Genomic DNA, 144179 nt, shown 5'->3' with positions numbered 1-144179 from the left:
AAAATGTTATTACAGTGTTCAGCACATAGGCTGTCAATATGTCTTTACCTTTGGAAACAAGAATGAGTGACTCATACTGAGTAAATGAACATATTTAAAAGTACAGACCCCAGGACCATGGAAGGAAGGGATTTGTCAGACATTGTCCTGCAGAATAGGCAAATATTTAAGGGGTTGATGTCAGGAGCTCGAGCCTTATCACATACCACATCAAAGAAATCCAACATCACATAATCCAAGATACAGACAGATGGCAATACAACAGTCCCTGATCACAGGAACATCATAATCCAGTGCTCATGCATCTGGTGGTATGACACAAACATATGTCAGTGTTGTGGCACAGACACTTTGGCCTGCAATGATGATACACATCTACAGCTATATACATGTCATACAAAAAGAGTGTTTAGCCAATGTGAAGGAAAAATGAATTGGTCAAAAGCTAGGACTACATATTTTCAGACCACACAATGACACAGATGATGCATCTAGGCCACCACAAGACACAAAACACGTGCTATGTGCACTTCTGTACCTCCACTCAAACACTGTGCAAACTGTCTTGGTACACGTCTCATACATCCAACCTCTGCGACCTACATTACCTGGAACAAACCATGCCCACTTTACATGTCAGAACAGCATCAGATACCTGCCAGTGTCACAACTCTGAAATGCCCACATCAAGATGCCATGGTGGAGCTACTTGTACAAAGAACAAAACAAGGAGTATAGGCTTGAAACCATACCTATGACACGTCACACAGCAAGCAACTGGAAAACAAAGGTCATTGCAAGGAAACTGACACAAACAAAGCAACATCATCAAGGTGGGAATATTTGGCTGAATATTGCAGAGTATCAGCTCCCTAGCTGTTTCTAAGACACCCAACTCCAGACATTCTCACAACTACAGTTCATTTTACAGTCACAGTCATTTCATCACATGACATACACTCATGAAAAGTAGCTGTTGATGAGATCTTCCCGCAAGTCAGCTCCTTCTTTTTCACCACTGTCATCCTCACTTGGCATATCAGGAGTCCCACCCGGTGGCACTGCAGGCTCCCCCTCCTCCGGGATGTACGGGATATTCCTCCACATTACAATGTCATAGAACATGCAGCATGCCACAGTGATCTGACACACTTTCCCGGGTGAGTAGAGGAGGGCTCCACCAATCTGGTCCAGACAGCAAAATCTGGCCTCCAGGAGCCCAAAAGCCCGCTCCACTAGCCGCTGTGTTCTTCCATGGGCCTCATTGAAATGGACTTTCCTTTGCATAGTTGATTTCCTCAGCACTGTCAGAAATCAAGGATGGTTTGGATATGTGGAGTCTTCTGTCAAGGAATGGTACCTAAGTGCAACAATGAGTCACTCAGTTCATGATTCTAGCACCTGACATTGTACACACACAATCAGGACAGACGTGACTTACCAACCAATCAGGCCCTTTCTGGGTGCAGTTATAACATTAGCTGGGGTTTGGTGCTGTTCTGCATTATGAAGGAACCATGGGCTAAACATGGATAACTTGAGCTGTAGAGATCCACCGAACAGGCAGCTTGCAAATTGATGGAATGGAAGTTCTTTCTGTTGCAATAGACTTGTTCAGTGGCTTGCAGTAGCACCAAGCCAACATCTGTGCCATAAGTGGCCCCCACCAAATGTGGGAGGCAGACAAAACCATAAAAGTCAGCCTTCATGTTGGCTAAATCCTCACATCCGGGGAACCTGATGTAGCTGTCAATGTGTTTCAACATTGCTGAGAGGAAATCCTTCAACACCAGACTTAACATAGGTTGGGACATACCAGCTGAAAGGGCCACTGTATGTTGGAATGAACCTGTGGCTAGGAAGTGCAATACTGACATGACTTGTACAATGGGTGGTATACAGGTTTGATAACTAATAGCTGGCATCAGATCTGGCTCCAACTGATATCAAAAGTTCACTATTGTTTGCCTATTCAAGAAGTATAACGTAATAATATGCCATTGCTCCATGGTGTGATGGCCTGGCAGTGGAAGGTAGACAGGTGGTTGTCGCATCCTCCCTCTCCCAGGGTACCTAGGTGTGACAAGACATGATTTAGAATATTAGTCAATGTGTCCACAGCAACATACATGATGCATGCCAAAAATATCACGTGGCAAAGCATTTCTGACTGGATAGACATGACACACAGTAAACATCACAGCTGGCAGCTACACAGGGGTCACATGCGACCCCCATGGTGTTCAACCTGGATGTGGATGAACCTCAAAGATGTGCTACACAATTGTCCCTCGAAAGGTGACTGTATATTTTGACCACAAAAATGACCTTCAATGGTGGTGGACTGTGCACTGCCTTCAAATGCCAAATGTGCCTGCAACACACTGCACTGTTGGTTGTGTAGAAGGACCTACATGACAAAACAGAATAAGGATGTTTGTGATTGTACAAAACATACATTGTATGTGTGACGCAGTTTATAAAGCTAAATACAGCATTTCAGGCTCCCAAAATGGCTAATGCCTGAGCTACTCCACTGGACATTAGGAACCGCTTGCACCCCCTGGTGGAAGTCTTCAGGGCGGTTCCAAGTGCGGCAGACACAGCCATAGGCTAACATTGTTGCCTCTGGCAGTTGTGGCCCAATGGCTGTGTCCGCTGGCGGTGACGACAGTATACATGGCAGATGTGACCTCCATGTTGTGCACATTCACTAATTTGACTTCTGGCACTGCTGCCAGCAATACCCCTACTACCTGAACTGCTGTGTGCCACCTCTGGGAGCAATCATGCCACATCCAGGAGGTGATAGACCCCCTCCCTTCTCTCCAGAGGTGCTGGAGAGGCTTGTTGATGAGGTCCTACCCCTGTATGAACAGCTCTATGGCTCACCAGAGGAGCAGATTAGAATCTCATAGGCACAGTTGATTCTGTTCACCACCATCCTTTCTCTCCTCACAGGGTACAATGTGGGCCTGTGTGCCAGTTAGACGTCTTGTGTGTCCGTTGTTGCAGTCTGTGTGGCATCAATGGGATGTACATTGTACAGGTATTGGTGGCCAGTACTATATGTTAAGTTCAGTCACATTGTGTTGTATGATGTTTTTGGGGTCCTAGATCCTCTTGTGCTGGCTGCACATTACTAGGTAAGGATACTTTACTCCCATCCACTGACATCTCTTTCTTCATGAATGTTGTAAATGTTGGGCTACATGTATGTGCATGACAGCATGAGCTGTGTATGCATCTTCTATGAGTCATTTGAGAATCTTGTAAACAATGTGTATAGTACCGCAGATCTTTCAACACACATCTGGCTTTGCCTTGCTAAACTATATACTGGAATTCATATCCTGACTCACTCTGCCCTCAGGTTGCCACACACACCACATACGAAATTGCTGATGGCCACATGATGTACTGATGTGCATAGAAGTGATGGAAATGTGAATGACATGTAGGTTCTGTATGCTCAGCCTGTAGAGACCAGGACTTGTCAAATGTATCTTCCAGTATGGGACATAGTCCAGGCTTGGGTAGAGTCCCTGTGGCTATGCAACTGTGGCACCGTGCCTGCTCCCGGTACACCAGCTGATCCTGGCATGTGGACAATGTGATGCTCTTGTGGCAAAACTTGCCCTGAATTCCTCAGTCCATTGCCTAAATTAGGAATGGGTACTGAGGTACATCCCAGCAGTAGTCCATATGTGCATTATGCATCATTGTCAATGTGTGTTTTTGACTTATGATAGGTCCCTTACTCCCACAGCCCTTTTGTCACCTTCACATAAGTCTTATCTGTCATATACAGGGTTATTGCACTAATGACAGTCCTACAGTGCAAACCGAGTATTTATTCCTGGGAGGCCATGATATGTAAGTCAGTTCCTTGGTCACATAGCAGAAATTGTACATTGCATACCCTTGTGTGTTGGAAGCCATCTCTGTAGGATAGACACATATTTCCAAAGGAGTGTTCTGTTGTACAGGTACATACCACGGAACCCACCCCCTGAAGTTGCATGAGTCTGCATTTGGTAGGCCACATGTCTACACATGCACAAGGAATACACTTTCTGTACCTATCATGTCAGACCCTTCATTGTCAGTGAAGTGAAAGGGTGAAGTCTGTACTACGGCAGTTGCCTGTAGGGACTGTGTGCAGTGAGTCAATCTTGCAGAGTGTGAATGTGTTGGTCCATTCAGGCTTAGGAGTTTACCATTCAGAAGCCACGTATGTGTGTAGTGTTTCGTTGTGGCTCACATCACATTATATGCTGCTGTAGCATGGGCTAACTGATGTCAGTAGGCCTGCCTAGTCATTGTAGGCCATGAGCAGGGTAGTGGGTTAGTCTGCAGATGGATATATATGTCTATAGACATGTCCCTGTACTTATGGGCTTGTGTACTTTACACTTGTGGTGTGTTAACCACTTGAAAATTTCTAGTTAAGTGTTTTTGACATGTGTGTGACTCAACCATTTGTGTCAAAACTTGTGATTGCAATTTCTTGATTTATCTTTTGCATCCATGCAGGTAAACATCCATCAGAAGAAGGAGATATGGAGAGCCATTGCCCAGAAGGTACAGACCCTGGAGGTCCACAACCGGCGGAGCGCCCAATGTCGCAAGAGGGCGGAGGACCTGAGATGCTGAGATGCTGGACCCGGAAGATTGCAAGCTGGGGCTGTCCTTCCAACGTGGGTGGGGCACACATCAGACCATGACCCCCACTAAGGGCACTCATTCTGGTAGTGGCCTACCCAGACCTTAATTGGTGTTTTAGGAGAGCACAGCAGCCACAAGGGGGTGAGTACAGGGCATATTCCTGCCTTTCACATTGCCAAATTAATGTGTTAGGTTCTGACAATTAGGGATGTGCCCTGTGCGGCACAGTAGATGAATGACTGTGTAGGTATGTCATGTGATACATCCTGATGTGCCTTGCCTATTTGCCCATGGACCTAGGACACAACTTTGTACAAACCACAAACAATTTGCTCTCCAAGGACAACATATGGCTGTGTACATTGAACAATGAAATACTGTTTGTTGTTTTAGTGGGTGTAAATTTGATGCAACAGACCACTACTCTTCACTGTTACAGGCCAAATGAAAGGAAGCAATGGATCACTGTCCTCAACCATGTGTCTGGTCAAATGAGTACAATGACATCTGCCAACCAGCATCTGTCTTCAGCGTGTGACGGGTGCTTGTGCCTCACTACTGTCTGTAATGTGAAGATAACCATCATACATGTAATGGAGCATACATTGTTCTTTGGGTCAGCTACAGATCAATACTTTCCCTTGGAAAGTGGGGAATCTTGATTGATATGATTTGTGTGCCATCCCTGCTGCCAACATTCCTTGTGCCTACATGTTAGCAAGCGTCACTTTCTCTTTTGACAACTTGTGTATGCTGCTGTTTTATGCATGGTCTACCTCTGTTCATGGAATGATTAATGTATTCCCTCATATATATGTGCATAGCAACCTGTGTGTGGAAAACAACATTTTCAATAGGAGTACATATCATCTGGTGCCACAGACAGGAGTGTTTCGCAATTGATTGTTGTCTGACACATACCCCCAACAGTAATTGCATGTAATTTGGTAAGTACAACTGCAGTAGCAATGAGGGACAAGACATGTATGACTAGATATTTTAGCCACAATGTGCATTTCCAGGCCATCGGTATGGCATTGTTGGACCTGGCCCTTTTTACAGAGTCATCCCCAAACTTTTTGCCTCTTTCTCCTATTTTCTGGCCTATTTTTGTTGACTTTATGACTCTGGGCACTTTACCACTACAAACCAGTGCTAAAATTCATATGCTCTTGTCTAAGTTGTATTGGTGATTGGTTTATCCATGATTGGCATATTTGGTTTACTAGTAAGTCCCTAGTAAAGTGCACTAGAGGTGCCCAGGGCCTGTAGATCAAATGTTACTAGTGGGCCTGCGACACTGATTTGCCACCCACATGAGTAGCCCTGTAAGCATGGCTCAGACCTGCCACTGCAGTATATGTCTGTGCAGTTTTAAACTGCCAATTCAGCCTGGCAAGTGTACTCACTTGCCAGCCACAAATCGTCCCTTTTTGTACATATAAGGTCCCCTTAAGGTAGGCCCTAGGTATCCCCATGGGCAGGGTACAGTATATGCTAAAGGTAGGACATGTACTAATGTGTTTTAGATGTCTTGACAGTGAAATACTGCCAAATTCGTTTTTCACTGTTGCATGGCCTATCCCTCTCAAAGGTTAACATGGCAGCTGCCTTTTAATATCTTTTGAGTGGAATTTTCCATTGGGAGCAGATAGAAAGTTAGAGTGTAGGGTCTCTGAACTCACAATTTAAAAATACATCTTTTAGTAAAGTTTGTTTTTAGATTGTGTGTTTGAAAATGCCACTTTTTGAAAGTAGGCATTTTCTTGATTAAACCATTCTGTGACTCTGCCTGTTTGTGTATTCCCTGTCTGGGTCAGTTTGACCATTGGACTGTTTGCACTTCTCCTATAGACAGTGACACAAAGGGAGCTGGGATGTAGCTTTCATATCCAGATGAGCCATCTGGGCTGAAGTGGAGAGGAGGAGTAGTCACTTACACCTGAAAGAGTTGGCCTGCCCACCCACAATGCAGACTCCAACCCCCTGGTGTGTGTCTGGGACCATGCCTGGGCAAGGCAGGATCTTGAAAACAAAAGAGACTTCTCTTTGATGTAGGCCTACTTCAAAGGCAGAAAGGGGTATAAGAAGAGCACCCAAAACCCCTGAAGATTAGATCACTTCTGGAGTCAAGAACCTCTGCCAAGGAGAAGAGCTGAGGAGAAGGGCTGCCCTTGCATGTGACTGTGCTTGGTTGGGCTATCCTGGAGTTGCTGCTTCTGCCTGTGAAACGGGACAAAGGCTGGACTTTGTTGTGCATTCCTGTTTGAGAAGAATCTCCAAGGGCTTGAACGGAGCTTGCCTCCTGTTGCTGAAGTCTCAGGGTCATCAAAGACTTCCCATGCCAGCACCTGGACCCTCTGCTGAGACCCTGCCCTGCCAGGTGGTGCCCTATCCAGTCCCTGGGTCCTTGAGAGCCGAAGCTGGCAGCTAAGAACTGAAAATCCACGCAGACATACGTGCAGGGAAACTTTCAACACACCACCCGCCTTGCGGCTGATAACAACGCACCGCCGGCCTCGCGGCTAAAATCTACGCTCCACCTGCATCGTGGCTGGGAGATCGAAGCGACGCGGCTGGAAAAACGACGTGCAACACCTGCAGCAGCTGCTGTTAACGACGCAAGTCCCCACGCAGCGCAGTTTCTTGACACTGTGCGACCAGATTTCAATGTAACATCCCTGAGTGCGGAAAATCGACACAAAGCCTGCCCGGATCCAAGGTACCCGTCTTGATCGATGCACCACTCTCCCGCAGGAGAGAAGAAACGACGCACGCCGACCCAATTGAAGGAGGAACAATGCATGTTCTTGCTTGCGGGTGAGAAATCGACGCATCATTGGCCTTTTTTGATGCACACTCGCCCATGCGGCTTTATTTTGACGCTACCCAGGTACTTTTGTGAACACTGTTTTCTAAGGAGTATGACTCTTATTATTTAAAAAAATCATAACTTGACTTGTGTATGTCGAATTTTTATCATTTTGGTTTTGTTTTGTTTAGATAAATATTACCTATTTTTCTAAACCTGTGTTGTGTCATTTTTTAGTTTTTTCACTGAGTTACAGTGTGTGTTGGTACAAATAATTTACATATTACCTCTGAAGTTAAGCCTGCCAGCTCATTCCAGCTACCAAGAGGGTGAGAGGGGGTTAGCTGAGAATGATTCTCCTTTACCCTGACTAGAGTGAGGGTCCTTGCTTGGTACACTCCGCAGACGTCTGCGAAGTCAGCAGATCACTCCACCACTACCGCAGCAACCCCAAATGCCACCACAGCAGCTATAAAGGCAGCACAGACGAAGGGAGAAGATCTTCAGATAGCGCACAATCATCCTTGGAATGAGGGAACAAGATGTGGCCAAGATGTACAGACTCCTCCGGGAGTCCATTGTATGCCTGCTGAACCACATTGGTCCACACATCACGGCAAGGGTACAAACTCCCTATAACATTCCACCCATGACAAAACTCCTCATTGTTGTCCATATGATGGCGTCTGGATCATTCCAGAAAATGGGTGCACAAGTGGGTAGTATCTCCCTATCATCCTTCCTGGTCTTTCTACCAAAGGTCCCAGACAGAATCCTAGGCCTCACACCCCACCACATCTGCTTCCCAAACACCCAGCATCTGCAGCAGGAGACCAAGCAAGGTTTCTGTCAAATTGCTGGGTATATGTATGTGCTGGGTGCAATGGACTGTACCCATGCGCAACTGGTACCACCTTCAGCAACAGAACACCTATATATATTCTTTCAATGTGTGGGCTCTTCACCAACATCCTTGCGAAATATCATGGCATCATCCATGATGCATACATCTTTCACCATTGCACCATCAACAAGAGGTTCCAGGATGGCCAAAATGGCAATGGGCTACTCATAGGTAAGCCACCATACCAATCATAACACACAACACATCAAACATCTAGGACAAACAAGACAAACACTACACTAAATACACATGGGCAGGGCCACAAAGATGTACACACAACAACACATATAACACATGCCACACTACACTGCATACATTGCATGTCACAAATACATACACCCAAATCTAGGTTCAGGTGTCTGGCCGTGACAGGAGGAAGCCTCTTGTATGCTCCACTACTTGTTTGCAAGATAATTCTGGCATGTGCAATCCTGCACAACATCTGTGTCAGAACAAATATCCACCTGGAATGAACAGGTTGATGTCCCCAATGAGGAGGAGCATGGTGATGGAGCAGATAATGTGGAGGGGGAACAACAGAACACTGCTGCAGGATTTCGTAGGAGACTTCACATTGTTGAGAACTTCTACATATAGTCACTATACTATAAACATCACATTGTAAATAGCACAAAGAAATTACTTTGCACCTGATTCTCCTTGGTCTACTCATCCTCTACTACATGCACCATTGGACTGTGACTCAAACCTCAGTGAGCAGGTAAGTAACACAAAGGTGACAAGTATAGTAGCAAGATCGTTTGTGACTGCCACCATGTCACATATCAGTGACACGCAATTTGCGGCCATGTGACTCATGCATGCACCACTACATATGTAGTGTTCCGTCAAGTGGGCAAGGTGCTAATACCTAGCCCATTCACCACAACAACACCATGCATAACAGGATGTGTGCAAGTGGGGCACACATAAGGTAGGGACTGTGAACAAATGGATATCAAGTTATGTAGGAACAGAACACTGTCACAACTCATGGTGACAGTAGATTTGCCTGCATGGTAATTGTGTGACAAGGTTGGAACATCATTGCTAACTGTGGTCCTTCAGTAAACGTCCAGGGATTGTAACCAATGTCCAATGCTGAGCCTGCACAGTGTATCAAAGGGATTGTGTCCTGGCACTGCCATTGTGCACAACCCTGGCACATGGTGGACTGTACCTCACGTATAGCACATACACATTGCCTATGGAGTGCGCAGTGGGTTGACTGACTAAATAATCAGCTATTGTTGCAAAATCACTATCCAAATACATGACCCATAGTTACGATCCATGGATTTATTGGGACAATCCACCACCAAATGTTTATCTGGGTCGAATGTAGGCAGAGTGTCTAATATTCACTATGTACATGAGGTGCACAGTTGTCACACAAATCTGCTGTCTTGACACATGCCTAGAGCAAATCCAGGTAAACATGTGAAGACTGATGTACGGTTGCATGTCCTAGGTGGCAACAGGTTTGCCAGTTTCAACAATTCTTGACGTGTCAGCATGTATACCTAGTATGTTGTGCATAACTACATCACACAGCACAAAGCAATTCACATCACTCTTTGTCACTCACATGACAGAACAAGTGCGTGATAGCAACAGTAACAAATTGTCCCATACATGTTATGGCCTCCAACATTGCAATCAGGTGTGGGATGTGCTACTATGTTCAGCATTGTTGAAAAATGTCTGAGACACAACACCAAACTGAGTGGCAGTAGACCTATGTTGCAATTGGCAAATGAACTGTACAATACTGTGATGATTTTACACCTTAATATCATTCTGTTATGGTAAGGGTTACCTAGGTTGTGGCATGCTGGAAGAAATGCAGACCCATGTTCAATGGAGGTTGTGGATGGACAGCTTTGAGACACCTACAGATACTTGCAAACACGACAGAGGAAGTGAAATGGAGACAACACAAGTGTTGTGGCAGGAGTAATGTTGTGTGTATGGAACTCCTTACATTTCAGGGATACCATTAATGGAAGAGTAACTATCAAGTAGCCAGTAGAAATAGGTGTGCACATCTTCCAATTACACAAGTCACGTGTTACCTCATGCACATGTATGACCAGACAATGTTGCTGTAGAAGATGTATACAAAGTGCAAGCAGCCTAAAGAATGGGAGCAATGTAGGTGACAATACATGCCTTACCAGTAGTGCAGGAATACATGGAAAAGGGACACACATAGACCAACACCGAATGTACAACACATCAATGTCTACATGTCAACATTTAACATATGTACAGAGAGGGTGGCCAGGTCAGTACATAACCCAGTCATGTTGGCCACTAGCATACTTTGGTATTTGCCCATCGCATGCCACCATGACAGGAGGCTGTGACAGACAACACCATCTTTACCCTGGCACGTTTCCAATATTGAAGTCACAACAGATATACATGCCCAATAAGCTGGCCAAAAAAACAACTAAGGACATCAAATAATGTCACATGTTCCACATGTGCAAGCACCCAAGCTCTGTACATGACAGGGGAAAGCTGACATCAAGTAACGCAGAGAAAAATGTGATATCCTGGTCTGTATGACCACAATTGTGCATGTGTCTGTCTGCAGGAGAGTGTTCATAGTTCTGCTGAGTAGCAATCGTGAAGAGGCTAGGTCCCTGCTCAATAAACCCACAAACCACTGCTCTCGCTACATTAACATATGGGCCTGAAGCATGTGCATAGGGGGCTGAGTAAATTGGAGCTCCATTAACTTGCTACTTCACATGCAACCATAGGTTTGTGATGCCATACAAACTCACACAGCTGTGATAATGAGTAGGCTGCCATCTATGCCAGACTGCAAAACTGTCACACAGTGGTATGCCATTGTTTGTGGCAGTCATAACAAACATGATATAGACAAATGTGAGTGCCTAGTTGATGGCATGAACACATATGCCACATATCTCAGCACACATGTACCACTGTAATGGTTCAAATATGGTAATGTCTATGGATTCTGAACAAAAGGCAACCTAGCACAAAAGTAAGGGCATAGATATCACAAGATCAGTGACTGTAAGAAACTACCTTCACATGTGTTCCAACATACGGAAATACAGGTGGCGCTGATGTGACAACACATGCATTTGTCAAATGCCAACATGTATCCATGCAGGAAGATAGTAATTTGACGTTTCACATCCCATGAACACACCACTGTTGTCTTATGTTGCAGAAATGACAAAACACATCCATACACACACATGGCACATACCAATCTTCACCAACACATGTGTGCACAACATCTCCTGCAACTAAGATGCATGGGGACAAAATGGCACACGTGTAGCAGAGCAACATAAAGTAAAATCCAACAACACACCACAGAGTGGACACACATTCACACGCAAATTGCCACAGTTTACGTGATGTCAATGCAGTCCAAGTCCACTGAATAGTGTAAGTGGAAACTGTTATGGTTGTCACATGCTTTACCATATGTTGGACATAGGCCCCCATATATAGTGTGTTGTAGGTATGTGTAAATTTGTATCTCAGACATAACAATGTAGTCCACCCACAAAGTTGTATACATACACATGTGTACACACGTAGCACACATGTGCCAACATGTGGACACAGTGTAGCTACACATATGCACAGGGTATGAGTAATCACATGCAGCAGACTCATAAACAAACCTATACGTTCAACATACCATTGTCACCGTAATGACAGTACTGGACAGTCACCACATGTTGCCTGTTAGATATGGGGTTTCTGGTTGGCTAGGGTATGCACCCAAGCCAGGCAGAACCCACCCACTCTAGACAGGGTAAGGGAGTTACATGTCCAAGATAACCCCTGCTCACACCCTTGGTAGCTTGGCATGAGCAGTCAGGCCTAACCCGGAGACAATGTATAAAGCGTTTGCACAACACCCACAACACACGTGGCGCAATATATACACAACAAAGTAAACACAACACTGAGCTATGTAAAAATAAACTGTATTGCAAAAAACATAATTAGTCCAAACACAACATGTCAGTAATACCCTGCTCCCTTAGCAGTTGTCAGAATGTCACACAGGTTACTAATATTCTGCAAGAACAAGCAGTAGTCACATTAGAATACGTAAGTACTCAGCACTCTGCAACATAAGCAGTAGTCAGGAATCACATTATAAAACCAATACACTTATCATGTTATTACCATAAATGCCCATAAGAGGAACATTAGAAAGTATAGGTTATGTCATAAAATACACAAGTTACCACATCAGGCCCATAGTGCCTATAGCAGGAACATTAAAAAAGGATGGGTAGTCTCTGAAAAGTACCTGTTTCCCTATGAAAGGCACCTCCTGTCATCGATATGGGGGCTCCCTAAGCGCGAAATGGGGGCCATTTATATCAGGGCGATATACCATACGAAACATGCCTACGCTACCCCTCATAAATCAGACAATACCCCCTGCACATAGGACAGGGCATTTACAATGCAATCCTATGAGAAGGCAGCACTCACAGCAGTGAGAAACCAAATAGGTTGTGTGTCATTACCAGGACAGGCCACGCAACCAGGCACATGTCCTGTCTTCTACATACATAGCACCCTGCCCATAGAGCTAGTTAGGGCCTACCTTAGGGGTGACTTACATGTAGTAAAAGGAGAGTTCTGGGCCTGGCAAGTAAGTTTAGATGCCAGGTCCCTGTGGCAGAAAACTGCGCACGTAGGCCATGCGCTACCAGGTCTGAGACAGGTTGAAAGGCTACTTCAGTGGGTGGCGCAAGCAGCGCTGCAGGCCCACTAGTAGCATTTAACTTACAGGCCCTGTGTATATAGAGATAACACTTTACAAGGGACTTACAGGTAAATTAAATATGCCTATTAGGTAAAAGCCAATCATACCAAGTTTACAAGGGAGAGCACATGCACTGATTAGCAGTGGTAAAGTGCCCAGAGTCATAACTTCAACCAAAAAGAGTCAGAAAAATATGGAGGAAAAGTAAAAAAGTTTGGGGAATGACTCTGTAAAAAGGGCCAGATCCAACATTGCCATACCACATATACAACATTGTTCGATAGCCCATGTAACATGTTAAGTTAATCAGGGTGCACTCAAGGCCTACAATGCAAAACTCCACACAATTTCGTCATGCGTAAAATAAATGACGCAAACACATCAACTACACATTGCAACGTTAGTAAAAATGACACCTGGGCCCTGAGCAGCAATTACACGTACACACACCTCTGAACGCACCATGATGTATAATCCATGCATGACCGCTATGCGTCCGAATGTTTCACGCATACGCATAAGCCATACAATACCCCTAAGTTAAAGGATGCCTAGCCCCTGAGCATCTATCGTATGTCCACAGGTCTTTTCACGCTAATGGTGAGAAAAACAATACATGACTGGAAACGTGACGCACACGCCCAGGAAGTGATGAAACAGGACATACTGCCTGCAAAAATGGTATAGTGAGTTCACTTTTACTTCACAGTGTTATTGTCTGTGACTGTGTGAGGGTGTGTGGAGCTGGTGTTGTAGGTAAGTTGGTGTTTTTGGGGTGTTTGCACTGTTTCTTGTGCTGTGTCTTGTAGGTGTTGTCCTTAGTTGTCTTTAAACTTGTCTTTTATCTTTGGCAGTGGAAGGAAAGACCACCAACCCAAACATCGATGGGCAGATCTGGTTACAAGAAGGGAGCAGGATCTGCTGGATCATCTGGGAATTGAGATTGGTGGAGCAGTTGGTAAGTCTCACATTTCCATACAAAGTCCTTACTTTTCCATGTGCACGACAGTTGCAGATACGGTTAAGTGCTGCATGTAATGCTTGTGGCTGTGGACATGCCGTATGCCTCCTGTATGATGAGTCCCAGTGCCACCTTAGGCCTCTAAGTCAGATGTACAATAATGAAGCCAGTGCTGGGCAGATGTACCATTTTCCCTGCACAGTCATTACAGTGTTGTGATGCTTGCATAGGGCAAATCGGTAATGAGCAGCACCACATGAGGCCTGTGCCATACATCATGTATAAAAGGGGGTCCCAAAACCTGTTTGGGTGGCATATGTATAAGTCACTGAGTAAGATGAGAAATCCCTTAGTTCAATTATACCTGCACTCTGAAGAGCTGCTGAGAGCAGGTGTGATATGGGGGCATAAAAATGTATGCAATGGGTCCCCTCTGTATTCAGCAGAAGTCATGAGGATCTGTTGCAACTCCTGCTGAGTACATCATTTACCTACACAAAAATATATGCATTTGGACCCTACCTGCATTATGCTGTGCCTTAATTCTCATTAGGCGCTCACATGGCAGGGGTAAGGGGTGCATTAAGGGCCACAAGGACTGTATGGATGCAATTGGTGCTGCACCCCTGTTGTTTTATTGGCCCCTTTGTCTCATTGGCCAAGGCCATGTAAGGGAGCTTGACCATGCACTGGGTCCAGACTACTAGCACTTTCCTGTTCAGGTACCTTCTGTATCCCATACGCCCTATATTATGTCTATTACCACACACATGTGAAGAGTCAGTTCCACAGGCCTGCTGCTTCTCACTGACAGTATGGGGCTGCCCTGCATCTGCTCCTTCACTGGCAAATCACTCAGTAACCTGCACCACCAAATGCATCCTTGGACCACAGAGCAAGTGTTTCTGTGTTGAGACATTTTCTATGCTCGTGCTCTTATCCCTCCCTGGACAAATGATGGTATACCATGGCAGCAATACCTGGCCACACACTATTGGCAAATCATCCATGATCTCAATCAGCCAATGTGCAGGTAGGTACAACTATCTTCACATTAGTATACTCCCATACAGTGCTCAATTTGTAAATAAAAACGTGCCAGTGCCCAAAGCCCTCCTTTTAAACATGCGGCTGATGCAATTAAATGTGCGAACACGGAATACTGAGGCACCGTAATCCTGAAGCCATCTCAGACCTCTTCAATCCATTTAAAGCTACTCCCTGCCCCTTCACCTCACTCTTGCAGCTTTCTGCTTTCTCCCATTGTGATGCTTTTTTGTTTTTCTCTTCCTCCGTCTTTTCCATATGTGTCTTTTGCTCATAGTAAATGCTTGAGGCAGAAAAATAAATGCCTGTCCTCAAAAATAAGTGCTGGTGCTCTGCACCAGAAACTACAAGCACAAATTAAGCACTGCTCCCATAGCATTATTGCTCGTTTGTGTGCTTTGTGATGGCACACACAGATTACTTACTTCACTAAAGCATGTGTCACATCATTCCTCAACACCTAAGCCCCTCAGATGCAATATACAGTGTCAGGCAGTCCCATATGGTCATAGAGGTATAGAGCTAACAGACACCTGCGTGACAATCTCATATATTAATGGTGCAGTGAGAAGCACCACAGGAGTGTCAGGGACAGTAATGGTTTGTAGGTGTTTGGGTCTACATTATCTGAGACTATGTGTGATTGACTGATCACAGATGTTTATTAGTTGCTGTGCTCTACCACTAGGATGACGTGCTCATTCAGACTAACAAGTTAACAGTATACAACATCGTCCATTGACTGAAATGTACGAATTACACTACGCAATGTTTTCCATCCATGTCCTGCAAGTGTACTGGACCTACAACATACACCGTAGGAGAGGTTGCCCGATTTGAAGACCCTGATGCTTCCAGTAAATGTCATCCTGTGCGTCATGGGTGCTTATCCAGGGTTTGGTGTGAGTCAGTCTGAAGTGTGGAATGCTATGAAAGATGGTTTTGCCTGACCAATGATATGATATAATTGGAGAATGGATAGTGACATCATGTATGTTGGAATGTTGTGCAATGAGAATGTCTTGCATGTAGTTCAAGGGGCAACACGTGCTGGCATGGAATTGTGTGAAATGGGAGTTGTTATGGCTGACCATGATAGGTCTCAGGGCAGCTGTTTATGTACATAGCATGCATATTTACAACCACTTTGTCACAGCACCATTGTCAGCATAGTGTGCCACACATAGCTTACACTTACTGACAAGATGGTACAGATGTGGGTGACATCTGCAGAGGTCTCTAGGGGGCTTATGTAGGAGACACATACAACACAGGTGCCTCATTACCCTTCAGATATAATAAGTCTGTAGTACTGCAAGGAGCCATATTGTGCTGCACAGCAATCAGTAGTGTACACATTTAGTAGACAACTAACCTCCAGATGGTTGTGTGAAAAGTCCATGATTCTTCCCACACCAGATCTCAAGCAATCTTGACAACATGGTCCTGCCACCATGATATTTGGGAGTGATGTAGGTCACATCACCTATGCATATGTGCGTATCTGGTACTTTGATGATGTCTGACATGCATGTCCAAATGATGTAGAATGTTTCTGGATACTGTTGCTGCACCCACTACAGTGCCAAACTCACAGTGGGCCTAAAGGCACCCATACAGCCACTATGTGTCTGTCGTTTAACACATGTAGCACTACATGCACAGGGTAGGGGGCTTCAGTTCTGTAATGTGTTGACAACTCTGATGTGAAAGGCAAACTTTCTGGGAAGTTTCAATCAGTTGTACATGTGGGCACATTATGTACAATGGCGTGACCCCTTGTTACGTATGCTCAGGCCAGGTCTTACAACAGGATACATTAATGTTGATTTATCAAACCTTAGAATAGCAGGTGGGAAGTTACCTGACCCACTATCATATGGCCCACACATTGCCTCCATGATGACTGGGCAAGCCTTGATGTTTCACCAGGTGTGTCAAGGCGATGGATTGCATGCACAGCCCCCTTAAGCACAGGGACACAGGAAATCCATACATGATCCTCGCAAGTTAGAAGACACAAATGTTGATTATGGACAATTTTGTCCACTCAGCTCTGGGCCCTGTTGTTTCCCTAAATAGATTTCTGTCATCCCAGTGACATGTACATGATACTGATGATGGCTGGTAGGAAATAGTCATAGATGAAGGGTACGTCATTTTTGAGGAATGTGTGTTGGACTGTATATGTGTTATCTGCAGTTGCAGTGTACATTATATGTCTGTACAACCTCCACCCTTGCCGATACTGATGCTTGCTTCTCCTCATATTTCAGCTGCCAACATGACTGAAGTACAGAGGCGAGAATTCCATAAGAGAGCCGAACGATACAACTACATAATGGAGGTTGATGACGCATACCGCCGAATGGCCAGGAGGTTCCGAAGAGAAAAAGCATCAGAGGAATGGCGTGCTTTTCCCTAGGGGGGACCTCCAAGACAGACACAAAAGGACACTGGAGACGAGCCATCAGGGTTGCAGGGGGGCAAAGCTGGACCACGGCCCTCAATGTCAGCTGCGCCAGTGATCACACAGCCACCACTACAGTCACCTGCAGCAGTAGTCCCAAGCCATTTTGAGCAGGACATGAGGAGGGACTTTGGGCAGATTTTGGCCAGACTGACTAAATTGGAGGAGAATGCAGCAGAGGACCACAAGTTGTTGTGATACATTAAGAAAAAGTTAAAGAAAAGCAGGAAGTGAACTTATATTGCATTGTACAACCTCCCAGTTCATTCCCCTCCCTTTTACTATTTTGTATAATTTTATATTGGGTTTTAGATGTGTAGTCGTAGGTTAGTGTAGGGTAGGCATAAGTTATGTTAAGTATAGTGGGGGTGGCTTTTTCTACATTATTTCATTGTTGGGGGTTTGGGTGTGGGTCATGTTAGGGTATTGGTGTGTAAAAAATAAATATATATATATATATATATATGTATATATATATATATATAAATATATATATATACAATTCAAAAAAATATGTATTTGTTTAGGTCATAGGTTAGGTTAGTAGTCATAGTTTATGTTGTTCTACTTGTATCTCATCTCTAAGGTGGGGGGCAATGTTTAGAGTGTGGTGTTACATGTGTAGGATAAGTTTAGAATAGGTTAAATAGGTGTAGTTTCAATTTAAGGATAGTTAGTATAGGTTAATTTAGAATAGGGTAGCTTTTAGGTTTTCATTTGCTTAATGGTTTTGAAATAAATACTGTTCATCTTAGCCTAATTAGTTTTGTAATTTATTGTGCCTGGGGGTTGTCATGAGTGCACTGGCCAAGTTGGGGGAATGGCCTAAGGTATGCCTACTGTCTTGATTTCCCAGGTTTCCCATATGCATCCCCATGACCAAGGAGATGTCAGAATGGATGCTGCATACTGTCTACTAGTAAATACATTTGCCATCCTGTGTTCCAACCATTCACAATGTGTATGTAATCTTTACCTTGGACAGGTAAATATGGTACTTCACCTGTCATTGGTGGGGCCCTGCTAATTCATTGTTGGTAAGTATGGTACATCTGACAACTCCCAAATTTGGAACTGTATTCTGCAACACTGACAGGTAGCCAACACTGATAAGATTAGCTTTTCCTGTTCCACACAAATAAGTTGCACTGGTACTCCCATCTGGGTAAATTAAAATTGATTGGGTAATGAGCCATACATGCTGTATGTCTACTTCAAAGGATATGGGTTCAAAGGCATTTAGGGGGTCATCCCGACCCCGGCGGGCGGCGGGCGCCGCCCGGCGGGCGGAAACCTCCAAAGGACCGCACCGCGGTCAAATGACTGCGGGCGTCATTACAACTTTCCCGCTGGGCCGGCGGGCGATCTCCAAAAGATCGCCCGCCGGCCCAGCGGTAAAGCCCCTGCAAAGAGGAAGCCGGCTCCGAATGGAGCCGGCGGATTTGCAGGGGTGCGACGGGTGCAGTGGCACCCGTCGCGATTTTCAGTGTCTGCAAAGCAGACACTGAAAATCTTTGTGGGGCCCTGTTAGGCCCCACAATGCCCAGTGGCATGGGCAGTGGCATGGGCAGTGCAGGGGCCCCCAGGGGCCCCACGACACCCGTTCCCGCCAGCCTCTTCCTGGCGGTGTAAACCGCCAGGAACAGGCTGGCGGGAAGGGGGTCGGAATCCCCATGGCGGCGCTGCAAGCAGCGCCGCCATGGAGGATTCCCTGGGCCAGGGGAAAACCGGCGGGAAACCTGCGGTTCCCCTTTTCTGACCGCGGCTTTACCGCCGCGGTCAGAATGGCCCGGGAAGCACCGCCAACCTGTTGGCGGTGCTTCCTCTGCCCTCCACCCTGGCGGTTTGAAACCGCCAGGGTCAGAATGAGGGCCTTAGTGTACACAGTAAGTTTGTTGTATCCCACAACACCATCATTCCACTTCCTCTTGTTTGAATCCTAGTGTATGGATTAGTGTCTGTCATGCGCTCATGTACTGATATTCTGTAAACACTGACATGGATTGACACAATGCTAACTTTTAGCTGAGTAGAGGGATCACTGTAAACACAGAAATGATACATGTGTACAAGGTGCTTTATTTACAGGTTCAATTGTTATTGTGATTTCTATACAATATTCATTTCACAGATCCCATGAGTGAACGTTTGTCATACGCAGCATAGTGTGGAGTCCAGGGTTGAGGACATGTCATGAGACATGGTTAGGACTAGTGTGCATTAGTGAGGAGTGCATAACATTGCCATTTGGTATGGTAGAGACAATGACAGCACATAGCAGACATTTCTACAGTGCTTAGGTGAAGTGGGCACATTTCATACTGTCACAGCACTGGCATGATCTTAAGCCCATAACTAAAGAGAAAACTGTCCATGTGGTACAGAATGGTGCTACCGGGTGCTTTTCCTTGTGAATGTTATTTGTTATTCCTTCCACATCTTCATCCTATGATGTGTGTGGTGCCTCCTGTGCCAAGGCTGATGCTGTTGTAGAGGTAGAAGGGGACACACACACTTCAGGGGATAGAGATGTGGAGTCAAAGGACCCAGCAGCTGCCATTTGTGGCAACGCATAGGGCATCACTGCTGCAAGGAGGAATTGCTGATTCTTCAAGATGGCAACAACATCAAGGTGGTAGGTAGCCATGTTTTCCCTTAGGGAAGCCACTTCCTGCTGTACGGACTCCAGGGTTTTCTTCATGCTGCTGACATTTTGGCAGGGCATTTGTTTTAGCCTCTCCTTCATGACAGCAGCTATGTCCACCAGAGACTGCTGGACTCCACGTAGTGGGGAGTTGGTGCCTCTGATGGCAGCTGAGTTGTCCTTTTTTGGACTGAGGCATGTCCGCACTCCCTCTAGGCTGTCTACCATGGTCTCCATCCCACACCCGAACATGCTTTGCCAGCTTCCGCTGGACTCCTACCACTGTCCTCTGAAAGCTGATCTCTGGGTCCTCGGAGTCTAGTGCTGTGTGAGTATTGGCTGGTGGCATGTGTTGGTGGCTAGGTGGTTCATGTGGAGACCCTGCAACGCTGTATGTCCTCCCTGCAACTGGAGGTGGTGTATGGAGTGCTCCTAGGAAATCCTGGAGGGTCTGTTCATTGAGGGTTGGCAGCTGGTTATCCATGTCATCAAGAAAATCCAGGACAGGCCGGTCGGCTGGAACTAAGCCATCACTCTCTACAATGAGATAGTGTAAAATCAATATTGGATTGCATTGTCTGTTGACATGGGACATCATATGTTTGCCACTGGAGGCTCACTGACATGTCACTGACCCACGGTTGTGGTTGTACTTATATGTAGCATTGTGCATCAAACATGGGTCAAGCTCACAAGTAATGCAATATGACGGAGCGCAACGTTGCGCTGAGTGTCAGCGCCCCACGGCGTCAATTGCACAATGCAGGGATGCGCCATATTAATTTGCGTACAGCGCACCCCTGTTATGTCCCCTGTGCTGGCACTACATAGAGCTGCCTAGCGCCAACGCTGGCATCCTTGCACTGCCTGCCATGTCTGCGTTGAAGGGTCTGATTGTTTATTTGTGGGAAGGTGTCCGTTCCTGCACATGCACAATCACTCATGGCGATTTGGCTCCAAAAAACTAATAAACAAGGGGGAATACATGTATACCTCCTCATTGGGCCTTGCTGACACCACCCCTGGGATGTCCTTAGATTTTTTTCACTGCCTCAGGTTCACTGATACTCGTAAGCTGAGGCAGTGTCAAAATGCAATGGGTGATGCTATGGCATGCCCACAGCAACACCCATTGCATGCCCCTTCCACACAAAGTGATGGGTGTGAAGGGGCCGTATTTACAGGGTGGCATTAATGCACAAAGCGTGGCCTAACACCACTTTGTAAATACGGCACAGGGCATTGTGCCACCGGAGCATCACAAAAATTGATGCTCCAGTGGTGCTTGGGGCTCATAAATATACCCCTAGGTATTTTTGGGCATATATAGGTGCCCCAAATAACAACACCGTGTAACTTCTGGTGAGGCTCAGGTGGCACAATACCCTGCCCTGTATGTACTAGGTGGCATGAAGCCACTTTATGTGCCTTGATGCCACCTCGTATATATGACTCCTTCACACCCAACACTTTGCGTAGAAGGTGTGTGCAATGGGTGTTGCAGTGAGCGTACCACGGCAACACCCATTGCGGTTTGACACTTCCTAAGATTTTTTACTATTTGTATTTTGGATGCTGGGCCAATATCCGACACCAGCCCAGGGTCGGGTTTAGCATGGCAAAATTTAGGAGTAATGCTTACATTTCTACTGCATTTCTTGCTTTTACTATGTGTGCTGCATTATTCAGCACACTGAGTAAGAGCAAATCACACATTCAGGTTGTTGTCTTGATTCAGGGCCTATATGTCCGGATGCAACCCTTTAACATGCGTTGAGTGTGTCCTATGTGCCTACCCCTTCTGCCATTAGTGGAGTTCTGGATATCCCCCCTGCAACTTACCCTGCATTTCTTGTGGTTCCTGGTAGTCTGCGCTGTCCTGCGATTCCAATGACCAGCTCCTCCAGGATGACCGCTGCAACCATCTCCTCCAGCTCATCCAGGTCTTCCTGTGGTGCAGGACTTCCACCTCCAGTCTGCAGTGCTCCCTTATGGTTCCTGGCAAGTTTCTCATTAGTACTGCACTTGCAATTGTGCCAGCAACACTGTCGATTTTGTCCACTATTTGCTGCCATATTGCATCTCTCCTACCAACTGGCAATTGAAGGTGACGAATAGCTGATTTTGGTGCTCCGTCACCTCTCTGTCCAGGGTGTCATGCTCCCCCTCACTTAAGCAACACTTACACTTTCTCTTCTCCTGTGATTTTTCTGTACCCTGGGGTCTCTCCTGGCCTGTTGATTCCATCCTCTGCTGCAATTGCACTCATTCCTGCTTTGCGTTTTATTTTGATCCTAATGCAGTGTTAAATGGCGCTAATCCTTTTGCAACATATTTACATGCCACAAAATGGTGTAGCACCATTTTTGCAGCATTAACATCACCTTTCCTTACGGTATTGCACAGCTGTTAGCACCTTTGTTTTGACGCTATCCATTCCTTAACACCATCCTATGTCATTTCATAAATATGGCACAAGGATGGCGCTATGGAATGATGCTAGCTCGAGTTAATAAAAATGACAAACAACTTAGCTAGCGCAGTTGTGCCTTATTTTTCATAAATATGCCACAATATTTGACCATAATGTTCTAGTGTCTAGAGTAAAATTTTATTTTCTATATGTATTTTTTCGGGTCGACACCCTTAAGTGGTGACGTTTTCTTTAATTCATTAGTCAGGCATCAACTTTTGACTTGAGCCCTTTATACTTTCTCAATGAGGACTAGGTTTGTTTCGGTCCTGAAGAACCGCCACAGATCCATAGGGACGTTAACCCTGAAGCGCAGATAATGGGTCTCACACAGGTCTAGCTAGGCTTTCACACTTTAGGAGTTATTAGCAGGGGAAACGTGAGGATTTTCCTTCTTTTCTGGTTCACCCTAGAGGAAAATGTGGACATTATACCAAGTATTCTCGTTTATTTTAATCTTGACATAGGTTCATACCTCTCTCCATTAAAATTACCTACCCCAAACCTATAGTCAATCTTAATGGCACTTTTTCGGGTCCTGTCCACTTCACACTCACTCTGGTTGTCCTGATCAAAAGATCTCTGGTTAAGAGCCCCTTAGGGGACCATCTGGCATTGCAGTGCCGGGCTGACGTGGAGCATATCCCTGTGATGAAGCATGTCACCAAATGATAAGTGAGGGTATTTGCTCCTGACTTTCTGAGATGTCTGTTGATCTGTGGACACCCACCTCCCCGAATTGGCGACGGGGAGTTCCCTTTGAATTTCAGACCTTGTGTATGTTTTTGCTTCCTATTGGGCAACATGTTGAGGTCCTTCTACAGGTACTTGCAAATCTCTTTGTCCCTCCAACATTCAAAGGACTAATGGCTTCTACTGATGCAATCAGAGTATGTAATTGTAAGGGGTGCCAAACAATAGTGGTGAATTCACTGGGCCATGCCGATTCATTGTGTTGTGGATTTTAGAGACGTATTTCCTGGTCAATTTGCACATGATGTCTACAGTGTACATTTCCATGCCAAATGTGTGGCATATCAGAGCAACAATGGTACTTCCTCCATGACTCCATAGGGACAAATGTCTCTTGGTGAAGAGTGCATTGTTGATATGTTTCCTGTGTGACATGAGTAAATCCTTCTCCAGGCTACTGTACTGTTGTCAGCAACATGGCATGTTCTGGGAACATAATTTCACATTGTTGTGTTATTGTGTATGTGACAAATAAGTATCTGCATGACCTTGTGTGGGATCTGTGGGAATGCAGTTGGCACTGGGCTACTATTGTATGACAACAGGTAACTGAGCTATGATTCATGAGGCAAAGCATTGAAGGTGATGTGGTTTCCTACTTGTTCAATGGTTACTGTGATTGCACAACTTCAGCCATGCAAGTGTAATTGACTGATTTTCCTGTGGGCAACAGTTGACAGTTCATATGGAATGCATGCATATGTTATGATACATGTATGGATCACTTAGGTAGAGTTTGTTGCAGAGGCCTACTTGTCATCATGGTAATGTTTGCAAAATCTCAGCTGTTGTTCAAGTGTGATCAGGAACATGTGGTGACCATTTTCCTCTTTGTATTTTCATCATCAGCCAAGGCAATTGAAGGAGACAGGGCACAGCCAAATCGTGAAGCATCTGGGCATGGTACCTATAGTCAAGACACCACTGACACAGAGGGTCCATTTGCCTCAGAGGGTGAGGGGACGGGATCCACATCCACGTCATTAGACTCTACCGGAAGTGGCCACTCCCTAGTGGTGGCGGACCCATCAGTACATACTTTTGTACAAGCTCTGTAAGCCACCCCCAGTTCTATCACCACCCTCCCTGTTGCTCCCCACCCAGTTGGCCGTGCCTGTTCACCCAAGAGGGTTGACATCTCCTTTGCCGCAGACACCTCTGCCCCAGCCCCTGTTGCCCTTGCTGCCCTGAGCGAGGAGGCAACTGACCTCCTGAGGAACATCTCTGTGGGTCAGACTGCCATTGTGAGTGCCATCCAGGGGTTGGCCAGCCAACTTAAGCAGACCATTGCTTTCCTGGAAGGCATTCATAGTGCCATGCCTGCCATACAGAGATCTTTTCAGGCTCTGGCCTCTTTACTGATGGCAGCCAGTCACCCCCCACATTCCGTCCCCCAACACTTTCCTCTTCCCAATACAATCCCCCCATTCCACTACCTATCCCAAGCACACAGATATATCCACACACACCCACCTCAACACACACAAGCAGCACACAGAAACACAAACACCAGAAGACACACCTGCATGCAGGCATGCCTACAGTTTTGTGTGTTTCAGCCTGATCCGTGATCCATTTGCTGTTGTTTGCAAACTCTGACCTTATGGGCAGTGCTGGGTCAACCAGGGCAAAGGTAGATGTTGACTGTATGGATATGTGTTTGTTAATCTAATTGGGGTTTCATTGCATTGTGTTCTGTTTGGTATGGTGAGTATTTCATCTTGTGTTGTCCAATGTCAGCTTGTATGGCGTTAGACTTGTCCCCCTGATATGGATTGCAGATTTGTATCATGTGTGACAGCTTGAGTTTTCTTTGTGCAGATATGGAGGGTGTCCAATTGTGCTGCCTTTGATTTCATTTGACTGTGCATGTGTCCATGCTGTGTGTACCTTGCAGCTACTTCATTAAGATGTATGACCCATGCAGCTGCTGTTGTATTTGATTTCTTGACTTGAACTTTCACATTCTGCAGATAGGCATGTCACTTGGCTCTTGTATTGTTTGTCCCTGAGATACATGTAGGGCCAGTTCCTGTGCAAATGTTTAGGGGCATGAGCAAAGTGATATGTGTCCCAGTGCTGCATCCTTCCCTGTGCTCCCGATGACCCCATCCCTATTGTGCAGGTATTGTTTGCATAGTAAACTTTAGATATTTGTCTCTCTGGTTATTGTGCAACCCATTGTCCTTCAATTGTGTTGTAATGTGGGTGATGTGTGGTCCATACCAGGGATGTTTAATGGGAGTGGTGTTTGTGTTCCATGACACATCCATACTTATGTGTGTTGAACCTGAAGACAGTCCATGGCACTTGTGCAATGTGAGGGAGTCAGTGTATTAGTAGATGTGAAATTGTTGTGTTGTTGGTGTTGTGTGACACAATGTTGTGTGCACTTCACTGTCCCTGTGCCTAAGATGTGCAGATACGTGTTTTGTGTTGTGTTGTGGTGCAGTGTGAGTGACCTGCCCAAAGGTGGTGTTTACTGTTTGTGAATGACTCCGACTGTGTACACAATGACAAGTGTACCTGATGCCCGTAGCATGACCCCCATATCATGTGGCTGGCAATGATCTGTTGTTGAGCGTAATGACACAGGCATGTGTGTACACTTCGGCCATTGTGTCCACGTCGGTGTGCATTTTGTGCACCTTCAATGAGCAGCAGCAGTGCCAGGACACGTGTGATTGGCTCCATGGTAGCACATAAAGTGTAATGCAGCCTGCATGTGAGCTGCTACCTTTATACTCTCCATTACCACCTGTTGGGAAGTAGTGGTTGGACCGCCATGGTCACATTGACGGTGTGAAACCTCATAATGTGTCGGCAGAAACACAGGCTCTGCCAAACTATTTGTGTTGCCTCATGACTGCAGTGGTCTTGCCTGACTGGCAGTGCCGGCAGGACCACAGCAGCCTTTGTTCCATAGGCCTTCATGACTCGCAATACAGTGGTCTGACCGCCAAGCCAATGGCAGTTGGACTGCCACTGCTGCCATGGCAGTGCACAGACGACAAAACTCGTAATGAGACTCTGGCCCTCATTATGACATTGGCGGTAAGTACCGCTTACTGCCATGCTGACTGCCGCCAACATACCGCCGCCGCATTGGATTACCGCTACCCATATTATGACACACACATAGCAATCCATAACTATACAGCCACACACACAAGTCCAGAAGGCCCAAAGGTCAGTGATAAACTGGCAGTAGCAAAAAAAAAACATTACGCCAACAGAACTACGCCCACAGCATTATGACCCACGAATCACCGCAGCGGACATTCAATGGCGCTAAACCATTGGCGGTACATACCGCCGCCCTCAAAATACACACACACATACAAAACAACACTACATTGGACAATTTGAATAACACACACCTGACACCCATACACACACCACACCCACAAACCCACACCACTATCAAACACACACCCACATTACCCACAACCCTTTATGACTAAAAACAATTGCCACAAGAGAGATAGAAAGACCACAGACAAGACCACAGAAACCCACCACCATCCCCTATACACCATCCACGCACCTTACAACACATCACCCCACACACCCTCACCCACACCACTCACAGTCCACCCATGGTACCACAACGACATCCCAGGTTCTCAGAGGAGCTAAGGGTCATGGTGGAGGAAATCATCCTGGTAGAGCCACAGCTACTCGGATCACAGGTGCAGCAGACATCCATTGCTAGGAAGATGGAGCTATGGCGGAGAATCATGGACAGGGTCAACGCCATGGGACAGCACCCCAGAACAAGGGACGACATTAGGAAGAGCTGGAATGACCTACGGGGGAAAGTGCGTTCCACAGCAGCAAGACACCAACTAGCTGTACAGAAGACTGGCGGTGGACCCCCACCTCCTCCCCCACAACTAACAACATGGGAGGAGCAAGTCTTGGCAATCGTGCATCCTGAGGGCCTGGCAGGAGTAGGAGGAGGACTGGACTCTGGTAAGTCAAATCTCTGTTACTATCAATCCCCTACCTGCATGCCATCACATACCCCCACCATCACCCCCACACCCATCACTTCACTACCTTCCACATACCCCACCATCACAACCCATTCATCCCAATCCCAAGCCCTGCATGTAACACCAATGCATGGACACCCCTCACAGACCTGCATGGACACCTATCACCACTGCATGCACATTACAGAGAATCACCTAGCCCACCAAATAACTACTCACACAAGGCAAAGCTGGCAGGGCAATAACAACCATGGAGGGCAACACACCCACGCACAAGATGTCACACGCAGAAACAATAACACTGTATTTACATCCCCACAGGTCCCCCACCCAATGTCACCAGAGAGGAGGTGCCAGCAACATCCAGTCCAGCCCAGAAGAGGCCCACAGTGATGACAGCAGCTCTGGACCAACCTGGCCCATCAGGGTCCTCCGGGCAGTCGGTTCCCCAGGCGCTGGCCCAAACCATCACAGAGCCTCCCCCCTCAGGAAACACCAGCACAGTACCCACCCAGCAGGCCCATACCTCTGTCCCCAGGACACGCCAATCAGCAGTGTGTTCACCACTACAGGGACCCCGCAGGGCACCCCACAAACACAGGACGATCAGGGACCTGGAGTCAGTGGCAGTGGGCACACGGTTCAGGGGACAGAGGCCCAGGACAAAAGGAAGCTGGGAGGACTGCTGTGTGACAGGGGGAGGACAGGTCCAGGGAACCAACTCTCCAGGAGGCACTCTCCAACATCCTGGGAGCATACCACCATTCCCAGGAAACGATGGACCAGATACTGGGCAAGTTGCAGGAGACCCAGCGGCTGCAGGAGGGACAGTACCTGGGGATCAGGGAGGACTTGAAGGACATCAACACCACCCTGGTCACCATTGCATGGGTGCTGGCAGACATACCAACACCATGAGGGAGGCAGTGGCACCCCAGCGGGCCCCTGACACTAGCCAAACCGATGAACAGCCTTCCACTGCCACTGCCGCTAGTGGACAGGAGACCGCAACACAGGACCAACAGGCCATCAGCATCCCACTCCCTGCAGAAGGAGAACCACCCCGCGAATGGTCTTTGTGATCCAGGCAGAAGCCAGAAACTAGTGCCAAGACCCCCACCAAGAAATAAGACTCTCCTGATTGTCACCCTTGTGTCCCACTCTGTCACCCTGTCCACCTTGAACTGCCATTGCTCCACTTCCTATGCCCCCTTGGACAATGCACCTGTGATCCACATAGACTGGACTCTATCCTGGAAATTCCTCCACCATCACCCCAGCCCATTGCACATCCCCCTCTACTTATTGACACTTAAATAAACACCATTTGAATAAATACAACTATGGAGTCTGTCAAATGATTGAGCTATGTATTCTTTAAAACAAGCTTTAAACACTGCAATACACTTGTACAGTAATGTATACATAGAAATGACCTGTAGTTGGCTGCAGTCAACACACCAGTATCGATAGAGGGGCACAAATATCTGAAAATAGAGATGCCAAAGGGTACAGTAAGTGGCCATAGAAGTGGGAAAATCAGCCTGCCAGTGACAATGTCAAACACAAAAATGTCAATTAAAAGTGAAGTTACAGTGTCTTACCTGTGTGTCATTGGAAGTATTGTCGTATTATTGCACTTCTGGTGTCCTCATCCTCATCCTCTGCCTCCTCATCTTCACTGTCCACAGGGTCCACCTCTGCTACACGGCTATCTCCAGCCTCATCCTCCTGCAGAAAAGGCACCTGGCGACGTAAGGCAAGGTTGTGCAACATACAGCATGCCACGATGATCTGGCACACCTTCTTGGGTGAGTAGTACAGGGATCCACCTGTTAGAGGGAGGCAACGAAACCTGGCCTTCAGGAGGCTGAATGTCCTCTCTGTGATTCTTCCTGTTCGCCCAGGTGCCTCATTGTAATGTTCCTCTGCCCTTGTCCTGCCATTCCTCACAGGGGTCAGTAGCCATGAGAGGATGGGGTAACAAGAGTCACCTGCAAATATCGAGAGACAACTGTTAGACACACACTAACACTTAGGTCCCACACCATACCCATACACCAACACCTACTGGGTGGGAACCAGGGCTCACCTATTAACCACACCCGGTGCCTCTGGAGTTGAGCCATCACATATGTGATGCTGCTATTCCTCAGGATAAAGGCATCATGCACAGACCCAGGATACTTTGCATTGACATGGGAGATGTACTGGTCCGTCAGGCACACTATCTGCACATTCATGGAGTGAAAGCTCTTTCGAATTCTGAACATCTGTTCTTTTCTCTGGGGGGGACAAATGCAATATGTGTACCATCAATAGCCCCAATAATGTTGGGGATATGTCCCATTGCATAGAAATCAGCTTTCACTGTGGCCAAATCCTCCACCTGGAGGAAAACGATATAGCTGTGAATGTGTTTAATCAGGGCAGACAATACTCTGGTCAGCACTATTGAGAACATTGGCTGAGACATTCCTGCTGCAAAGCCCAGTGTCACTTGGAAGGAGCCAGTTGCCAGGAAATGGAGCGCAGACAGGACTTGCACAAGAGGGGAGATCCCGGTGGGCTGACGGACAGCAGATATCAGGTCAGGTTCCAATTGGGCACACAGCTCTGTGATTGTGACCCTGTCCAGTCTATAGGTGAGGATATTGTGCCTGTCCTCCATCGTTGCCAAGTCCACCAGGGGCCTGTACACGGGAGGATGTCTCCATCTCCTATTCATCTGCAGTGGTTGCAATCTAGGGGGCAAAACGGTGAGCAGCTGGTCAGTATTCCATATTTTCAAACACTACACTGCATTGCATGTTGTGACTGTAACAGTATATTGTTGGATAGGCCCAAATGGTGCCTATGTGTACTGTGACACAGTTAGTGCCATGGCCTGCCCCCCCCTGAAATGGCATCCGCCTGTCCTGTATGGAGGGACATGTGGAAATGAGGTAATTCCGCTGACTGTGCGCCGTTGTGGGAGGCAGTCGAGAACCGCCGTGCAACTCCTCATTGGATACCATTGGGCCCTATGGGTTACAGTGGCCAATGGTGATGTACGCAAGCGGGGACGGTATGCACCGCCGCGAACGTGACCTCCATTTTTTATCTGTGTACTCACTTGCTACCTGACCTTCAACAGGAGAGGACCTACACTGCATGTGCTGCTGTGACCTGTGTCTGGAACCGACCATGGCTCGTGTCACTGGGGAAAGGGCCCCTGCCTTCACCGCTGCAGAGTTGGAGAGACTGGTGGATGGGGTCTACCCTAGTACCGAATGCTGTATGGGCCTCCAGACCAACAGGTGAGTACACTGTGAGCACGATGCATGGGGCATGAATGCATGGGGTGCTGTGTGTGAGGGCCTCGTGTGGGGGCGTTGGTGAAAGGGCCCAGGGCAGTGTGCTGCATGTATGGTGGGCAATGTCTGTGCGTGAGGGGTTGTGGGGGCTATGGTGGGCCATGAGTGTAACAGGCAGGATGGTCTGACTGATACCTTTTCCAATGTGTATTTCTCTGCAGGTCAGCGCCCATCAAAAAAAGGGTATATGGCGTGCCATAGCCAAGGATGTGCGGACCTTGAGGGGGGCAGGCGGAGCACCGACTGACGGAAACGGTGGGAGGACCTGAGACGCTGGGCACGGAAGATGGCGGAGGCCCAGCTGGGGATGGCCTCCCAACGAGGAAGGGGTGCCCGTCGAACCCTGACCCCCTGATGGCCCGCATACTGGTGGTGGCCAATCCGGAGCTGGATGGGCGCTTGGGGCATCACAACAGCCACAAGGGGGTGAGTACAGTGCCCCAATATACTACTTGCACATGGTGGGGTGGCATCCGGGTGGGGGATGTGGGCCTGTGGGTGCCCCTAGGCCAGGCCGGACATTGCAGGGTAGGGTCCATGTTGGACAGGGTCTGATGTAAACCTCCTCCAACCAAAGTATCCACTACTGGGCAGGGGTCTGTGGGTCTCAGGTATGTGGCAATTGGCGTTAGGTATCCCTGTCCATGGGCTGATGACTAGCATTGTGACTGTTAGTGCATTGCCTAGGGCGTAGGGCTGTTCCCTGTGTGTGTGTGTCATGTACGCCAACGGTGGTGTTGTTGCCGCCATTGACCAAGGGTATCCTTTGTCTCTCCCCCCCCTTTTTGTTTTGCCACCCAGTCCTTATGTGCATTAGCATCATCTGGCGAAGGAGCAGAGGCACAGGCGACGGGGAAAGCTCCATCCCACAGGGCCCAGGAGGCCGAATCCACTGACGGTGAGGGCACCAGTGGGATGGAGGTCGAGGGGAGCACCACAGCGGAGACTGGAGGGGACAGTTCTGACAGTGATACCTCCTCCGATGGAAGCTCCCTGGTGGTGGCGGACACCTCTGTGCCCACCCCAACTACAGGTAGAGCCGCCACCCCCGTACCAGCACCGCCCTCCCAGCATCCCTTCAGCATGTTTCCCGTGCCCGCTCCCCCAGGAGGGTGGGCATCTCCTTCCTCCTTCGCCTCAGGCACCTCAGGCCCTGTCCCAGTTAACCCTGCTGCCCTGAGTGAGGAGGCTATTGACCTCCTGCGATCCATCTCTGTTGGGCAGTCAACCATTGTGAATGCCATCCAGGGGCTGGCAGCCCATTTGCAACAAACAAATGCATTCCTGGAGGGCATTCACTCTGGCATGGCGGCCCAACAGAGATCAATCCAGGCTCTGGCAGCCATTGTCCTTGTTTCTAGCCTCCCCCCTCCAACTTCCTCTACCCAGTCCCATTCCCCTCAACCCCAGCGTATCCCAAGCACACAGGCAGACCAACATGCACACAGGAGTGGTTCAGGCAAGCACAAGCACCACACATCATCCCACAGGCACTCACACAAACACCATCCAGATGCAGACATACCAGCATCCACTGCCTCCACTGTGTCCCCCTCCTCCTCCTCGTCCACCTCCCTCCCACTAGTGTCTACACTCACACCTGCATGCATTATATCGTCATCCACTACCACCATCACGCCTATCACTACACGCCCCTCACTGGCAGTCACCACCCCCACATCCATGCACACGTCTCCTGTGTCCTCTCCGACTGTGTCTGTGCCCCCTCCTCCCAAAGTACACAAACACAAGCACACAGACACCCAACAGCCATCCACTTCACAATAGCATCCAGCCCATGCACCTGCACCCAAACACAGCAGACAGCCACCTCCTACAACCACTTACTCTTCCTCCACTCCCAAACCTTCACCCTCTTCCCGCCCCAATGTCCCTAAGAAGCTTTTCCTCTCCACCGTTGACCTCTTCCCTACCACTCCCCCCGTCCTTCACGTCAGGCCAGGGTGGTGAGAACCCAGACGAGCACCTCAGCCACCCAGTCCACGGCGACAGTAGTGTCGACAGCTGCTGCAGGTGGGAGAGGATTGAGGGCACCAGGCAGCAACACTGAAAGGGTGCGAGCACCAGGTGCATCAGGGAAGGGTAAGGAGGCACCACCAGCTGCGACTGGGAAGGGCAAGGGGGCACCACCAGCTGCGACAGGGAAGGGCAAGGAGACACCACCAGCTGCAACAGGGAAGGGCAAGGAGGCACCACCAGCAGTGTCTAGGAAGGGCAAGGAGGCACCATCAGCTGCAGGAGGGAAGGGCAAGGGGCAATCCCTGGCTGCTGACAGGAAGGGCAAGGGGGCTGCTCCAGCAGGCAGGAAGGACAGGAGGCCTGGTGCTAGGACTCATTCGGAGCCCCCACCACCAACCATGGTGGTTCAGACGTCCAAGGCTGCAAGGGAAGGGCTGGAGCCTTCCCCCACCACTGCCAGCACTGCCACCAGCACCACCACCAGCACCATTGCCAGCAGCAGCAGCCCCAGTGGGCAGCCATCTGAGGCTGCAGGGGATGGGCTGGAGCCTCCCCCAACCACTGCCAGCACCGCCTCCAGCAACACTGCCAGCAGTAGCAGCCCCAGTGGGCAGCCGTCTGAGGCTGCAGGGGATGGGCTGGAGCCTCCCCCCACCACTGCCAGCACCTCCACCAGTACCACTGCTAGCAGCAGCAGCCCCAGTGGGCAGCTGTCCAAGGCTGCAGGGGATGGGCTGGAGCTTCCCCCCTTCACTGCCAGCACCGACACCAGCCCCGCCACTGCCACCACTGAGCAGCTGTCACCGCCGGCGGACAGTGTGTAGTCCTGCCTCCATGGGCTGTTGTGAGTCCTGGCACCTGCAAATCCTGTGGGTCTGACACCCAGGTGAGGGACTGTGACCTTGCACTCCCCAAGATCTGCATCACAGGGCACAATGCCCCATCCAGAACCAGTGGAAGAAGCCATCCACTCACCCCATCCTTCCCAGAATGAAGCACACTAGGCACAATGCCCCCTCCAGAACCAGTGGAGAAGAAATCCACTCACCCCATCCTTCCCAGTATTAAGCACACTGGGCACAATGCCCCCATCAGAACCAGTGTAAGAAGCCATACACTCACCCCATCTTTCCAAGGATGAAGCACACTGGGCACGATGCCCCCTCCAGAATTAGTGGAGAAGCCATCCACTCACCCCATCCTTCCCAGGATGAAGCACACTGGGCACAATGCCCCCTCCAGAACCAGTGGAGAAGCCATCCACTCACCCAATCCTTCCCAGGATGAAGCTCACTGGGCACTATGCCCCCTCCAGAACCACTGGAGAAGCCATCCACTAGAGAGACTGTGACCTTGCACTCCCCAGGACCAAGCAGTGGGCAAACCACCCACTTGAGAGACTGTGGCCTTGCACTCCCCCACTAGAGAGACTGTGGCCTTGCACTCCCAAGGACCAAGCAGTGTGCAAACCACCCACTTGAGAGACTGTGGCCTTGCACTCCCCAGTACAGAGTGATAGGCATATAGCCCCCTCCAGGACCAGTGGTGTTGTACCATCTGCCAGCTGAGGTGCCCCCCCATTCCCCGTCCCCCTGAGGTGCCTGTGTATTTTCAACCTGATGCCCCTGCAGTGTTCTCTCCGTGTTCTTGCAGGAGTGAGGTGGGGCCTTGGCCTATGTGTTGTGGCCCTGTGGCCCACGGACATTGAGGACTGGGTAGTATCCCTACATTTGTACATATGTATCTACGTTTTTATTTTGGTGCACTTATTCATGTTATTTTATCGTATTACACTCACTTTCTTCAAATCAATTTGTCCTTGCATCATTCCTGAGGGGTACAGGGTGAATATGTAATGTTTGTGCATCTGGTTGTGTGTTTGTGGTGTTGGGGGTGGTGGTGTTGCTTGTTGCGTGTGTGTGTGTCACTCTCATTTCCTCCCCCCTCCCTTGTGTTCTAGGTGGCAGTACTCACCTTGGTCGTCTTCTCTGGCATTGATGTTCATAATGCAGCAGAAGGTAGACGACAATCGGAAATATGTGCAGCTCGGGCTCCAATGGCGTTGTGGTTGTTCCCTGAGTCTCCACAGGTGAGTCCTTTGACTTCTGTGCAGTGTTTCTGCCATGCTTTTGATGTCTTTGGTACCGCCCTAGAAAAGGTGGCGGATAGGCCGGTCGTAATAGTGTGGGCGGTACATTGTCTTCCGCCTGGCTGTTGGCGGTTACCGCTGTGGTGCTTGTTGATACCGCCGTGGCGGTCGGTGTGTTAAAGTGGCTCTCCGTCTGAGCGTGATCATAATTCCATTTTGGTTTCCTGCGGCCTGTTGGCAGTATTACCACCGCTTTATCACCGACTGCCAGGGTTGTAATGAGGGTCTCTATGTCTTAGCCAGCCCTGGCAAGTCTGTGGGTAGCCATGTACTTTAGAAATCCATATAGCATAGCAACACCTTCTCCAAATTGGTATAGATTGGGCATAGTAAATGTTACCCATGTAGTGTTCAACACCTTCTCCAAATTGGTATTGACTGAAATGGGAACAGTAAATGACATCCCTTCAGTGTCCAACACCTTCCACCAGTTAGGTTAGATTGGAGTGGGAATAGTATATGTAACCCCTTAAGTGCCCAACACCTTCCCCAAACTTGGCACGTATTGGAGTGGGACTAGTAAATGTAACACTTTTAGTGTCCAACACAATCTTCAAATGGTATTCATTGTACTGGCAATAGTAAATGTTGTGAAATGCTAACGGATTCATGCGTTCAATGCAAGATATGTGGCTATATTCTAAAGTGCCTGCACTCCGTAGGCCTTTCACCTCAAGCCCACCCCTCATTGCCCGGCTATTACTTGCTAAGTATTAACTGCCGTTCCTTAGTGAAGCACCATGCCAACATCTATGATCTCATTCAAGACCATTTACCTGATGTTCTGTTTTTAACTGAGACATGAAATCGCCAAGACAGGGTTGCCGAGCCTGCTTATTGTTAACTTGGGGTACTAACTAAAGCACATCAACATGGCTAATGGTAGACAGGGTGGCCTACCCATGATATAGAGAGAAATATCAGTGCAGTTTGTCGCAATGTCCTGTTGAGAGCAGTGAAAACACTTTGTTTAAAATCCGCTTTAATGATAATCTTACCTTGTCCAGTCTGCATATTCACCACCCACTGGTACCTCCTAAAGTACTCAGAGACAACTTGATAATAATTATGTTTTCACTTGTTCTTAAATCAGCTAATTCCAATGTCCTAGGTAATCTTACCCTTCATTTTGAGGACATTTGTGACTGGGACACATTTGGCCTGCTAAATGATCTGACTGCTTTACAAATAAAGCAACTGGTATCTGGTGTTACACACTCTTTGGGCTATCTATTAGACCCTGTATTTTCTAATCAGTCTACTTTTCAAATAGCATGCCAGATTCCTATGGCCTGGTCTGACCATTCCTTTATTCAACTGGTCATTCCTCAACAGGCTCACTCAAAAACCATCGGCATGGCTATTATGAGTAAGCAGCCTTGGAAAAAGCTAGATGTTGATCAAATTGGCAATATCATCCAAACAAATAGTCCTTCTCTTGATCTGAATGTAGAGATGGCTTGTATGAATCAACACTCCTGGCTTAACACAGCAGAAGACAAGCTTAGTCCCTATAAACAGGTATCCTCTAAAAAGAAACCCTCTGCATCACAGTTTAATGAAACACTTATGGCTGCGAAAAAGCATTACAAAACCTTGGAGCGTTACTGGAGGAATGCTTCTGACCCCTCCTCAAAAGCTCTGTATAAGCTAATTTTAAAAACTAAAGCAATCTACTTCGCCAAAATTATCAGAAGTAGTTCTAATCCACCTAAGGACATTTTTAAACTGTTAAATCCCCTATTAAAACCATTGCTTTCTATGGATCCGATTGTGACTTCTAACATACAGTGCAAGAAATTTGCTGAGTACTTTATAAATAAAGTACAAGACATCTACTCTCAATTTCCCACTAATTCTGTAAACATTATAGCAGCGAAGCTACTAAGTTTTAAACCATTGCTTAACTCCTTTCCTTTATTGGATCCAGTTCAGCTGCTGGTGATATGTCATCAAGTCAAATTTGGTTCCCCAGCAGATCCTTTCAAAACCTGATATGTTACTCAGGATGGCACTTTGCCTGCAAATAATCAATTCATCTCTTTTGTCTGCTTTGGTACCTAGCATGTGAAAACATGCTAATATCATTCCTCTTTTGAAGAAGCCGTCTTTAGATTCCTCTAAGCCTGAGAATTTCTGCCCCATCACCCTATTGCCTTTCCTGCAAAATTGAGAAGCATGTAAACAATGTCTTGGTAAAATTCCTATGTGACAACCATATACTTGACATCTCTCAGAACAGCTTTAGACCAAGGCATAGTATGGAAACTTCTCTACTTGCGGTCACAGAGCAGCTTCACTGGACTCTCTATGAAGAACATACATTGGTGTTTATTCAGTTAGACCGGAGCGCGCTTTTGACAAAGTGTCTCATGAGGTCTTACTACTGTACAGTGGTTGCAGAGTATTGGCACTGGTGGGACAGCTCTGGGTTGATTCTCTTCTTTTCTATCAGATCATTCCTTCCAGGTTACTGCCCTCTGTAGGAGGCTGGCCTGGCTTATAGTGGGTCCCTTGTGGTACTTACACCTTGTGCCAGGTCCAGTTATCCCTTATTAGTAGATTAGAAGTGTTCTAGCAGCTTAGGCTGATAGAGGTAGCTATAACAGAGCAGCTTAGGCTGAACTAGGAGACATGCAAAGCTCCTGGCAGGTCACACAAGAGCGACAAAACTCTTTGGTGTCCTCTGACATATGAGGCCAGTGAAACAGGGGGACAAGCCTGTCCCAAGTTTTACTTTGGCCCAAATGCCCAGCCAAAGGAATGTTATGTGCCAAGGTAAGAAGAAACTCTCTGTATTGCAGAGGGATGACCAATCTTCTGGCAGCTCCAGGTTTAGGGTCCCTTGACTCAGTATACAGGAGGCTGTCTTCCCAATACACATTATGGCTATCACTGACATCCCCATTCTGCTGTTTGACAGCTTGCTGTCTTAAACCCTCTAGTGTGGGACAGGTCTGCTGTGCCACACTCAGCTCTTCCCTAGCAGGCCCCCCTACACCCAAAAGCTCAACAGTGTGTGCTGCCAGTTCATCTGCTGTAGGTTCTGCACAGGGAGAGGATTCCTCTTCCTCAAGAGGGGAATCTTCTGGTGAGGGAGGGATAGTGGGCAAGGTTTTACCCTTCCTACCCCTAGCTTTTGGGAGCACTTGGTCCATTGTTCCAGGATCCAAGTTTCCCTGTCCTTTTTGATTTTTGGCCTGAGCCCTTGTTAAAGCACCATATGCCCATGAATGCCCAACATTGCTGCATGAGCCCCCAACTCCACTTCAGCCCAAGATGATGTCTCCAAATCATTGCCTAGTGAGCAATCTACAGGTAATTCAGTGGCTACCACAACTTTCTTTGGACCAGTAAACTCCCCCCCCACCCCACCCAGTTGAGATTCATAACAGCCATGGGATGGCTAAGTGTGTTATTGTGAGCATCAGTCACTTGGTACTGCTGACCAAGTAGGTGTTGATCAGGGTGAACCAGTTTCTCTATAACCATAGTTACACTGGCTCCTGTGTCCTTGTAGGCCTCAGCCTCAACACCATTAATTAGGGGTAGTTGCTTGTACTTACCCATATTAAGGGGACAAGCAACCAAGGTGGCAAAGTCAATGCCACCATCAGAGACTAAAACAGCCTCTGTGGTCTCCCTAACAAGACCATCCCCAACTACACTGCCAATAGTGAGCCCAGCTACACCCTTGGATTGGCTATTTGTAGTAGACTTCCCACCATCACTGCTTTTAATAGGGGCACTAGAGGTTGCAGTTGGGGTTGTGGTAGTGGGAGCCTTGGTGTTTTTCTTTGGACTAGTGGCATCACTTGCCCAATGGTCTTTTACTTTACATAAATAAAACCATGGATTGTGAGAAGAGGATTTGGACCCACCACCCCCAGAGGATTTTTGTTGGCCTGATGAAGACTCAGAATGTTTTTTTTATCTTTGTCCCCACCCTTGTCAGAAGACTTACCATCCTTCTTCTTGCCATCCTTGTCACTCCTTGTATGACTTTTCTGTTCACTCTTGTTCTGACCCATTTGTCTGCCTTCTTTCCCAATTCTTTGAGAGAGGTCATATCTGAGTCTACCAAGTCCTGGTGCAACAAATCAGACACACAATTGTTCAAAATATGCTCTCTCAGGATTAGATTATACAGGCGTTCATAGTCAGTCACCTTACTGCCATGTAACCAACCCTCCAAGGCCTTCACTGAACAGTCTACAAAGTCTGTCCAGTCTTGAGAGGACTCTTTTCTGGTGTCTCTGAACTTAATCCTGTATTGTTCAGTGGTTAAGCCAAATCCATCCAAGAGTGCATCCTTCAAAACTTTGTAGTTATTAGCATCACTTTTTCTGACAGTAAGGAGCCTATCCCTACCCTTACCAGTGAAAGATAGCCACAAGATAGCAGCCCACTGCCTTTGAGGGACCAACTGTACCATACAGGCCCTCTCAAGTGCAGCAAACCACTTGTTAATGTCACCCCCCTCCTTGTAAGGGGGGACTATCTTATGCAGGTTTCTGGAATCTTGCTCTCTAACAGGATTACTATCAAAAACTCTGCTGCTGCCACCATGGGGAACTAACACCAACCTCTGCCTTTCCCTTTCCACATCCAGTGATTCCCTGTCTAAGGCCAGCTGCTGCTGTTTAAGCTTCAGCCTGGCCTCTTCCAATCTCAGCTTTCTGAGTTCCCTTTCCATTAAGTTATCCTCAGGGTGGGAGTCTTGGGAATTGTGGGACACAGAGGAAATGCAGGAATTGGCAGAGTTGGACATGTCCCTAACTGACTGGACTCTAGTAACCTGGCCTTTAGGACTGAAAGGTGCCCTACTAATGTGTGACCCCCTCCCACTACCAGTGTCACTAGATGGCCTGTTAGCTGACAGGTCCTTGGAAGAACCCTCCCCAGCATCCTCAGGTGACTCCTCTGAGTCTGGCTGGGTACCCCCCCCCTCCTCTACCTCCTGATCCTGGGATGGGCCAGACTGGTTCTGGTCACTTTCTAGGAGAAGGCTAAGGAGAAGATCTTTTGTAGGATTCTTACCAATTGCTAAACCTCTTTCAATGCAGAGACCCCTCAAACCTTTAAAGTGTAGATTACCATATGTTGCCTGGACAACTGTGGGAGTAAGCTCTACTGCAGACATGACAGAAAAGGTTTAGGACAGAGAGAGAGAAATGTTTTTAGAACTTTTAAAAGATTAGAGAAAAACTTTTTCAAAATTTTGGAAAACTTCTGAAAGTTTTCAGAAAGTTTTCAGAAACTTTTTAGAAAGTTTTAGAGAAGGAAAGTTAAACTGTTTAGGTTACTGTGTATATTCTGAAGTATTTGGTCTATGTTTTTCTTATGAAAAGAACCAATGACAAAGGGATAAAGCAGTTACAAGTACTTATCCCACCGCTGCACCACCAATATAGAAGGCTGGCCTGGCTTATAGTGGGTACCTTGTGGTACTTACACCTTGGCCAGGTCCAGTTATCTCTTATTAGTAGATTAGAAGTGTTCCAGCAGCTTACGCTGATAGAGGTAGCTATAGCAGAGCAGCTTAGGCTGAACTAGGAGACATGCAAATCTCCTACTATACCACTTATATCACTTAGCACTATATCATAAGAAACACAATACTCAGAGTTACTAAAAATAAAGGTACTTTATTTTAGTGACAATATGCCAAAAGTATCTCAGAGGATATACTCCCTTAGGAGGTAAGTAAAATATACAAAATATACACACAGACCACAATCAGGTAAGTAAACAGTTAGCAAAGTAGTGCAAATACTGTAGAACAAAATAGAATGCAATAGGAGACAATGGCGGTCATTCTGACCCTGGCGGTCGGTGATAAAGCGGCGGCCAACCCGCAAACAGGCCGGCGGTCAAAAAAATGGTATTCTAACTCTGGCGAGAACCGCCAACACAGGCCGCCACATTAACACTCCGACCGCCACGGCGGGACCGACAAACAGCGCAGCGGTCACCGCCAACAGGCAGGTGGCAGACAATGTACCGCCCACCCTATCACAACTCACCAATCCGCCACCTTTTCCGGGGCGGGAGCCCCGCCGATAAGAACACGGCGGAAACAGACTACGAAGGGGAAAATGCTCACCTATACACACTCCACGAGGAAGGAGGACAGCATGGAGCCCGAATTACACATCCTACCAGCTATTGTCTACCTGCTCATCTACCAGGAGTACGAACGCCAGCGCAGACGACAACGGTGAGTACTGCACCTACGACACAGGCGAGGGGGGAGGAGAAAAGCTTACGGGCACACACATGCGCCATACACCCACCCCCCCACCACAAATACCTACACCCCAATGCCGAGCAACAAGTCAGAGTGACACCACACAAACCCCACAATTGAAATGTTCGATAAAATATATGTATCAATAGCTCCATTGAAGGAATGGCAAATATGCCATATAAAAGATACAAAAATAAGGAATGAACATAGTCAACAAGATATCCATAGGCAAAAAGTCCGGCACATTCCGTCAAACTTCCATAGTCCGTGGGCCAATGTGCACAAACACATGGGCAAAGCCCACACAGGAGACCAGATACCATTGGAGAGAACACTGCAGGGGCATCAGATGATAAAACTACAGGCACCTCAGGGGGAAGGGAAGGGGGGGCACCTCAGCCACATGAGTCCACGACGCCAGATCCACGAGGGGCCTCCATGCCCACTGTCCCATCCTGGGGGGTGCAAAGCCACAGTCCATCAGATGGATTACCGACTCCACTGTTATTGGAGGAGGCATGGTGCCCTGAGTGCTTCCTGAAGCCCTGCTCGACACAGAACCGGCACTGTCAATGGGCCAGCGGTGCTTGAGATGAAGGGCCCAGCGGAGCGGTGCTTGAGACGGCGGGGCCCAGCGGAGCGGTGCTTGACAGGAAGGGCCCAGCGGAGTGGTGCTTGAGATGAAGGGCCCAGCGGAGCGGTGCTTGAGACGGCGGGGCCCAGCGGAGCGGTGCTTGACAGGAAGGGCCCAGCGGAGCGGTGCTTGAGATGAAGGGCCCAGCGGAGCGGTGCTTGAGACGGCGGGGCCCAGCGGAGCGGTGCTTGACATAAAGGGCCCAGCGGAGCGGTGCTAGAGACGGCGAGGCCCAGCAGAGCGGTGCTTGACAGGAAGGGCGGAGCGGTGCTTGAGATGAAGGGCCCAGCGGAGCGGTGCTTGAGACGGCGGGGCCCAGCAGAGCGGTGCTTGAGATGAAGGGCCCAGTGGAGCGGTGCTTGAGATGAAGGGCCCAGCGGAGCAGTGCTTGAGATGAAGGGCCCAGCGGAGCGGTGCTTGAGATGAAGGGCCCAGTGGAGCGGTGCTTGAGATGAAGGGCCCAGCGGAGCGGTGCTTGAGATGAAGGGCCCAGTGGAGCGGTGCTTGAGATGAAGGGCCCAGCGGAGCGGTGAATGAGATGGCGGGGCCCTGTTCAGCGGTTCTTGTCCCGGCGGGGCCTGTTCAGCGGTTCTTGTTCCGGCGGGGCCCGTTCAGCGGTTCTTGTCCCGGCAGGGCCCGTTCAGCGGTGCTCCTCCCGGCGGGGCCCGTTCAGCGGTTCTTGCCCCGGCGGGGCCCGTTCAGCGGTTCTTGCCCCGGCGGGGCCCTGTTCTGCGGTGGTCCTCCCGGCGGGGCCCTGTTCAGCGTTGCTCCTCCCGGCGGGGCCCGTTCTGCAGTTCTTGTCCCGGCGGGCCCGTTCAGCGGTTCTTGTCCCGGCAGGGCCCGTTCAGCGGTGCTCCTCCCGGCGGGGCCCGTTCAGCAGTTCTTGTCCCGGCGGGGCCCGTTCAGCGGTTCTTGCCCCGGCGGGGCCCTGTTCTGCGGTGCTCCTCCCGGCAGGGCCCTGTTCAGCAGTGCTCCTCCCGGCGGGGCCCGTTCAGCAGTGCTTGTCCTGTGTGTCTAGGGAGCCAGACCTGGGCAAGACTTCCCGCTCATTCACCATCCGAACTTGCGGTCGCGGCGCCCTCCTGTGATGGAGTCCTGGGCCCGTGGGTGTCGTCCGTCACACCCGGGATGGGGCTGGTGGGGCCCTCCTGGGCTGCTCACCTGCTGCTTGACTTCTCCGCCCTGCTGCCCTTGCCCTCCTTCGCTGGAGCTCTGTGCCCCTGCCTCCCTTGGATGATGTGGCAGGTGACGGGGCAAGGCTACTGTCCTTGGTGGCAGCCGTCTCAGGCTTGTCGCGCCGGGCCTTTTTCTTCTTTGTCCTCTTCCCAGGGGGGGGCAGGCTGTCCCCTTGCTGCTGGCCGATGTTCCTGCCCTAGGATCTGGTGGACTCCAATAGCCCTGCACTATGGTCACAGTAGATGCAGGGCTGGTGGTGGCTGAGGTGCTTTTTTTGGTCTTACCAGATGGAGGGGGTAGGTCAGTGATTGGAACGAGTTCAAGGTTGGAAAGGAAAAGGACTTGGGGAGGACAGGGACGGGTAGGTGTAGTGGGTTTGGGAGTGGAGGAAGAGGATGTGGTTGTAGGAGAGTCAAGTGTGCTGTCTTTGGGTGCAGGTGCTTGTGACGGAGGCTGTCGTGAGGTGGATGGCTGTTGGGTGGGTGGCTGCCTGCGTTTGTGTGCTTTGGAAGAGGGGGTGACAGACACACTGGGAGAGGACACAGGGGACGTGTAAATGGCAGTGGGGGTGGTGACTGCACGTGTGCGGACTGTAATGGAGGGTGTGCTGGTGATGGAAGTACTGGCTGATGGTGGTGTGCATGCAGGTGTGAGTGGAGACGTCACAGGGAGGGAGGGGGAGATGAGGAGGTGGGGGACACAGAGGTGGTAGTGACTGTTGGCATGTCTGCATCTGGATGTTGCTTGGGTGAATGCTTGTGGGATCTGTGGTGCTTATGTCTGGATGAGCTGCCTTTGGGTGTAGAGGTGTGTGCAGGCTGGTCTGATGGTGTGGATGGGATAGGCAGAGGAACAGGAGACTGGGACTGGGTGGAGGGAGTCAGAAGAGGGAGGCTGGAGACAGGGACAATGGCTGCCGTCAGTGCTGAGGCCAGAGCGTTGAACGATCGCTGATGGGCAGCCTGACCCGAATGAATGCCCTCCAGGTATGCATTGCTCCGATGCACCTCCCTTTCTACACCCTGGATGGCATTCAAGAGGGTAGACTGCCCAACAATGAGTGTCCTGAGGAGGTCAATGACCTCCTCACTGAGGGCAGCAGGGGTAACTGGGGCAGGGCCTGAGGTGCCTGGGGCGAAGGAGATGCCCGCCTTCCTGGGCGAGCGGGCACGGAGCGAAGGCTGAGGGGCTGCTGGGAGGGCGGGGCTGGTGCGCTGGGTGGCGGCTGTACCTGTTGTGGCGGTGGGCACGGATGTTGCCGCCACCGCTAGGGAGCTCCCTTCCGAGGACATGTCGGTGTCGCTGACGTCTCCACGGGTCCCCGTTGTGGAGCTCCACTCTCCCTCCGTCTCACTGGTGTACCCGGAGTCTGTCGTATGGCCCTCCGGGGCCATGTGAGATGCAGCTCCCTCGTGCTCCAATGCCACTTCTCCTCTGCCAGATGATGTTAATGCACACATGAACAGGAAGACAAAGAAAATGGGGGGGGGGGGTGGAGAAATGAAGACAGGTTGAGTGCATGCATTGGCAACACAGTTGTCGGAGAGGACAGACACAGAAGCCCCCTGAACTAGGCCACGCAATGGGGGTACACTACTCAGTTATTGTGACTAGTCCTACGGGTCTATGGACGACAAATGCACACATGGGTGAGGCCGGACCATGGATAGCTGTACTTGGCACCCTACAGAGGTGGGGGGCGGGGGCACAGGGCCGTGTCTAACGGAGGGGCCTAGCCTACAGAATGCGCCCTGGCCTGGAGATAGCCATAGCCCTCCTCCCCCACCCAGACACCTTCCCTGCGCGCAAAGATAGCAGAATGTGCTGATACTCACCCCCTTGTGTCTGCTGTGATGTCCTCACGCGCCCATCCAAATCGGGGTAGGCCACCGCCAGGATCCGGGACATCAGGGGGGTCAATTGGCGGCTGGCACCCCTCCTACGTTGGGAGCCCATCCCCAGCAGAGACTCAGCGGTCTTTCTGGTCCCGCGGCGGATGTCCTCCCACCTCTTTCGGCAGTGGGTGCCCCGTCTGTTGTGGACCCCCAGGGCCCGGACGTCCTTGGTGATGGCACGCCAAATGTTGATCTTCTGATGGGCGCTGACCTATGTGACATGTACAGTGTGTTAAAAGAAATCGCATCAGTTTTCTGCCTGGTCAATGTGAGTTGCCCCCCCCCTCCCCAACCTTGCCATGTGGCACATGCTCTCATCTTTCGTGCGTTGCAGTCCTCATTCGCTCCCCTCCCCACCATCTTACATACACCCCACTCAACACAGGCATAGCCCATTCAACGTGCACCCTGTGTACTAACCTGTTGGTCTGGAGGACCGTAGAGTAGCGCATACTGGGGGAGGACCCCATCAACAAGTTCCTCCAATTCTTCGGCAGTGAAGGCAGGGGCCCTTTCCCCAGTCGCAGCAGCCATTGTATCTCCCAAACCGAGGTCACAGCAGCACTTGCAGTATAGGTCCTCTCCTGTGGATGATCAGGTCTCGAGTGATTAATCAGATAGAAAATGGCGGTCACGCCCGCGGCGGTGCGTACCGCGGCAGTGCTTACCGCGACCGCCGGCGCACATCGTCATTGGCTCCTGAGACCCATAGGGTTCAATGTTAACCAATGCTGCTTTGCGCCGCGGTCTTCGACCGCCTACCGCCACGGTGTGCCACGCCAGCGCAGTTACCTCACATCCCACTGTCACACTTCACAGGTCAGGCAGCCGCCATTTCAAGGGCCCACATGGCATGATTTCTACTGCGTCACACAGGCCTAGGCCTTGCATAGCCACTCATACAAGCCGTTCCATGCATAGCGATTTGTGTACTGTGCAAGCTGTGTGAATTAACCTGTGGGTTGCTTGACTCTGTGCTCCATGTTGTCCTTCCTAGGCACCGTCTGCTGGGACTTGCGAGGAGAAGGATGAATCCTCCCGTGTACCGACCGCTGGTGGACCTGTCGACAATGGAAGAACGACATATCATACTTACATACCGGCTTGACAGAGCAACTATACATGAACTATGTGCCCAGCTGGAGCCAGACCTGATGACCCCCATCTGCCAACCCACGGGGATTCCCCCTCTGGTGCAGGTTCTGTCAGTACTCCATTTTTTGGCAAGTGGGTCTTTTCAGACAACAGTGGCCATGTCATCTGGGATGTCTCAGCCTATGTTTTCTAAGGTTTTGTCCAGAGTGTTGTCTGCCCTGATGAAATACATGCGGAGCTACATTATTTTCCCTGAGGTGGGCGATTTGGGTACAGTGAAGGGTGATTTCTATGCCCTTGGACATATCCCCAACATCATTGGTGCCATTGATGGGACCCATGTGGCTTTGGTTCCCCCCAAAGACAGTGAGCAGGTGTACAGAAACAGAAAAAGTTATCACTCGATGAATGTCCAGGTGGTCTGTTTGGCTGACCAGTACATCTCCCATGTAAATGCAAAGTTCCCTGGGTCAGTGAATGACGCGTATGTCATGCGAAATAGCAGCATCCCTTATGTGATGGAACAGCTACAGAGACACCGTGTGTGGCTAATTGGTGACTCTGGTTACCCCAACCTGTCGTGGCTACTGACCCCAGTGAGGAATCCCCGGACCAGGGCAGAGGAACGGTACAATGAGGCCCATGGGCGATCTAGGAGGATCATAGAAAGGACCTTCGGGGTCCTGAAGGCCAGGTTTAGGTGCCTGCATCTGACAGGGGGATCCCTCATGTACTCATCAAAGAAGGTGTGCCAGATCATCGTGGCCTGCTGTATGCTTCACAATCTTGCATTGCGACGCCAGGTGCCTTTTCTGCAGAAGGATGGTCCAGATGGTGGTGTTGTTGCAGCTGTGGAGCCTGTGGAGAGTGAAGAGGAGGAAGACGACGGGGACGACACGGACAACAGGGATACAGTCATACAACAATACTTTCAGTAGCACACAGGTAAGAAACAGCCACCCCAATTTACATTTACTTGAGGCCTCATGCGTCTCCACTGTCTGTTTTTCCCCCCAGTTCCTGTTCACTGATTTGTGACTTTCCCTTCCCTTTTCAGAGCTGTATGACCCACTGCCTGACTTCAGCTTTGTTTGCCCATGGACTAAAGCTTATTGAAATTGGTATGTTGTCATCACAAAGTAACTGGCCATTATTGCACCGTTATGTGTAATACATTTGTTAAGAATACAAGCAGACTCCTGTATTTTTAAGTGGAATAAGTGATTTATTTTAAGTGCTACATATAGGTAAATGATTGGGAAGCGGGTATGGGTGGGGGTGGAGTAATGTCCATGGCAGAGTCCAGTTCTCAGTCGCACAGGTGCATTGTCCATATGGCTGTGGAAGGATGGAGCAAGGGCAGTTCAAGGTTGGACAGGGTGACAATGTGGGACAGTGGGATGACATCAGGGGGTATCTTAGGCTGGCGGGGGTCTTGCAATCCTACTCTGTCTTCTTGTGAGATCTCAGGTTCCGCTTGCGGGGTGGTTCATCTTCTGCAGGAGGTGGGGTTCTGGTGGCCTGTCGTTGTGTAGGGGCCTCCTGTCCACTAGCGCCGGCGGAGGTGGTAGGCTGTTCCTGGCCTGGGCTAGTGACAGGGGCCCTTTGGTGTGCCACATGGTCCCGCAATGTGGTGACAATCTGGGTAAGGGCCAGGACGATGGTCCCCATTGCGGAACCGATGTTCCTCAGTTCCTCCCTGAACCCCATGTACCATTCCTCCCGCAGTTCCTGGATCTCCTGGAACCGGGCCAGTACCGTCGCCATCGTCTCCTGGGAGCGGTGGTATGCTCCCATGATGGTGGAGAGGGCCTCTTGGAGAGTCGGTTCCCCGGGCCTGTCCCCCCCTTGTCGCAGAGCAGCCCTCCCAGTTCCCCTGTGTTCCTGGGCCTCTGTCCCCTGGACGGTGTGCCCACTACCACTGCCCCCAGGTCCCTGGTGTTGTTGGGGTGGTGGGTCAACCTGGGTGCCCTGTAATGGTGGACACACCGCTGATTTACGTGCCCTGGAGACAGAGGCATGGGCCCGGTGGGTGGGAGCTGTGCTGGTGTTCCCAGAGGGGGTTGGGTCTGGTGTAGCCTGTGGCTGTCTGTGGGGAACCGACTGTCCAGAGGTCCCTGATGGGCCGGGCTGGTCGTCTGGCTCCAGGGAGACAGAGCTGCTGTCATCGCTGGGGGCCTCTTCTGGGGGTGGGATGGACATCTCTGGACCCTCCGTGGCTGTGTGGTGGCGTTCGGGTCCTGCAGGGGTATAAAGGTATGGTTATTGCTTCTGTGTGTGGCATTTCGTGTGATGGGTGGGTGTCCGTGTACCCATGTGCAGGCATTTCCTTGTGGGGGCTTTTGTGAGGGTGGCTTGTGGGGGTGATGTGTGTGTGCAGTGGGCATGCTTTGGTGATGGGTGTCCATGCTTTGTGGTCGCATGCAGGGCTTGGTGTTGGGATGGGTGGGTTGTGATGGTGAGCCTTTTGCTAGGGTTTGGTGTGATGGGGGAGGGGGTGAGGGTGGGGGTATGATTTGGCATGCAGGTGGGGTGGGGGTGGGAAGCAGTAGTGAAGATTTGCCTTACCAGAGTCCATTCCTCCGCCTACTCCTGCGAGGCCCTCAGGATGCAGGATGTGCAAGACTTCCTCCTCCCACGCGGTAAATTCTGGGGGAGTAGGTGGGGGTCCGCCGCCAGTCTTCTGCACCGCTATGTTGTGCCTTGATACCATGGAACGCACCTTCCCCCGTAGGTCGTTCCATCTCTTCCTGATGTCCTCCCGATTGCGTGGATGCTGTCCCACCACGTTAACCCTGTCCACTATCCTTTGCCATAGCTCCATCTTCCTGGCAATTGTGGTGTGCTGCACCTGTGACCCGAAGAGCTGGGGCTCTACACTGACTATTTCCTCCACCATGACTCTGAGTTTGGCGTCACTGAACCTGGGGTGTCTTTGGGGTGCCATGGGGTGGTGTGGTTGAGGTGTGGGGTGGCGTTTGTGGTGCTGGGTGTGGTGCGTGTGGTGGTGTGTGGTGTTTGGTGCGTGGATTCTGTGTGGGTGATGGTGTTGTGTGCCTCTGTGTTGTGGGATTCTCTATTCTGTGCTCTGTCTCTCGTCTTCATCAATGATTTCGGGTCGTAGGGGCTTGTGGGTGATGTGGGTGTGTGCTTTATATTGTGTTGGGTGTGTGGGAGTGGTATTAGTATGTGTATCAGGTGTGCGTATTTCGAACTGACCAATGTTGCTGAGTTTTCTATGTGTGTGTGTATTTTGACCACGGCGGTGTGTACCACCAATGGAATACCACGTTTGAAAGACCGCTGCGTGGATTTGTGGGTCGGAATGGTATGGGCGTGACGGTGGAGGTTTGGTCAGCGCCATTTTTTCGCTGTCCTTTGGTGTGGCGGATTTTTGTGGATGTCGGGTTTTTGGCGGTTTGCCAGTTGCGGGTCAGAATGACCGTGGCGGTTTACCGCGGCGGTGTTATGGCGGCCTTCTGGCCGGCGGTAAGCGACTTTTCCCGCCGAGGTCAGAATGACCCCCAATATGCCTAGGGGCAACACAAACCATATACTCCAACAGCGGAATGCGAACCACGAATGGACCCCAGGCCTAGTGTAGTGTGTAGAGGGTTGCTGGGAGTGTAAGAAAGCACTAAGGGTGTCCAAGATACCACACCCCAAGACCCTGAAAAGTACAAGTAAAATTACCCTACTACCCCAGAAAGACAGTAAAGTCGAGATAGGGGATTCTGCAAAGACAACAACTGACTGAAAAGCACTGAAGATGGACTCCTGGACTTGAGGACCTGTAAAGGAAGGGGACCAAGTCCAAGAGTCACGCAAGTGTCCGGGGGGGCAGGAGCCCAATAAACCCCAGATGAAGGTGCAAAAGGACTGTCTTTGGGTGGAAGAAGCTGAAGATTCTGCAACAACGGAAGGTGCCAGGAACTTCTCCTTTGGTCAGATGATGTCCCAAGGCGTGTTGGAGGATGCAGAGTTGTTTCCACGCAGAAAGACCGCAAACAAGCCTTGCTAGCTGCAAGAGTTGTGGTTAAGGATTTTGGGGGCTGCCAGGGCCCAGGAAGGACCAGGAGGTCGCCCCTTGGAGGGGGAGACAGAGGGGGCACTCAGCAACACAGAGAGCCCACGCAGAAGCAGGCAGCACCCACAGAAGTACCTGAACAGGCATTCAGACGATCTGAGCACGACGGTCGACTCAGCACAACAAAAGAGGGTCCCACGAAGTCGGAGTCCAACTCAGCGAGTTGGGCAATGCAGAACGGAGTGCTGGGGACCTGGGCTAGGCTGTGCACAAAGGAAGTCTTACAAAAGTGCACAGAAGCCTTAGCAGCTGCAGTTCATGCAGTACACAGGATTACTGTCTGGCGTGGGGAGGCAAGGACTTACCTCCACCAAATTTGGACAGAAGGGCCACTGGACTGTCGGGGACACTTGGATCCAGTTCCTGTGTTCCAGGGACCACGCTCGTCAAGATGAGAGGGGACCCAGAGGACTGGTGATGCAGAAGTTTGGTGCCTGCGTTGGCAGGGGGAAGATTCCGTCGACCCACAGGAGAGTTCTTCTTGGCTTCCAGTGTAGGGTGAAGGCAGAGAGCCCAGAGAGCATGCACCATCAGGAAACAGTCGAGAAAGCTGGCAGGATGAGGCACTACAATGTTGCTGGTAGTCTTCTTGCTACTTTGTTGCGGTTTGGCAGGCGTCCTGGAGTAGTCAGCGGTCGATCCTTGGCAGAAGTCAAAGAGGGAAGTGCAGAGGAACTCTGGTGGGCTCTTGCATTCATTATCTGATGAGAAACCCACAGGAGAGACCCTAAATAGCCGTCAGAGGAGGATTGGCTACAGAGAAAGGTAAGCACCTATCAGGAGGGGTCTCTGACGTCACCTGCTGGCACTGGCCACTCAGAGGTGTCCATTGTGCCCTCACACCTCTGCATCCAAGATGGCAGAGGTCTGGGACACACTGGAGGAGCTGTGGGCACCTCCCTTGGGAAGTGCTGGTCAGGGGAGTGATCACTCCCCTTTCCTTTGTCCAGTTTCTCGCCAGAGCAGGGCTGGGGGGATCCCTGAACTGATGTAGACTGGCTTATGCAAGGAGGGCACCATCTGTGCCCTTCAAAGCATTTCCAGAGGCCAGGAGAGGCTACTCCTCTGAGACCCGTAACACCTATTTTCCAAAGGGAGAGGGTGTAACACCCTCTCTCAGAGGAAATCCTTTGTTCTGCCTTCCTGGGACTGGGCTGCCCAGGCCCCAGGGGGTCAGAAACCTGTCTGAGGGTTGGCAGCAGCGGTAGCTGCAGAGAAAACCCCGGAGAGTTAGCTTGGCAGGACCCGGGCTCTATGCTGGAGCCCCGGGGACGCATGGAATTGTCCCCCCAATACCAGAATGGTATTGGGGTGACAATTCCATGATCCTAGACATGTTACATGGCCATGTTCGGAGTTACCATTGTGACTCTACATATAGGTATTGACCTATATGTAGTGCACGCGTGTAATGGTGTCCCCGCACTCACAAAGTCCGGGGGAATTGCCCTGAACAATGTGGGGGCACCTTGGCTGGTGCCAGGGTGCCCTCACACTAAGTAACTTTGCAACTAACCTTCACTAAGTGAGGGTTAGACATATAGGTGACTTATAAGTTACTTACGTGCAGTGTAAAATGGCTGTGAAATATCGTGGACGTTATTTCACTCAGGCTGCAGTGGCAGTCCTGTGTAAGAATTGTCTGAGCTCCCTATGGGTGGGAAAATAAATGTTGTAGCCCATAGGGATCTCCTGGAACCCCAATACCCTGGGTACCTAGGTACCATATACTAGGGAATTATATGGGTGTTCCAGTGTGCCAATCAGAATTGGTAAAATTTGTCACTAGCCTACAGTGACCATTTTAAAAGAAGAGAGAGCATAAACACTGAGGTTCTGGTTAGCAGAGCCCCAGTGATACAGTTAGGCACCACACAGGAACACATACAGGGCACACTTTATGAGCATTAGGGTCCTGGCTAGCAGGATCCCAGTGACACAGGCAAAAACAAACATACATTCAAGTAAAAATGGGGGTAACATGCCAGGCAAGATGGTACTTTCCTACACCCTCCTTTTTAAGTCGAGTACTTATCCTTTACACCATAGCATCCCACCGGGTTCCGTTCTGAGCCCTGCATTATTTAATGCGCATGTTCAATTTCTCGCTCAGGTCATAGAACCCATAGGCATGACTCTAGTATCTTACGCGCATGACACACAGTTAGTGCTTTCTCTCACAATCCCTCCCTTGACCGGGTTAACTTTCAAAAAGGTCTATCGGCAGTGGGAAAGTGGATGGACTTGTACTGTCTGCTCTTAAATGCCAGCAAAACTGAGCTTTTGCTCTTAGTGAAGGACACCCAGTTACAGGTGGATGATTGGTGGCATGTCCATCTTGGGGCTCCAACTGCTCCAAAGCCTGCTGTGAAAAATCTGGCTGTCATTCTTGAAAATGCTTTGACCCTGGGAATTCAGGCCAATATAGTTGCTGGATTATGTTTCAGGCTGCTGAGGAGCCTTAAACCAATTTTGGGCTTTTTTGATCCTGACATGCGCCAAGTTATCGTCCAGGCTACTATTTAAGCAAGACTGGACTACTATAAAGTTCTTTATTTGGGCACCAATAAATCAGTGATTAAACAGACTTCAACTAGTTCAAAACGCTGCTGCCAGGCTTTTAGTCTCCCTCCCTAAATTCTGCTCAGTCGCCAGTTTTCTTGCTAGATTGCATTGGCTCCCTGTGGAATCCATTCTTTTTATGTCTTTGTGCTTAGTACGTACAATTTTACGTGGTGAAGGGCCTCCTATTTTGACGAATCTGGTACTGCAAGACCGTCCAGCTCATGTACTTCGCTCAGCCAATCACAGGCTAGTCTTGACCCCTTAGGTCAGACGCACTAGAGCACATGGCCATTCCTTTAGAGTCAAGGCCATTGTAGCCTAGAACAACAGGAATACTGAGAGCCATCAGCACTTCAAGAAACCTTTGAAAACCTGTCTCTACCAAATTAACCCCTAGTTTATTTGGTCTTTTGCCATGATTTCCCTTTTCCCTCCCTGGTCAGTGCTGGGAAACCCCTTAGCTGGAGCAGCCATGTTCTTTATAAATTCTATAACATAACATATAACATAAATGTCATCCCTTCAGTGCCCAATACCTTCTCCAAATTGGTTTATATTAGAGTGGGAATAGTAAATATCACCCTCTTAGTGTAAAACACCTTTCTCAAATTGGTGTAGATTGGAGTAGGAATAGTAAATGTCACCAATGTGTTGTCCAACACCTTCTCCAAATTGTTAGTGGCAGGAGTAGGAAAAGTAAATGTCCTCCCTTCAGTGTTGGCAAAAAACAAGGTGATGGATGGAATGCTTGGATTAATCTGAGCCACTGGCAATCACTTGGGCTGCATCCCAATCTATTGTTTTTTTGCCCACTATGCCACCCTAGTTTGGAACCAGCCATACGCAAATCAGTCTTGAACCCTATGCCCCATGGGAACACTCCAGCCGGAACTCCCAGGCCAGGTCCTCCCTGAACTGGAAACAAGTATCCTCGGACCAGTTTTGGGGTATCACCACTCATCAGCCAGGCCAGCTTGAATCCAGTGACACAGTGTGCCCAAGACCCACATCTGGGCATACCGGTTGTACTTATGGGACCAATGCAAAAACATCAAGATGATGGATGGAATGCTTCAATTAATCTCAGCCACTGGGAATCGCTCAGGCCGCATTGGTGTCCAACACCTTCCTCAAATTGTTATAGATTGGAGTGGGAATAGTAAATGTCACCCTTTTAGTGTTTAGCACCTTCCACAAACTGGCCGGCCCAGCGGGAAAGCCCCAGCAAAGATGAAGCCGGGTCTGAATGGACCCTGTTAGGGGGCCCCTGCACTGCCCATGCCAGTGGCATGCGCAGTGCAGGGGCCCCCAGGGGCCCCATGACCCCCGTTCCCGCCAGCCTGTTCCTGGCGGTGTAAACCGCCAGGAACAGGCTGGCGGGAAGGGGGTCGGAATCCCCATGGCGGCGCTGCTTGCAGCACCGCCATGGAGGATTCCTTTGGCCAGGGGAAAACCGGCGGGAAACCGCCGGTTTCCCTTTTCTGACCGCGGCGGTATTGGCCAGAAAGCACCGCCAGCCTGTTGGCGGTGCTTCCGTGGTCGTTGGCCCTGGCGGTCAATGACCGCCAGGGTCAGAATGACCCCCTATATGTAAACAGTATTGTATGCTGTACATTTTCTACTTGTTTCCATTGTTTAACATTTAACATTTCTTAAATTGTTTCATATACATATTTTCAACATCGTTTTAACATACTTTTTTCAGTATATATTAAATATTTGTATATATTTTATACAATTATTTATTTTATAAATTTATAATTAATAATTAAAAATATACTTTTTTAAATATATGTTTTACATTTTTACATATTTTCACATTCTTATCTATGGAGTGATAGTTTTTTTCTGTAAGTTCATTTAGTGGCCTTTTTTATTTTACGGCTACCTTCTATTTTGTAGACAATTTTTTTCATTTTATTCTACTTTTTGGGATCAAGGTCGTGATAAGGTACTGCTGTTCGAAGGAACAGGTGAGTCCTTTCTTAGAGCTTTTTAAAGGGTTTTGAGGGTAGAGGAGACAGGGAAAGGCCCAGAGGTAAGTTATAGTATTGTTTGTGGGGTTTTCAGACATTTAGCTGTATTAATAGTAGTGATTTTCACTAATGTGTATTTTGGGGTTTGTGTACACTGGTTCAGTAATGTATTGTCATGTTATGTTACATTGTGATATGTATTTATACAAAATGACACAAAACTGCGCCTAATGTAGTTTTGCGTTATTTTATTTAGAGCATATTAGGTATGGCGCAGGTAGGTTAGGTTTAAGGTATGATGCACGACGGCGCTAAGGAATGGTGAGAGTAAAAAAAATGACAGTAACCATTGCGCCCTGTGGTAAGGAAAAATTACATTAATGCTGCAAAAGTGGCACAAGACTGTTTTGCGGCACATAAATATGTCGCAAAAGGGTCACCACCATTTGTACCCTGCATTATCATAAAATACAAAGACACAAGCAAGAAAAAAAGCAATTGCAAGAGAAGATGGATTCATCAGGCCAGGAGAAACCCCAGGGAGACCCCAATCGCCCAAGCGCCAGCCAGGAGAATCTACAGATGTCCCTGGAGAAGGAGAAGAAAAAGAGCAAGTGTCGCTTTAGTGAGGAGGAGCACGACATTCTTGTCAGAGAGGTGACGGAGCACCAACACCAGCTCTTTGTCACCTCCAAATTGCCATTGGTAAGAAAGATGCTATATGGCATGCAAATAGTGGAAAAAATCAACAGCGTGGCAGAGGTGAAGAGAACTGTCACTGAGTGCATGAAGCAGTGACATGATTGCAAGTGCAGAACTAAGGAGAAATTGGCCAGGAACAGAAAGGCAGCACTGGAGGTGAAAGTCCTCACCACAGGAGGACCTGGATGAGCTGGAGGAAATGGTTGCAGCGGTCATCCTGGAAGAGCTGGTCACAGAAATCCAAGGACAGGACAGCGCAGACTTCCAACCACCACCACAAATGCAGGGTAAGTTGCATGGGGGAAATAACTGGAATTTTACAAATGCCAGAAGGGGGAGGTAGATAGGACACACTCAATGCATGCTAATGGACTGCATGGGGACACATTGGCCCTGAATCAAGATGCCCCATCCCCACACAAGCAACACATGTACACATGCCTTGGTTGTGCTATGCACTCCAACGTATACTCAACGTGGACATACGCCAATCACCAGGGCTATACTCCACCATGTAAATATGCAGCGCATTGCCTGGAAGGGACATGTAATTACTGTGCCATCACAACACCCCTTGCATATTGTCAAAGCTCCTCTACCTACACAACTTAGACATCTGAGACTAGGATGGAAGTCAATACCATTGAGTGGGGTCAGGGTGGTATATCTTGCACAAATGCTCCCCTACCTCCTTGTTGCATTGCCATTACACATGTGTGCTTCATCGTGCAGCACACATTGAAATATCGCCTTAGCTAACATGACTTGTACATGTGCAGGAAGGGACACCACAATTCATCCCCTCAAGGCAGCCACTCCTTCATCATGCTGCAACAATGCCTGTCTCAGTGCAGGGAGAACAAATCTGTGCAACTGCAGGGGGAACTGCAGGGCTGTCCCGTATCCCAGTAAACTTGGCACTTCCCTGCGTAACTAACCTGGTGCAGTGTTGAGCTACACATATTGGTGCTGACCTGAACCGTGCTACAAGAGAAATATCTGCACTAAAGCTTGCAACCTGTGAAACACAACACATACAGGGTGAACCCACAACAACTCAGACACAACCATATTACCCACATGGGAATGGGCAAACAATAAAACTAATACAACACATGGTGTATGTCTGTGAATATTATGGTGCCCATTATGACATTTGCGGGCGGCGGAGGCTGCAAGCCAGAGTCCTGCGTTGGAAAGACTGCCAGTGCTGTCTTCCCTCTGCGGTAGGCATTATGAGTTTCCTATGAGTCGGGACGGTGGGTTCAAACCGTGTTTCCGCCTGCCAGCTCTGTGGGAAACTCACCACAACATTGACACTGGCTCGTAATATAGCCAGCGCCAATGTTGGGGTGCACTTTTCACTGCCCGTAAATTGGGCAGTGGAAAGCGCAAAGGGGTTGCCCATGGGGGCCCCTGCACTGCCCATGCCAAGTGAATGGGCATTGCAGGGGCACCCAGGGGCACCCCATTACCACCAGCCTTTGCATGGCAGTCGGACCTCCATACAAAGGTTGGTGGGAAAGCGAGATCATAATCTGGAGGACAGCACTGATTGCAGTGCTGGCCTGGAGGATTAAGTCGGGCAGTACTGCCAGCACATTGGCTGGCGGAAACCTGGCAATGCCAGGCCATTGGACGGTAGCGCTTTCACCATGGTCCTAATGTACTGGTTGGACCACCGCTGTTGGCGGTGGTCCGATCGCCACTGCAAGTCTTGCGGTCATAGGACCAGCAGACTCATAATGAGGGCCCATGTCTGCAGTTGTACAAGTAGCTGTAATCTCACCATCAAACAAGATAGAGGCCTTGATTAAACTGGAAATTAAGGTGGGCGCCTCTGTACCAAATTAGGCTGGATCACGCACTGTCATGTACAAAACACAGTCTTGACCAAAAATCATAAGCTTACGGACCATTCCTGTGTTCACCCCTGTGCCAGTGGTAAATTAGCTGTCCAGCCCCAACGTAGCATCCCTTGAACCATAGTGCAAGGATGGCTGCATTGACGGGGAGATTATTGTTGTGTTGGAAGGAGCACTTTCCTGCACAAGATACTGAAATGGCAATCTGCTTGGTCCATGTGTGCTGTGGAATGCCGCACACATAGACAAAGCAAAATACGAGGAGGAATTAAAGTATACATCATCATTGCGCCTTGCTAATGCCACCCCTGGGGTGGTGTTAGATATTGGCGCTGCCTCAGGTTTACAAAAACACGTAAATCTGGGGCAGCGTCCAAATGCAATGGGTGTTGGTGTGGCCTGCCCACAGCAACAGCCATTGCACATCCCTTCCAAGCAAAGTGCTGCATGGGAACGGGCCGTATTTGCAAGGTGGTGTCAAGCCTCAATAAGTGGCTTAATGCCACCTAGTAAATATGACACAGCCCATAGTGCCACCGGAGCGTCCCTTCATGTGACACTCCGGTGGCACTAGGGGCTCACAAATATGCCCCTTAATGTACAATAACAACCTTGGGCCTTTAACTTGTCACTGAGCCTCCACTACCAAATAAAAGATGTGCTGTGTCAGCTGCCACAACATTCTAAGATTGATTTTACACTATCTTATTGTAGAGGATGATGGCTTTCCTCCTGCCTGTCCTGGATTTCACTGATGACCTGGATGACCAGCTAACAACCATCAATGAACTGACTCTCCAGGATGTCCTAGGATCCCTCCAGATTCCACCCCCAGTTGCAAGGAGGACACACAGCATTGGGGGGGTCTCCAAATGAACCACCCAACAACCAACATATACCACCTACCATTACTGACACAGCACTGGACTCTGAGGACCCAAAGACCAGCTTTCAGAGGACAGTGGTAGGAGTCCAGCGGGAGCTGGCCAAGCAGGTGCGGGTGGGGATGGAGACCATAGTAGGTAGCCTAGAGGGAGTGCAGATGTGCCTCATTACACCCAATGAAAACACAGTTGCCATCCGAGGCACACACTTCCCACTGCATGGACTTCAGCAGTCCCTAGCAGACATAGCTGCTGTCATGAGGGAGAGGCCACAACAATTGCCCTCCTAAACTGGCAGCAGCAAAGCAGACAACAGGCTAGAGTCCATTCAGCAGGAAGTGGCCTCCCTCAGGGAAGACATGGCTCCCTACCCCCGCGATGTTGCAGCTATTTTGAAAAATCAGCAGTTCCTCCTTGCTGCAGTGATGCCTTATGTCTTACCACAAATGGCAGCTGCTGGTAACTTGTCGCAAAGGCCCACCTCACTCATGAATAATCATGAGGTGGGTCGCAATTTGCGACCCCCTTGCGAGTGGCGGCCCCTCACAGGGATGGTGGCCTGCTGCGGACAGCAGACCACCATGTCTGTGACTGCTTTTTAATAAAGCAGTTTGATTTTTTTTGTAATGCAGCCCGTTTTCCTTAAAGGAAAACGAGATGCATTGCAAAAACGAAAAATGAAACGTTTTCGTTTCATTTTTTCAGAGCAGGCAGTGGTCCATAGGACCACTGCCTGCTCTGAATTTTTTTTTGCAGTGCCATTCTCAACGGGGAAGGGGTCCCATGGGGACCCCTTCCCTTTTGCGAATGGGTTACCACCCATTACAAAAGGGTGCAAACTGCGATTGGTTTGTGACCGCGTTTGCGGTCACAAAGCAATCCTGCATTGCACTGCGACTCGCAATTAGGAAGGGAACACCCCTTCCTATTTGCAACTCGCAAACCCGTTTTGCGGTTCGTTAACCAGGTTACCAAATCGCAAAACGGGGTTTGTGCATTGCAAAGTGCTTTTTGCACGTTGCAAACAGCAAAATTTGCTGTTTGCGACATGCAAAAAGTTTTGTACATCTGGCCCTTGGACTCCACATCTTTATCCCCTGAAGTGTGTTTGGCCCCCTCTACCTCTACAACAGCACCACCAATGGCACAGGAGGCACTACATACATCAGAGGATAAAAATGTGAAAGAAATAACTTTCAGTAGGAAAAGTACCCAGTAGCACCAGTCTGTGCCACATGGACAATTTCTCCCTAGTTCTGGGCTTAAGATCATGCCAGTGTTGTGACAGTAAGAAATGTGCTCTCTTCAACCACCCACTGTTGACTTGTCTGCAATGTACTGTCATTATCTCTGACACACCAATTGGCAATGTTTGTTCCTCCTAACTAATGTACAATATTCCGAAGCACGTCTCATGATATGTCCCTCAACCCTGGACTCTGATTGTCTCACACATCTATGACTTTCACTAAAGGGGTCTCAGACCTGTACATTGTAAATAATTCACTTCAACACTTACATCTATGAATAAACACTTTGTGCACATTTAGCATGTCTACATTTTCTGTGATCCATCTTCTCAGCTAAATGATTGTATTGTGTAAATCCATGACAATGATTACAGAATAGCAGTACATGAGTGCAGGACTAGGGCACACAAAGCTACACACAAGGATCCTAACATGAGAAAGGTGTAGGAAGGTGTTGTCTTATACAACCAATTCACTGAGTATAAAAACAAAAATGGATACATGTATGATTTCCTTTTGAAATATGGCAGGCATGGCTGAGAACCAAGTCCATGGCAATATAGCCAGCTGGGAGTACCAGAACAACTTGTTTGTGTGGTACAGAGGTAGCTAACTTTATCAGTGATGGGCACCTGTCAGTGTTGCAGGATACAGTTCCAATTGTGCCTGTTGTCAGATCTGTCACCGTTCCCAACATTGTAACTACAGGACCCCACCAATGACAGCTGAAGTACTAGACTTACCTGTCCAAGACAAAGTATACATAGACATTGTAAATGGTGAGTACACTGAATAGCAAATCCATGGACTAGTAGACGTGATGTTGCAGCCAATGTGACAGCTCCTTCATCAATAGGGGAAGCACATGGTAAGTCAGGGATATCAAGACAGTAAGGATTCCATAGACCATTCCCTCAATTTGCCCAGTGCACTCATGAGAAAACCCAGATACTCAAGCAACTTACACAAAATGTATGTGTTAGACTTGACATCTTTCGTGTGGTCTACCCTAACTTTTTGCCTCTGTTGCCCAGGTTGTTGATGTGTGCTGGACTATGCTTTTGATACTCTGGGCACTTTACCACTACTATTCAGTGCTAAAGTGCAAGTGCTCCTATGTAAAATGTATATGTAATTGGCTTTCCATAATTGACATATTTGATTTACTAGTAAGTTCCTAGTACAGTGCAATAGAAATGCCCAGGGCTGTAAATCAAATGTTACTAGTAGGCCTGCAGCACTAGTTGTGCCACTCACATTAGTAGCCGTGTAAACATGGCTCAGACCTGCCACTGCAGTTTCTGTGTGTGCAGTTTTAAACTGCCAATTCGACTTAACCAATGTATCCACTTGCCAGGACTAAACCTTCCCTTTTTATACAGGTAAGGCACCCCTAAGGTAGGCCCTAGGTAGCCCCAGGGGCACGGTGCAGTGTGTGTTGAAGGTGGGACATGTACTTATGTGTTTTACATGTCCTGACAGTGAAATACTGCCAAATTTGTTTTTCACTGTTGCAAGGCCTATCTCTCTCATAGGTTAACATGGGGGCTGCCTTCAAATATTATTAAAGAGGAGATTCCCTTTGGGGGCAGGTAGAAATACGGAGTTTAGGGTCTCTGAACTCACAATTTAGAAAAGCATGTTTTGGTAAAGGTCGTTTTTAGAATGAGTGTTTGAAAATGCCACTTTTAGAAAGTAGGCATTTTCTTGCTTAAACCATTCTGTGACCCTGCCTGTTTTTGGATTCCCTGTCTGGGTCAGTTTGACAGTTGGGCTGTTTGCACCTCGCCTCTAGACAGTGACACAAAGGGAGCTGGGGTGTAGTCTGCATATCCTGATGAGCCATCTGTGGTAGGAGGGGAGAGAGGAGTGGTCACTTACACCTGAAAGAGCTGTGCCTGCCCTCACACAATGCAGTCTCTAACCCCCTCCTGTGTGTCTGGGGCCTGGCCTGGCAAGGCAGGATCTTGAAAACAACATAGACTTTCCTTTGAAGTAGACCTACTTCAGAGGCAGAAAGGGGTATAAGTAGTGGACCCAAAACCCCAGACTTTAGATTTCTTCAAGATCACTTCTGGAATCAAGAGGAACCTCTGCCAAGGTGAAGAGCTGAGGAGAAGTGCTGCCCCTGCCGTTGACTGTGCTTTGTCGAGCTATCCTGCAGTTGCTGCTTCTACCTGTGAAAGGGGACAAAGACTGGACTTTGTTGTGCATTCCTGCTTGAGAAGAATCTCCAAGGGCTTGAACTGAGCTTGCCTCCTGTTGTTGAAGTTTCAGTGCCATCAAACTGCCAGCACCCGGACTCTCTGTTGAGACACCTGACCTGTCACATGGTGCCCTATCCAGTCCCTAGGTCCTTAAAAGGTGAAGTTGGCAGAAAAGAACTGAAAATCCACGCACAGAACGCCATGCAGGGAAGTTTTCAACGCACCTTCTGCAACGCGGTTGATAAATGACACGCCGGTGGCTTCGCGGCTGAAATCGATGCTTCACCTGAATTGCGGCTGGGAGATCGACTCATGGTGGCTGGAGAAACAACCCGTAACACCTGTTTACGGAAGCTGATGACACAAACCCCACGCAGTGTGTTTTTCTAACACTGTGCAACAGTATTTTCCTCTCATCGTCCCACGGCATCAAAGTCAACCCGACTCTGCGCAGATCCGAGGTGCCCCGTTCCGCAAATTGACACATTGCTGTCTTGCAAGGGAGAAAAACGACGCACCGCCAACCCGACCGGAGAAGGAAACGACGCACGGCCTCACTTGCGAGTAAGGAATTGACGCATCGCTACCCTTTTCCGATGCACGCTCGCCCGTGCGGCTTTATTTTTGCCGCTAAGCAGGTACTTTGTGCAACAACAGCATTCTTACTGTTTTCTAAGGATTAAGGCCCTCATTACAACCCTGGCGGTAGGTGTTAAAGCAGCGGTAATACCGCCAACAGGCCGGCGGTAAAAAAAAATGGGATCACGACCACAGCGGAAACCGCCAACACTGCCAGCCACTTTAACACTCCGACCGCCATGGCGGTAGCAACAAGCACCGCGGAGTTAACCGCCAACAGCCAGGAGGAAGACAATGTACCGCCCGCCCCATCACAACCCGCCAATCGGCCAGCTTTTCCGGGGAGGTACCAACGCCATCAAAAGCACAGCAGAAACAGGACTTGGAAGAGAAACCACTCACCTCTCGACACTCAACAAAGAACCAGGACGCCATGGAGCCCGAGCTACAGGTCCTGCCCATGCTGGTCTACCTCCTCATCTACCAGGAATACCAAAGGCGGAGGCGACGACCACGGTGAGTACTGCACCTAGTACACAGGGGATGGGGGGAGGAAAAAGAGAGTGACACAAACACGCGACACCCCCACCCCACCCTCACCCACAACACCATACACACAAACACATGCATCAACATTACATTCACACCTCGTAACCCCCGGAAGAATGAAAGGACCAAAGGATTTGAGTTAAACAGTGATATTTTTTAAATAGGCAGATATACGTAATAAATAGAAAAACAGTATCTACAAAAATATACAATATGTAGATAAGACGGTACATTGTCCATTCAAAATGTCCGTGGGCCACTGGGCCAAAAATCATCGGCCAAACACATACTTGACTCCTGCCTCAATACGGAAAGAACACTGCAGGGGAATCAGGTCGAAAACACACAGGCACCTCAGGGGAATGAGGAAGGGGGGGCATCTCAGCCGGAAGATGGATAATTCCACTGCTCCTCGAGGAGGCTCCATGCCCGCTGCTTGGTCCTGGGTAGTGCAAGGCCACAGTCTCTCAAGTGGGTGGTTTGCCCCCTGCTTGGTCCTGGGGAGTGCAAAGCCACAGTCTCACAAGTGTCTCAAGTGGGAGGTTTGCCCACTGCTTGGTCCTGGGGAGTGCAAAGTCACAGCCTCATAAGTCTCTCAAGGGGGTGGGTTGCCTACTGCTTGGTCCTGGGGAGTGCAAAGCCACAGTCTCACAAGCCTCTCAAGTGGGTGGTTTGCCCACTGCTTGGTCCTGGGGAGTGCAAACTCACAGTCTCACAAGTCTCTCAAGTGGGTGGTTTGCCCACTGCTTTGTCCTGGGGAGTGCAAGGCCACAGTCTCTCAAATCTCTCAAGTGGGTGGTTTGCCCACTGCTTGGTCCTGGGGAGTGCAAGGCCACAGTTTTCCAAGTGGATGGATTCTTCCACTGGTCCTGGAGTGGGCATTGTGCCCAGTGTGCTTTATCCTGCCAAGGATAGGGTGAGTGGATGCATATCTCCACTGGTTCTGGAGGGGACCCTTTGCCCAGTGATACAACACTTGGGGTGTGGCAGTTCACAGTCCCTCACCTGGGTGTCTGAGGCACGAGATTTGCAGAGAACTTGCATGATAGTCCATGGAGGCAGGGCTAGACTCAATCCTGCGGCGGCTAAGGCTGCAGACTGGTGGTAGTGCAGGTGCTGGTGGTGGTGCTGCCAGTGGTGGTGGGAGGCTCCAGCCCTTCTCCTGCAGCCTCGGACGGCTGCCCACTGGGGCCGCTGCTCCTGATAGTGTTCCTAATGTTAGTGGTGCAGGTGGCGGTGCTTGCGGCAGGGCCTGCGGTGGTGCTAGCGGTGGTGCAGGTGGCAGTGCTGGCCATGGTGCAGGTGCCGGTGCTGCCAGTGGTGGAGGGAGGCTCCAGGCCTTCTCCTGCAGCCTCGGGCGGCTGCTCACTGGGGCTGCTGCTGCTGGTAGTGAACCAACTGTCAGCGGTGCATGTGGCGGTGCTTGCATCGGGCTTGCGGCGGGGCCTGCGGCGGTGCAAGTGGTGGTGCTGGCCGTGGTGCAGGTGCCGGTGATGCCAGTGGTGGAGGGAGGCTCCAGCCCTTCTCCTGCAGCCTCGGATGGCTGCCCACTGGGGCTGCTGCTGCTGACAGTAGTGGTGCTAGCGGTGGTGCAGGTGGCGGTGCTAGCGGCGGGGCTGCTGGCGGTGCTGGCTGCGGTTCAGGTGGCAGGGCTGGCGGTTGTGCTGGTAACCACCAGGCCTTCACCTGCAGCCCCCGAGGGCTGAAGTGCCTTGCCTGGTGTTTTCTGCCCCTTCCTCACCTTGGCAGATGGTGGTGTGACCTTGGGTCTGGCAGCTGGAGTTTTTGAGGAGGCCTTGCTGGGTGGTTCGTGCTCCTTGCCCTTGCTGCATGCTGTTCCCCTCTTCACCTTGGCGCTGGCTGCGGTTCAGGTGGCAGGGCTGGCGGTTGTGCTGGTAACCACCAGGCCTTCACCTGCAGCCTCCGACGGCTGAAGTGCCTTGCCTGTTGTTTTCTGCCCCTTCCTCACCTTGGCAGATGGTGGTGTGACCTTGGGTCTGGCAGCTGGAGTTTTTGAGGAGGCCTTGCTGGGTGGTTCGTGCTCCTTGCCCTTGCTGCATGCTGTCCCCCTCTTCACCTTGGCGGGTGGCTGAATGGTTTTGTCCTTTGCAGGGGTTGGTGGCACACTGGCTGGGCTGACGGGTGCCCCCTTTGAGCCTCTGTGAGTTGCAGGTACTACAGCGGACATTGACTTCGTGGATGATGTGCTGGCCTGGGTTCTGGACACCCTAGCCCAAGGGGAAGGATGGGGTGGAGGGGTAGGGAAGAGGTCAATGTTTGCCAGGAACAGCTTCTTAGAGACACTGGGGTGAGAAGAGGGAGAGGGAGTGATTGTAGGAGGTGTCTGTCTGCTGAGTTTGGGTGTAGGTGCATGGGCTGGATGCTGTTGTGAGGTGGATGGCTGTTGGGTGGGTGGGTGCCTGCGTTTGTGTACTTTGGGGGGAGGGGTCACAGACACACTGGGAGAGGACACAGGGGGCGTGTGCATGGATGTGGGGGTGGTGAGTGCCCGTGAGTGGTGTGTTGTGATGGGCATGCTGGTGATGGTGTTAGTCGATGAGGATGTAGTGCATGCAGGTGTGAGTGGAGAAGCTACTGGGAGGGAGGTGGACGATGAGGAGGAGGGGGACACAGTGGGGGCAGTGGGTGATGGTGTGTCTGCATGGGGATGGTGCTTGTGTGAGTGCCTGTGAGATGAAGTGTGATGCTTGTGTTTGCCTGATCCACTTCTGGGTGTTGATTTGGATGAATGCTGGTCTGAAGGTGTTCTTGGGATAGGCTGGGGTTGAGGGTATTGGGTCTGGGTAGAGGAAGTTGGAGAGGGGAGGCTAGAGACAGGTGCAATGGCTGTCATCAGTGCTGAGGCCAGAGCCTGAAATGCTCTCTGTTGGGCTGCCACGCCAGAGTGAATGCCCTCCAGGTATACATTTGTTTGTTGCAAATGTTTCTCGACACCCTGGATGGCATTCAGTATGGTTGACTGCCCAACAGTGAGGGATCTCAGGAGGTCAATAGTCTCCTCACTGAGGGTAGTAGGGCTAACTGGGGCAGGGCCTGAGGTGCTTGGGGCAAAGAAGATGCCCACCCTTCAGGGTGAGCGGGCACGGAAAAAACGCTGAGGGGCTGCTGCGAGGGCGGTGCTGGTAGGGGGGGTGGCAGCTGTACCTGTTGTTGTTGTGGGCACAGAGGTGTCCGCCACCTCCAGGGAGCTTCCATCAGAGAAGGAGTCGCTGTCTGTGTTCTCCCCTCCTGTCCCCGTCGTGGTGCTCCCCTCACCCTCGGTCCCACTGGTACCCTCACCATCGGTGGATTCGGCCTCCAGGCCCATGTGGGATGCAGCTTCCTCAATCGCCGGTGCCTCTGCTCCTCCGCCAGATGCTGCAAATGCACACAAGGACAGGGTGACAAAACAAAAGGGGGGGAGAGACAGAGGATACACTTGGTCAATGCCAGCAACACCACTACCGTTGGCGTACACAACACACAGGGAGCAGCCCTGTGCACTAGGCCATGCACTACTAGTTACTAAGATAGTCACCAGCCCATGGGATATAATGCCTACCGCCATTAGCTGCACACCTGAAACCCACAGGACCCTGCCCAGTAGTAGATGCCCACGAACACTATTGGGGTAGGTATGTCTCTGAGCCTGCCCAACAAGGGACCTACCCTGCCATCTTCGCCCTGGCATAGGGGCACCCATAGCCCACATCCCCCACCCAGGTAACTCTTAACACAAGCAAAGTCAGGATTCAGAATCTGTACTCACCCCCTTGTAGCTGCTGTGATGCCTTCAAGCGCCCATCCAACTCTGGATAGGCCACCGCCAGGATGCGGAACATCAGAGGAGTCATGGTGCGATGGGCACCCCTTCCTCGTTGGGAGGCCAGCCCCAGCTGGGCCTCTGTCGTCTTCTTTGCCCAGCGGTGCAGGTCCTCCCACCTTTTGCGGCAGTGGGTGATCCGCCTGTCAAAGACCCCCAGAGTCCGCACCTCCTTGGCGATGGCACGCCAAATGCCCTTTTTCTGGTGGATGCTGACCTGCAGGGAAAAGACAGCAGAAAAAGGATTAGTCACACCGTCTGACTATCATACTCATGACCCACCATATCCCTCCCATCCCCTTACACACATCCATTGACCACCATACAAGCAGCACTTTGCCCAGGACCCCTCTGCCCCCGCATGTGGCTTACACACACAGCACTCCATACATTCATGGCCCACGCATCATGCGCACAGTGTACTCACCTGTTTGTCTGGAGGACCGTAGAGTAACGTGTACTGGGGTAGGACCCCATCCACCAGTTTCTCCAACTCCTCCGCAGTGAAGGCAGGGGCCCTTTCCCCAGACACATTAGCCATTGTCGCTTCCAGACACAGGTCACAGCAGCACTTGCAGTGTAGGTCCTCTCCTGTTGAAGGTTAGGTAGCAAGTGAGTGAACAGAGAGAAAATGGCGGTCATGTCCGCGGCGGTGCGTACCGTCACCGCCGGCATACATCGCCATTGGCTCCTGGAACCCATAGGGCCCAATGACAACCAATGCAAAGTTGCGCGGCGGTCTTCGACCGCCTACCGCGATGGCGCACAACGCCAGCGGAATGACCTCATTTCCACTTGTCCCTCCTTACAGGTCAGGCAGCCGCCATTTCAGGGGGTACAAGACATGGCACCTAACTGCGTCACAGCAGACAATGGCACAGCAACTGACAGTTGGATTCACATACTGGTTCTGTAAAGGAAAAAATCATCATTAGTGCAATAGATGTGTGAATATGACCCTCTGCTCACCATTTTCTTCCATAAGCTTCAACCACTGAGGCTGAATATGAGATGGCGACATCCTCCGGTGTACAGACCCCTGGTGGACCTTGCGACAATGGAGGACAGACACATTATCATAACCTACAGACTTGATCGGGCCACAATCCAAGAACTGTGTGCCCAATTGGAGCCAGACTTGATGTCAGCTATCTGCCAGCCCACAGGTATACCCCCTCTAGTGCAGGTCCTGTCAGTGCTCCATTTCCTGGCAAGTGGTTCCTTCCAAACAACACTCGCCATGGCATCAGGGATGTCTCAGCCAATGTTCTCCAACGTGTTGACTAGAGTGTTGTCAGCCCTGCTGAAACACATGTGCAGCTACATCGTATTCCCCCAGGTGGAGGATTTGGCCATAGTGAAAGCTGACTTTTATGCCCTGGGACATATCCCCAACATCATTGGGGCCATTGATGGTACACATGTCGCATTCGTCCCCACCCCCCAGAGAAATGAACAAGTTTTCAGGAATAGAAAAAGCTATCACTCTATGAATGTGCAGATGGTGTGTTTGGCGGACCAGTACATTTCCCATGTGAATGCCAAATATCCTGGCTCTGTGCATGACGCCTTTATCTTGAGGAATAGCAGCATCCAATATGTGATGGGACAACTCTAGAGGCTCCGGATGTGGCTAACAGGTGAGCCCAAGGTCCCCACCCAGTATAAGTAGGTGTCTGGGTATGGGGTTGTCCCTAAGGGTTAGTGTGTGTCTAACAGTTGTCCCTTGATATTTGCAGGTGACTCTGGTTACCCCCAACCTCTCATGGCTACTGACCCCAGTGAGGAATGCCAGGACAAGGGCAGAGGAACGTTACAATGAGGCACATGAACGTACAAGGAGGATTATTGAAAGGACCTTCGGCCTCCTGAAGGCCAGGTTCTGGTGCCTCCATCTGACAGGTGGATCCCTGTACTACTCACCCAAGAAGGTGTGCCAGATCATCGTTGCATGTTGCATGTTGCACAACCTGGCCTTGAGACGCCAGGTGCTTTTTCTGCAGGAAGATGAGCCTGGAGATGGTCTTGTAGCAGCGGTGGAGCCTGTGGACAGTGAGGAAGAGGAGGCAGGAGAAGAAGATGTTGACAACAGAAGTAATATAATACAGCAGTACTTCCAGTGACACACAGGTAAGACACTGTAACTTCACTTAACTTTTCAGTTTTCTGTTGGACATTGTACATGGCAGCCTAATTTCCCTATGTCTATGGCAACTTACTGTACCCTATGGCATCTCTATTTTCAGATCTCTGTGTCCCACTCTGGCTCCTGCTATGTGTACTGCTGCCCACCAAAGGTCATTCCAAAGTATATTTAACTGTACATATGACTTGCACTGCTTTGATAATGTTGAACTAATACATATTTCAATCATTTGACAGACTCCAGATTTGTATGTGTTCCAAGGCTGTTTATATAAGTGCTCATAAGTAGAGGGGGATGTGCAATGGGCTGGGGTGATGGTGGAAGAAAGTCCAGGGTAGAGTCCAGTCTCTTGGTATCACAGGTGAATTGTCCAATGGGGCATAGAAAGGGGAGTAATGTCAGATCAAGGTGGACAGGGTGACAGAGTGGGACAGAAGGGTGACAATCAGGAGAGTCTTATTTCCTGGCTGGGGTCTTGGCAATGTTTTCTGGCTTCAGCCTGGATCGCAGGGACCGTTTGCGGGGCGGTTCTCCTTCTGCAGGGGGTGGAGTGCTGGTGGCCTGTTCTTCCTGAGGCAGGGCCTCCGGTCCACTAGCGCCGGCGGAGGTGGAGGGCTGTTCTTTGGTGTGGCTAGTGTCAGGGGTCCATTGTTGTGCCACTGCCTCCCTCATGGTGTTGGCCATGTCAGCCAGCGCCCCTGCAATGGTGACCAGGATGGTGTAGATGTGTTTGAGGTCCTCCCTGATCCACAGGTACTGTCCCTCCTGCAGCCGCTGGGTCTCCTGCAACTTGGCCAGTATCTGGCCGATGGTCTCCTGGGAATGGTGGTATGCTCCCAGGATGTTGGTGAGTGCCTCCTGGAGAGTGGGTTCCCTGGGCCTGTCCTCCCCCTGTCGCACATCAGTCCTCCCAGCTTCCCTGTTGTCCTGTGCCTCTGTCCCCTGAACCATGTGCCCACTGCCACTGACCCCAGGTCCCTGATCGTCCTGTTTTTGTGGGGTTGCCTGGGGTCCCTGTAGTGGTGGACACACTGCTGATTGATGTGTCCTGAGGACAGTGGCATGGGCCCGCTGGGTGGGTGCTGTGCTGGTGTTTCCTTTGGGGGGAGGCTCTGTGGTGGGTTGGGACTGTGGCAGGGTAACCGACTGTCCAGGGGTCCCTGATGGGCCAGGTTGGTCATCCTGATCCAGACGTGCAGAGCTGCTGTCGTCACCGTGGGCCTCTTCTGTGGGGGGACTGGATGTAGCTGGCACCTCCTCTCCGGTGACGTTGAGTAGGGCTCATGTGGGGATGCAAATGCAGTGTTAGTGTATCTGCGTGTGCCATCTTGTGCATGGGTGTGTTTCCCTGTATGATTGTGATTTCCCTGTCAGCTTTGCCTTGTGTGTGTGGTGATTTTGTGGGCTGGGTGAGTTTCTCTACTGGGCATGCTGTGGTGATGGGTGTCCATGCAGGTCTGCGATGGGGGTCCATGCATTGGTGTGACATGCAGGGCTTGGTATTGGGATGGGTGGGTTTTGATAGTGGGGTATGTGTGAGGTGGTGGAGTGATGGGGGTGAGGGTAGGAGTTTGTGATGGCATGCAGGTAGGGTGGGGAGGATAAGGTAGTCAAAATTTGACTTACCAGACTCCAGTCCTCCTGCTACTCCTGCGAGGCCCTCAGGATGCATCATCGCCAAGACTTGCTCCTCCCATGTTGTTAGTTGTGTGGGAGGAGGTGAGGGTCCACCACCAGTCCTCTGTACGGCTACCTGGTGTCTTGCAACCACGGAACGTACCTTCCCACATAGGTCGTTCCACCTCTTCCTGATGTCATCCCTAGTTCTGAGGTACTGTCCCGTGGCGTTGACCCTGTCCACGATCCTCCGCCATAGCTCCATCTTCCTTGCAATGGACGTCTGCTGTACCTGTGATCCGAATAGCTGTGGCTCTACCCGGATGATTTCCTCCACCATGACCCTTAGCTCCTCCTCTGAAAACCTGGGGTGTCTTTGGGGTGCCATGGATGTGGTGTGAGTAGTATGTGTGAGGATGTGTGGGGTGATGTGTGGGGTGTTGTGTTGTGAGGTGCGTGGATGGTGTATGGGTGATGATGTATTGTGCCTCTGATTGAGTGGGTGCTCCTGGCTTGTCTCTCTCTGCTTGCTATCTTTTTTTTCGCTGTAAGGGGTTGTGGGTAATGTGGGTGTGTGTTTTATAGTGGTGTGGGTGTGTGGGTGTGGTGTTTGTATGCGTGTCAGGTGTGTGTACTTTGAATTGTCCAATGTGGTGGTGTCTTGTAAGTGTGTGTGCATTTTGAGCGCAGCGGTGTGTACTGCCAATCGTTTATCGTGTTTGAAAGACTACCCCAGTGATTCGTGGGTCGTGATACTGTTGGTGTATTCCTGTATGTGTAACGGTGTGAGTTTTGGGACCGCCAGTTTATCACTGACCTTTGGTCTGGCGGACTTGTGTGGGTGTCTGTATAGTGGCGGATTTCTTAGTGTGGGTCATAATACCCGTAGCGGAATACCGCCGCGGTCATGGTATGTTGGCGGCCGTTGGCATGGCTATAGGCGGCATTTACTACCAGGGTTGTGATGAGGGCCTAAGACTCTTATTGTTTTGAAGATTCATATCTTGATTTGTATATGTTGGATTTCTGTCATTTTGGTCTTGTTTGATTTAGATAAATATTACCTTTTACTCTTAACAGGTGTGGTGTCCATTTCGTAGTGTTTTCACTGTATTACTGTGTGTGTTGGTACACATACTTTACACATTGCTTCTGAAGTTAGGCCTGCCTGCTCATGCCAGGCTACTAAGAGGGTGAGCGGGGGTTAACTGAGGGTAATTCACCTCTACTCTGACTAGAGTGAAGGTCCTTGCTTGGACAGGGGGTAACCTGGCTGCCAACCAAAGACCCCATTTCTAACAGTGTGCAATTATGTATAGGATTTATTATAAAACCATTAACCTATATATTAACTAAAACCTACCCTACACTAAGCTAACCTGTAATAACTATACTTATCAAACAACTACATCTATCTAACCTATTCTAAACTTATCTTACACATGGAATACCACACTGTAAACATTGCCCCCCCACCCCCTTTAGGAAACAAGAAACAAGTAGGACAACAATTACTATAACTACACATGTACTAACTTATCCTATGGCCTAAACAAATACATATTTTTTTTGTTATAATTATTGTTTTATTTTTTTATTTTTTTAACACAAATACCCCAACATGACTCCCCCACCCAACCCTCTACCAAAAAAAACATAATATGAACCCCCCACTATGCTTAACCTAACATATGCCTACCCTACACTAACCTAATGCTATCTATATCAAACCCAACCTAAAACGTATTAAAACTTTAAAAGGGAGGGAAAGGAACTTGGAGGTAGTCCACAAATGTAATTGTTAATTTCTTCCCCTTTTTGTATTTTATGTATTCCAACATCCTCCTGTTGTCTGCTGATTCCTCCTCCAATTTGTCCAGTTTCTTGAGGATGTTATTTAGGTGTCTTCTGAGGTCTAGCACAAATTGTGTAGGAACACTGGCTGCTGGTGGCAGTACCTGTGGCTGTGTGGAGACAGGTTGAGTTGATGGGGAGGGCGTAGGTCCAGCTGTGACCCCCTGCATCCCTGAGGTGCTTGCTCCGTTGTCCTTTGGTGCCTGCTTTCTCTGACCCCCATGTGCAAAGGCAGGCCATTCCCCGAAGCTTTCTCATGATGGAATCGCCGGCCCTTTCTGCGGTATCTCGCTTCCACCGCAAGGATGATGTGGTAACATTCTGCTCTCTTCAAAAAATTCCACCACTGCTCATGAGTCATATTGGCTGCTGAAATATGAGGACAAGCAAGCATCAGTATCAGCATTGGGCGGAGTTTGTACAGAAATGTAAAGTACACTGCAACAGCAAATAACAAATACAGTCCAACACACGTTCCTCAACAATGAACTCCTCCTCATCCATGTCTATTTCCAACCAGACATCACTAGTATCATGTAAATGTCAGTGGGATGACAGCAATCCATTGTTAATCAAAAGGACCCATAGCTGATAAGAACAAATAAAACCCTGATCAACATTTGTGTTATCTAAGTTGTGAGGATCACGTGCCTCTACAGGTCTAGATTTCCTGTCTCCCTGGGCATAAGGGGGGCTGGGCATGCAATCCATCATCTCAACACCCCTGGTGATACATCCACTCATTATGATCAAGGTGTGGCCCATATGATAGTTGGACTGCTAACTACCAACCTGCTATTCCAAGGTTTGGTAAATGTACATTCATGTGTCATGGTGTAAGACCTGGCCTAAGCAAATGTTACAAGGAGCCACGCCATTTCCCACGATGTGCCCACATGTACAACTGATGCAATATTGACAGAAGAAAGGTTGGGCAAAGCCTGTGCTACACATCACAGTTGTCAACACATTACAGAACTGAAGTCTCCTACCCTGTGCTATGTGGTCCTACATGTGTTAAACGCCACACACATGGTGGCTATATGGATATCCTTAAGCCCACAGTGATTTTGGCACTGCATTGGATGCTGCAACTGTATCCTGAAATGTGTTACATCATTAGCACATGCATGTCAGACATTATCAAAGTACCAGGTACACACACACAATTCACATCAGATGCAAATGTGATGTGACCTACATCAGTCACAATTATGATTGTGGCAAGACCATGTTGTGAAAATTGCAGACATCTGGTGTGGGAGAATCATAGACTTTTCCCACAACCATCCGGAGTGGAGTTGTCCACAAATTGTGTGCACTACTGACCGTTGTGCATCACATAACGGCTCCTTGCAGTACTATAAACCCATTATATCTGAAGGTTACTGAGGCACCTGTGGTGTGTGTGTCTCCTACATAATCCCAGAGAGACTTCTGCAGATAGAACCCCCATCTGTACCATCTTGTCAATAAGTGTATGCTATGTGTGGCACAGAGTGCTGACACTGGTGCTGTGACAAAGTGGTTGTCAACAGGCATGCTATGTACATGTACAGCTGCCCTGTGACCTATAATGGTAGACAGCAATGAATATGTGGTCACCCATTACTATTCCTATTATACATAATTCCATACTAGCACACATTGGCACTTGAACTACATGCAAGCCATTCTCATTGTACAAAATTCCAACATACATGTTGTCACCATCCATCCTCCTATGATATCAGATCATTGGTCAGGCAACAACTTATGTCGCTGCATTCCACACTTCTGACTAACTCACACCAAACCCTGGATTTGCTCACAGGATGCACAATGTAACACTTACTGGATGCATCGGGCCTTGAAAATGTGCCACCTCTCCTATGGTGTAGGGCCCTTGTCCACCTGCAAGACATGAATGGAAAGCAATGGTTAGTGTAAATGGTAAGTTTCAGTAAATGGACAACATTGTTCAGTGAAAACTTATTAGACTGAGTGAGGAAGGCACCCTAGTGGTAGATCATAGCAACTGACAAACATCTAGGATCACTCAATCACACATACTTTCAGATAAGGTAGGCCCACGCACCTACAAAACATCACTGTCCCTGACACTCCTGTGGTGCTTCTTACTGCACCATTTATACATGGCATTGTCATGCAGCAGTCTGTTAGCAGAACACCTCCATGACCATATGGAACTGCTTGATAATGTATGATCCATCTGTGAGGCATGTAATGGTTGTTGCAGTGTAACACCCATAGCATTTCAGCCTGCATCAGATGTTGTATACATCTACATTATTGTCACAGCAAACTGACAAAATACCACCCTGGGGTTGTGTGGGTATTCTATGGTGTTGACGAATTGCATTATACATCCTTCAGTGAAGTAAGTAATATGTGTGTGCCATCATAAGACATACGGACCCTCATTATGACTTTGGCGATCTCAAACTGAGACAGCCTAAGCCATGGGTGGCAGAAGACGGCCAGTGCTGGCGGTCTGCCATAATATGGATACTGATGGATTTCCACCACATTTAGGGCAGAAATCTGGCAGTAGCCATGCTTGCGGACGAGGCACCTGGGCGGTGCTACCACCTGCGCCGCCCCGCTAGTAGGATGCCACCAGACGTATTTTGACCAAATAGACGGCCTGGCGCTGTCCTGCTGGTGGGGCGCTGCTGGGGGTAGCATCGCCCCTTCCCTTTCCCTGCCGGGCGACCTCCTCGCCGGACAAGGTAAGTCAGTCGTCCCTTAGGGGAGTGGGGTGGGAGAGTGGGCGATGTTGTGTGTGAGTGTGTGTGGTGTCTGCTTGTGTGTATGAATGTGTGTGTGCATGGGTCTGTTAGTGTTGTGTATGTGTGGTGGTATGCATGTGAGTGAACGCATGTATGAATGTTACAGTGAGTGCGTGTCTGCATGTCAGTGTGTATGCGTGTGAGTATGTGTGAGTGAATACGTGTATGGATGAGTGTGAGTGAATGCGTGTATGTAAGTGGTGGTGCATGGGTTTATGCGTGGTGCGTGTGGCTGTGTGCATGATTACGGGGAGGAGGCGGGGAGGTGGGGGTCAGGGTGCTGTGATTCTAGGGGGGTAGGGGTATGGGGGTCTGGTGATTGCTGGGGGTGTGGGGGAGCCTTCTACCAGTGACTGGGAAGGAATTCCTTGTCACCGGTAGCCCTACCGCCATGGTTTTCATGGTGGTGGTACCGCCACGAAAACCATGATGGTAGGCATGCTCATTATACCGCTGGCGGTCATGTGTGGACTGCTGGGTCGGAGATGCACATCTCCACGCTGGTGGTTCATACCGCCATGGTGGTAAGAGTGGTGATATGGCCGGTTGGCTGCGGCCAACTAGCCACACTCATAATGTGGCGGTATACACCGCCAGCCTGTGATACTGCCACATTAACCCTGGTGGTCAAAAGACCGCCAGGGTCAAAATGAGGGCAGGTGGTGCAGGTTAATGAGTGATGTGCCAGTGATGGAGCTAATGCAGGGCAGCCCCATACTGTCAGTGAGAAGCAGCAGGCCTGTGGAATTGACTCTGCACATGTGTCTGGTTATAGACATCGTATAGGCTGTCAGTGATACACAATGAACTGCGATATGGAACTGGCAGTAGCCTGGACCACTGCATGATCAAGCGCCCTTACACGACCTTGGCTAATGACACAAAGTGGGTGGTAGAACTATAGTGGTCCAGCACCAATTGGATCTATACTGTCCTTGTGGCCGTCAGTGCACCCCTTACTCACCGCCATGAGTGTGCAAAGTCAGAAATAAGTCACAGCATGATTCAGGTGTTGTCCTACATCATCTATTCATGGGAAGGTCAATGATGCACTCAGCAGGAGATGCAACAGATCATCACAACTTCTGCTGAGTACATGGAGACCCTTCTCATACAAATATATGCCCACATTACTCACCTTCTCTCATCAGCCGTTCTGAGTAATTGAAAATTATACATAGGGAATTATCTTTTGACTCAGAGGATAATACTTTGGTATCCCAACAATGTTTTGGGACTCCCTTTCATGCATGTTGCATTGGCACAGACCTCATTTGTAGCTGCGCATTACCGAGTTCCACTATGCATGCATCACAACAATTTGTAATGTTTGTGCAGGGTAAATGATACATCTGCCCTGCATTTGCTGCATTGTTGTACATTTGAAATGCAGCCCTAACGTGGGGCAGGGACTCTTCATACAAGTTGCATATGACATGTCCACAACCATTGCATGCAGCACTCAAACTTGTCTGCAACTGTCATGCACATGCAAAAAAAAGGAGATCGTATAGCAATGGGAGACTTATCAACTGTTCCACCAATCTGAATTCCTAAATGGTCGAGCAGATCCTGCTCCCTTGAAACCAGATCTGCCCAGCGATGCTTTATTTGGTGGTCGTTCCTTCCAGTAGCAAATATCCGGGTAAGGTGGTGGAGCACCTTGCCCCACCGCAGATGCCTAGCCTCCGTGGGGTAGCCAAGTATTCACCCAGCCACCTTGTTGCAGCATCACAGGGAGGTGGTGTGCCACAAGCCAGATGAACCCCCCCAGCTCATCTGCAGACATCCGGCTCATCTTCCCTTTGCCAGACATTTCCAGTGGTGGCTGGAGTTCACCCAAAAAGAAAAAACTTAACCCTTACACCTACCCCAACTACCCAAACTACCACAACAACTAAAGTACCCCAAATAACACCCCACAAAAACAGTATACTCACTATACAAAATAAAAGTTATAAGACAATTAGGGGGTCATTCTGACCCCTGCCGGTGGCGGAAGCCGCCCGCCTGGCGGGAACCGCCAGAAGACCATACCGCGGTCAAAAGTCCGCGGCGGTCATTCTGACTTTCCCGATGGGCTGGCGGGCGACCGCCAAAAGGCCGCCCGCCCAGCGGGAAAGCACCAGCAACGAGGAAGCCGGCTCCGAATGGAGCCGGCGGAGTTGCTGGTGTGCGACGGGTGCAGTTGCACCCGTCGCGATTTTCAGTGTCTGCTAGGCAGACACTGAAAATCAATGTGGGGCCCTGTTAGGGGGCCCCTTCAGTGCCCATGCCATTGGCATGGGCACTGCAGGGGCCCCCAGGGGCCCCATGACACCCGTTCCCGCCAGCCTGGTTCTGGCGGTGAAAACCACCAGAACCAGGCTGGCGGGAAGGGGGTCGGAATCCCCATGGCGGCGCTGCTTGCAGCGCCGCCGTGGAGGATTCACAGGGGCAGGGGAAAACCGGCGGGAAACCGCTGGTTTCCCTTTTCTGACCACGGCTTTACCGCCGCGGTCAGAATTGCCCTTGATGCACCGCCAGCCTGTTGGTGGTGCATCCTCAAACCCCGGCCCTGGCGGTCCATGACCGCCAGGGTCGGAATGACCCCCTTAATCTACAAAAAGACAGGACACAGCACAACGTACACTACAAATACAGGATACACTCCACAAATCCACCAGCACCTAAATCACACAACTTCACACAGTCACAGAGAAACAGACTGTGAAGTGAAAGTGAAACTATACTCACTGTAGAATGTTTGCAGGCAGGATGTCCAGGTCCATCACTTCCTGGGCATGTGTGTCACGTTTTTTCAGTCATGCGTTGTTTTTTGACGCATGACGGTTACGCGTTCTATTTTCTCACCATTAGCGTGAAAAGGACTGTGGCCATGTGATAGGCGCACAGGGGCTATACGTCTATTAGCTTAGGGGTATTGTGTGGCATATGCTATTTTCACGCATGATGACATTGCGTGGATTTTTGTATTGTGTGCCTTGAGTGAACCCCCGAGTGACTTCACATGTTACATGGGGTGTGCAACAATGATGTATATGTGCTATGGCAACATGTGGGTGAATGTCCAGTACTGTCATTACGGTGCCAATGGTATGTTGGATGTATCAGTTTGTTTGTGAGTCTCGTGCATGCGATTACTCAATACCTCATGCACATGTGCATGTGTAGCTGCACTGTGTCCACAGACATGTTGGCACGTGTGCTATTTGTGTATACATGTGTACGTAAACTAATTTGGGGGTGGACTACATTGTTATGTCTGAGATACCTACAACATACCTATAACATGCCTACAACACTAAACATGTTTGGTGGCCTATGCCCAACACATGGTAATGCATGTGACAATCATGAAAGTATCTACACACAGTACTCAGTGGACTTCGACTGCATTGACATCATGTCAACTCTGCCAATTTGCCTGAGTATGTGTTTTCACTCTGTGGTGTGTCATTGGATTTCCCTTCATGTTGCCCTGCTGCATGTGTGCCATTTGTGCCCCCATGCACCATAGTTGCAGGAGATGTCATGTACAAGTGTTGGGGAAGATTGGTATCTGCAGAGTGTGTGTACAGACATGTGTTTTGTTATTTCAGTCACATATGACGACAGTGGTGTGTTAATGGGATGTGAAACCTCTCATTACTATATTCCTGCATAGACACATGTTGCCATTTGACAAATACATGCTTTGTCACATCAGTGTCACCTATGTTTCCATATGTCGGAACACATGTGATGCTCATTTCTGACAGTCAATGATCTAGTGATACCTATGCCCTTACATTTGTGCAAGGTTGCCTTTTTCTCATAGTCTTTATACATTTCCATGCCTGAGCCAATACAGTGGTACATGTGTGCTGACATATGTGGCATATGTGTGCATACCATCAACTAGGCACCAATATTTGTAAACATCATGTTTGTATTGACTGTCACAAACAATGGCATACCACTGTGTTAAAGTGTTGCAGTCTGGCATAGTTGCCAGCCTACTCATCCTCACAACAGTGTGAGTTTCTATAGCAACACTGTAGGAGGCTGGACTGGCTTGTAGTGAGTACCTAGGGGTACTTGCACCTTGCACCAGGCCCAGTTATCCCTTATTAGTGTATAGGGTGTCTAGCAGCATAGGCTGATAGATAATGGTAGCTTAGCAGAGCAGCTTAGGCTGAACTAGGAGACGAGTGAAGCTCCTACAGTACCACTTAGTGTCATATGCACAATATCATAAGAAAACACAATACACAGATATACTAAAAATAAAGGTACTTTATTTTTATGACAATATGCCAAAAGTATCTCAGTGAGTACCCTCAGTATGAGGATAGCAAATATACACAAGATATATGTACACAATACCAAAATATGCAGTAATAGTATTAGAAAACAGTGCAAACAATGTATAGTTACAATAGGATGCAATGGAGACACATAAGGATAGGGGCAACACAAACCATATACTCCCAAAGTGGAATGCGAACCACAAATGGACCCCAAACCTATGTGACCTTGTAGAGGGTCGCTGGGACTATTAGAAAATAGTAAGGGTTAGAAAAATAGCCCACCCCAAGACCCTGAAAGTGAGTGCAAAGTGCACTAAAGTTCCCCAAAGGACATAGAAGTCATGATAGGGCAATTCTGCAGGAAAGACACAAACCAACAATGCAACAATGATGGATTTCCAGTCGAGGGTACCTGTGGAACAAGGGGACCAAGTCCAAAAGTCACAAGCAAGTCGGAGATGGGCAAATGCCCAGGAAATGCCAGCTGTGGGTGCAAAGATGCTACTACTGGATAGTAGAAGCATAGGTTTCTGCAAGAACGACAAGGGCTAGAGACTTCCCCTTTGGAGGACGGATCCCACACGCCGTGCAGAGTCGTGCAGAAGTGTTTTCCCGCCGAAAGACCGCCAACAAGCCTTGCTAGCTGCAAATCGTGCGGTAAGGGTTTTTGGATGCTGCTGTGGCCCAGGAGGGACCAGGATGTCGCAAATTGCGTCAGGAGACAGAGGGGGCGTCGAGCAAGAAAAGGAGCCCTCTCAGCAGCAGGCAGCACCCGCAGAAGTGCCAGAAACAGGCACTACGAGGATGCGTGAAATGGTGCTCAACCAAAGTCGCACAAAGGAGTCCCACGTCGCCGGAGAACAACTTAGGAGGTTGTGCAATGCAGGTTAGAGTTCCGTGGACCCAGGCTGGACTGTGCACAAAGGATTTCCACCGGAAGTGCACGGAGGCCGGAGTAGCTGCAAAAGTCGCGGTTTCCAACAATGCAGTCTGGCGTGGGGAGGCAAGGACTTACCTCCACCAAACTTGGACTGAAGAGTCACTGGACTGTGGGAGTCACTTGGACAGAGTTGCTGGATTCAAGGGACCTCGCTCATCGTGCTGAGAGGAGACCCAAGGTACCGGTGATGCAGTTCTTTGGTGCCTGCGGTTGCAGGGGGACGATTCCGTCGACCCACAGGAGATTTCTTCGGAGCTTCTAGTGCAGAGAGGAGGCAGACTACCCCCACAGCATGCACCACCAGGAAAACAGTCGAGAAGGCGGCAGGATCAGGGTTACAGAGTTGCAGTAGTCGTCTTTGCTACTATGTTGCAGTTTTGCAGGCTTCCAGCGCGGTCAGCAGTCGATTCCTTGGCAGAAGGTGAAGAGAGAGATGCAGAGGAACTCGGATGAGCTCTTGCATTCGTTATCTAAGGAATCCCAAGAGACAGAGACCCTAAATAGCCAGAAAAGAGGGTTTGGCTACCTAGGAGAGAGGATAGGCTAGCAACACCTGAAGGAGCCTATCAGGAGGAGTCTCTGACGTCACCTGATGGCACTGGCCACTCAGAGCAGTCCAGTGTGCCAGCAGCACCTCTGTTTCCAAGATGGCAGAGGTCTGGAGCACACTGGAGGAGCTCTGGGCACCTCCCAGGGGAGGTACAGGTCAGGGGAGTGGTCACTCCCCTTTCCTTTGTCCAGTTTCGCGCCAGAGCAGGGCTAAGGGGTCCCTGAACCGGTGTAGACTGGCTTATGCAGAAATGGGCACCAAATGTGCCCATAAGAGCATTTCCAGAGGCTGGGGAGGCTACTCCTCCCCTGCCTTCACACCATTTTCCAAAGGGAGAGGGTGTAACACCCTCTCTCAGAGGAAGTCCTTTGTTCTGCCATCCTGGGCCAGGCCTGGCTGGACCCCAGGAGGGCAGATGCCTGTCTGAGAGGTTGGCAGCAGCAGCAGCTGCAGTGAAACCGCGGGAAAGGCAGTTTGGCAGTACCAGGGTCTGTGCTACAGACCACTGGGATCATGGGATTGTGCCAACTATGCCAGGATGGTATAGAGGGGGCAATTCCATGATCATAGACATATTACATGGCCATATTCGTAAGTTACCATTGTGAAGCTACATATAGGTAGTGACCTATATGTAGTGCATGCGTGTAATGGTGTCCCCGCACTCACAAAGTCCTGGGAATTGGCCCTGAACAATGTGGGGGCACCTTGGCTAGTGCCAGGGTGCCCACACACTAAGTAACTTAGCACCCAACCTTTACCAGGTAAAGGTTAGACATATAGGTGACTTATAAGTTACTTAAGTGCAGTGTAAAATGGCTGTGAAATAACGTGGATGTTATTTCACTCAGGCTGCAGTGGCAGGCCTGTGTAAGAATTGTCAGAGCTCCCTATGGGTGGCAAAAGAAATGCTGCAGCCCATAGGGATCTCCTGGAACCCTAATACCCTGGGTACCTCAGTACCATACACTAGGGAATTATAAGGGTGTTCCAGTAAGCCAATGTAAATTGGTAAAATTGGTCACTAGCCTGTTAGTGACAATTTGTAAAGAGAGAGCATAACCACTGAGGTTCTGGTTAGCAGAGCCTCAGTGAGACAGTTAGGCATCACACAGGGAACACATACCTATAGGTCACAAACTTATGAGCACTGGGGTCCTGACTAGCAGGGTCCCAGTGACACATAACAAACATACTGAAAACATACGGTTTTCACTATGAGCACTGGGCCCTGGCAAGCAGGATACCAGTGGGACAGTGAAAACACCCTAACATACACTCACAAACAGGCCCAAAGTGGGGGTAACAAGGCTAGAAAGAGGCTACTTTCTCACACAACCCCCCCCCCCCCCCCAAACGAAGGACAATAAGGCTAACCTTGGCCAGTTGAGACTTTATTGTCTAAGTGGTGATAAGTAGAGAGTAGCTCTGCAATAGACTGGTTACTCCCTTTATCATCCACTATATGGTTACTTCCCTGTGGGGATGTAAACCACCCTGTTTGAAGTTTTTTAGCTAAGCAACAATGTGAAGATGTATTTTCAGAGTTTCTATAAGTAAGTTTTAGTTTAGAGCAGTGGGAATTGTCCACTGAACCTATTTGTAGTGATGGAAATGTCAGACAGGGATGCTGTCTCAGAAAAGCCATGGCTGGGCAAAAACTTTGTCCATATGGCTGGAAGAGAGAACAGGGATGCTGTTTCTCTTGGGTTGGAGCAGGGCAGGGATGCTGTCCTATGAGCTCCACACTAGGGCAGGGATGCTGTCCTAAGTGTTGTGAGGCAGTGCAGAGTTTCTGCACTAAAGTTTCTCTGGGAGGGTTGGAGGGATGCTCCATGTTAACTAAAATGGTGCTCTTTTTCTCACCAATGTTAGTTATCCCACAGAGAGGTACTTCTACCTCAGGGAGTACAGCTTTGCCAGCTGATGCTTCCCTTGGAACAGGTGCCACCCCAGGAGAGGTTTCTCCCACCACAGGAATGGTATCCTTAATGGCAGGGTGGTTAGGGGATACTGTGATACCCTTTTTACCTGTTGATGGAGAGGGATCCTGAGTTTTCAGGCCTTCTCTCCTTTGCTTTTTCATTTCAGTAGAAATGAGAGGGAACAATTTCTCTGGGATGCCCAGCATGGCTGCATGGGCATAAAACTCTACATCAGCCCAACCTGAGGCCTCTAGGTCATTACCTAAGAGACAGTCTACAGGTAAGCTAGGTGATACCACCACCTGCTTAGGGCCAGTAACTCCACCCCAACTAAACTGAATTATAGCTAAGGGAAGAAACTTAGTGGAGTTATGGACATCAATAATCCTATACTGTTGTCCAATGATGTGTTGTTCAGGAGGCACTAGGTTTTCAGTCACCAAAGTGATACTGGCACCTGTGTCCCTGTAGGCCAAGGCCTCAACACCATTTATTGAAACTGTCTGCCTGTACTTATCCATTGTAAGGGGACAAGCAGCCAGTGTGGCAAGGCCAATGCCACTAGGTGTGACAGAAACTGTCTTGGGACTGACTACCCCAGTTTCTATGATGGACCCATAAGTGAACCCAACTACACCCTTTGCTTGACTGTTGCCAGCAGTCCCACCACTAGTACCACTACTGCTAGGGGCACTAGAGCTTGATGTATTAGTGGTGGTAGGCTCAGGGGGTTTACCTGGACAGGACTTATCCCCTGGCCTATGGCCTCTGTTTTTACACACAAAGCACCAAGGCTTTTTAATGTGTGCAGGTTGAGAAGAAGAGGAATAATTAGTTTTATCCCCACCCTCTGAAGAGTGTTTAAGATTTGAAGTGGGATCTTTGGTTTTACCCTTATCCCCATGCTTATCTTGAGATTTGTCACCATCTTTCTTCTTATTGCCATCTTTGTCACCCCCTGTATGAACTTTTCTGTTCACCCTTGTTCTGACCTATTTGTCTGCCTTCTTTCCCAATTCTTGGGGAGAGGTCAGATCAGAGTCTACCAGGTACTGGTGCAACAAATCAGACACACAATTATTAAGAATATGCTCTCTCAGGATCAAGTTATACAGGCTGTCATAATCAGTAACTTTACTGCCATGTAACCACCCTTCCAAGGCCTTCACTGAATGGTCAATGAAATCAACCCAGTCTTGTGAAGACTCCTTTTTGGTCTCTCTGAACTTTATCCTGTATTGTTCAGTGGTTAAGCCATAACCATCCAGGAGTGCATTCTTAAGAACTGTAAAATTATTGGCATCACTTTCTTTCATAGTAAGGAGCCTATCCCTACCCTTTCCACTAAATGATAGCCATAGGATAGCAGCCCACTGCCTTTGAGGGACATCCTGTACAACACAGGCCCTCTCAAGTGCAGCAAACCACTTGTTAATGTCATCCCCCTCCTTATAAGGGGGAACTATCTTGTGCAGATTCCTAGAATCATGCTCTTTTGCAGGATGACTATTGGGAATACTGCTGCTGCCCCCATGGGTTTCTAAACCCAGTTTCTGTCTCTCCTTCTCTACTTCTAAGGACTGTCTATCCAAATCCAGCTGTTGCTTCTTGAGCTTCAGTCTGGTTTGTTCCACTCTCAATCTATTGAGCTCCCTTTCTAACAATCTGTCATCAGGGTGGGTGGGAGGGACATTCCTAGACACAGAAGTATGATGAGAATGAACAGAAGGAGACCTGTCCCTTACAGAGGGCACCCTAACAGCTTGGCTGACAGTGTAATGTGAGAGTACACCATCTGTATGATGTGACTCCACCTCAGTACCAACTATGCTAGACTGTCTAGTAATGGGCAGGCTAAGAAGTTTCTTTCCTGAATCTTTTCCTGGGGGAGTCCCTGGATCAGATTGGGAACCATTAGCTACTTTTTCAACAGATGGGGCACTTTTAGCCTTATCTTGTTCTCTGAGCATGTTAAGTAACAATTCCAAGGAAGGATTCTTCCCTACACTCAAACCTCTCTCTATGCAGAGACTCCTTGCTCCTTTCCAGCTAAGGTGATCATATGCAAGTTTGGACAGATCAACGTTTTGGCCTGTGCCAGACATTTTTAGAGAGAGTTAAAGTGATAGAAAAAGTGAAAAAAGTTTGTCAGAGCTTTTAGAAAGACAGAGAAAAAAAACTTTAAAAACTTTTTAGAACTTTTTGAAAGTTTAGAAGTACTTTTCAGCACTTTAGAAAAGAGCGAAAAGAGGAAATGCAAAACTTTTTAGTTATGTGTACACACACTGAACTTGTTTTGTATATTTTTCTCTTATGAAACGTACAATGACAAGAGTGGTAAGTAGTCTCAAAGCACTTATCCCACCGCTGCACAACCAATGTAGGAGGCTGGACTGGCTTGTAGTGAGTACCTAGGGGTACTTGCACCTTGCACCAGGCCCAGTTATCCCTTATTAGTGTATAGGGTGTCTAGCATCATAGGCTGATAGATAATGGTAGCTTAGCAGAGCAGCTTAGGCTGAACTAGGAGACGAGTGAAGCTCCTACAGTACCACTTAGTGTCATATGCACAATATCATAAGAAAACACAATACACAGATATACTAAAAATAAAGGTACTTTATTTTTATGACAATATGCCAAAAGTATCTCAGTGAGTACCCTCAGTATAAGGATAGCAAATATACACAAGATATATGTACACAATACCAAAATATGCAGTAATAGTATTAGAAAACAGTGCAAACAATGTATAGTTACAATAGAATGCAATGGAGACACATAGGGATAGGGGCAACACAAACCATATACTCCAAAAGTGGAATGCGAACCACGAATGGACCCCAAACCTATGTGACCTTGTAGAGGGTCGCTGGGACTATTAGAAAATAGTAAGGGTTTAAAAAAATAGCCCACCCCAAGACCCTGAAAAGTGAGTGCAAAGTGCACTAAAGTTCCCCAAAGGACATAGAAGTCGTGATAGGGGAATTCTGCAGGAAAGACACAAACCAACAATGCAACAACGATGGATTTCCAGTCGAGGGTACCTGTGGAACAAGGGGACCAAGTCCAAAAGTCACAAGCAAGTCGGAGATGGGCAAATGCCCAGGAAATGCCAGCTGTGGGTGCAAAGATGCTACTACTGGACAGTAGAAGCATAGGTTTCTGCAAGAACGACAAGGGCTAGAGACTTCCCCTTTGGAGGACGGATCCCTCACGCCGTGCAGAGTCGTGCAGAAGTGTTTTCCCGCCGAAAGACCGCCAACAAGCCTTGCTAGCTGCAAATCGTGCGGTAAGGGTTTTTGGATGCTGCTGTGGCCCAGGAGGGACCAGGATGTCGCAAATTGCGTCAGGAGACAGAGGGGGTGTCGAGCAAGACAAGGAGCCCTCTCAGCAGCAGGCAGCACCCGCAGAAGTGCCAGAAACAGGCACTATGAGGATGCGTGAAACTGTGCTCACCCGAAGTCGCACAAAGGAGTCCCACGTCGCCGGAGAACAACTTAGGAGGTCGTGCAATGCAGGTTAGAGTGCCGTGGACCCAGGCTGGACTGTGCACAAAGGATTTCCACCGGAAGTGCACGGAGGCCGGAGTAGCTGCAAAAGTCGTGGTTTCCAACAATGCAGTCTGGCGTGGGGAGGCAAGGACTTACCTCCACCAAACTTGGACTGAAGAGTCACTGGACTGTAGGAGTCACTTGGACAGAGTTGCTGGATTCAAGGGACCTCGCTCGTCATGCTGAGAGGAGACCCAAGGTACTGGTGATACAGTTCCTTGGTGCCTGTGGTTGCAGGGGGACGATTCCGTCGACCCACGGGAGATTTCTTCGGAGCTTCTAGTGCAGAGAGGAGGCAGACTACCCCCACAGCATGCACCACCAGGAAAACAGTCGAGAAGGCGGCAGGATCAGCGTTACAGAGTTGCAGTAGTCGTCTTTGCTACTATGTTGCAGTTTTGCAGGCTTCCAGCGCGGTCAGCAGTCGATTCCTTGGCAGAAGGTGAAGAGAGAGATGCAGAGGAACTCGGATGAGCTCTTGCATTCGTTATCTAAGGAATCCCAAGAGACAAAGACCCTAAATAGCCAGAAAAGAGGGTTTGGCTACCTAGGAGAGAGGATAGGCTAGCAACACCTGAAGGAGCCTATCAGGAGGAGTCTCTGACGTCACCTGATGGCACTGGCCACTCAGAGCAGTCCAGTGTGGCAGCAGCACCTCTGTTTCCAAGATGGCAGAGGTCTGGAGCACACTGGAGGAGCTCTGGGCACCTCGCAGGGGAGGTACAGGTCAGGGGAGTGGTCACTCCCCTTTCCTTTGTCCAGTTTCGCGCCAGAGCAGGGCTAAGGGGTCCCTGAACCGGTGTAGACTGGCTTATGCAGAAATGGGCACCAAATGTGCCCATGAAAGCATTTCCAGAGGCTGGGGGAGGCTACTCCTCCCCTGCCTTCACACCATTTTCCAAAGGGAGAGGGTGTAACACCCTCTCTCAGAGGAAGTCCTTTGTTCTGCCATCCTGGGCCAGGCCTGGCTGGACCCCAGGAGGGCAGATGCCTGTCTGAGGGGTTGGCAGCAGCTGCAGTGAAACCCCGGGAAAGGCAGTTTGGCAGTACCAGGGTCTGTGCTACAGACCACTGGGATCATGGGATTGTGCCAACTATGCCAGGATGGTATAGAGGGGGCAATTCCATAATCATAGACATATTACATGGCCATATTCGGAGTTACCATTGTGAAGCTACATATAGGTAGTGACCTATATTTGGTGCACGCGTGTAATGGTGTCCCCGCACTCACAAAGTCCGGGGAATTGGCCCTGAACAATGTGGGGGCACCTTGGCTAGTGCCAGGGTGCCCACACACTAAGTAACTTAGCACCCAACCTTTACCAGGTAAAGGTTAGACATATAGGTGACTTATAAGTTACTTAAGTGCAGTGTAAAATGGCTGTGAAATAACGTGGACGTTATTTCACTCAGGCTGCAGTGGCAGGCCTGTGTAAGAATTGTCAGAGCTCCCTATGGGTGGCAAAAGAAATGCTGCAGCCCATAGGGATCTCCTGGAACCCCAATACCTTGGGTACCTCAGCACCATATACTAGGGAATTATAAGGGTGTTCCAGTAAGCCAATGTAAATTGGTAAAATTGGTCACTAGCCTGTTAGTGACAATTTGTAAAGAGAGAGCATAACCACTGAGGTTCTGGTTAGCAGAGCCTCAGTGAGACAGTTAGGCATCACACAGGGAACACATACCTCTAGGTCACAAACTTATGAGCACTGGGGTCCTGACTAGCAGGGTCCCAGTGACACATAACAAACATACTGAAAACATAGGGTTTTCACTATGAGCACTGGGCCCTGGCAAGCAGGATACCAGTGAGACAGTGAAAACACCCTAACATACACTCACAAACAGGCCCAAAGTGGGGGTAACAAGGCTAGAAAGAGGCTACTTTCTCACAAACACAAACCCATGGTTGTATGTGAAGGGGAAAGTCAGTAAAGCCCCAGTTCAAACACCCCCCTGTGCACATGTATCAGGCCCCTGACAATGTGATACCTTCATGTAGCTAGAGCAGTGGTGTGTGGGTTCATTGAGCAGGGACCTAGCCTCTTCATGTTTTCTACTCACTAACACTATGCACACTTCCCAGCAGACAGACACATGCACAATTCTAGTCATACAGTCCAATATCTCACATTTACCTCTGCCGTACTTGATGTCAGCTTTCCTCTCTCATGTACAACACTTGGGTCTTGCCCATTTGGGACATGTGACATGTTTTGATGTCCTTAGCAGTTTCCTTGGGCATCTTTTCGGGCTTGTATCTCTGTTGTGACTTCAATATTGGAATAGTGCCAGGGTACAGATAGTGTTACAGCCTCTTGTCATGGTGGCATGCAATGGGCAAATACCATGGTATGCTAGTGGTTAACATGACTGGGTGATGTACTGACCTGGTCACCCTCTCTGTACATATCTGAAATGTTGACACGTAGACATTGGTGTGTTGTACAGTCAGTTATGGTCTATGCGTGTCCCTTCTTCATGTATTCCTACACTACTGGTGAGGCATGTTTTGTCACCTACATTGCTCCCATTCTTAAGTCTGTTTGCCCTTTTTGCACATCTTCTACTGCAACATTGTCTATTCATACATGGACATATTGCAACATGTGATTTGTGTACATGGAAGATGTTTAAATCTTCTTCTCCTGCCTTTTTGATAGGTATGTTTCCTAGTGAGTTGTCATGAGTTCCACACACACTTAAGTCTGTTTGCCCTTTGTGCACATCTCCTACTGCAACATTGTCCATTCATACATGGACATAATGCAACATGTAACTTGTGTACATGGTAGATGTTTACATCTTCTTCTCCTGCCTACTTCATAGGTACGGTTCCTAGTGAGTTGTCATGAGTTCCACACACACATAGGCCCTCATTACAACCCTGGCAGTCAGTGTTAAAGCAGCGGTAATACCGCCAACAGGCCGGCGGTAAAAAAAATGGAATCACGACCATGGCGGAAACCGCCAACATAGACAGCCACTTTAACACTCCGACCGCCACGCCGGTAGTAACAAACACCGCGGCGGTAACCGCCAACAGACAGGCGGAAGACAAAGTACCGCGCACCGTATAACAACAGGCCTATCCACCACCTTTTCCGGGGCGGAACCAACGCTATCAAAAGCACGGCGGAAACAGTACACAGAAGGGAAACCACCCACCTCTCGACACTCCACGAAGAACCAGGACGCCATGGAGCCCGAGCTGCACATCCTGCCCATGCTGGTGTATCTTCTCATATATCAAGAGCACCAACGGCGGTGACGACGACCACAGTGAGTACTGCACCTACAACACAGGGGATGGGGGGAGGGAAAAGAGAGTGACACACATACGCAACACGCAATACCCCCACCCCCAGCCTCACCCACAACACCATACACACAAATACATGCAGCAACATTACATACACACCCCTCCACCCCCTGGAAGAACGCAAGGACACAATTAAATGATTGTAACGATTGTAATCATGAAAAATCAGATAGTGAAAGTTCAAAAATCAGTATATACAAATATGTACACCAACTACACAAGTCCGGATAGTGTACCAATCATTGTCTGTGGACCAGTGGTCCTAAAATGCATGGGCGGAGAGAACACTGCAGGGGCATTAGATCGAAAATAAACAGCCACCTCACGGGGAAGGGGAGGGGGCACCTCAGCCGGATGAACACAAGACGCCACTGCTGCACGAGGGGGCTCCATGCCCATTGCCATACCTGGGGAGTGCAAAGCCACAGTCTCTCAAGTCTTTCCAGTGGGTGGTTTGCCCACTGCTGTATCATGGGGAGTGCAAAGCCACAGTCTCTCAAGTCTTTCCAGTGGGTGGTTTGCCCACTGCTCTATCCTGGGGAGTGCAAAGCCACAGTCTCTCAAGTCTTTCCAGTGGGTGGTTTCCCACTGCTTGGTCCTGTGGAGTGCAAAGCCACAGTCTCTCAAGTCTTTCCAGTGGGTGGTTTGCCCACTACTGTATCCTGGGGAGTGCAAAGCCACAGTCTCTCAAGTCTTTCCAGTGGGTGGTTTGCCCACTGCTCTATCCTGGGGAGTGCAAAGCCACAATCTCTCAAGTGGATAACAGTCTCCACTGGTTCTGGAGGGGGCCTTGTGCCCAGAGTGCTTCATCCTGCCAAGGACTGAGGTTGTGGATGTGATTCTCCACTGGTTCTGGAGGGGGCTTGGTGCCCAGAGTGCTCCACAAGCAGTGTGGCCGGTCCCATTCCCTCACCTGGGTGTGTGTGCCACGAAATTGCCTAGGAACAGGTAGCATGATACGCCATGGAGGCAGAGACATACCCCACACTACTGCGGCTTCACCTTCCACCTGCAGGTGGAAACAGTGATGAAAGTCATACCTCATGGAAGCTGGGAAGGGTCCAGGAAGTCTCCTCCAACCTCGGACGGCTGACCAATGAGGATGGTAGCCATGTCAGCGGTGGTGCCACTGTCGGAGCACGTCGCGGGGCTGGTGGCGGTGCTTGCGGCGGTGTCTGTGGCGGCGGTGCTGGCGGTGGTGCATTTGTCAGCACCTGTTGAGGGACACAGCAGGACATCTCCTGAAGCCTCGGACGGCTGCCCACTGGGGAAGATGCTGGGGACTGTTGCTGAGGCTGCAGACGTGCCGGTGGCAGTGCAGGTGGTTGTGCAGGTGGCGGGGCTGGTGGCGGTGCAGGTGGCGGTGCTGGTGGCGGGGCAGGTTACGGTGTTCGCTGCCGTACAGGTTGGTGTAGTCGTGGACAGAAGGGGTGACACTAGTCCCTCAGTCGGTGCCACTGTGCCCTGTCCTGACCTGCTCTTCTGCTTTTGTCCCTTCCACACCTTTGATGGTGCCGCAGGTGTCTTGCCACTGTCACCTTTTGTTTTGGCAGAGCCCTTGGTGGCTGGTAGGTGCGGCTTCTCACTCCAGGATGTGGGCACCTTCTTCACCTTGGCAGGTGGCGGAATGAACTTGGCCTCGCAAGGTGGCACACTAGCAGCCCTGATGGGTGGCGCACTCGATGACCCCGCAGTTGCTGGCACCACTGTGCCTGGGGATTTGACGGCTGAGGTGCTGGGCTGGGACCTGGAAAGCCTGGCCCTAGGGGAAGGCCAGGGGTGGCGGGGAGGTGAAGGGAAGAGGTCAAAGTTTGCGAGGAAAAGTTTTTTAGACACACTGGGACGGGGAGATGGAGGGGGTTTGGGAGTGGAGGAAGAGGTAGTGGTTGTGGGAGGTGTACGTTTGCTGAATTTGGGTGAAGGTGCATGGGGTGGAGGCTGTTGTGAGGTGGATGACTGTTGGGTGGGTGTATGCCTGCGTTTGTGTACTTTGGGAGGAGGGCTCACAGACACACTGGGAGAGGACACTGGGGGTGTGTGCATGGTAGTGGGGGTGGTGATTGCACGTGAGCGGTGTGTGGTGATGGGCGTGCTGGTGATGGAGGTAGTGGCTGAGGATGTAGTGCATGCAGGTGTGAGTGGAGACGAGACAGGGAGGGAGGAGGAGGACATGGAGGAGGGGGACACAGTGGAGGCAGTGGATGTTGCTGTGTCTGCATGGGGATGGTGCTTGTGTGAGTGCTGGTGGGATGTGTGGTGCTTATGTTTGCCATGTCCACTCTTGTGTGTTGATGAGTGTGCATGCTGGTCTGATGGTGTGCTTATGATAGGCTGAGGTGCAGGGGATTGGGTCTGGGTGGAGGAAGTTGGAGGGAGGAGGCTGGACACAGGGACAAAGGCTGCCATCAGAGCTGAGGCCAGAGCTTGAAATGCTCTATGTTGGGCCGTCTGCCCAGAATGAATGCCCTCCAGGTATGTATTTGTTTGTTGCAAATGCCTCTCAACACCGTGGATGGCATTCAAAATGGTAGATTGCCCAACTGTGAGGGATCTCAGGAGGTCAATAGCCTCCTCACTGAGGGCAGCAGGGCTGACTGGGGCAGGGCCTGAGGTGCCTGGGGCGAAGGAGACAACACACAGGGAGCAGTCCTCTGAACTAAGCCACGCACTAACAGTTCCTAGCAAATTCACATGCCCATGGGGGACGAGGCCTAATCCCAATTGCTGCACACCTGGAAGTCACAGGAGCCTGACTAGGTGTAGATGGCTATTACCAGTAGTGGGGTTGGGGTGCTACAGAGCTTGCCTAACAAGGGTCCTTGCCTACCAAGTTCGCCCTGGCCTAGGGGAACCCATAGCCCACCTCCCCCATCCAGACACCTCGTAATGCGCGCAGAGTTAGCTGAATGAGAGTGTACTTACCCCCTAATGGCTGCTGTGATGCCCTCCGGATAGGCCAGGATCCGGTACATCAGGGGGGTCATGGTGCGACGGGCACCCCTTCCACGTTGGGAGGCCATACCCAGCTGGGCCTCCGGCATCTTCTTGCTCCAGCAGCGCGGGTCCTCCCATCTTTTACGGCAGTGGGCGCACTGTCTATGGTAGACCCCCAGGGTCCGGACGTCCTTCGCGATGGCACACCAAATAACCTTCTTCTGGTGGGCGCTGACCTAGAGGAACAGAGAAGTAAAAATGGATGTTTCTAGCCCGTACATTTCACCTCACGCATTGTCAAACACCTCCCACACTGGCCCTGCCATACATACACACACAATCCTGACATGCTGGCCTGTCCCCCTCCCCACCCTCTCCCATCCACGACACTCCATACACTCAGGTGCCATCCACCATGCTCACAGTGTACTCACCTGTTTGTCTGGAGGACCGTACAGTTGCGTGTACTGGGGGAGGACCCCATCCACCAGTTTCTCCAACGCCTCTGAAGTGAAGGCAGGGGCCCTTTCCCCAGACACTGTAGCCATCATCGCTTCCAGACACAGGTCACAGCAGCACTTGCAGTGTAGGTCCTCTCCTGTTGAAGGTCAGGTATCAAGTGAGGGAACAGTAAGAAAATGGCAGTCACGTCCGCGGCAGTGCGTTGTCATTGGCCCCTGGGACCCATAGGGCCCAATGTTAACCAATGCTGAATTGCGCCGCGGTCTTCGAACGCGATGGTGTACAACACCAGCGCAGTTACCTCATTTCCCCTTGTCCCACCCTACAGGTCAGGCAGCCGCCATTTCAGGGGGCCACATGGGATGGAAAAAAAATGTGTCACACCTATCTAGGCCTGGAATACAGACAGATACCGGCACATTGTGATTTTCCAATGTTTCAGCAAATAACACATTGTGATACCTCAGTGTTGGATGACCCTCTGCTCGCTGTTCTCCTCCATAGGGCACGTCTGCTGGGGCAGGTGATGAGATGGCGGCATCCTCCGGTGTACAGACCCCTGGTGGACCTGTCAACAATGGAAGAGAGACACATCATTATCACTTACAGACTTGATCGTGCAACAATCATGGAACTGTGTGCCCAGTTGGAGCCAGACCTGATTTCAGCTATCCGCCATCCCACAGGAATCCCCCCTCTAGTGCAGGTTCTGTGGTTCTGTCTGTACTCCATTTCCTGGCCAGTGGCTCTTTTCAAACAACAATGTCCATGGCATCTGGAATGTCCCAGCCAATGTTCTCTAACATGTTGTCCAGAGTGTTATCTGCCCTGCTGAAACACATGCGCAGCTACATCGTTTTCCCTCAAGTGGAGGATTTGCCCACAGTGAAAGGTGACTTCTATGCCCTGGGACATATCCCCACCACCTTAGGTGCCATTGATGGTACACATGTGGCATTTGTCCCCCCCACCCCGCAGGAATGAACAGGTGTACAGAAACCGTAAAAGCTACCATTCGATGAATGTGCAGATGGTGTGTTTGGCAGACCAGTACATCTCCCATGTGAATGCCAAGTATCCTGGCTCAGTGTATGACGCTTACATTTTGAGGAATAGAAGCATCCCTTATGTGATGGGGCAACTCCTGAGGCACCGTGTGTGGCTAATAGGTGAGGCCAAGGTCCCAGGCCAAGGTCCCAACACAGTTGACATAGGTGTCTGGGTATGGGGTTGTCCCTAAGGGTTAGTGTGTGTCTAACGGTTGTCCCTCGACATTTGCAGGTGACTCTGGTTACCACAACCTCTCATGGCTACTGACACCAGTGAGGAATCCCAGGACAAGGGCAGAGGAACGCTACAATGAGGCACATGGGTGTACTAGGAGGATTATAGAACGCACCTTTGGCCTCCTGAAGGCCAGATTCCGGTGCCTCCATCTGACAGGTGGCTCCCTATACTACTCACCAAAGAAGGTATGCCAGATCATCGTGGCCTGCTGTATGCTGCACAACCTGGATTTGCGATGCCAGGTGCCTTTTCTGCAGGAGGATGGGCCAGATGGTGGTCTTGTGGCAGCTGTGGAGCCTGTGGACAGTGAAGAAGAGGAGGCAGAAGAAGAAGATGTCGACAACCGAAACAACATCATCATGCAATACTTCCAGTGAGACACAGGTAAGAAGATGTAACTGCTTCCCACATCTCATACTATTGTTGGAGCTAGCATAAGTCTGTCATTTTCACTCAGTGTATGGACCCTGACTTGTTATTTTGCCTTTCCATTTCACAGATCTGGGTCCCACTTTGTGCCCTCTGCTATGTTTACTGCTGGCCTACTGCTGTGTTATATTGGTATGTGAACAAGTACATTGACATTTCAATATTCCAGAGGTTTTGCAATTACACATTTGTGAAAGCACAGACAGACTCCAGATTGTTTTCTGATTCAAGTGTGTTTATTTCTGTGCAAATAAGTGGAGGGGTGTGTGAAATGGGCTGGGGTGATGGTGTAGGAATTGGAGCAATGGCAGTTTAAGGTGGACAGGGTGACAAAATGGGACAGAAGGGTGACATTCAGGGGGGTCTTATTTCCTGGCGGGGACCTTTGAAATGTTCTCTGTCTTGTTCCTGGATCTCAGGGACCGTTTGCGGGGTGGTTCTTCATCTGCAGGGGGTGGGGTGCTGGTGGCCTGTTGTTCCTGTGGCGGTGCCTCCTGTCCACTAGCGCCGGCAGAGGTGGAGGGCTGTTCATCATCCAGGCTAGTGTCAGGGGCCCGTTGGTGTGCCACTGTGTCCCTCCTGGTGTTGAGAAGGTCTGCCAGCACCCATGCAATGGTGACCGGGGTGGTGTTGATGGACTTCAAGTCCTCCCCGATCCCCAGGTAGTGTTCCTCCTGCAGCCGCTGGGTCTCCTGAAACTTGGCCAGTACCGTGCCCATGGGTTCCTGGGAATGGTGGTATGCTCCCATGATGTTGGAGAGTGCCTCGTGGAGAGTGGGTTCCCTGGGCCTGTCCTCCCCCTGTCGCACAGCAGTCCTCCCAGCTTCCCTGTTATCCTGTGCCTCTGTCCCCTGAACCGAGTGCCCACTGCCCCCAGGTTCCTGATCGTCCTGTGTTAGTGGGGTTGCCTGGGTTCCCTGTAGTGGTGGACACACTGCTGACTGACGTGTCCTTGTGACAGAGGGATGGGCCAGCTGGGTGGGTGCTGTGGCGGTGTTTCCTGAGGGGGGAGGTTCAGTGGTGGTTTGTGACTGTGTCAGGGGAACCAACTTTCCCGAGGTCCCTGATGGGCAGGGCTGGTCATCTTGATCCAGGCGTGCAGAGATGCTGTCATCACTGTGGGCCTCTTCTGTGGGGGGATTGGATACGTCTGGAACCTCCTGTCCGGTGACGTTGGGTAGGGGTCCTGTTGGGGTGTAAATGCATAGTTATTGTATCTGTGTGTGCCATCTAGTGCAATGGGTGAGTGACCCTCTACTCCTGCGCTTGCATTATTGCCGTGGCCCTTGTGTGATTGGTGATTTTGGGGCATGAGTGAGTCTCTCTACTGGGCATGCTTTGGTGATGGGTGTCCATGCATTGGTGTTACATGCAGGGCTTGATTTTGGGATGTGTTAGTGGGGTATCTGTGAGTTGTTGGGGTGATGGGTGTGAGGGTGAAGGTGGGAGTATGTGATGGCATGCAGGTGGGGTGGGAGGGATGAAGTAGTATAGAGTTGACTTACCAGAGTCCACTCCTCCTGCTACTCCTGCGAGGCCCTCAGGATGCATGATCGCCAAGACTTGCTCCTCCCATGTTGTTAGTTGTGGGGAAGGCGGGGGGGTCCACCGTCAGTCCTCTGTACAGCAATCTGGTGTCTGGATACCACAGAATGTACCTTCCCCCGTAGGTCGCTCCACCTCTTCCTGATGTCATCCTGTGTTCTTGGATGCTTTCCCACTGCGTTGACCCTGTCGACAATTCTCCGCCATAGCTCCATCTTCCTTGCAATGGATGTCTGCTGCACCTGTGATCCGAATAGCTGTGGCTCTACCCAGACGATTTCCTCCACCATGAACCTGAGCTCCTCCTCAGAGAATCTGGGGTGTCTTTGAGGTGCCATGATGTGGTGTGGGTGATGTGTGAGGTGGTGTCTGTTGTGAAGTGTGAGGGGATGTGTTGGTGTGTGTTGTTTGAGGTGCGTAGATGTTGTATGAGTGATGGTGTTGTGTGTCTGTGGATGGTGGTGTTATGTTAGGTAGTATCTCTCTCTGGCCTTCTTTTAGAATTTTGGTTTTAAGGGTTTGTGGGTGATGTGGGTGTGTGCTTGTAGGAAAGTACCATCTTGCCTGGCATGTTACCCCCATTTTTTCTATATGTATGTTTGTTTTTGCCTGTGTCACTGGGATCCTGCTAGCCAGGACCTCAGCGCTCATAAAGTGTGCCCTTTATGTGTTCCCTGTGTGGTGCCTAACTGTATCACTGAGGCTCTGCTAACCAGAACCTCAGTGTTTATGCTCTCTCTGCTTTTAAAATTGTCACTGCAGGCTAGTGACTAATTGTACCAATTCTTATTGGCACACTGGAACACCCTTATAATTCCCTAGTATATGGTACCTAGGTACCCAGGATATTGGGGTTCCAGGAGATCCCTATGGGCTGCAGCATTTTTTTTGTCACCCATAGGGAGCTCAGACAATTCTTACACAGGACTGCCACTGCAGCCTGAGTGAAATAACGTCCACGTTATTTCACAGCCATTTTTCACTGCACTTAAGTAAATTATAAGTCACCTATATGTCTAATCCTCACTTAGTGAAGGTTGGGTGCAAAGTTACTTAGTGTGAGGGCACCCTGGCACTAGGCAAGGTGCCCCCACATTGATCAGGGCAATTTCCCCAGACTTTGTGAGTGCGGGGATACCATTACATGCGTGCACTACATATAGGTCAATACCTATATGTAGCGTCACCATGGTAACTCCGAACACGGCCATGTAACATGCCTAGGATCATGGAATTGTCACCCCAATACCGTTCTTGTATTGGGGGGACAATTCCATGCATCCCCAGGGCTCCAGCATAGAGCCCGGATACTGCCAAACTAACTCTCTGGGGTTTTCTCTGCAGCTACCGCTGCTGCCAACCCTCAGACAGGTTTCTGCACCCCCCTTGGGCCTGGGCAGCCCAGTCCCAGGAAGGCAGAACAAAGGATTTCCTCTGAGAGAGGGTGTTACACCCTCTCCCTTTGGAAATAGATGTGAAGGGCCTGAGAGGAGTAGCCTCTCCTGGCCTCTGGAAATGCTTTGAAGGGCACAGATGGTGCCCTCCTTGCATAAGCCAGTTTACTGGCGCGAAACTGGACAAAGGAAAGGGGAGTGACCACTCCCCTGACCAGCACCTCCCAAGGGGAGGTGCCCAGAGCTCCTCTAGTGTGTTCCAGACCTCTGCCATCTTGAATGCAGAGGTGTGATGGCACAATGGAGACCTCTGAGTGGCCAGTGCCAGCAGGTGACGTCAGAGACCCCTCCTGATAGGTGCTTACCTCTCTCTGTAGCCAATCCTTCTCTGAGGGCTTTTTAGGGTCTCTCCTGTGGGTTTCTCATCAGATAACAAATGCAAGAGCTCACCAGAGTTCCTCTGCACTTCTCTCTTCGACTTCTGCCAAGGATCAACCTCTGACTGCTCCAGGACGCCTGCAAAACCGCAACAAAGTAGCAAGAAGACTACATGCAATATTATAGCTCCTCATCCTGCCGGCTTTCTCAACTGTTTCCTGGTGGTGCATGCTCTGAGGGCTGTCTGCCTTTACCCTGCACTGGAAGCCAAGAAGATATCTCCTGTGGGTCGACAGAATCTTCCGCTACCGCTGCGGTCGTAATACGCCAGGAAGCACCGCCAGCCTGTTGGCGGTGCTTCCGTCGAAACAGCCCTGGCGGTCTTGGACCGCCAGGGTTGTAATGAGGGCCATTGTCACTAAAATAAAGTACCTTTATTTTTAGTAACTCTGAGTATTGTGTTTTCTTGTGATATAGTGCTATATGATATAAGTGGTATAGTAGGAGCTTTGCATGTCTCCTAGTTCAACCTAAGCTGTTCTGCTATAGCTACCTCTATCAGCCTAAGCTGCTAGAATACCTCTACTAATAAGGGATAACTGGACCTGGCACAAAGTGTAAATACAACAAGGTACCCACTATAAGTCAGGCCAGCCTCCTGCATCGGTGGTGCATCGGTGGGATAAGTACTTGTAACTGCTTTACCACTTTGTCATTTGGTGCTTTTCATAGGAAAAACATATACCAAATACTTCAGAATATACACAATAACCTAAACGGTTTAACTTTCCTTCTCTAAAACTTTCTAAAACGTTTCTGAAAACTTTCAAAAGTTTGAAAAAAGTTCTCTCTGTCCTAAACCTTTTCTATCATGTCTGCAGTAGAGCTTACTCCCACAGTTGTCCAGGCAAATATAGGAATCTAAACTTTAAAAGTTTGAGGGGTCTCTGCATAGAAAGAGGTTTAGCAATTGGTAAGAATCCTACAAAAGATCTTCTCCTTAGCCTTCTCCTAGAAAGTGACCAGAACCAGTCTGGCCCATCCCAGGATCAGGAGGTAGAGGAGGGGGGTACCCAGAGGAGTCCCCTGAGGTTGCTGGGGAGGGTTCTTCCAAGGACCTGTCAGCTAGCAGGCCACCTAGTGACACTGGTAGTGGGAGGGGGTCACACATTAGTAGGGCACCTTTCACTCCTAAAGGCCAGGTTTCTAGGGTCCAGTCAGTTAGGGACAGGCCAATTCCCACATAACTTCTGTGTCTCACAATTCCCAAGCCTCCCACCCTGAGGATAACTTAATGGAAAGGTGTTGGACCTGGCTTTTTGACAGGGACATCCCCAAACTTTTTGCCTCCTTCCTCCTATTTTTTCTGACCTGTTGTTGTTGGCTTTTGACCTCTGGGCACTTTACCACTGCTAACCAGTGCTAAAGTGCATATGCTCTCTGGGTAAATTTTACTACTGATTGGTTTATCCATGATTGACTATTTAATTTACTTGTAAGTCCCTGGTAGAGTGCACTACATGTGCCTAGGGCAGGTAGATTAAATGCTACTAGTGGGCCTGCAGCACTGGTTGTGCCACCCACCTCAGTAGCCCCTTAACCCTGTCTCAGGCCTGCCATTGCAAGGCCTGTGTGTGCAGTTTCACTGCCACTTCGACTTGGCATTTAAAAGTACTTGCCAAGCCTAGAACTCCCCTTTTACTACATATAAGTCATCCCTAATGTGTGCCCTAGGTAACCCCTAGAGCAGGGTGCTGTGTAGGTAAAAGGCAGGACATGTACCTGTGTAGTTATATGTCCTGGTAGTGTGAAACTCCTAAATTCGTTTTTACACTACTGTGAGGCCTGCTCCTTTCATAGGCTAACATTGGGGCTGCCCTCATACACTGTTGAAGTGGCAGCTGCTGATCTGAAAGGAGCAGGAAGGTCATATTTAGTATGGCCAGAATGGTAATACAAAATCCTGCTGACTGGTGAAGTCGGATTTAATATTACTATTCTAGAAATGCCACTTTTAGAAAGTGAGCATTTCTTTGCACTAAAATCTTGTTGTGCCCTTCAATCCACGTCTGGCTAGGTTTAGTTGACAGCTCCTTGTGCATTCACTCAGACACACCCCAAACACAGGGTACTCAGCCTCACTTGCATACATCTGCATTTTGAATGGGTCTTCCTGGGCTGGGAGGGTGGAGGGCCTGCCCTCACACAAAGGACTGCCACACCCCCTACTGGGACTCTGGCAGACAGGATTGAGCTGAAAGGGAACTTGGTGCATTTCTTAGAGACTCTTTGAAGTCACCCCCACTTCAAAGGCACAACTTAGTATAAAACAGGGCCTCTGCCCTACCTCATTAGACACTTGCTGGAGAAGAAACCTGAACCAGAAACTACATCCTGCCAAGAAGAACTGCCTGGCTGCTCAAAGGACTCACCTGTCTGCTTTCGTACAAAGGACTGCTGCCTTGCTGTTGGCCTGCTGCCTTGCTGAACTCTTGCCTGGCTGTAAAAGTGCTCTCCAAGGGCTTGGATAGAGCTTGCCTCCTGTTCCCTGAAGTCTCAGGACCAAAAAGACTTCACTCTTCCTCTTGGACGCTCTGTGCGCCGAACTTTTCGACACACAGCTTGTTCCGCGGCAAGAAAAACGCCGCACACCGACGCTGATCAACGCGACGCCTTCGGGACGACCGAAACTTTGACGCACGGCCTCGCAAGGACAACGCCGCCCGACTTCCCGGGAGAAATCGACGCGACGCCTGCCGTGAGATCAAAACTTTGACGCACGGCCTCGCAAGGACAACGCCGCCCGACTCCGCAGGAGAAATCGACGCGACGCCTGCCGTGAGCTCAAAACTTTGACGCACGGCCTCGCAAGGACAACGCCGCCCGACTCCGCAGGAGAAATCGACGCGACGCCTGCCGTGAGATCAAAACTTTGACGCACGGCCTCGCAAGGACAACGCCGCCCGACTCCGCAGGAGAAATCGACGCGACGCCTGCCGTGAGATCGAAACTTCGACGCGCAGCCCCGCAGAATGACGCGCAGCCGGAAAACAAGCAGGAAAATCCACGCACAGACCCGGGACATCTGGTAATCCCCGCGACCACAGAAAGAGACTGTCCGCGCGCCGGAAAACGACGCCCGACTTCCCCGCGTGGAAAATAACGACGCAAGTCCGTGTGTGCTGGGGAGAAATCGACGCACACACCCCTTTTTCCACGCACCTCTCCCTTTGTGGCCCTCTGAGGAGATTTTCCACCAGAAACCAGGTACTTTGTGTTTGAAAGAGACTCTGTTTACTTTCTAAAGACTTAAGACCCTTTATATCACTTTTCAATGATATCTTTACAAATTCATATTGCAACTTTGATCGTTTTTGACCTGAAGATACCCAGATAAATATTATATAGGACTTGTGTTTGTGCAGTGACATACAGTAGCTAAGTATTTCACTACCTACCCACAGTTGAAGGTCATCTTGATTTTTCATCTTTTTTGGCTCTTGGTTCTCTGATGTCCTCCTGGATATACTATTGATATTTTGGACTTTGGATTTTGGTTTTTGCTGATAAGATCTTATCAAAATGGAATTGTGTACCTACTCATTCTTTGTTCGTACGGACCACCTCACTAAGGCTGACCTAAGGAAGCTTTGCAGAAAATGGGGCCTAACTGTAGCAAGGAGATCTACTAAGGCGGAGATGCTCCATCACTACATAGTCTGGGGGGAGGAAAGATGGGCAGAGAGAGAGGCAGCAAGAAACCAAATGACTAAGTACCCCTCAGATGAGGAGGAGGACTACTCACATGAGGAGGAAGACTGCTCACCTGAGAAGGAAGACTACTCAGATGAGGAAAGAGAACCAGTGGGAGATGAATGGCTCCTAGCTCTAGAGCGGTGTCTAGAAGAGCTAGATGAGCAGCTTGAAAGGGCTGAGGCAGCAAGTCTCTTAGCCCTGGAAGAAGAAACGATTGCAGCTCAAGAGCTGAGCTGTAAAGAGCTGAAACTGGAGGCCGGAAGGGCTGAGTCCAGTTCAGATGGTGGCAGCAAAAATCTTGCATCCAGTACTGCTGAAGAAGGGCACAAGCCCAGAGATGTGGTGCCCAACTTGAAGAAGGGAGTTGACACACCCCAGGCGGTTCAAGGGTATGAGGTAGTTCCCGTTATGCACAGGGTCCCTGAGAAGGATTGGGGAACTGGCACAGGGAGTCATATTCCTACTGGGGGGAGGGACACTTTACTGACTCTAGCAGAGAGTGACAGAGAAAAGGGTTCCCCCCTGGTGGACGTCCTGGATATAGAGTGTAGAGACATCCCAGAAGAGTTTGGGTTGAGTGTCAGGGACAGACAGATACTGTCTCACCAGTCTCAGGAGGGCGAAGTAGAGTGCTTTTCCAAGGTTGAGTTACTGGGTGGTTGGGTGAAGGGTACTATGGTTAATACATGTGAAGGGAAGAGTGATGTAATTGCTGGAGAGCATATGTCTGGTCCTTATTTTCCAGAGCTATGCCAACACCAGGTGGAGTGTGAGTTCTCTGACCCCAGGGAGCTTACAATGGAGGCAGACTTCTGGGTGAGTACCAGAGAGTCTGAAGAGGCAGTTGGGGGTGCTCCTGAAGGGAGTGGTCTAGGTGGTTCCCAACCGAGTGTGGTGGGAAAGGATTGTAGTGTCCCAGGTAGGTCCCAGGTCCTAGAGGGTTCCATGAGGGAACACCAGGAGGGAAGCCTAGCCTGTACCGTAGGGCCACCTTTTGAGGGAAGCCCCGCAGTGTCAGAAGAACTTGGGGGGGTGACTGTAGCCAGCATCCCAACAGTTCTGGTGTCTGGCAGAACCCCTCATAGTGAGGGGGTGCAGAAGTCCAGACATAGGGTTGAGAGGGGATTGCAGACCCCAGTGGAGGACCTTGAGAGTCAGGGGACAGCTCTGAGAGCAGAGCCCCCCAGGAACCCAGGTGAAACCGTTTCTGGTTTGGGGGAAACCCAGACTCTGCCGGATGGGCAGAGGTCGGGAGACCTGCGCCAACCAGACTCTTGTGTGGCCCTTGGGGACGGTGTGTCCCTTGTGGGGGGTGAGAGTGCCCCCCAGGAAGTCCTGGCATGCCAGGCAAAGATTCAACCTCAGGGTGGTGACTCTGGGTTGGATACCCAGGTTCAGAGGTTAAACTCTGACCTGGTGGGAGGTAGATGTGCCTCCCAAGAAGTCCTGCTGTGCCAGGCAATTGTCCAACCTCAGGGTGTTGACTCTGGGTTAGATGACCAGGTTCAGAGGTTAAGCTCTGACCTGGTGGGGGGTAGGTGTGCCCCCCAGAAAGTCCTGGCGTGCCAGGCAATTGCCCAACCTCAGGGTGGTGACCCTGGGTTGGGGAACCAGGCTTAGAGGTTAAACTCTGACCTGGTGGGAGGTAGGTGTGCCTCCCTGGAAGTCCTGGCCTGCCAGGCAATGGTTCAACCTCAGGGTGGTGACTCTGGGTTGGCTAACCAGGTTCAGGGGATAAGCTCTGACCTGTTGGGGGGTAGGCGTGCCCCCCAGAAAGTCCTGGTGTACCAGGCAGTGGTCCAACCTCAGAGTGCTGACTCTGGGTTGGATAACCGGGTTCCGAGGTTAAACTCTGACCTGGTGGGGGGTAGGTGTGCCCCCCAGAAAGTCCTGGCGTGCCAGGCAATTGTTCAACCTCAGAGTGCTGACTCTGGGTTGGATAACCGGGTTCAGAGGTTAAACTCTGACCTGGTGGGGGGTAGGTGTGCCCCCCAGAAAGTCCTGGCGTGCCAGGCAATTGTTCAACCTCAGGGTGGTGACTCTGGGTTGGATACCCAGGTTCAGAGGTTAAACTCTGACCTGGTGGGAGGTAGGTGTGCCTCCCAAGAAGCCCTGCTGTGCCAGGCAATTGTCCAACCTCAGGGTGTTGACTCTGGGTTGGATGACCAGGTTCAGAGGTTAAACTCTGACCTGGTGGGGGGATGGTGTGCCCCCCAGAAAGTCCTGGCGTGCCAGGCAATTGCCCACCCTCAGGGTGGTGACCCTGGGTTGGGGAACCAGGCTCAGAGGTTAAACTCTGACCTGGTGGGAGGTAGGTGTGCCTCCCAGAAAGTCCTGGTGCGCCAGGCAATTGTTCAACTTCAGGGTGGTGACTCTGAGTTGAATGGCCCAGTTCAGAGGTTAAACTCTGACCTGGTGGAGGGTCAGTGTGCCCTCCAGGAAGTCCTGGCGTGCCAGGCAATTGTTCAACTCCAGGGTGGTGACTCTGAGTTGAATGGCCAAGTTCAGAGGTTAAACTCTGACCTGGTGGAGGGTCAGTGTGCCCTCCAGGAAGTCCTGGCGTGCCAGGCAATTGTTCAACTTCAGGGTGGTGACTCTGAGTTGAATGGTCAGGTGCAGAGGTTAAACTCTGACCTGGTGGGAGGTAGGTGTGCCTCCCAGGAAGTCCTGGTTTGCCAGGCAGTGATCCAGTCTGAGGGTACAGACCCTGGGCTGGAAGACCAGGTTCAGGGTGTCCCCCCGGACCTGGAGGGAGGGGCTACTGATAACAGTGCCCCTACCATGTTGTCTTCTGAGGAGGCCACTCCTAGTTGGAGGGTGCTGGACCCCAGAAGGGAGGGCAGGGGGAGGGAAGCCTCACCCCGGGCCCTAGTCCCACCTGAAGGTACAGGCCCCAGGTTGGAGGGCCAGTTGCAGGTTAACAGCCCTGCACTGGTGGAGGAATGGTACAGGGTGACTTCTGTAAGCACCCTGACCATGTTGGACTCTGGGGGACCGCTCCAGGAGGGAGGGTAAAAAGCCCCAGAGGGGAGGACCAGGTTCAGGCTGTCATCCCTGACCTGGTGGAAGGGAGAGTGGTTAAAGGGTGCCCAGCACCTGGGGCTACCGCCCCCCACTCTCCACAGCCACAGTGGTTGGAGAGCTTTGAGAGGCCTGGGGCCTGGCTCTCATCCCTGGCAGCTGTCAGTAATCACTGTGGCTTGCTGTCCGGGTGGACAGAGTTATCCCTGGGGAGGGGACAAGTGTCACACCCCGGGGGTAGAGTGGGCAACACCACTGTGTTGGTCATGGTGGTACTATCCTGCTCCTGGGATACATCTGTGAGCAAAGTAAGGTTAGGTGCTGCACAGATGGGATCCGCAGGTAAGGAGAAAGGTTCCCCATGGGTTGGCTTAGTGGGCCCTGAGAGTATGGACAGAGTGATCCAATTGGAGTCAGGAAGGCGAAGAACTGCAGCATGCCCCTGCTGTTGTGGGCCGGGGTCCTTGTTCTGTTGCCTCAAACAGGGAAGTACATCAGGATAGTGATTGTTCTCCCCTGGCTTTAGGCTGGTAGGGGGTCATGTTGGACCTGGCTTTTTGACAGGGACATCCCCAAACTTTTTGCCTCCTTCCTCCTATTTTTTCTGACCTGTTGTTGTTGGCTTTTGACCTCTGGGCACTTTACCACTGCTAACCAGTGCTAAAGTGCATATGCTCTCTGGGTAAATTTTACTACTGATTGGTTTATCCATGATTGACTATTTAATTTACTTGTAAGTCCCTGGTAGAGTGCACTACATGTGCCTAGGGCAGGTAGATTAAATGCTACTAGTGGGCCTGCAGCACTGGTTGTGCCACCCACCTCAGTAGCCCCTTAACCCTGTCTCAGGCCTGCCATTGCAAGGCCTGTGTGTGCAGTTTCACTGCCACTTCGACTTGGCATTTAAAAGTACTTGCCAAGCCTAGAACTCCCCTTTTACTACATATAAGTCATCCCTAATGTGTGCCCTAGGTAACCCCTAGAGCAGGGTGCTGTGTAGGTAAAAGGCAGGACATGTACCTGTGTAGTTATATGTCCTGGTAGTGTGAAACTCCTAAATTCGTTTTTACACTACTGTGAGGCCTACTCCTTTCATAGGCTAACATTGGGGCTGCCCTCATACACTGTTGAAGTGGCAGCTGCTGATCTGAAAGGAGCAGGAAGGTCATATTTAGTATGGCCAGAATGGTAATACAAAATCCTGCTGACTGGTGAAGTCGGATTTAATATTACTGTTCTAGAAATGCCACTTTTGGAAAGTGAGCATTTCTTTGCACTAAAATCTTGTTGTGCCCTTCAATCCACGTCTGGCTAGGTTTAGTTGACAGCTCCTTGTGCATTCACTCAGACACACCCCAAACACAGGGTACTCAGCCTCACTTGCATACATCTGCATTTTGAATGGGTCTTCCTGGGCTGGGAGGGTGGAGGGCCTGCCCTCACACAAAGGACTGCCACACCCCCTACTGGGACTCTGGCAGACAGGATTGAGCTGAAAGGGAACTTGGTGCATTTCTTAGAGACTCTTTGAAGTAACCCCTACTTCAAAGGCACAACTTAGTATAAAACAGGGCCTCTGCCCTACCTCATCAGACACTTGCTGGAGAAGAAACCTGAACCAGAAACTACATCCTGCCAAGAAGAACTGCCTGGCTGCTCAAAGGACTCACCTGTCTGCTTTTCTACAAAGGACTGCTGCCTTGCTGTTGGCCTGCTGTCTTGCTGAACTCTTGCCTGGCTGTAAAAGTGCTCTCCAAGGGCTTGGATAGAGCTTGCCTCCTGTTCCCTGAAGTCTCAGGACCAAAAAGACTTCACTCTTCCTCTTGGACGCTCCGTGCGCCGAACTTTTCGACACACAGCTTGTTCCGCGGCAAGAAAAACGTCGCACACCGACGCTGATCAACGCGACGCCTTCGGGACGACCGAAACTTTGACGCACGGCCTCGCAAGGACAACGCCGCCCGACTCCGCAGGAGAAATCGACGCGACGCCTGCCGTGAGCTCAAAACTTTGACGCACGGCCTCGCAAGGACAACGCCGCCCGACTCCGCAGGAGAAATCGCCGCGACGCCTGCCGTGAGATCAAAACTTTGACGCACGGCCTCGCAAGGACAACAACGCCCGACTCCGCAGGAGAAATCGACGCGACGCCTGCCGTGAGATCGAAACTTCGACGCGCAGCCCCGCAGAACGACGCGCAGCCGGAAAACAAGCAGGAAAATCCACGCACAGACCCGGGACATCTGGTAATCCCCGCGACCCACAGAAAGAGACTGTCCGCGCGCCGGAAAACGACGCCCGACTTCCCCGCGTGGAAAATAACGACGCAAGTCCGTGTGTGCTGGGGAGAAATCGACGCACACACCCCTTTTTCCACGCACCTCTTCCTTTGTGGCCCTCTGAGGAGATTTTCCACCAGAAACCAGGTACTTTGTGTTTGAAAGAGACTCTGTTTACTTTCTAAAGACTTAAGACCCTTTATATCACTTTTCAGTGATATCTTTACAAATTCATATTGCAACTTTGATCGTTTTTGACCTGAAGATACCCAGATAAATATTATATATTTTTCTAAATACTGTGTGGTGTATTTTTGTGGTGTTATGCTATGGTGTTGTATGATTTATTGCACAAATGCTTTACACATTGCCTTCTAAGCTAAGCCTGACTGCTCGTGCCAAGCTACCGGAGGGTGAGCACAGGCTGATTTTGGATTGTGTATGACTTACCCTGACTAGAGTGAGGGTTCTTGCTTGGACAGAGGGCAACCTAACTGCCAACCAAAAACCCCATTTCTAACAAAAGGGAACTCAGAAAGCTGAGGTTGGAAGAGGCCAGGCTGAAGCTTAAACAGCAGCAGCTGGCCTTAGACAGGGAATCTCTGGATGTGGAAAGAAAAAGGCAGAGGTTGGGGTTAGTTCCCAATGGTGGCAGCAGCAGTGTTTTTGATAGCAATCCTGTTAGAGAGCAAGATTCCAGAAACCTACATAAGATAGTCCCCCCTTACAAGTAGGGGGATGCCATTAACAAGTGGTTTGCTGCACTTGAGAGGGCCTGCATGGGCCTGTATGGTACAGTTGGTCCCTCAAAGGCAATGGGCTGCTATCTTGTGGCTATCTTTCGCTGGTAAGGGTAAGGATAGGCTCCTTACTGTCAGAGAAAGTGATGCTAATAACTACAAAGTTTTGAAAGATGCACTCTTGGATGGATTTGGCTTAACCACTGAACAATACAGGATTAAGTTCAGAGACACCAGAAAAGAGTCCTCTCAAGAATGGACAGACTTTGTAGACTGTTCAGTGAAGGCCTTGGAGGATTGGTTACATGGCAGTAAGGTGACTGACTATGAAAGCCTGTATAATCTAATCCTGAGAGAGCATATTTTGACCAATTGTGTGTCTGATTTGTTGAACCAGTACTTGGTAGACTCAGATCTGACCTCTCCCCAAGAATTGGGAAAGAAGGCAGACAAATGGGTCAGAACAAGAGTGAACAGAAAAGTTCATACAGGGGGTGACAAGGATGGCAAGAAGAAGGATGGTAAGTCTTCTGACAAGGGTGGGGACAAAGATAAAAAACATTCTGAGTCTTCATCAGGCCCACAAAATTCCTCTGGGGATGGTGGGTCCAAATCCTCTTCTCACAATCAGAAAAAACCTTGGTGTTATTTAAGTAAAGTAAAAGGCCATTGGACAAGTGATGCCACTAGTCCAAAGAAAAATACCAAACCTCCCACCACCACAACCCCAACTGCAAACTCTAGTGCCCTTAGTAATAGCAGTGGTGGTGGGAAATCTACTACAAATCGCCAATCCAAGGGTGTAGCTGGGCTCACTATTGGCAGTGTAGTTGGGGTTGGTCTTGTTAGGGAGACCACAGAGGCTGTTTAAGTCTCTGATGGTGGCATTGACTTTGCCACCTTGGTTGCTTGTCCCCTTAATATGGGTAAGTACAAGCAACTACCCCTAATTAATGGTGTTGAGGCCTACAGGGACACAGGAGCTAGTGTAACTATGGTTATAGAGAAACTGGTACACCCTGATCAACACCTACTTGGTCAGCAGTACCAAGTGACTGATGCTCACAATAACACACTTAGCCATCCCATGGCTGTTGTGAATATCAACTGGGGGGGGGGGGGTACTGGTCCAAAGAAAGTTGTGGTAGCCACTGAATTACCTGTAGATTGCTTAGTAGGCAATGATTTGGGGACATCAGCTTGGGCTGAAGTGGAGTTGGAGGCTCATGCAGCAATGCTGGGCATTCCTGGGCATATTTTTGCTTTAACAAGGGCTCAGGCCAAAAAGCAAAAAGGTCAGGGAAACTTGGATCCAGGAACAATGGACCAAGTGCTCCCAAAAGCTAGGGGTAGGAAGGGTAAATCCTTGCCCACAATCCCTCCCTCACCAGAAGATTCCCCTTTTGAGGAAGAGGAATCCTCTCCCTGTGCAGAACCTACACCAGATGAGCTGGCAGCAGACACTGCTGATCTTTTGGGTGCAGGGGGGCCTGCTAGGGAAGAGCTGAGTGTGGCACAGCAGACCTGTCCCACACTAGAGGGTTTGAGACAGCAAGCTGTCAAACAGCAGAATGGGGATGTCAGTGATAGCCATAAGATGTATTGGGAAGACAACCTCCTGTATAATGAGTCAAGGGATCCTAAACCTGGAGCTGCCAGGAGATTGGTCATCCCTTTGCAATACAGAGAGTTTCTTCTTACCTTGGCACATGACATTCCCTTGGCTGGTCATTTGAGCCAAAGTAAAACTTGGGACAGGCATGTTCCCCTGTTTCACTGGCCTCATATGTCAGAGGACACTAAAGAGTTTTGTCGCTCTTGTGTGACCTGCCAAGCCAGTGGCAAGACTGGTGGCACTCCAAAGGCCCCCTTAATTCCACTCCCAGTGGTTTTGGTGCCCTTTGAAAGGGTAGGGGTTGACAAAGTTGGCCCCCTTGACCCTCCAACAGCTTCAGGCAATATTATTATCCTTGTGGTAGTGGACCATGCCACTAGGTATCCTGAAGCCATCCCCTTAAGGACCACTACAGCTCCTGCAGTGGCAAAGGCCCTCCTGGGAATCTTTTCCAGGGTGGGTTTCCCTAAGGAAGTGGTGTCAGACAGAGGTAGTAACTTCATGTCTGCATACCTCAAAGCAATGTGGAAGGAGTGTGGTGTAACATACAAGTTCACTATTCCTTATCATCCACAAACAAATGGTCTGGTTGAGAGGTTTAATAAAACTCTCAAAGGTATGATAATGGAACTCCCTGAAAAACTCAGAAGGAGATGGGATGTCCTGTTACCTTGCCTCCCTTTTGCTTACAGGGAGGTACCTCAAAAAGGAGTGGGCTTTAGCCCCTTTGAACTCCTCTTTGGGCACCCTGTGAGAGGTCCCCTTGCACTTGTCAAGGAGAGTTGGGAAAAACCTTTAAAAGCTCCTAAACAGGACATTGTGGACTATGTACTTGGCCTAAGATCAAGAATGGTTGAGTACATGGAAAAGGCCAGTAAAAACCTCCAGGCCAGCCAGGAGCTGTAAAAGCAGTGTTATGACCAGAAGGCTGTCCTGACCCAGTACCACCCAGGACAGAAGGTGTGGGTATTGGAGCCTGTGGCCCCAAGGGCACTCCAGGACAAATGGAGTGGACCCCATCTAATTGTTGAGAAAAAGGGTGAGGCTACCTACTTGGTAGACCTGGGCACTGCCAGGAGTCCCCTTAGGGTGCTCCATGTCAACCGCCTAAAACCCTACTATGACAGGGCTGATCTCAACCTGCTCATGGCAACTGATGAGGGACAGGAAGAAGAGAGTGACCCTCTCCCTTATCTCTTCTCCACCACTGAAGCTGATGGCTTAGTGGAGGGAGTAGTACTTGCAGATTGTCTTACTGCTGAGCAGAAAGACAACTGTGTAAATCTTTTAAGTCAGTTTTCTGAACTCTTCTCACTGATACCAGGTACCACTACTTGGTGTGAGCATACAATCAATACTGGAGACAGTTTAACTGTCAAAAGTAAGATTTATAGGCAGCCTGACCATGTCAGGGACTGCATTAAACAAGAGGTTCAGAAAATATTAGACTTAGGAGTGATTGAGCCTTCAGAAAGCCCATGGGCTAGCCCAGTGGTGCTTGTTCCAAAACCTCACAGTAAGGATGGTAAAAGAGAGATGAGGTTTTGTGTTGACTATAGAGGGCTCAACCAAGTAACCAAGACAGATGCTCTCCCTATACCCAGGGCAGATGAGTTGATTGATACACTGGCTTCTGCCAAGTATCTGAGCACTTTTGACTTAACTGCAGGGTATTGGCAGATTAAGTTATCAGAAGATGCAAAACCTAAAACTGCATTCTCAACCATTGGCGGGCACTATCAATTCACTGTGATGCCCTTTGGTCTGAAGAATGCACCTGCCACTTTTCAAAGATTGGTGAACACAGTCCTGCAAGGGTTGGAAGCTTTTAGTGCAGTAAATCTGGATGATATAGCTGTCTGTAGCTCCACCTGGGATGATCACCTGGTCCACCTCTGGAAAGTTTTGGTGGCCCTGCAAAAGGCAGGTCTCACTGTCAAGGCCTCAAAGTGCCAGATAGGGCAGGGGAAAGTGGTTTATCTGGGCCACCTGGTAGGTTAGGAACAGATTGCACCACTGCTGGGGAAGATCCAGACTATTATAGAATGGACTCCCCCTACAACTCAAACCCAGGTGAGAGCCTTTTTAGGCCTCACAGGGTACTATAGGAGGTTTATTAAAAAATGATGGCTCCATTGCAGCTCCTCTTAATGGCAGCCCAGTCCCAGAAAGGCAGAACAAAGGATTTCCTCTGAGAGAGGGTGTTACACCCTCTCCCTTTGGAAATAAGTGTGAAGGGCCTGAGAGGAGTAGCCTCTCCTGGCCTCTGGAAATGCTTTGAAGGGCACAGATGGTGCCCTCCTTGCATAAGCCCGTCTACACCAGTTCAGGGATCCCCCCAGCCCTGCTCTGGCACGAAACTGGACAAAGGAAAGGGGAGAGACCACTCCCCTGACCAGCACCTCCCAAGGGGAGGTGCCCAGAGCTCCTCCAGTGTGTCCCAAACCTCTGCCATCTTGAATGCAGAGGTATGAGGGCACAATGGAGACCTCTGAGTGGCCAGTGCCAGCAGGTGACGTCAGAGACCCCTCCTGATAGGTGCTTACCTCTCTCTGTAGCCAATCCTCCTCTGAGGGCTATTTAGGGTCTCTCCTGTGGGTTTCTCATCAGATAACGAATGCAAGAGCTCACCAGAGTTCCTCTGCACTTCTCTCTTCGACTTCTGCCAAGGATTGACCGCTGACTGCTTCAGGACGCCTGCAAAACCGCAACAAAGTAGCAAGAAGACTACCAGCAACATTGTAGCGCCTCATCCTGCCGGCTTTCTCGACTGTTTCCTGGTGGTGCATGCTCTGAGGGCTGTCTGCCTTCACCCTGCACTGGAAGCCAAGAAGAAATCTCCTGTGGGTCGACGGAATCTTCCCCCTGCCAACGCAGGCAGCAAACGTCTGCATCACCGGTTCTCTGGGTCCCCTCTCATCCTGACGAGCATGGTCCCTAGAACACAGGAGCTGGATCCAAGTGTCCCCGACAGTCCAGTGGCCCTTCTGTCCAAATTTGGTGGAGGTAAGTCCTTGCCTTCCCACGCCAGACATTAATCCTGTTTATTGCGTGAACTGCAGCTGCTAGGGCTTCTGTGCACTTTTGCAAGACTTCCTTTGTGCACAGCCTAGCCCAGGTCCCCAGCACTCCGTCCTGCATTGCCCAACTCACTGAGTTGGACTCCGACTTTGTGGGACCCTCTTTTGTTGTGCTGAGACGACCACTGTGCTCAGATCTTCTAAACACCTGTTCAGGTGCTTTTGCAGGTGCTGCCTGCTTCTGTGAGGGCTCTCTGTGTTGCTGAGTGCCTCCTCTGTCTCCTCCTCCAAGGGGCGACCTCCTGGTCCTTCTTGGGTCCTGGCAGCACCCAAAATCCTCAACCACGACTCTTGCAGCTAGCAAGGCTTGTTTGCATTCTTTCTGCGTGGAAACAACTCTGCATCCGCCAGCACGCCGTGTGACATCTTCTGACCAAAGGAGAAGTTCCTGGCACCTTCCGTTGTTTCAGAATCTTTGGCTTCTTCCACCCGGAGGCAGCCCTTTTGCACCTTCATCCAGGGTTTAGTCGGCTCCTCCCCCCCCTGGACACTTGCGTGACTCTTGGACTTGGTCCCCTTCCTTTGCAGGTCCTCAGGTCCAGGAATGCGTCTTCAGCGCTTTGCAGTCAGTTGTTGTCTTTGCAGAATCCCCTATCTCGACTTTACTGTCTTTCTGGGGTAGTAGGGTAACTTTACTCCTACTTTTCAGGGTCTTGGGGTGGGGTATCTTGGACACCCTTAGTGCTTTCTTACACTCTCAGCGACCCTCTACACACTACACTAGGCCTGGGGTCCATTCGTGGTTCCCATTCCACTTTTGGAGTATATGGTTTGTGTTGCCCCAGGCCTATTTTCTCTTATTGCATCCTATTGTGTTCTACAGTGTTTGCACTACTCTTATAAGTGTTTTACTTACCTGATTTTGGTTTGTGTGTATATTTTGTGTATTTTACTTACCTCCTAAGGGAGTATATTCTCTGAGATACTTTTGGCATATTGTCACTAAAATAAAGTACCTTTATTTTTAGTAACTCTGAGTATTGTGTTTTCTTGTGATATAGTGCTATATGATATAAGTGGTATAGTAAGAGCTTTGCATGTCTCCTAGTACAGCCTAAGCTGCTCTGCTATAGCTGCCTCTATCAACCTAATCTGCTAGAACACCTCTAATCTACTGATAGGGGATAACTGGACCTGGCACAAAGTGTAAGTACCACAAGGTACCCACTATAAGTCAGGCCAGCCTCCTACAGTACTTTATATTGGATTGGGTGTGTGGGTGTGGTGTGTGTATATTTCTTCCAGCATGGCACAACCTGGGTAACTGTTACCATAACTGACTGATATTGAGGTGTCACATCATCTCATTACTGGAGAGTTCATTTTCCAATTGCAACATAAATGGGTATGTCTACTCCCAGTCAGTTCGGCGTTTGTGTCTCAGACATATTTCAACAATGCTGGACAAAGTAGCCCATCCCACACCTGATTGTGATGTTGGAGGCCACAACATGTATGGGACTATTTGATAATGTTGCTATCATGCACTTATTCTGTCATGCGAGTGACAATGGGTGGTGTGTATTGCTTTGTGCTGTGTGATGTAGTTGTACACAGCATACTAGATATACATGCTGACACGTCAAGCATTGTTGATCCTGGCAAACCCGTTGATACCTAGAACATACACCCATACATCAGTCTGAACATTTGCCTAGATTTGCTCTAGCCATGTGTCAGAAAAGCAGATTTGTGTGACAAGTGTGCACCTTATTTGCAACTCTGCCTACATTCAACCCAGTTGAATATGTGGTGGTGCCTTGTCCCAAAAAATCCATGGATCGATGGGTCATGTGTTTGGATAGTGATTCTGCACACATAGCTGATTATGTAGTCAAGGCAACCCATTGCGCAATCCACAGCCAATGTGTGTGTGCCACACGTGAGGTATAGTCCACCATGTGCCACGGTTGAGCACATTGGCAGTGCCAGGACACAATCTCCTGGATACACTCTGCAGGCACAGCATCGGAGATTGCTTAGAATCCCTGGGCATTTACAGAGGACCATAGTTCACAATGATGTTCCACCCTTGTCACACATGTACCATGCAGGCAATGCTACGGTCCCCATGAGCTGTGACAGTGTTCTGTCCCTACATAACTTGATATCCATTTGTTGACAGTCCCTACCTCATGTGTGCCCCCCTTGTATTCATCCTGTTATGCGTGGTGTTGTTGTGGTGGATGGGCTAGATATTAGCACCTTGCCCACTTGACTGGACAATATATGTGGTGGCGCATGTATATAGACCTTCAGGAGTCACATGCCCACAAATTGTGTGTTACTAATATTTGAGATGGTGGCTGTAGACCCACTTATGTCACAAACGTTGTTGCTACCAAACTGGTCACCTTTGTGTTACCTACCTGCTCACTGAGGTTTGAGTCACATTCCAATGGCGTATGGCGTGGCGAATGAGTGGACCTAAAAGATTCAGGTGCAAAGTGAATTATTTGTGCTATTTACAATCTGATGTTTAAAGTATTGTGATTAATTTGTAGACGTTCTCCACAATGTGGAGTCTCCTACAAGCTCCTGCAGCAGTGCTCATTTGTTCCCCCTCCACATTATCTGCTCCATCGTCATCCTCGTCCTCGCTGGGTACATCATCCTGTTCATTCCAGGGGATATTTGTCCAGACGCAAATGTTGTACAGGACTGCACATGCCAGGATGATCTTGCAGACAAGTGGTGGAGCATACAAGAGGCTTCCCCCTGTCAGGGCCAGACACCTGAACCTGGATTTCAGGATGCCAAATGTCCTCTCCACAACATTGCGAGTTTTCCTGTTCCCCTTGTTGTAGGCCCGCTTTTCAACCGTTGTGGGATTGGCAAATGGGATCATCACCCACGGCTGTATGTCATACCAGTGGTCAGCTGCAAAGGAAAGAGAGGAGATGTGCTGCTAAGTGTTGATAGAGGTTTGGAACATCATGTGGCAGTTGTACCTTTAGGTGGAGTGGTGATGCAGACTTGCTTGTGTTGTATTGCACGTTCCTGTTCTTGTGAAATGGTTTCTTTGGACTGTGATGATGGACATAACAAACGGGTAGTGGCTTAAGGGCCTGGGAAGTTTTTATGCTGTTCCCAAAAGTGATAGTTATGATTTAGGAACATGTGTTGTGTAGTACATATTTGAAGCCGTGTTCTATTCTTACACTGCACATACCACTTCCTAGCAGCACAATGGTGTCAGATGTTGATACAGCATAGTTGCCCTACAAAGCCAGACTGTGCCGTCCACATTACCTTGTTGCACTACGCATGCAGTGTGATACTTAGGGGCATATTTATGAGCCCTTTGCGTGGAAAAGGGTGCAATGGGTGTTGCTGGGGGCCTGCCATAGCAACACCCATAGCATTTTGCGCTGCCTCAGATCTACAAGTTTTCGTAAACCTGAGGCAGTGCCAGAATCTTACCCCACCCCAGGGGTGGTGTTAGCAAGGCAGAACGAGGAGGAATACTTTTATTCCTCCTTGTTTTTTGCTTTTTCTATGTGTGCTGCATTATGCAGGTTGCATAGAAAGAGCAAAATGCCAAACATGATTGTTTATGTGCTGGAAGGTGTTCCTTCCAGTACGTAAATAATCATTTCAAAATGACGCTTTGGTAAATAGCCATTAGTGATTGCTCATGTGCAGGAAGGGACACCTACCCACACATAAACAATCAAACCCCTCAACGCAGACATCCTTGCACATATCCAATTAAATACAGTGCATTCCTGCATTGTGAAAATGAAGGAGGGCGGCGCTGCTACTTTTGGCGCAGCATCACATTCCATCATTTTCCGTTAAATATGGGACCTAGTGACACTTTGTGGAACATGATGGTTGTGCTAGCCATCAAGTGTATGAGAATCTGTGTCCCACATTGGTAGAACGATGCAATTTGGTGCAGTAGAATCTCCTACCTTCTATTACATGATTTCTGACAGACACTTTCTACACATGCACAGTGCAGGCTTTGGGAGGGGGCACAGCTATTTTTCACATGGGTCCCTTAGTACGGTGCATGTAAGGTCAGGTATCTCTACTATGAAAAGAAGAAAAACCACGGCACATCGCAGGATCGTAGTGAAATCCATTTATTCCTCTGTGGTGTCTCAGGAAACAAGTCACCTGATCCAGTAAAACACACTAGGCATGATGTCTGAAAGCCAATTCAGTTCTCATGAATGAAAGGAAACAGCCGACACGTGTTTCGTCAAAATTGAACTTTTTCAAGGCTCCAAAATTATGGAAATTTTCAGATGTATTGAAAGGCTCCAATTCTCAATGATGTCAAAAAATATATATATATCTTAGCATGAGTTATAGGAAAGTCCAAAGACCATGGTAAGTCTTCATGAGGCATGACGTTTAGTCAGTCTGTGAGCGGCGGTATCTCTACTATATTCCTACCGCATCCTACTATGTCATCCATGAATGTTAGTATTTTTATCACAGACTCAAAACCATGGTAGACCATTTCTGGTAGTTGGAACAGACATGGTGTTATTAGGGGGCACTAGGGAGGCATGTGAGGTGGCACTGGAGTAGTTGCTGCCCCATTTCTCAAGATTCAGCCCCATGGTCTTCAATGCCAGATATTTTTGTATATGTATGTGTGGGACACAATGCAGCAGACAGGTGTATGTGCACACTATAGGTATGTTAGGTATGTGAAGCTGATATGTACTTGGTTATAGCACCACTTGGGTGGAATTGGATTTAGGTTCTGTCCGAGGCTTGCACACCATGGTTTACGTGGGACTATACCTATGTATGGCTTTCTCAATATGACCATAAGCTATGCCATTGACATGCCTGTGCGTTTCTTTGTTTGGTGTAATATGTGGGTGTGATCTGTATTTAGTTGTCAACCTGTGGACACTTGTGGTGGTTTGTGAGCAGCTTCTGTATCCAAAGGAGACTTGACTCCACCTGTCCACACGTGGTTTGCCAGTCAGGGTGTTGCTGTGTTATGTAGATTTGGGTGTAAGTGTTTGTGACATGCAATGTGTGCAGTGTAGTGTGGCATGTGGCTTATGTGTTGTTGCCTGTACATCTCTGTGGACCTGCCCATGTATATTTATTGTGGTGTTTGTCTTGTTTGCCCTCAATGGTTGGTGTCTTGTGTGGTATGATTGGTATGGTGGCTTACCTATGAGTAGCCCATTGCCATATTTGCCATCCTGGAACCGCTGGCTGATGTTGCTATGGCGAAAAATGTATGCATCATCGACGTTATCAGAATATTTTGCCAGGATGTTGCTGAAGAGCCCACGGTGGTCCACAATGGCTGCACATTGATAACATGTGTGTGCTTGCAGTTCCTGTAGAGGTGTTCTGTTGCTGCAGGTGGCACCAGTTGGACATGGGTACAGTCCATTGCATCCAGCACATGCGAAAACGCAGCAATCTGACAGAAAGCTTGTCTGGTTTCCTTCTGCAGCTGCAGGCTGTTTGGGAAGCAGATGTGTTGGGGCGTAAGGCATAGGATTGCATCCAGGACCTTTGGTAGGCAGACGGAGAACGATGACGGGGAGATACCAGCCACTAGTGCACCCATAGTCTGGAATGATCCTGACGCCATCATGTGGAGGACAGCGAGGAGTTTTGTCATGGGTGGAATGTTATGGGGACTTTTCAGCCTTGCCGTGATGTGTGGCACTATCTAGTGCAGCAGACGTATGATGGACTCCCAGTTGAGTCTGTACATCTTGTTCCCTCATTCCAAAGATGGTTATGCACCGTCTAAAGATTCTCTCCCTCCTTCTGCACTGCCTCTGTGGTTGCTGTGGTGGGGTTTGAAGTTGCTGCGGTGGTGGTTGGATCTGCTGTCATCACAGACGTCTGCGGCATGTGCCAAGCTGGAGCAGTAGTACTTCCATGTTGTCCTGGCCGTTTCCAAGGCTCCTTCTGTGTTTTTTCCTTGAGTGGTGGTGTGTGAGCCTCATTTTAATGCCTGGTCCGACCTGGCGCTAACATTTAGCGTGAATCGGACTTAGCACCATTTTTTGAGTCCGCTTCCTCCATTAGCTTTGTTTTTGCGTCTGTGGATAAATGTGGTGCTAGGGGGTTAGCGGTGTGTTTCAGACGGGAACTCCTACCTTGCATCTTATTGACGCAAGGTCATTTCACGCATCCTAAACATGGCACTAACTCCAATATTTTGACGCTAGACGGGTCCAGCTTCAAAATATAAATACAGAATTAGCTATGCGTCATTTTAGTGTCTAAATGTTTTACGCTAAAAGGGCACAAGCCAATTATAAATATACACCTTAGTTGAAGATGATTAAGGGGGTCATTACAACCCTGGCGGACGGTGTTAAAGGTGCGGTAATACCGCAAAGAGGCTGGCGGACAAAAAAAGGGAATCATGACCGTGGCAGAAACCGCCAACAAAGACAGCCACTTTAACACACTGCCCGCCACGGCGGTACAGACAAGCAGTGCGGCGGTCACCGCCAACAGACAGGCGGAAGACAATGTACCGCCCATAGTATCACAACCTGCCAATCCGCCACCTTTTCCGGGGCGGAATCACCGTGGATAAAAAAACGGCGGAAACAGTTTCTGCAATGGGAAAACGCTCATCTGAACACATCCCACGAGGAAGGAGGACTCCATGGATCCGGAATTACAAATCCTACCGGCCCTTGTATTCCTACTCATCTACGAAGAGCAACGCCGGCGCCAGCGAAGACAACGTTGAGTACTGCACCTACGACATAGGGGAGGGGGAGGCAAAAGTCAGGGGGACACACACGCAACACCCCCACCCTCGCATATTACAACACACACACCAATGCATTCACAAACATCACAGTAACAACCCACAACCCCCCCGGAAGAATGCAAAGACAAAACGAAATCAGTTCAAACATTGTAATGTTTCAATATACATGTCTCAAATATATACAGATATATTATTAAATCATTCAAAAGTATATACATTACGAGAAGTAGTGCAGATAAGCACATATCAATGTCCGTGCACCACTAGTCCAAAAATGCATGGGCGAGGCCCACACAAGATACCTGTCCACAAACGGAGAGAACACTGCCGGGGCATCAGAGAGAAATACAACAGGCACCTCAGGGGGAAGGGAAGGGGGGGCACCTCAGCCGGATGAGTGCAAAGCCAGATCCACGACGGGGCTCCATGCCCATTGATGTATCCTGGGGAGTGCAAAGCCACAGTCTCTCAAGTCTCTACAGTGGGTGGGTTGCCCACTGTACCATCCTGGGGAGTGCAAAGCCACAGTCTCTCAAGTCTCTACAGTGGGAGGGTTGCCCACTGTGCCATCCTGGGGAGTGCAAAGCCACAGTCTCTCAAGTCTCTACAGTGGGTGGGTTGCCCACTGTACCATCCTGGGGAGTGCCAAGCCACAGTCTCTCAAGTCTCTACAGTGGGTGGGTTGCCCACTGTACCATCCTGGGGAGTGCCAAGCCACAGTCTCTCAATTCTCTACAGTGGGTGGGTTGCCCACTGTACCATCCTGGGGAGTGCAAAGCCACAGTCTCTCAAGTAGATAACAGCCACCACTGGTTCTGGAGGGGGACTGGTGCCCCAACTGGATTAGTCTCCCCGTGACAGTTCCTGCCCCGTCACCGTCCCAGCTGCACATGGGATAACGATGCTTGATGTGGCCGTCTTTTCCTTCTTCAGCGGTGCATGCCCTGTTCAGCGGTGCTTTGCCATGGCGGTCTCTGGACTCTTCAGCGGTGCTTAGCCATGGCGGTCTCTGGACTGTTCAATGGTGCTTAGCCATGGCGGTCTCTGGACTGTTCAGCGGTGCTTTGCCATGGTGGTCTCTGGACTGTTCAGCGGTGCTTAGCCATGGCGGTCTCTGGACTGTTCAGGGGTGCTTTGCCATGGCGGTCTCTGGACTGTTCAGCGGTGCTTAGCCATGGCGGTCTCTGGACTGTTCAGCGTTGCTTTGCCATGGCGGTCTCTGGACTGTTCAGCGGTGCTTAGCCATGGCGGTCTCTGGACTGTTCAGTGGTGCTTTGCCATGGCGGTCTCTTGACTGTTCAGCGGTGCTTAGCCATGGCGGTCTCTGGACTGTTCAGCGGTGCTTGGCCATGGCGGTCTCTGGACTGTTCAGCGGTGCTTTGCCATGGCGGTCTCTGGACTCTTCAGCGGTGCTTTGCCATGGCGGTCTCTGGACTCTTCAGCGGTGCTTTGCCATGGCGGTCTCTGGACTGGGCATTGGTGTGTGGCATGACGGTCCCTCATTGCCCAGCGGGGCAGTGGCTGCCGGGGCCCTCCTGGGCAATTACTCTGGCGGTGGTCTCCTGACCAGTGACGATACTTGGGCCCTCCTGGGCACTGACTCCGGCGGTGGTCTCCTGACCAGTGACGATACTTGGGTCCTCCTGGGCACTGACTCCGGCGGTGGTCTCCTGACCAGTGACGATACTTGGGCCCTCCTGGGCAATGACTCTGGCGGTGGTCTCCTGACCAGTGACAATACTTGGGGCCTCCTGGGCACTGACTCCGGCGGTGGTGGTGGTCTCCTGACCAGTGACGATACTTGGGCCCTCCTGGGCACTGACTCCGGCGGTGGTCTCCTGACCAGTGACGATACTGGGGCCCTCCTGGGCACTGACTCCGGCGGTGGTCTCCGGGCCAGTGACGACGGTGCTGGCGGTGGCGTCCCGCCCGCCGGGAAGGATGCCGCCCTTCTCCGCCGTGATGCTCACACCAGGCTGTGCAGACTTGTTCTGGCCCTTCACCACCTTTGGAGGAGTCACAGCTGACTCTGCAATCCCCCTGGGACCCCTGTGAGTTGTTTTGCCTCCAGGAGTCTTCACACGGTCCCGTCGCCCACTTTCCAACTTCAGAGCCTTTACAGGGGGTGGACTGGCAGTGCCTTGGCTCCGTGTCACACTGCCTGCCCTGGTGGCCGGTGCACTCCACACACCTCGAACAGCCACCACTGGTACTGGAGGCTTTTTGGCTGAGGCGCTATGACGGGACTGATGAATTGGAGGGGGGGGGTGTGGGGGCAAAAAGGTCAACTTTGCAGAGGGACAGTTTCTGATGAACACTGGGATGGGTAGTTGGAGGGGGTCTGGGAGTGGAGGAAGAGGAGATGGTTGGAGGAGGTGTCACTTTAGGTGTTTTGGGTGCAGGTACTGGAGGCTGTCGTGAGGTGGATGGATGTTGGGTGTGTGGGTGCCCGCGTTTGTGTACTTTGGGAGGGGGCGTCACAGACACACTGGGAGAGGACACAGAGGACGTGTAAATGGGAGTGGAGGTGGTGAGTGCAGGTGAGCGGGGTGTGGTGCTGGGTGTTCTGGTGCGAGTCTTGGTGCCTGTAGATGTAGTGCATGCAGGAGAGAGTGTAGACAAGACTGGGAGGGAGGAGGGATACGACGAGGAGGGGAACACAGTGGAGGCAGTGGATGTTGCTGTGTCTGCATGTGTGTGATGCTTGCGTGAGTGCCTGTGGGTTGTGTGGTGCCTATGTTTGCCTCAGCTACTTTTGTGTGTTGAGGTGTGTGCATGCTGGTCTGATGGTGTGCTTGGGATAGGCTGGGGTACAGGGGATTGGGTCTGGGTGGAGGAGGTTGGAGGGGGAGGCTAGACACAGGGACAATGGCTGCCATCAGTGCTGAGGCCAGAGATTGCAGGGTTCGCTGAAGGACAGCCTGACCAGAATGAATGCCCTCCAGGAATGCATTACCGTGTTGCAACTCCCTTTCTACACCCTGGATGGCATTCACAGTGGTAGACTGCCCAACAGTGAGTGACCTGAGGAGGTCAATTGCCTCCTCACTGAGGGCAGCAGGGGTGACAGGGGCAGGGCCTGAGGTGCCTGGGGCGAAGGTGATGCCCACCCTCCTGGGTGAGCGGGCCCGGGGCGAACGCTGAGGGGCTGCTGGGAGGGCGGTGCTGGTAGGGGAGGTGGCAGCTGTACCTGTAGAAGTGGGGCACACAGATGGTGCCGCCACCACAAGGGAGCTCCCATCGGCGGACGAGTCCGTGTCGCTGGTTGGTGATCCAGTGGCTGATGTGAAGCTCCCCTTGCCCTCCGTACCACTGGTGCATTCTGAATCCGTGGTGTGGCCCTCCATGGACATGTGGGATGCAGCTCCCTCGTGCTCCGGTGCCACTGTACCTCCGCCTGATGATGCTGATGCACAAAAGAACAGGGAGAGCACAAGAAGGGGGGGGGAGACAGAAGAAAGACAGGTTGAGTGCAATGCATACCGCTACCGTTGGCGGACAATACAGACACAGCAGCCCCCTGCACTACGCCGTGCTCCTGGCCTCTACAGATGCAATTCCTGGGATCTGGCCTATATGGCTATGATGGACATCTGCACACATGGATGCCACAGGGGCATGTATACCTATACTTGGCACTCTACTGCGGTGGGGTAGAGTGCCACATGGCCTGCATTACAGAGGGGCCTAGCCTACGTATTTCTGCCTGGCCTAGGTACACCCACAGGCCTCCTCCCCCACCCAGACACCTCCACTGCGCGCAAAGTCCGCAGAATGAGAGTGTACTCACCCCCTTGTGTCTGCTGTGATGCCCTCAAGCGCCCATCCAACTCAGGGTAGGCCACCGCCAGGATCTGGAACATCAGGGGGGTCATGGTGTGACGGGCACCCCTCCCACGTTGGGAGGCCATCCCCAGCTGAGCCTCCGCCGTCTTCTTGCTCCAGCGGCGAATGTCCTCCCATCTTTTCCGGCAGTGGGTGCCCCGTCTCTGGTGGACCCCCAGGGTCCAGACTTCCTTGGCGATGGCACGCCAATTGTCCTTCTTCTGGTGGGCGCTGACCTACATGACATGCACAAGGGAAGAAGAGGAGTCATTACCAACTGCACCGTCGATGTGAGTGTCCCCCCTCCCTACCCTAGCCATGTGGCACATTCATTCACATGCATTAATGTTCCCTGAACTGTGCCCCCTTCCCTCTAACAACCAGCCCTCTCCACCCAGGCCTAGCCCATACAACGTGCTACCTGTGTACTAACCTGTTGGTCTGGAGGACCGTAGAGTAGCGTGTACTGGGGGAGTACCCCGTCCACTAGTTTCTCCAACTTCTGAGCAGTGAAGGCAGGGGCCCTTTCCCCAGACGCAGCAGCCATCGTCGCTTCCAGACCGAGGTCACAGCAGCACTTGCAGTGTAGGTCCTCTCCTGTCGAAGATCAGGTATCTAGTGATTGAACTGATAGAAAATGGCGGTGACGTCCGCGGCAGTGACGTCCGCGGCGGTGCGTATCATCACCGCCGGCGCACTTCCTCATTGGCTCCTGGGACCCATAGGGTCCAATGTTAACCAATGCAGCATTGCGCCGCGGTCTACGACCGCCTACCGTGACGGTGTGCAACGCCAACACAGTTACCCCACAATCCCATTGTCCCAGTTTAGAGGTCAGGCAGCTGCCATTTCAGGGGCCCACATGGCTTCATTTACTTCTGCGTCACACATAGCTAGGCCTACACTCAACACACATACAGGATGGATTTTGTGTTTGGTGTCGTGTTCTGTGTAACTGTAGGTACATACCTGGAAAAAAGTTGAGTCTGTGGTCGCTGTTGTCCTTCCTAGGCACCGTCATTTGGGACAATTGAGAAGATGGCGGAATCCTCCGGTGTACCGACCGCTGGTGGACCTGTTGACAATGGAGGAGCGACATTTAATCGTCACCTACAGGTTTAACCCTGACACTATCCAGGAACTATGTACCCAGTGGGAGCCAGACCTGATGTCACCAATCCGCCATCCCACTGGAATCCCCCCTGACGTGCAGGTGCTGTCAGTGCTCCATTTCCTTGCAAGTGGATCTTTTCAGACAACAGTGGCCATGGCATCAGGGATGTCCCAGCCCATGTTTTCCAACGTGCTGTCCAGAGTGTTGTCTGCCCTGCTGAAACACGTAAGGAGATACATCATTTTCCCTGAGGTGGAAGATTTGGCTACAGTGAAAGGTGACTTCTATGCCCTTGGACATATCCCCAACATCATAGGTGCTATTGATGGGACCCATGTAGCTCTGGTCCCCCCCCCACAGGAGTGAACAGGTGTACAGGAACCGGAGGAGTTATCATTCCATGAATTTACAGATGGCTTTTTGGCAGACCAGTACATCTCCCAGGTTAATGCTATGTTCCCTGGCTCAGTGCATGACGCCTACATCCTGCGGAATAGCAGCATCCCTGATATGATGGGTCAACTCCAGAGGCACCGTGTGTGGCTATTAGGGGACTCTGGTTACCCCAACCTGTCCTGGCTATTGACCCCAGTGAGGAATCCCAGGACCAGAGCAGAGGAACGCTACAATGAGGCCCCTGGGCGGACTAGGAGGGTGATCGAACGCACCTTCAGCCTCCTGAAGGCCAGGTTCAGGTGCCTCCATATGACAGGTGGTTCCCCATTCTACTCACCGAAGAAGGTGTGCCAGATCATCATCGCCTGCTCGATGCTTCACAATCTTGCTTTGCGACGCGAGGTGACTTTTCTGCAGGAGGATGGTCCAGATGATGGTGTTATGGCACCTGTGGAGCCTGTGGACAGTGATGAGGAGGAAGCTGAGGAAGAAGACAACGACAACAGGGAGTCAGTCATACAGCAATATTTCCAGTGACACACAGGTGAGAACATTTGAATTTTTACCATTACATTCACTGTTACACGTCTTCCTCTATCCTGTGTGTAATTTCATTGCATTATTTGGTAACTGAGTTGTTCCTTTACATTACGGTTTCACAGGTGTGCTTACCAACGTGTGTCATCTGCATGCATCCTTCAAGGACTTGTGATGTGGGACATAGGTATGTTGCCTTTACAACTAGAAACGCATTTTGACACTGTCATTGATAATACATTTTACCAAATCATAGACTGACTCAACATAGTTTTGTGGTTCAAGGGTGTTTATTTAAGTGCTCAAAAATGGAGGAGGGTTGTAAAATGGTTATGGGTGATGGTGGAGGAATGTCCATGGCAGAGTCCAGTCTATTAGTCTCAAAGGTGCACTGCCCATATGGGCATAGGAAGTGGAGCTGGGGCAGTTTAAGTATGGACAGGGTAACAAAGTGGGACAGTGGGGTGACAATCAGGGTGGTCTCATTTCCTGGCGGGGGTCTTGCCATCTTGCTCTGTCCTGTTCCTGGATCTCAGGGACCGCTTGGGTGGTGGTTGTCTGTCTGCAGGGGGTGGGGTGCTGGTGTGGTGGTCCGGTGGCGGGGCGTCCTGTCCACTAGCGCCGCCGGAGGTGGTGGGCAGTTCATCGTCCTGGCTAGTGTCAGGGGCCCCTTGGAGTGCCACGGTGTCCCTCATGGTCTGCTGTATGTCCTTCAGCACCCCTACGATGGTGCCCAAGGTGGAGCTGATGGTCCTGAGCTCCTCACTGAACCCCAAATACTGTTCCTCCTGCAGGCGCTCGGTCTCCTGAAACTTGACCAGGACCGCTGGGTGGGTGCTGTGCTGGTGTTACCAGAGGGTGGAAGGTCAGTGTTGGGCTGTGCCTGTGCAAGGGGAACCGACTGTCCCGAGGCCCACGATGGTCCGGGCTGGTCATCTGGATCCAGTAGGGCAGAGCTGCTGTCGTCACTGTGGGCCTCTTCTGTGGGTGGAGTGGAGATGTCTGGACCCTCCGGTGTGGTGACGGTCCTTCGTGATCCTGCAGGGGCATAAGAGCATGATTATTGCATGTATGTGTGTCAAGGTGTGCAATGGGTGGGTGTGCGTGTACCCCAGTGCAAGCATTCATGTGTGGGGGCTTGTGTCATGATGGTTAGGGGGTTGTTATGGGTATGTGCAGTGAGCATGCTTTAGTGATGGGTGACCATGCTTAGTTGTGTCATGCAGGGCTTGGTGTTGGGATGTGTGGTTTGTGTTATGAGTACATTAGTGAGGAGCTGGAGTGATAGGGGAGGGGGTGAGGGTGGGGGTGTGTGATAGCATGCAGGTAGGGTGGGGGATCTGATAGTTAAGATTTGACTTACCAGTGTCCATTCCTCCACCGACTCCTCCGAGGCCCTCTGGATGCATGATGGTCAAGACTTGCTCCTCCCATGTTGTTAGTTGTGGGGGAGGAGGTGGGGGTCCGCCGCCAGTCCGCTGAGTCACGATGTTGTGCCAAGAGACCGCTGAACGCACCTTCCCCCGTAGGTCGTTCCACCTCTTCCTGATGTCCTCCCGATTTCTTGGATGCTGTCCCACAGCGTTGCCCCTGTCGACTATTCTGTGCCATAGCTCCATCTTCCTGGCTATGGATGTGTGCTGCACCTGTGAGCCAAATAGCTGTGGCTCTACCCGTAGGATTTCTCCACCATGACCCGGAGCTCCTACTCGGAAAAGTGGGGGTGTCTTTGGCGTGACATGGGGTGGTGTGTGTGATGTGTGGGGCGGTGTGAGTGTTGATGTGTGTGGTGATGTGTAGGGGTGTGTGGTGTTTTGTGCGTGGATGTTGTGTGGGTGATGGTGTTGTGTGCCTCTGTGTGGTGGGATTGTCTATTCTGTGCTATCTCTCTGTCGCCTTCGTGACTAATTTTGGGTCGTAGGGGTTTGTGGGTGTGTGTTTTATATTGTGTTGGGTGTGTGGGAGTGTTGTTTGTATGTGTATCAGGTGTGTGTATTTGGAATTGTCCAATGTGGCGGTGTTTTGGAGATGTGTGTGTATTTTGAGCGCGGCGGTGTGTACCGCCAATGGAATACCGCGGTTGAAAGACCGCCACGTGGATTCGTGGGTCGTAATAGCATGGGCGTGTTTCTGTTGGCGTGGAGGTGGAGGTTTTGTTTTCGCCAGTTTAACACTGACCTTTGGTGTGGCGGACTTGTGTGGGTGACTGAATTTCGGCGGATTCCGAGATGTGGGTCATAATAGCTGTGGCGGAATTCCGCGGCCGCGGCGGTGTATTGGCGGTCTTCTGCACGGCGGTAAGCGGCTTTTACCGCCAAGGTTGTAATGACCACCTAAGTGTAATGTATATGTATTTTCGGGATTGTAATGTGTGTGACAAGTGGGTTTTCTTCTTGTTCAATAAACCAATATTTTTTACTTCAATTTCCTTCCTGTTTTTTGGTTTCTAGTAGCATTTTTAAGCAATTTGTTTTTGTTCCCTAGATACTTTGGGCCTCATTACGATCTCCGAACCACCATGTTGGCAGTGGCGGTTGTACCGCCAACAGGCTGACAGAGAAGAAAGCCAAATTGTGACCATGGCGGTATTCCCAACAGAGAACAGACAAAGCACTGCCGGCACCACCACTGCGGTATGGCCACCATGGACTACGGTAGCCACTTGCAGGCTGGTGGAGACCATGTTACTGCCGAACAGATTACGAGGTTGCACACTGCCAAAATTCTGCTGCAGTCGCACCACCATCACGAAAAGCCAGGCAGAAACAAATTGCATAAAAGGAGACACTCACCTTCAGGAAGCCATACTCGTCCATAGCCGCCATGGAACCAGAACTACACATCATCCCGCCAATCCTGCTCGCCCAAAGTCTTCGGAATCTGCAATACCAACAGCAACCTTAAGTACACACCCTTACCTGTCACAGTAATATAATGTCAATTTTTGTATACTCGCACAGCATACATTCGGTAAGGGGTTGTGCGGGCGACACTCACACGTAACTGCACACTAACATGCACACTTACATACAGCCACAAACACACTCGCATATACACAACAAACACACCACGGCCACCACACACACACACACACACACACATCACAAACACACACAGGTATGCACGGAAACACTGCACAGACCCAAACTCACACAGTACACCACAACATGTCACAACCACAAAACAACCGCACCATCTTCAAACTCTTGGCAGGGACCCACAGGGGACACTACCCAGGTACACATCACACATACATCACAACGTAACACCAACAGGCAAAAATACATACAAATGCACCGTCATATTACTTACCGATCGACTTACCGAACACATCATATCTAACATTTCATGCACATAACACGCACACAGTCAAAGCACACAAAGCCACACAACACACCAACAAACACATCTCATCACAAACAACACATAAGATAAACGCGACAAAACCTCTTGAACACAATCATCCATTACACAACACATACCCCACCACTTTCAGATAAAAGCACTGCACAGAACCTCTCATACTGCCTAAACAACACACGCAGCCCAAGCAGAACACACACATACACATACAGACACACAACTAATGTCAGCCAGGAACAACTGCATACTAGGGAAATTAATGCATGACAAAGATGTAACCAGGAAACCAACAACTGGTTTGTTTAAATTATATTTAAATTAAAACCGTGATTATGGAAACCCAAAGGTCATAGGCCAGTCCTTCAATAAAAAGTCTCAGTGCACACAGTTTGGGCTTGGGCTTAGGTTTAGGGGAGAGTTGGCGTTTAGGTGGAGGGGTTAACTTCTTGGGTGGGACAGGAGAAGGAGCATGGGAACTTGCAGGGGGGCGGGGGAGGTCTTGGAGGTAGAAGGGCTGGACTTGGGGAAGGACACAGACCATTTAGGGGTATCACAGAGTGGGAGAGGGGTAGGGAAAATGGCAAACTCCAAAAGGAAAGCACACAAAGCCACACAACACACCAACAAACACATCTCATCACAAACAACACATAATATAAACGCAACAAAACCTCTTGAACACACAATCATCCATCACACAACACATACCCCACCACTTTCAGATAAAAGCACTGCACAGAACCTCTCATACTGCCTAAACAACACACGCAGCCCAAGCAGAACACACACATACACATACAGACACACAACTAATGTCAGCCAGGAACAACTGCATACTAGGGAAATTAATGCATGACAAAGATGTAACCAGGAAACCAACAACTGGTTTGTTTAAATTATAATTAAATTAAAACCGTGATTATGGAAACCCAAAGGTCATAGGCCAGTCCTTCAATAAAAAGTCTCAGTGCACACAGTTTGGGCTTGGGCTTAGGTTTAGGGGAGAGTTGGCTTTTAGGTAGGTGGAGGGGTTGACTTCTTGGGAGGAACAGGGGAAGGAGCATGGGAACTTGCAGGGGGGCAGGGGAGGTCATGGAGGTAGAAGGTCTGGACTTGGGGAGGGACACAGACCATTTAGGGGTATCACGGAGTGGGAGAGGAGTAGGGAAAATGGCAAACTCCAAAAGGAAAGCTTTTCTAGAGACAAGGGGAAGGTTATAGCAAAAGGGTTTGGGTGTGGAGGGAGAGGGAGAGGGAGTGGTTGTCTGAGGTGTTGGTGTGAATGTCTTGGGTGCATGTTTGTGCGAGGAATGTTTGTGGGTGGTGAGTGTCTGTTGGATGGCTAAGTGAGGGCGTTAATGTCTCTTGGGAGGGGGGGTGGAGGTGCTGGGGATGCCGTGGTGGGTGGGTGACTGTCTATTGTGGTGGTGGCCATAGGTATGGTGGATGTGCTGCATGTAGGCATATCTTTGGTTGTGATGTCTACAGGTGTGGTGACTGGGGTGGATGTCTGAGGGTCTGCAGTGGTGCTGTCTGTGGGTTGGATAGGTGTAGTGGCTGGTTCTGTGAATAGTGGTATGGTATCTACAGGTGTGTCTGGTGTACTGTCAATGATGCTAGGGGTGGTGGGGGTGTCAGGGCAGGTTGTGACTGTTGCTATGTGTTCTGGTACATGTTGCTTGTGTGCATTCTGGTGGTGTGTCTTGTGATGCTTATGTTTGTCCAAGCTACCCTTGGATGTTAAGGTGTATGCATGCTTGTCAGTCTGTGTTCTTTGGCTGGGTCGGGGAAGAAGGGTTTGGGATTGGGAAGAGAAAGGTGGAGAGGGGATGGGAGACAAAGGATGACTGGCTGCCGTCAGTATGGAGGCCAGAGCCCGAAAGGATCTCTGTAGTCAGCCAGAGCACCGTGAATGCCCTCCAGGAAAGTATTACTCTGTTGGATTGGAGTTACCAGTCCCTGGATGGCATTCACGATTGTCGACTGACCCACAGAGATGGACCTCATGAGGTCAATAGCCTCCTCACTGAGCGCAGCAGGGCTGACAGGGGCAGAAGTGCCTGCGGCAAAGGAGATGCCCACCCTCTTGGGTGAGCAGGCATGGCCAACTGAATGGGGAGCTACAGGAAGGGTGGTGGTAGTAAGGGGGTGGCGGACTGAGTTGGTGCTAGGGTGGTCCCCGATGGGTCCGCCACCGCCAGGGAGTGTGCACTGGAGGAGGATTCCGAAGATTATGTACTGGATGCTGTCTACCCTGTGGCAATCCTCTTGGCCTCAGGGCCACTGGGTCCTTCGTTGTCAGTGATATCAGCACTCCGGGTCCCATGGTCAGCAGCTTCCCCACTCGGCTGTGTCACGTCTCCTTCGCCTGCTGATGCTGATGCTGAGAAACAGAGAGGGAGAGAGGGTAATCAGTTCTTAACATACACAAACATCAGATCATACACAACAGTAACATCACATCTATGTCTTAGGAAGCCCCAGGTAGAAACAATTCAAAGCCTACATCTTGTCACAACTACATAACTCCAACAATCCTATATCACAACAGTCTCACCTACAACAGAAGCCAACCATTTGACCACTACATCACCATCCCATCAATTCAGCTGTAACACAAACTATTCATGCACAAGCTGATTTGGCAACATAAAAAGTATCTCCCTATACAGAGCATCACTGTGTAACAACAAATCATCCTTAGCAAATGCTGTTAACTGACATCACAATATCATGTCTACCCCTAATCTACACTTGCCCAGTCCATCACTAGTAGTCATGTTTCATGAAAGTAAACTCATCTTGTTTCAAATACAACGCAGCCTGTTGCTTTGCAATCACATACCTGATAAGTGACTCTGTCCATAAAATTCACAATGTCAAACACCTCAGATGCAATCACTACATATGGCATACCCAAATAGTGAGGCTCATAAAATTACATAGCATGTTATTAACACATCTGTCAAAAGAATATTACAAATGTTTAGATAGAGGGGGTCATTCCAACCCTGGCGGTCGGTGATAAAGCGGCGGCCAACCCGCCAACAGGCAGGCGGTCAAAAAAATGGAATTCTGACCCTGGCGGGAACCGCCAACACAGGCCGCCACTTTAACACTCCGACAGCCACGGCGGGACAGACAAACAGCGCGGCGGTCACCGCCAACAGGCAGGCGGCAGACAATGTACCGCCCACCCTATCACAACTCACCAATCCACCACCTTTTCCGGGGCGGGAGCCCCGCCGATAAAAACACGGCGGAAACAGACTACGAACGGGAAAACGCTCACCTCTACACACTCTACGAGGAATCTGGACAGCATGGAACCCGAATTAAACATCCTACCAGCTATTGTCTACCTGCTCATCTACCAGGAGTACGAACGCCGGCGCAGATGACAACGGTGAGTACTGCACCTACGACACAGGGGAGGGGGGAGGAGGAAAGCTTACGGGCACACACATACGCCATACACCCATCCCCCCACCCCAAATACCTACACCCCAATGCAGAGCAACAAGTCAGAGTGACACCCCCCAAACCCACCGGAATAATGCAAAGACACAATTAAAATGATCTTTAAAATATATGTATAATATAGCTCCATTGAAGTCATGGGAAATATGCAATATGAAAGATACAAAATAAGGAATGAACATAGTTAAAAATATATACATAGGCAATAAGTCCTGCCCATTCTGTCAAAGTTCCATAGTCCGTGGGCCAATGTGCACAAACACATGGGCAAAGGGCACACAGGAGACCAGATACCATTGGAGATAACACTGCTGGGGCATCAGATGATAAAACTACAGGCACCTCAGGGGGAAGGGAAGGCGGGGCACCTCAGCCACATGAGTCCACGACGCCAGATCCACGAGGGGCCTCCATGCCCACTGTCCCATCCTGGGGAGTGCATAGCCACAGTCTCACAAGTCTCTACAGTGGGTGGGTTGCCCACTGTGCCATCCTGGGGAGTGCAAAGCCACAGTCTCACAAGTCTCTACAGTGGGTGGCTTGCCCACTGTGCCATCCTGGGGAGTGCAAAGCCACGGTCTCTCAAGTCTCTACAGTGGGTGGCTTGCCCACTGTTCCATCCTGGGGAGTGGCAAGCCACAGTCCATCAGATGGATTACCGACTCCACTGTTAATGGAGGAGGCATGGTGCCCAAAGTGCTTCGTGAAGTCCTGCTCGACACAGAACCGGCACTGTCAATGGGCCAGCGGTGCTTGAGACGGTGTTGCCCAGCGGAGCGGTGCTTGAGATGAAGGGCCCAGCGGAGCGGAGCTTGAGATGAAGGGCCCAGCGGAGCGGTGTTTGACAGGAAGGGCCCAGCGGAGCGGTGCTTGAGACGGCGGTGGCCAGCGGAGCGGTGTTTGAGATGAAGGGCCCAGCAGAGCGGTGCTTGAGATGAAGGGCCCAGCGGAGCGGTGCTTGAGACGGCGGTGGCCAGCGGAGCGGTGCTTGAGATGAAGGGCCCAGCGGAGTGGAGCTTGACAGGAAGGGCCCAGCGGAGCGGTGCTTGACAGGAAGGGCCCAGCGGAGCGGTGCTTGAGATGAAGGGCCCAGCGGAGCGGTGCTTGAGATGAAGGGCCCAGCGGAGCGGTGCTTGAGAGGAAGGGCCCAGCGGAGCGGTGCTTGACAGGAAGGGCCCAGCGGAGCGGTGCTTGAGATGAAGGGCCCAGCGGAGCGGTGCTTCTCACGGCGGGGCCCTGTTCAGCGGTTCTTGTCACGGCGGGGCCCAGCGGAGCGGTGCTTCTCACGGCAGGGCCCTGTTCAGCGGTTCTTGTCACAGCGGGGCCCTGTTCAGCGGTTCTGGTCAAGGCAGGCCCTGTTCAGCGGTTCTTGTCACGGCGTGGCCCTGTTCAGCGGTTCTTGTCACGGCGGGGCCCTGTTCAGCGGTGCTTCTCACGGCGGGGCCCTGTTCAGCGGTTCTGGTCACGGCGGGGCCCTGTTTAGCGGTTCTTGTCACGGCGGGGCCCTGTTCAGCGGTGCTTCTCACGGCGGGGCCCTGTTCAGCGGTGCGTCTCACGGCGGGGCCCTGTTCAGCGGTTCTGGTCACGGCGGGGCCCTGTTCAGCGGTTCTTGTCACGGCGGGGCCCTGTTCAGCGGTGCTTCTCACGACGGGGCCCTGTTCAGCGATGCTTCTCACGGCGGGGCCCTGTTCAGCGGTTCTTGTCACGGCGGGGCCCTGTTCAGCGGTGCTTCTCACGGCGGGGCCCTGTTCAGCAATTCTTGTCACGCGGGGCCCTGTTCAGCGGTGCTTGTCCTGTGTTTCTAGGGAGCCAGACCTAGCCAAGACTTCCCGCTCAGTCGCCATCCGACCTTGCGGTCGCGGGGCCCTCCTGTGATGGAGTCCTGGGCCCGTGGGTGTCGTCCGTCACACCCGGAATGGGGCTGGTGGGGCCCTCCTGGGCAGCTCGCCTGCTGCCTGACTTCTCCGCCCTGCTGCCCTTGCCCTCCTTCGCTGAAGCTCTGTGGCCCTTGCCTCCCTTTGATGATGTGGCAGGTGACGGGGCAAGGCTACTGTCCTTGGTGGAAGCCATCTCAGGCTTGTCACGCCGGCCCTTAGTTTTTTTTGTCCTCTTCCCAGGGGGTGGGCTGGCTGTCCCCTTGCTGCTGGCCGATGTTCCTGCCCTAGGAGCTGGTGGACTCCAATAGCCCTGCACTATGGTCACAGTAGATGCAGGGCTGGTGGTGGCTGAGGTGCTTTTTTGACTCTTACCAGATGGAGGGGGTGGGTCAGTGGTTGGAACGAGTTCAAGGTTGGAAAGGAAAAGCACTTTGGAAGGACAGGGACGGGTAGGTGTAGTGGGTATGGGAGTGGAGGAAGAGGATGTGGTTGTAGGAGAGTCAAGTGTGCTGTCTTTGGGTGCAGGTGCTTGTGACGGAGGCTGTCGTGAGGTGGATGGCTGTTGGGTGGGTGGCTGCCTGCATTTGTGTGGTTTGGAAGAGGGGGTGACAGACACACTGGGAGAGGACACAGGGGACGTGTAAATGGCAGTGGGGGTGGTGACTGCACGTGTGCGGACTGTAATGGAGGGTGTGCTGGTGATGGAAGTACTGGCTGATGGTGGTGTGCATGCAGGTGTGGGTGGAGACGTCACAGGGAGGGAGGAGGGAGATGAGGAGGTGGGGGACACAGAGGTGGTAGTGACTGTTGGCATGTCTGCATCTGGATGTTGCTTGGGTGAATGCTTGTGGAATCTGTGGTGCTTATGTCTGGATGAGCTGCCCTTGGGTGTAGAGGTGTGTGCAGGCTGGTCTGATGGTGTGGATGGGATAGGCAGAGGAACAGGAGACTGGGACTGGGTGGAGGGAGTCAGAAGAGGGAGGCTGGAGACAGGGACAATGGCTGCCGTCAGTGCTGAGGCCAGAGCGTTGAACGATCGCTGATGGGCAGCCTGACCCGAATGAATGCCCTCCAGGTATGCATTGCTCCGATGCACCTCCCTTTCTACACCCTGGATGGCATTCAAAAGGGTAGACTGCCCAACAATGATGGTCCTGAGGAGGTCAATGACCTCCTCACTGAGGGCAGCAGGGGTAACTGGGGCAGGGCCTGAGGTGCCTGGGGCGAAGGAGATGCCCGCCTTCCTGGGCGAGCGGGCACGGAGCGAAGGCTGAGGGGCTGCTGGGAGGGCGGGGCTGGTGCGCTGGGTGGCGGCTGTACCTGTTGTGGCGGTGGGCACAGATGTTGCCGCCACCGCAAGGGAGCTCCCTTCTGAGGACGTGTCGGTGTCGCTGACGTCTCCACGGGTCCCCGTTGTGGAGCTCCACTCGCCCTCCGTCTCACTGGTGTACTCGGAGTCTGTTGCATGGCCCTCCGGGGCCATGTGAGATGCAGCTCCCTCGTGCGCCGATGCCACTTCTCCTCCGCCTGATGATGCTAATGCACACATGAACAGGAAGACAAAGAAAATGGGGGGGGGGAGAAATGAGGACAGGTTGAGTGCATTTATTGGCAACACCGTTGTCGGAGAGGACAGACACAGAAGCCCCCTGCACTAGGCCGCGCAATCGGGGTACACTACTCAGTTATTGTGACTAGGCCTACAGGTCTATGGACGACAAATGCACACATGGGTGAGGCCGGACCATGGATAGCTGTACTTGGCACCCTACAGAGGTGGGGGGCGGGGGCACAAGGCCATGCCTAACGGAGGGGCCTAGCCTACAGAATGCGCCCTGGCCTAGAGATAGCCACAGCCCTCCTCCCCCACCCAGACACCTTCACTGCGCGCAAAGATAGCAAAATGTGCTGATACTCACCCCCTTGTGTCTGCTGTGATGTCCTCACGCGCCCATCCAAATCGTGGTAGGCCACCGCCAGGATCCGGGACATCAGGGGGGTCAATTGGCGGCTTGCACCCCTCCTACGTTGGGAGGCCATCCCCAGCAGAGACTCGGCGGTCTTTCGGGTCCCGCGGCGGATGTCCTCCCACCTCTTTCGGCAGTGGGTGCCCCGTCTGTTGTGGACCCCCAGGGCCCGGACGTCCTTGGCGATGGCACGCCAAATGTCGATCTTCTGATGGGCGCTGACCTATGTGACATGTACAGGGTGGTAAAGGAAATCTCATCACTTTTCTGCCTGGTCAATGTGAGTGGCCCCCCCCTCCCCAACCTTGCCATGTGGCACATGCTCTCATCTTTCGTGCGTTGCACTCCTCATTCGCTCCCCTCCCCACCATCTTACATACACCCCACTCAACACAGGCATAGCGCATTCAACGTGCACCCTGTGTACTAACCTGTTGGTCTGGAGGACCGTAGAGTAGCGCATACTGGGGGAGGACCCCATCAACAAGTTTCTCCAATTCTTCAGAGGTGAAGGCAGGGGCCCTTTCCCCAGTCGCAGCAGCCATTGTATCTCCCAGACCGAGGTCACAGCAGCACTTGCAGTATCGGTCCTCTCCTGTGGATGATCAGGTCTCGAGTGATTAATCAGATAGAAAATGGCGGTCACGCCCGCGGCGGTGCGCACCTCCGCGGTGTGTACCGCGACCGCAGGCGCCTATCCTCATTGGCTACTGAAACCCATAGGGTGCAATGTTAACCAATGCGGCTTAGCACCGCGGTCTTCGACCGCCTACCGCCACGGTGTGCCACGCCAGCGCATTGACCTCACATCCCACTGTCACACTTCACAGGTCAGGCAGCTGCCATTTCAAGGGCCCACATGGCATAATTTCTACTGCGTCACATAGGCCTAGGCCTTGCATTGCCACTCATACAAGCCTTTCAATGCATAGCGATTCGTGTACTGTGCAAGCTGTGTGAACGAACCTGTGGGTTGCTTGACTCTGTGCTCCATGTTGTCCTTCCTAGGCACCGTCCGCTGGGACTTGCGAGGAGAAGGATGAATCCTCCCATGTACCGACCGCTGGTGGACCTGTCGACAATGGAAGAACGACATATCATACTTACATACAGGCTTGACAGAGCAACTATACATGAACTATGTGCCCAGCTGGAGCCAGACCTGATGCCCCCCATCCGCCAACCCTTTGGGATTCCCCCTCTGGTGCAGGTTCTGTCAGTACTCCATTTTTTGGCAAGTGGGTCTTTTCAGACAACAGTGGCCATATCATCTGGGATGTCTCAGCCTATGTTTCTAAGGTTTTGTCCAGAGTGTTGTCTGCCCTGATGAAATACATGCGGAGCTACATTATTTTCCCTGAGGTGGGCGATTTGGCTACAGTGAAGGGTGATTTCTATGCCCTTGGACATATCCCCAACATCACTGGTGCCATTGATGGGACCCATGTGGCTTTGGTTCCCCCCAAAGAAAGTGAGCAGGTGTACAGAAACAGAAAAAGTTATCATTCGATGAATGTCCAGGTGGTCTGTTTGGCTGACCGGTACATCTCCCATGTAAATGCCAAGTTCCCTGGGTCAGTGCATGACGCGTATGTCATGCGAAATAGCAGCATCCCTTATATGATGGAACAGCTACAGAGACACCGTGTGTGGCTAATTGGTGACTCTGGTTACCCCAACCTGTCGTGGCTACTGACCCCAGTGAGGAATCCCAGGACCAGGGCAGAGGAACGGTACAATGAGGCCCATGGGCGAACTAGGAGGATCATAGAAAGGACCTTTGGGGTCCTGAAGGCCAGGTTTAGGTGCCTGCATATGACAGGGGGATCCCTAATGTACTCACCAAAGAAGGTGTGCCATATCATCGTGGCCTGCTGTATGCTTCACAATCTTGCTTTGCGACGCCAGGTGCCTTTTCTGCAGGAGGATGGTCCAGATGGTGGTGTTGTTGCAGCTGTGGAGCCTGTGGAGAGTGAAGAGGAGGAAGACGACGGGGACGACACGGACAACAGGGATACAGTCATACAACAATATTTTCAGTAGCACACAGGTAAGAATCACCCACGCCATTTTACATTTACTTAAGGCCTCATGCGTCTCTACTGTCTGTGTTTCCCCCCAGTTCCTGTTAACTGATTTGTGACTTTCCCTTCCCTTTTCAGAGCTGTATGACCCACTGCGTGACTTCTGCTTTGTTTGCCCATGGACTAAAGCTTATTGAAATTGGTATGTTGTCATCACAAAGTAACTGGACATTATTGCACCGTTATGTGTAATACATTTGTTAAGAATACAAGCAGACTCCTGTTATTTTAAGTGCAATAAGTGATTTATTTTAAGTGCTACATATAGGTACATGATTGTAAAACGGTGATGGGTGGGGGTGGAGTAATGTCCATGGCGGAGTCCAGTTCTCAGTCTCACAGGTGCATTGTCCATATGCCTGTGGAAGGATGGAGCAGGGGCAGTTAAAGGTTGGACAGGGTGACAATGTGGGACAGTGGGATGACATCAGGGGGTATCTTATGCTGGCGGGGGTCTTGCAATCCTACTCTGTCTTCTTGTGAGATCTCAGGTTCCGCTTGCGGGGTGGTTCTTCTTCTGTAGGAGGTGGGGTTCTGGTGGCCTGTCGTTGTGTGGGGGCCTCCTGTCCACTAGCGCCGGCGGAGGTGGTAGGCTGTTCCTGGCCTGGGCTAGTGACAGGGGCCCTTTGGGGTGCCACATGGTCCCGCAATGTGGTGACTATCTGGTTAAGGGCCACGACGATGGTCCCCATTGCGGAACCGATGTTCCTCAGTTCCTCTCTGAACCCCATGTACCGTTCCTCCTGCAGTGCCTGGATCTCCTGGAACCTGGCCAGTACCGTCGCCATCGTCTCCTGGGAGTGGTGGTAAGCTCCCATGATGGAGGAGACGTGATTGACGTGTCCTGGAGACAGAGGCATGGGCCCGCTGGGTGGGAGCTGTGCTGGTGTTAACAGAGGGGGTTGGGTCTGGTGTAGCCTGTGGCTGTCTGTGGGGAACCGACTGTCCAGAGGTCCCCGATGGGCCGAGCTGGTCATCTGGGTCCAGGGAGACAGAGCTGCTGTCATCGCTGGGGGCCTCTTCTGGGGGTGGGATGGACATCTCTGTACCCTCCGTGGCGGTGTGGTGGCGTTCAGGTCCTGCAGGGGTATAAAGGTATGGTTATTGCTTCTGTGTGTGGCATTTCGTGTGATGGGTGGGTGTCCGTGTATCCAAGTGCAGGCATTCCCTTGTGGGGGCTTTTGTGTGGGTGGTTTGTGGGGGTGATGTGTGTGTGCAGTGGGCATGCTTTGGTGATGGGTGTCCATGCTTTGTGGTCGCATGCAGGGCTTGGTGTTGGGATGGGTGGGTTGTGATGGTGAGCCATTTGCAAGGAGTTGGTGTGATGGGGGTGGGGGTGAGGGTGGGGGTATGTGCTGGCATGCAGGTGGGGTGGGGGTGGGAAGCAGTAGTGAAGATTTGACTTACCAGAGTCCATTCCTCTGCCTACTCCTGCGAGGCCCTCAGGATGCAGGATGTGCAAGACTTCCTCCTCCCATGCTGTAAATTCTGGGGGAGTAGGTGGGGGTCCGCCGCCAGTCTTCTGCACCGCAATGTTGTGCCTTGATACCATGGAACGCACCTTCCCCCGTAGGTCGTTCCAGCGCTTCCTTATGTCATCACGATTGCGTGGATGCTGTCCCACCGCGTTGACCCTGTCCACTATCCTTTGCCATAGCTCCATCTTCCTGGCAATTGTGGTGTGCTGCACCTGTGCCCCGAAGAGCTGGGGCTCTACACAGACTATTTCCTCCACCATGACCCTGAGTTCTGCGTCAGTGAACCTGGGGTGTCTTTGGGGTGCCATGGGGTGGTGTGGATGAGGTGTGGGGTGGCGTTTGTGGTGATGAGTGTGGTGCGTGTGGTGGCGTGTGGTGTTTGGTGCGTGGATTCTGTGTGGGTGATGGTGTTGTGTGCCTCTGTGTTGTAGGATTGTCTATTCTGTGCTCTCTCTCTAGCCTTCGTCAATAATTTCGGGTCGTAGAGGTTTGTGGGTGATGTGGGTGTGTGTTTTATATTGTGTTGGGTATGTGGGAGTGGTGTTGGTATGTGTATCAGGTGTGTGTGTTTCAAAAATGACCAATGTGGCTGAGTTTTCTATGTGTGTGTGTATTTTGACTGCGGCAGTGGGTACCGCCAATGGAATACCGCGTTTGAAAGACCACCGCGTGGATTTGTGTGTCGTAATAGTGTGGGCGTATTTCTGTTGGCGTGACGGTGGAGGTTTGGTCATCGCCATTTTTTCGCTGACCTTTGGTGTGGCGGACTTTTGTGGATGTCGGGTTTTTGGCGGTTTGCAAGTTGAGGGTCAGAATGACCGTGGCGGTTTACCGCGGCCGCGGCGGTGTTATGGCGGTCTTCTGACCGGCGGTAAGTGCCTTTTACCGCCGAGGTCAGAATGACCCCCAGAGTTTCTGGAGCCACTTATCTTACTCATTGACACATAGACAATAAAGTCATGTCCATCAACAGGGGCCTACCTACATAGGATACACCCACAGACAACCACAGGGAGCATACCAACACCCACCTACAATGGACACTAATCATGTGCAGAAAGGCCACATACTATTCCCCTATTCGGGCTGAGTAGAAACCTCAACATGACTACATCAAAATACATACATCACTACCATCTGTCCAGACATGTGTAACCTAACATCTTAGGACTGAAGTAACACTGACATAACCCACCTCTAATGTAACTATGATGGAAACATACACCTAGAGTCCAGCAAATTGACTGACAACATATCCCATTCCACCAACATGTTTATGTCAAATGGAACACCTGCTCCACTATTAACTCAGGCTAAAATGAGCTCCTCCATTACAAAATGTCTCTCAACAGCCTCAGATTAGCAAAGGTAAGTATAGCAAAGTAGAGGCCTCAGCATAACGAAAAGCAGGAAGTACCAATTGCCACATGATGTAGGCACAAAACTGTGTATGGTGAACCAATATAGGTATGACACTGCCCCATGTAGCATGGACGAAATACATGGCTTAAGGTATCAGCAGTCTAGCCACTTACCTTCTCAATACCATATATAGGGTACAAAATGTTTGAAAAACATGTCAATGACATGTCTTGTACTGTGTATTAATACCACCATGCCTTTCACTATGTAGGATGGCCACTCTGATCAAACATCACATTTGCCAATGTATAGTTCAAAAATTACAATGGGGAATACCTCCTCACACCGCAGAGTGAGTGTAGTAAGTATGCTGTGTTAAATTCCTTATTGGGATGACAGTCTCACATGAAGTTTCCATCTGTTTCTGAACACAGGATTATTTGGCCCTGTTACTTATCTGTCAGACCCAATGTTGCACATAGAGCTAGATCCATTGGAATAGAACTGAGCCAAAGAGCTGGACAACTTACCAATTAAGTAGGTGGACTGTGTATCAGTAGGTGGGAAGGATGACACAGCAGGTTAGACATATTTAGAGCAGTGTAGTGGTACACATATTACACTGTCACATGTGCATCACCATATGCTGTCATACTATTTGGTTAACCTAGGTGAGTAACATGTCCCTATGCACAATATAATGTCCACATCTGTGTACCAATGTTGGCAACAGTAGTACCATGTCTTCCAAGGAAACCCTTTACCTGTGGCACTTACCACATTGTCACAGCTGACATACTTAGACATCATACACTCAACTGACAGAGGCATGTACATGTGTTTAGTCAGTACTTACCCTATTGTGGCTGCTGTGGTGCCCTCAAAAGCCCATCCATCTCAGGGTAGGCCACTGCCAAAATGTAGGCCATTAGGGGGGTCAATGCCCGACAGACACCTCTCCCTCGTAGGGAGGACATCCCCAGCTTAGCCTCCGCAGTCTTCGATGCCCAGCGTCTCAGGTCCTCCCACCGCTTCCTACAGTGGGAGCTCCGCCGGCTGTGGACCCCTAGGGTGCGCACTTGCTTGGCGATGGCACACCAGATTCCTCTTCTGTGATGGGCGTTGACTTGCATGGATGACACAGACAAAAGGAAAAAGTCATGTACACATGCACCATACCAAACCAAGTGGGAAGAACACTTCAGTAACAGCAAGTAGGCAAACATTTCCATCCTTTCAGTTCACACTCATTCACAATTTAGCATCTGCATGCATCAACACCCTCACAATGTTTCATTTCAGGTACCTCATAATACACCACAACTTTCAATACATTGGTATACCATTGGACTCACCTGCTCCTCTGGTGCACCATATAGCTCTTCATACAGGGGGCCCTATTACCTGCAGGATGTAGCATGATAACTCCCAGAGGCAATACACAGCAGCTCAGGTTGTGAAGGTCTTGTTGACAGCAGTGTCAGGAGTCATGTGAGGAATACTGCAAAAGATGGCGGTCACATCTGCCACGTACAGGACCGTCACCACCGGCGGACATTGCCAGTGGCCCAAGTCCACCAAAGGCAGCAATGTGTTCCAATGGCAATTTCCACCACAGGTATGACTGCCTACCACCATGATGACATCCACCAGCGTAGTTAGGTCACTTCCACATGTTCAGTACTGTAGGTTAGGCGGTTGCCATTTTGAGCACATTTTATGTATGGAAAAGTTTTGGAATCTGCATCATTACCAAATCCCTATAGTGTGCTAAATATCAGTAAGTAGTACCTTCAGGTTTAGTAGTCTATTTGTGCATGTAAGTAGTTAAAGCTGTGTAACAGAGGGTGATAAAAATGTACTCTATTTTCAACATCTTAAATGCTTCGGTAATGTAGATAATGTGCTCCAAAATGTGTTTCACATGTAGAGTCGGTTGGAGTAACAAGCATTGACAGTCACAGAAAATATGCACGTATAGAACATAAGATAATTGAGGGAATGTGGCCCAAGGGGAGTGTCATAGGATGCATAGCAATGTGCTGCACTGTAGATGTCAGATGTTGTAACTGACCTCGACTGAAGATATGTGCGTTGTATCTGTACTCATTCATTAGGTGTGCATTTTTCATGTCACAATCAATATTTATATGTTTCCACATAGTTACTCTGGCATGAGGAGAGGAAGACAACCTCCAGTGTACCGCCTACTACTAGACCTGCACACCATGGAGGAGAGACATACTATTCAGACATACAACCTGAATAGGCATACAATCATGGATCTTTGTGATCAGTTGGAGCCAGATCTGATGCCTACAATTCGCAATACCTATAGCATACCTCCCATCGTTCAAATCATGTCAGTGCTACACTTCCTGGTTATTGGTTCCTTTCAGAATCTCATCCCATGTTCAGTCTGGTTTTGAAGGATGTACCTTGTGCATTGTTGAAACACCTGGACAGCTACATCAGGTTTCCCCAATGTGCAGATTTGGCCTATGTGAAGGCAGAGTTTTATGCAATGGGACACATTTCATATGTAGTTGGAGCCATAGATTGCACCCATGTAGCCTTGGTTTCCCCCAGTTCCAATGAACAGGTATATAGGAACATGATAAACGATCACTCCATCAACGTTCAAGTGGTGTGTTTGGCAGTCCAGTACATTTTACAAGTCAGTGCAAAATATCCAGGATCAGTCCATGATTCCTTCTTCATGTGGAACAGCAATATCCCACTGCTAATGACACAACTCAGCACAGAGAGGGCTGGCTGGTTGGTAAGTCAGATTTGACATTTGTGTTTGCAAAGTTTATCTCCAGCTATCACAATTGTGCATGTCCTCGATGTATGTTTGTCCTTTTCTACCTATTTGCTTACAGGTGACTCTGGCCATCGAAACCGCCCTTGGTTGTTGACACCAGTGAGGTGCCCAACCACGCCAGGGGAAGTCCCCTACAATGAGGCCCACGGAAGGACAAGGCATGTCGTTGAGCGGACTTTTGGGCTCCTGAAGGCAATATTTTGCTGTATGGATATCAGGAGGTGCCCTCCTCTACTAGCTCACCAAGGTATGCCAAAATATTGTTGCATGCTCCACAACCTTGCCCTGAGATGTCAGATACCATTCATACCAGATGAGGGCTAGCCAGCAGAAACTGTGGGCGAAAATGCAGATTTGCCAAGTGATGATGAGCCAGATGAAGATGAGGCTGGAGACTTCAGGGCAGATCTCATCAATCAGTACTTCAACAGACTCAAGGAATGTGATGGCTTCTTAATGTTGAGATTTCAATTTGTAACCTAGAGTTGATGGGTAGTATGCCACCCCCTTTTTACCATTGTCTATGAGGTTTAAGGTAGCTTCAATGAGTGAGTTGTGCATGCAGATTATAATTTGGTGTAGTGTACAGAACAGAGTGGTCAGCAGTGTCATGATTTGTTACTGCACATGCAAAGTCACACTTGTGAACATGACTTGCCTGAATAGATGCATGTTTTCTGCTA

The sequence above is a fragment of the Pleurodeles waltl genome, chromosome 1_1 (assembly GCF_031143425.1).
Source record: "Pleurodeles waltl isolate 20211129_DDA chromosome 1_1, aPleWal1.hap1.20221129, whole genome shotgun sequence".
In the NCBI taxonomy this organism is placed as follows: Eukaryota; Metazoa; Chordata; class Amphibia; order Caudata; family Salamandridae; genus Pleurodeles; species Pleurodeles waltl.
This window is presented reverse-complemented; position numbering follows the sequence as displayed.